Genomic DNA, 144179 nt, shown 5'->3' on the forward strand with positions numbered 1-144179 from the left:
CCACGATCGGATGATAAGAGCAAATCATTTGTGACTCTAACGAGAGCTGTCTCGGTACTATGGTACGGTCTAAATCCGGACTGAAAATCCTCGCAGATATCATTTCTTTCAAGAAAGGAACACAGTTGTGAGGATACTGCTTTTTCTAATATCGTTGACAGAAATGGCAGATTAGAGATCGGCCTGTAATTGACTAGTTTTGTAGGATCAAATTGCTGTTTTTTAACAAGCGGTCATGAAAAAAGTGTCATGTAAACAGCCCCTATGTTAACAGCAAACTAAGGACAAATCACACACACACCTGTCATTACTATGCCAAATAAGGGACAGTTTAAATACTCACCACAAACACAGCCTTTAGGTGTGTTCAACTAGAAGAGACGCTGTACAGAAAGATCAGTGTATGACATTAAAGTAACGCGAGAGTGATTAGAGAGCAGACAACAGGTGTTGGATTACTTTCAATACAAAATGCATTTTACCCCAGCGCTTTCACTAGCCTTTTGGCAAACATAAATTCAAAATACATCAAGCCATGACAACCTTCAGTCGGCCAAGGAGCATAAGCCTTCCTTCATTCTTCACCACCATAGGATTTATTATTAATAATAATCATTAGCACCTATCCTGAGGGTGTTCGGCCAAAAAAAACATGAGATATTCTCCATAGTAACCAATCAAAAAGTCGATTGAGAATCAGGGGCCTCTATGATTGGTGGATCTCATATCGGGTCCCGGCAGGTCATAATACACAAAAATTTACCGTTATGTTTAACATTACAACATAAAAGCCTGAGATAAAAGCTTGTGCTTTCTGTTTTTTTTTTTTCACTATATAATAATTTGCATTTTAAGTACCGGTAATTAACTGCAAAATCTTCAGGTATATCGGCGACGGCGAGAGTGCAACTCGCGAAAACACTGAAATATTATTATTTTTTTGGTTGGTTGGTAATGTTTTTGCTTTCGTAAGACACACATAACTTTTGTGTAATTAATTCATCAGTTGGTAGCCTACAATTAATTGTATGGAACATGGGCACCCACAAGCACAAACATAATTTGGCACCTATAATCAACATTATTATTATTAGGGGCCAAGCACTAAAGGTGTGATAGTATGGTAAAAATCTCTCTCAGTATTGTAGTTAGCACTAGTTTCCTAGTGTGTGCCAGTTTGTTCCCTTGGCATTTGATTGAACAGAAGATGTGATGAGAAGCTGAAGTCAGCGGTGATGTCATAAAAATCTGTGATCCATTGTAGCGGAATTTTGAATGCTTATATCTCCTAAATGTAATTTTTTTCATTGTTTTGGAACACACCAGCTTATTCACAACCTTAAAGGGGTCATATAATGCCGTTTTTGTACAAGCTAATATGAATATTTAGGGTCTAAATTAAAAGTTTGTAATATACTTTAATTAAAAATTCTCATTAGTATTGTAAGAAAACACTCATTTTACCTGGTCAAAAACAGCTCTGTTTTCAGCACGCCGTTTTAGTGCATATGTCTTTAAATGATAATGAGCTTTGGTCACCCCGCCCCTCTGTTTTGAGGTGCGTTTTTTACACAACACACGTGGAGTGTTGCCTTGACAACAGTTGAGGCCATATTTTGAAGAATGGCAGCGGGAGTTTCTGAGGATAACATAATAACTATAACGCATTGTTCAGTATAAACGTGGAATTATTAATTATATTGAGAACGTCGTAAAAACATGCCGTAATGTATAACGTTACCCTGAGTGTAAACATTAAGTTAGCCGCATTCATCGTGAAGCGTGCTAGCGATTTGCAAAGTTTAATATAAGGATTAATATAAAGGTTAATAAAACGTTACACTCACTTCTTCTGGAGGTTCAGCAGGAACACGAATAGTTGGTACAGATCCTTTTTTCAGGAGCAGCTTCTTAGCAAAACCTTAGCTTCTTATATTGACCCTCATTTGTAAAGCAGTCTGGTGAAAATTATTTGCGTCAAACAAAAAAACATTTGTCCTGGGGAATATTCCCTTCTAAAGCAAAACTCAGCCACTGCGTCTTCAGCGGTTCTGATCTAGGAACATTAAAATGACTGCTGTGTTCCTTATTGCACCCAAGAACAGAACACCACAATCGCTTAGACGCCATTCTGCTCATAGACAGTGCTCCAGCGTATATCAACAATGATGGACTATGATTGACAGCTCGCTCACGAGCGAGGGCGGGTCTGTGTTGAAACGCTGCTGTCAATCAACAATCGTGGGAGGGGCGTCGATTTTGTGACGTCACAAAATCGAACAGCTCAATTTGAGACAGGGTAAAACATAAGGAGATTTTTTTTTTAAATCACTGGATGTATTTTTATCATTTTATGATGGTTGTGTACAGGCACTGCCAACACACATTACAGTGCAATCAACTGTAAAAGTGCATGTACCATTATATGACCCCTTTAAGGCTAACATATTCATACTAAAAGCTAAAAAACTTAGTTTCAGGGTGGCTTTTAAGCCCTTAATTCTCCTCAATGTTTTGTCTTGCGTTTGGTTAGTGCTTTATCATTCTTGTTCCTATTCTCCTGCGTGTTATTTTGGATTTGCTATTAAAGATTGAATATTTAACTCTCCATCATGTTTGTTGATCAGCAGATTGTAACACATATACAGTATGTCATATATTACTTTTTTTATATGGGAGTGGACTGAATTTATGCTTGTTGTCATCATTTTTACAGTATATCTAGATTAATTTGATTACCATGGCCTCTGTATTCTGCCATACGCTAATGATTTACTGTTTTGTAAAATGTGGAGGGGGTTTCTTCAGTCATTAATGGAATAGCCTATACTTCATAGTTCTCAAAGGAACCCAAGTAAACAGCTAGGACATATTCATATAAAAATGTATTTAAGCTTATCATAATTTTTTCTTCTAGTAATGCCAAATTTAGTCCAAAGTAGGGAAAGTGGCTCTATTTATTCTGGGTTGAACTCTGTTCTCATGGGAGTAGATGGAAAGACATAGGGATGAACAAGGAATTAATTTTAGCTGGGAAAATGCACCATGTGACGTTGTAGTGAGTGATATCATTTTAGTTGGTTCTATAGCAAACACAAATAGTGTCATCTTAGTTTGTAATATAGCTCTAAATATGATATTATATCATGTCTTACTTTAAGACAATGGCGTTGGCTATTCCATGTATGGTTTAATACATTTTTTATATTATAATTTTTTTTTGTTGGATTAGATAATCCCTGTGTTTGCAGTTTTGCTGTTGTTACATATGTAAACCTCTCTTATCCACACAATTAAAATGATTCTGTAAATGATTGTATTTAACTATCGTCAATAATTACATTTTCTGAAATATTTCAAATATTTCAAATTTTACTAGTGTATTTGTCTACTTTAGCACCTTGCTGTGGTTAGGATGAATGAAATGTGATGTCTGAAAAATACATTTAACACTCTTTGATCACAGACAACATTTTAGTGGCCTGTACCAACATCAGTGAGGGCAAGGAATCCAGCTTAACTTCTCGGTATGTAGATGAGCAGGTATCTACTGCTGTCTGCTCTGATGCTGAAGTTCTGGAGATATTCCCAGAGCTGCATGAAGCAGAGCAGAAGAGGAGCGGCTGTGCCTGAGGCCAGGGTGAATGAGTAGGCTGGAATGTTTGCTGTCATATTTTACTTCCAGGTCATCTGGCTCCATGCAGAACAAAAAAAAAAAAACGGGAGGCACTGTAATAATTTCCTGTTTATTCCTTATGTCTCTGCTTCTCTCGTTATTGACATTCGGTGGAATGTCAGGCTCCTGCCTTTTATTTCCCTGGAATCAAATTAATATTTCATGTGTGGTAAGAAACAACCTATTTATGTAAAAGCTTTGCAGCTGGGCTAGCTGTGTAGAAAATATTAATGTGCTCAAACAGAGTCAGTCATCTAATGTAGCTTAAGTAAACGGAAAATTATTCTTGACCGCAAAAAAGGGTTAGTTCACTTATTAATGGAATATACTTCATAAACCGAATAGTAATACGTGTGATTGAAAGGGATAGTTCACCCAAAATTTTAGATTCTGTCATCATTTACTCACCCTCAAGTTGTTCCAAACCTGAATGGGTTGCTTTCTTCTGCTGAACACACAAACAGTTGATGTACCCCACTGAAAAAATACTATGGAAGTAAATGGGGTACATCAACTGTTTGGTTACCAACATTCTTGAAAATATATTTTGTGTTCAGTAGAAGAAAGAAATCCATACAGGTTTGGAACCACTTGAGGGTGAGTAAATGATGACATTATTATTATTTTTGGTGAACTATCCCTTTTGGTGAACTATCCCTTTAAGGAAACAGCTTGGATGCATCCATATAAAAATACCTTGAAATGTCCAATAGACCAATACTAAATTCTATTGTATACAATGTAAACATATATGTAAAAGTACATTGTAATTACATATGTAGGCCTATATGTTTATGCAATACAATGCTGATGTTTTTGCTGATACATTCCCTGCAGAAACATAAGGATTGCAGGTAGTGACTGGCACTGGTATAAAATTCATATAAATTCAGCCTTCAAGAGATGTTTGATTCCCATTAGCATCCCATTCTTTCACATTGTTGCCTAGGTCAACAGTTACACAAAAAATGTGTCTTAACTCTCATACCAATATACTATAGGCTACTTCATAATCACAATGTATTATCAAATGTTTTTATTGTTGTTATTATTTAGATTAGTGGAGTTGTGAGAACACAAATAATATAATTGTTTGTATTTGTAGCACATTGAACACAAACAATCTAGAAAACTGTATCTTTCACAACACTGTAAATATTTGAAGGGATCGTTCACAATTTTTTTTACATTTTGACATTATTCACTTATCATGTTTTTTGCAAACCCTTATAACTTTCTTGCCACAAAAGGTATGTTTTACTGATCACCTAATTATAGATATTTACAATAGGTTGGAATCAAACTATTTTTTTAAATAAAATCCTTAATAAACGTGATCTGATGGAGGAAAGAAGAGTGGTGTCACAGGAATTGCCATAGATGGAAATAATCATAAAGCACCTTAAGGCAAGGTGCACTTTTTCTTAATGTGATTTTTGTGATAGTAAAATTCACATATCCATAAAGACTGTTGACATTTCTCAAAACATCAGAGACACGTGGAGTATTTTTGACTATTACTGTGATGGACTGGCGATCTGTTTAAGGTGTTTCTGGGGGATATCCAATATCCTCCGACCGTAAGCATTTTGGAGAATGGATGGATGTTCTTTCTATTGATTATGAGATGATGTATATAAATTCTTTTTTTAGTATTTGTCCCTGGTTGGTTCCTTGAATTGGACTTATTATTTTTATCACTGGGTGCTAAAGTAGCCTCAAGGGAAGGTCTGTTCATACATTAAGCAAATCATGAAGAAGGAAATCTTCCCCAAGCATGTTATGTAACGGTGTGATAATGTCAATGAAATTCAAATAACAACAGGATGATCACTGCTCGCTGTTCTCACATGAGACATGAATTATACTGTTGATCATTATTTTAAAGCTCTACTTGGTTTTGTGACTGGTCAGTGGCAGAATTCCAGGATGCAGTGTCAGATATTTTTGCATAATGAAGATAGGCTATAATTAATAGTTGTACCAGACAATACTTTTCACATGATACAAATAATGTATATTTATTTGTTTACTAAGACAATCATGTCCCTGGTATCTGTGATTTTGTTGGCATTGAGCCCTTTTCCACACACACACACACACACACACACACACACACACACACACACACACACACACACACACACACACACACATCAATGGCCAGTGAAAAATACCATTCCACAAAAAATATTTAAATTAAAATACCATATTATGTTATGTTATTTTGTTTTATTTTATTTAACTTATAAGTAAAAAAACATTTTTTAAAAAAAAAAAGTTGTCTTTATCAGAAAACCGCTGTGTGTGTGTGAGAGAGAGAGAGAGAGAGAGAGAGAGAGAGAGAGAGAGAGAGAGAGAGAGAGAGAGAGAGAGAGAGAGAGAGAGAGAGAGAGATCTGATCCCAACCTCCCATCATCTGATGCTCATTCAGCCTCCTCCAGCAAGACAACGACGCGATAACGGGCAACCATTGTTGTTTCATCGCTCTCCTCCATTAATTCATCTTCTGTTCACCTCTGGATGTGTAAATGGTGGTGTTTCTTCGGCGGTTACCGCCACATTTGGTTTAGACTTAATGTTTCCGTTTCTGACGTGCAATTCGTAATGTTCGCTTGTATGGAATATAATAGCGCACGCCGAAACTGAGGAAATAAAGGTTGACACTGAAGCAACGATACATTTAAATCTGGAGATATCGACGGATATCTACAAAAGGTGGGTAACGTTTTCTTTCTAGTTATACTATGCTACACTCTTGTAGAAATGTCAGTGATTTTATTATTGAACATGTTTGAACGGAGCATGTTTGCACGTTTGATTAAATGCACAAGGCTTTTTTAATGGATGGGTTTATCAATAACATTTAACGTGGTTTAACATTTAATGGTTCTGTCGATACAGGAAGTGGATAGGTTCAGATGTGAGTTGAAGAGAGAAAATATTGTGGCTTGATTTAACACAGTTCAACCTTATCACATGTGACATATTATCGCCCACAGAGCTCACATTACTGACAGCATCATAGGCTAAACACCTACACGACTGCAGTCAACTATTCATTACTGCAAATGTCGTTTATTGATCTGCTTCATTTGCATTGAACCGATTGGTGACAGTCTGTAATTTCTTCTACAATGTACAAAAACACAAACACGTTATGAGTAAAAAAAAAAAAAAACTTAACAGTTTACAATTAAGATGTCTCAAATGGCATTAAGATTATAAACGTATGCAAACATATTGTCATCAGCTTCTGTAATATATATATTTATATATTGTGTGTGTGTGTGTGTGTGTGTGTGTGTGTGTGTGTACACAAAGATAAAGCTATAAACTGTGGGGAGCCTTACAGAGCTTTACTATAATATTAAAGGTTAACAACAGATTATTAAATTCAGTTGCTATTTATTTTTAGATAATCAATACTCAAATCAAAATGGCAGGTTCTGCATTAACTTCTAAATCTAATTATAAAGTTGTCTAAAAAAAAAAAAAATTCTACTCCAATTCTCTATTTTGTTAAATATAAACATTTACACAGTGGCTGACATAGCTTGTTTTTTTATGACTAATTTAATTAAAAATACATTAAATAATCAAGACATTACTAACAAATTAAGTAAATATAATGAAAAGGCTAATTTAGTCAAGTCAAGTCACTTTCCTTTATATAGCACTTTTAACAATATAGATTGTTTCAAAGCAGATTTACAGTGATAATAGGAAATTAAAGTTTCAGAGTTTTGGCTTTACAGCAGCTCTAGAATAAAGTTACTGTCTAGCTAAAGTTAGTTTTGATTGACTCACTTCCGTCGCAACGATCATTAGTTATTAACTTAGGGGCCGCTAACACGACACCATTCTAACAGAAAACTTTTAATGCAATCCGGCCGCTCATTTGCACAAAACAGTGTCTGTTGGCTCGAGAACGCATACCATGAAATAGGTTCCAAGATACAAGCCTTGAAAAATGTATAATACAGAATTTGTAATCGCTTTCGTGTAGCCATGTGAACCGGAATTATCCTGACAATGTTTTATCTGTACAGAGGTAAGGGGGAAGGGAGGGAGGCCTTCCCAGGGAAGAGACTAGTTGGCACTTCAGCACTGCGTTGTCGTCGTGTCCAGGCGCCGGTCCTTCATCAGATCCGTATACGGCCTGGATCCGGCGGACTGCCGTAAACCTTGGGATAAACAGAGAGACTAATATTAGCGTAGACGCCATCCATGATGTAAGGAGTACATCAGGATTCATGGGAAGTGTTCCCGGTTCCGGCTGACCTAATCTATGCAGCCTAACATTGAGTTATAGAAGTCTATAATGCATTATGTGAATGCTAGGTCAAAGAGATGTGTCTTTAGTCTAGATTTGAACTGACAGAGTGTCTGCTTCCCGGACAATATTAGGAAGACTGTTCCAAAGTTTTGGTGCTAAATAGGAAAAGGATCTACCGCCTGCAGTCGGTTTTGATATTCTTGGTATTATATATTGGCCGGAATTTTGAGATCGTAAAATATAGTGCATAAATGCTTCTCTCTGGAGTTCTTTTCTCTAGCGAACTAACATGTTGTCGACACTAAATGCCTGAGGAAAATGTAATACTACTGTACGTGAGATATTATCCTCAAACAGTTTTATTGATATCTAATATATTCTCATTTAATTGCAGTTAACATTACATTCAGTTTAACTTAAGTATATTCTTTAAAATTATGTTATTACGGTAACACTTTACAATAAGCTTCATTGGTTAACATTAGTTGACTACCTTTGTCAACATGAACTAAGAATGAATTAAAATCAAAGGTTGTATTTGTTAACATTAATTAAAGGTGCACTGTGTAATTTTTAGCAGCATCTAGTGGTGAGGTTGCGAATTGCAACCAACAGAAGTTACGGTGACCGACAGGAGAACATGTTGTCGTCCGAGACAGCAGAGAATAGCCAGTTAAAGAGGCTATATGCGTTTTTCTGAAATTTAAACTCGCGACTGACACCTGTGGCCAAAAAACAGAACTGCTCTTCCGTTCTGCTCGCTCGTACGTGCACACTTCACAAGTCATCTGCTGCAAGGAGGTCAGGTCAACATTATGTTTACAGAGGTAAGAACAGTCAAATACATATATTGTTTGAGATAAGTGTTCTGAGTGATCTGAAACGTTTAACATGAACGCGCTTGACGTCACATCCGCAGACAGCGCGGGAAAAATCCGACCCGACAGAAAATAGGAAAAATAGGATACAGGCTTATAGGTGCACCCACTGTGAGCAGACAAGGTGTCAGTATGCTCATCAGGAGATGTTTGAGTCATAAATGGTAAAATAAAAAGGCTATTGTTTCGTTTATTTTGGGGAAAAAATTCCATATAGCCCCTTTAAGCAATTAGGTTTCTTTACAAAGTTACGGTAAATTAAGAAATTAGGTTTACTTGATTATTCAGTAAAATGATATGTAATTGTGAATAATTGTTACTTGTTCCTCATTGTGTCAGTGTTTTATTCGCTGACTTCAGCTAGCTTCTTTGCATGAAGAACAACGAAACTGTCACGTAATGCCAAGGGTGCAAGCTAAGATGAATTTAGGAAGTAGTGCTGGCAGTTGAATCTTGAACCTTCACCTCAGTTTACAGACACAATGCGTGTAACATTAATTCAAGTGATCAAAGACTTCCTGTCCTTTTAACAGACAGAAAAATGTGTTTAATTAACATCTCATACCTTTCATTGCTAGGGGAAAATATGTCCTAATATACTGTAGCTTTGTTACTAACAAGTAAATGTAGTTCTGTTTATTTTATATTGATAACTATCAAAGATGTGGCCATGATGAATGCTAGCCTGGTCCTACCAGACTCTCGTACATTTAATTTGTACAGAGAGTCTGGCCACTCCCCATTGACAATCATTAACTTCCTTGAAGGCGGGTACTCTGTTGAAGTTTAAGCCTATTGGATCTGCCCAGAGCCACTCTGGATCTGCCATAACCAATCGCTAACGTTTGGTCGTGACGTATGACTAGGACACAACCTCAACGTCATCGTCCTTAGCCACTCCCTCTGTTCGCTGACTGGACAGGTAAAAATTGGCTGGAGAAAACCTGTGAATATACCCGCGAATGAAAATGGAAATTGAGCGGAAGTATGTAGGAGGGCGGAGCCAGGCTAGATGAATGCCATGGCTTTGATTAAAGTAACTACGTTTTGAAAAATGTTCTAACATTAATTACTATACTGTAGTTGTACAGGTGCAGGGCTGCTTTAATTAATAAATGTTGTTGATCAGTTCAACAACTGCATCGGATTGGCTGACATTTCTTTGGAAAGCAAGGTTTTTTAAAGAGGGCATGTGGCTGAATGCATGGGGGTTTATTTCATGTCTAGATGAAGTTAGAAAACAGTGAAATTGCTCACAGCACCTTTAAACTTGTTTGTCATTCATTTTTGGAGAACTGTTCTCTGAAAAGGCTTGATTAAGCAGAGCAATGGCATGGAATATTGTTATTTTGAATTATACAACGTTGTAGTCTATGGTCTTTTTGTTGAAGATTTCAAGTCAACATTAAATCAAAACTGAGCCTGTTCTTCACGATTCTTTCTTTCATAATCGTTCATCAAAATTAATAAGCTACTGTTGTGATGTGTAGTTCTAAAATACTGTAAATTACTACCATAACTTAAAGGGATACTCCACCGTTTTTTCATATTAAACTATGTTATTTCTTTAACTTTTCAATTCAATTCAATTCAAGTTTATTTGTATAGCGCTTTTCACAATACACATTGTTTCAAAGCAGCTTTACAGAAAATGCATTTCAAAAATATACACACAAAATACAGTTAGTTAATCATGAAATTTAGGGCATAACATATCGCCAGCGTTGGGTCGTCTCTTCACAGGCGTCGAGTCGTCTCATCACAGGCGTTGGGTTATCTGAAGTCTCCATGAGAGGCTGGATACATAACTGGAGCTGACGAACTCTATTTGAGTTATCTCGGGACAGGCGTCCCGAGATAACAACAAAAAGGCAGATGGGAAATAATTAGCGTAGCTGCTGTTCATAATATGAATGCATTTGATCTGATTTAACAGTAGTATAAAAGGTATGAGATGCATCATGTGAATGCTTGGCTAAAGAGATGCGTCTTTAATCTAGTTTTAAACTGGGAGAGCGAGTCTGAGCCTCGGACAATATCAGGAAGGCTATTCCAGAGTTTAGGAGCTAGATGTGAAAACGCCCTCCCTCCTTTAGTGGACTTAGTTATCCTAGGTACGACCAGAAGCCTCGAATTTAGCGATCTTAAAGAGCGCGATGGAATATATGGCGATAGAAGATCTCTTAAATACACAGGAGCTAAACCATTTAGGGCTTTATATGTCAGTAACAATACTTTGTAATTGATACGGAACTTAATAGGTAACCAGTGTAGAGATAATAAAATTGGTGTTATATGATCATATTTTCTTGACTTAGTAAGAACTCTAGCAGCTGCATTTTGGACTAACTGTAGCTTGTTTACGGAGGATGCAGGACAACCAGCTAATAAAGCATTACAGTAATCTAGTCTCGAGGTCATGAATGCATGAACTAACTTTTCTGCATCAGAAACTGATAGCATATTACGTAGCTTAGCAATGTTTCTAAGGTGGAAAAAGGCTGTTCTTGTGACATTTGAAATATGATTTTCAAAAGACAAGTTGCGGTCTAGTATAACACCCAGGTCTTTTACTGTAGAGGATAAAGTAACAGGACGTCCATCTAGATTAAGGTTGTATTGTAAGAGGTTTTGTGGGCAGTTTTTTGGACCAATCAGTAATACCTCCGTTTTATCTGAATTTAATAGAAGAAAATTACACGTCATCCAATATTTTGTATCTTTAACACACTCTGTCATTTTAGATAATTTAGTGTTATCATCTGGTCTAGATGAAATATATAATTGAGTGTCATCGGCATAACAGTGGAAACTTATTCCATGTTTTCTTATAATATTACCAAGTGGCAGCATATAAATTGAGAATAGCAGGGGGCCTAATACAGATCCCTGCGGCACTCCATAATTTACTGACGTTATCTTTGATTTTTCCCCATTTAAATGGACAAAATGGTAACGGTCTGATAGGTACGATCTAAACCAGCTTAATGCCTGTCCCTGAACACCAGTGTAATTTTGAAGTCGATCTAAGAGTATTTTATGATCTATAGTGTCAAACGCAGCACTAAGATCGAGTAAAACTAGTATTGAGATACAGCCTTGGTCAGAAGCTAAAAGTAAATCATTTGTAATTTTAACCAGCGCAGTTTCTGTGCTATGATGTGGCCTGAATCCAGACTGAAACTTTTCATAGATATCGTTTTCTTGCAAGAAAGAGCACAATTGAGCGGACACAACTTTTTCTAGTATTTTAGACATAAATGGAAGATTTGAAATGGGTCTGTAATTTGCTAGGTTATTTGGATCTAATTGTGGTTTTTTAATAAGAGGTTTTATAACTGCCAGCTTGAATGTTTTTGGAACATGTCCTAAAGATAGAGACGAGTTAATAATATTGAGAAGAGGCTCTTCCACTACAGGTAACACTTCTTTCAGTAGTTTAGTGGGTATTGGATCTAATAAACATGTTGTTGGTTTAGATGCAGTGATAAGTTTATTTAGCTCTTCCTGTCCTATAGTTGTAAAGCTCTGTAGTTGTTCTTGAGGGGCAATAATTGAGGCTGAATCATAAGACGCTGTCAAAGATTGTACATTTACAATTGTGTTTCTGATGCTTTCTATTTTCTCAGTGAAGAAATTCATGAAATCATTACTATTAAAATGTAACGGAATATTTTGTTCAGGTGATGTCTGTTTATTTGTTAATCTAGCCACAGTGTTAAATAAAAACCTTGGATTGTTTTTGTTATTTTCTATTAGTTTGCGGAGATGCTCAGCCCTGGCTGCTTTTAGAGCCTTTTTATAACGTGACATACTGTCTTTCCACGCGATTCTAAAGACCTCTAAATTAGTTTGTTTCCATTTGCGCTCTAAGTTACGAGTTTCTCTCTTGATAACATGCGTAGCACTGTTGTACCATGGTGCTTTAGTTTTCTCTCTAACCTTTTTTAATCTAATTGGTGCAACAGCTTCTAATGTACTAGAGAAAATGATGCTCATACTGCTAGTCATTTCCTCTAGCTCATCTGTTAGTTTGGGTTCACTGAGGAGCGGAGATAGATCAGGTAAGCTATTCAAGAATCTATCTATAGTAGTTGGAAGGATTGTTCTGCCTGGTCGATAACGTGGCGCAACATGACACATTTCAGCCGTACGTAGTATGCAAGTTACCATGTAATGATCAGTGACATCATCACTTTGCGGTATAATATCTATATCGGTTGGATCGGTTCCATATGATATAATTAAATCTAGAGTATGATTAAGACGATGAGTGGGACCACTAACGTTTTGCTTGACCCCAAAGGAGTTTAATAAATCTGTAAACGCAGCTCCTAACGCATCATTTGTGTTATCAACGTGTATGTTGAAATCTCCAACAATTATTGCCTTATCGACATTGACTAATAGATCTGAGAGAAAATCTGCTAAGACGAGTTGATACATACCTCTCTCGTCTCAGTGCGTGCACTTAATCGCTCTGGCGCGCCGCGATATTAGATAGCACTTAGCTTAGCCCAGTTCATTCAATAGGGGCCAAGCAGAGAAGCTACCAAACACCTCCACGTTTTCCCTATTACTCGAGTAGTGTAATTCGACCTAGGACGGTGACGCAAAAAAAAACGTTGCGCTTTTCTAAGCGTGTAAAATGGATAACTATATTGTATGGCGGAATACCATAGCAAGTGCTTGGGAGCACTTCGACTTGTCGCAGTAATATCTTCACTCGTGAAAAATCCTCTCACCGGCCCCCGCTCCCTCTCCCAGAAGATATTACTCCGCCAAGTGGAAGTGCTCCCAAGCACTTGCTATGGTATTCCGCCATACAATATAGTTATCCATTTTACACGCTTAGAAAAGCGCAACGTTTTTTTTTGCGTCACCGTCCTTGGTCGAATTACACTACTCGAGTAACTGTATTTAAATAGGGAAAACGTGGAGGTGTTTGGTAGCTTCTCTGCTTGGCCCCTATTGAATGAACTGGGCTAAGCTAAGTGCTATCTAATGTCGCGGCGTGCCAGAGCGATTAAGTGCACGCACTGAGACGAGAGAGGTATGTATCAACTCATCTTAGTTAAGGGACTAACATAGTTTAATATGAATTAATGTGAAAAAACGAGTATCCCTTTAAAAAAATGGGTCATACCCTATATAGGTGTCTTTAACCGTACATAAAAAAATTATATTTGTTAGATACAATATACTTATTGCAAAACACTTGCTTCTATTGAGGTGGGATTCAGTAATTACAGATATGCAGCTTTAATTACATGAAAAAAAAAAAGTCAAATATAAGTACAAGGTACAAACATGTATGTACGCAATAATCGCATTGTATGAAATTATTACATACAGTATTAACAACACATTGTTAATTGTTATTTTTTACAGTATTTAAAACAATATTGTGTTTGTCTATAATTGTCAAGTCAAGTCTTTCGGATGAGACGTTAAACCAAAGTCCTGACTCTCTGTGGTCATTAAAAATCCTAGGATGTCCTTCGATAAAGAGTAGGGGTGTAACCCCGGCATCCTGGCCAAATTTGCCCATTGGCCTCTGTCCATCATGGCCTCCTAATCATCCCCATATACTGATTGGCTTCATCACTGTCTCCTGGTGTAAGCTGGTGTGTGGTGGGCGTTCTGGCACAATGTGGCTGCCGTCGCATCATCCCGGTGGATGCTGCACATTGGTTGTGGTTGAGGAGATTCCCCCTTCCATGTAAAGTGTTTTGAGTACCCAGAAAATCTTTAAATAGCGGCTATATAAAATAAATATATATTTTCAAAGCAGCTTTACAGTGACAATAGGAAATAAATGAATGCAACAAAGATTGTTTTAGCTGTACAAAAGGTCTAAGTAAGGTCTAATCTTAAATAAGTTTTTAATTGATTAATTTCCATTGTAAAAAACATTATCGTATTTTCCGGACTATAAGTCCCACTTTTTTTCATAGTTTGGCTGGTCCTGCGACTTATAGTCAGGTGCGACTTATATATAAAAATGAATTAATACTGATTTGAGTTGAACTGAGTTGTTCAGAAGCGACACCGAGGAAGAATTCAATGGATTCAGTGTTGTGGAATGAGATCGCTGGAGCCTGGTGAACTTGCTTACCGGTAACTTGTTGGACTCGCTGGCTTATGCTAATTTAGCCTATTAAGCCTCCCAGGTATATGTTATTTATGCTATTGTGTAGCTGAACGTTAACATACCGGACACCTATTCAGCCTGTTGTTCTGTGTGCTATTGTGTAGCTGAATAACTGTTAATGTGTTACGTTAACATACCGGACACCTATTCAGCCTGTTGTTCTGTGTGCTATTGTGTAGTTGAATAACTTGCCTTTCCAGATTAAATTTCTTTTCTTGGTCTTGGATTCTGTGAAGTAAATTTCTAAATAAATGCGACTTATAGTCCAGTGCGACTTATATATGTTTGTTCCTCTTCATGACACATTTTTTTTGACTGATGCGACTTATACTACGGAGCGACTTATAGTCCGGAAAATACGGTAGTTATTACCTTAGGGGATGCTTACACAACACCGTAATCAACTGAAAACAGAAAACTTGTAATGCGTTCTGGCTGTTCATTTAGACGACAATGCCGTTTTGGTGGCCTGAGAATGCAAACTTTGAGGTTTCAAAGTGCAAGTTTTTGAAAATGGGCTTTGAAACCGATACCGATACCCAAGAAGAGGATACCAATGAAGAGGATCTATGATCTCTGGAAGCATCACTTTCAGTAGCTTAGTTAGTATAGGGCCTAACATACATGTTGTTGATTTAGATGAGTTTAGACAATTCTTCCTCTCCTATAGCAATGAATGAATGGAATTTTTCCTTAGGGACACTACTAGGAATGGGATTTGAAAACTGGTTCCACTCGAGAACCAGTTCTAAGTTTTATGAACCATCGATATTGTATGCCCTCGACGTTAACGAGTCCTCTTATCGATGCTCCAAGTCCCAGCCATAGTATACAGACCGTGAACTCACAACTGTCCCTTTTGTCCTTTATTGGGCACCATAGCACAGTGTCCTACGCATCTGTGCGTCATGACTCATGACGTCAAAGTGATTTGAACAAACGAGGGAATCATGGAGAGGAAGTGACAATCTAAAGCTTGGCTCTTTTTCTTTTCTTTTTTGTCCCGCCAAAGTCTTATTTGATCGGTGAGTGATGTAGATGAACTGTTGCGCTTGTGACTGGGCGCATGTTTAACTGAAAGAACGAGCAGAGAGAGAGCCCCGGTCGCACGTGCGCACTCTTTCTCTTCGGAGCTAGGCGAAAGTATAAACAAGGCTTCACCATCTCCAAACTAAGCGCTGTCTTGGTCTCTCTCCCTCGCACATATTAATAAAAATAAATCGACACGATGGTAAAAGGTCAGAAGACCAAAGTATCATGTGGAGCATTCAGATATTTTTTTTCCTGAGTTACCGCTGGGTGTGAATTGTGCTAAAATACGTTGCCTTATCTTCTCTGAAAAGCATTCCACACGTTCAGCTGACATAAACCACACTTTAAATAAACGAAAAAACCTATCCATTGATGAAATGTTTTCTGTGTTGACACAAATCTTGTGGGATGTCCTAACTGCCTGGATAATCACACAACACGTACACATCCAATAATGACACATGACACGTCCAATTTGCGAACTACTGTAATGACTTTTTTGAACCAATTAATTTTAATGAATCGTTAAAACAACGGATCTTTCCAACACTGAACTCACGAGACGCCTGAATCGGTGTATAACTAATCGTCGGTAACACTTTACAATAAGGTTTCATTTATTACATAAATTACATAAAAAGTACAGTTTGCTTACTCAAGTGTAAGCTTTAAAACAAATAAAACCACTTGTGTTTTTTTTTGCCGAAAAAGCATATGACTACTTTTTTCCACACAGTGGAATCAATAAGAGAATCATTAAAGAATCGGATCGATAAGCAGAATCGTCAGTGGCATTGATATTGATAAAATATGATCAATTCCCATCCCTAGACACTACAATTAATGCACTGTCTGATGCGATACTGTAGTAGACGGTTGCACGGTTATAATTTTCTTTCTAATATTATCAATCTTTCAAGCAAAGAGTTAAAGTCATTACCGCTGTGCTGTTTGGAAATGTCTGGGGTTAAAGCTTTATTTCTCATTAATTTAGCCACTGTATCAAATAAATACCTAGAGTTGAGTTTGCTTACTTATAAGAGGGTCAAAAAATAAGCAGATCTAGCAGTATTTAAGGCCTTTCTGTATACAATAGTGCTGTCTTTCCACGAAATGCGGAAAACCTATAGTTTTGTTTTCTTCCAGCTGTGCGCCATTTGTCTGGCTGCTCTCTTAAGGGCCCGAGTGTTTTCGTTGTACCACGTCAGATTATTTTCTTCAATCTTCTTTAAGCGCAATGAAGCAACTGTGTCTAAAGGGCTGGAGGAAGAGAGAGTCAAAGAGCAACATCGAGTTCTTCTAAGCTATCTGGTATGCTGAGGAGATTAAACTGATCAGGAAGATTATTTATAAAGCAATCTATAGTGGTTGAGTAGCTTCCTTCCACTTAAGAACAGTTATGCACTTTTAAGCAGTATTTATTTTAATATATCTCTTTACATACATTTTTCTACTTAAAAGCTATAATTTCATTATTCTTTCATTTGATTTGACATTATGTCCAAGGCAAATTGTCTTTAAAAGTATTAATCAGACAAGTTATTTGACGTTCACTGAAGTCTGGGTTTATCTTAAACTGCCGCTTCAGTGCAGTAGCCACAGAAGAGCTACTGTATGTGACAATGCACAATATTTCCTTAGACACTACAATAGGCTACCAATAATGAATTAATAAGGGCTGTTTTCTTGTACAAAATTAAATATGTTAAGTTAAATGACAAGAGGCTAACAATGTCAAGATCAATAATTTGTGTAGCCTGCCTGACATGGTATTTTTACAGACTAACACTTCACGTCTCTGGCATAGACTACAGTTTTTAAAATAGCAAATGCATTATTTATATTCTCAATTTAATTTACAGAGCAATCCCTGCAAAGTTTTTAGGTTAACTATAGAAGAGACTAGGATTAGTGTGTGTCGCACACTCGCAACTGAGGGCGTGGCATCACGATGGTGGCTCTCCATCGTGATGTCGGTCAGCCATCGTCCATCGGCACAAGTACCCTAATCCAATCTGACTTCTGACCTGTAATGCTGCCTGAATCATAATCATATACTGTTCGTTCGTTGGCCAGAGGAGAACTGGCCCCCGACTGAGCCTGGTTTCTCCCACTTCACTTGATGGAGTTTTGGTTCCTTGCCACTGTTGCCTTGGCTTTTGGCTTGCTTAGTTGGGGACATTTAATATTCAACAATATTATTGATCTGCTTGACAGCTCGAAACACCACCATCATTTCTAGCCGATTTATCTGCCAAGAACGTAGATGGTCCTGCCATAGACCAAGGTTTGTTCCACATGACTAAGGCACATAGGCAACGCCGCGTGACTTTGATCATGTGAAACTGATTTCCCCTTGGAGAAAACCCCTTGGTCCTGAGCCACCACTGCAGGGGTCTCATGTACAGGAGGGTTAAATTTATTACGTTGGATGCAGCTGCCAGGAGACCCAACAGTCTCTGAAACTGTTTCACAGTGAGTGACTGGCTTAGTTTTACCCCCTTTACGGCTGAGAGAATCTTAAGTAATATATGCCAGTGACAATTTTGCCCGCATCGTTGTCGAATCCCATACCACACCTAGAAAAGTTGTCCTCTGAGATGGGAGGAGCACACTCCCATCTCATTTGCGAACTACTGTAATGACTTTTTTGAACCAATTAATTTTAATGAATCGTTAAAACAACGGATCTTTCCAACACTGAACTCACGAGACGCCTGAATCGGTGTATAACTAATCGGTAACACTTTACAATAAGGTTTCATTTATTACATAAATTACATAAAAAGTACAGTTTGACTTTGATCATGTGAAACTGATTTCCCCTTGGAGAAAACCCCTTGGTCACTCAATAACACTCTTCTTGGCGTTGAGCCTCAACCACAGCATCTTTATGTGAGACAGAACGACATCTCGATGCCAAACTGCCATCTGCTTGGACTGAGTTAAAATCAACCAATCGTCGATGTAATTTAACATGCGGATGCCCTGGAGTCTCAGGGGAGCCAGAGCTGCATCCATGCATTTTGTAAAAGTGCTGTGGGATAAACCTAGGTCGAACGGAAGAACACGATATTGGTATCCTTCGCCCCTGGAAGCGAACCTCAGGAACTTCCTGTGATGACTATGGATGGATATATGGAAATAAGCGTCTTTCAAGTCTATTATGACAACCAGTCCTTGGACTGAATCTGTCACACGATCTGTTTGAGTGTAAGCATCTTTAACTTGAGTTTCTGAACCCTGCGGTTTAAGTTGGCGCAGATCTAGAATAGGACGCAGCCCTGCATCCTTTTTTGGAACAATGAAGTAACGGTTGTAAAACCCTTAACGGGAGAAACCCTTTCTATAGTCCCCTTTCGTAGAAGAGTCTGTACTTTATGCTCCATAACCAGAGCCTGCTCGGGGTCCACCACCGTGGGGAGGACCCCTAGAAATCTAGGCGAAAAAGAACCAAACTGAATTCTGTAACCCTTTTCTATTGTATGCAGGAACCAATGAGATATATTTGGCAGTAGTTTCCACGCTGCCAGAAATTCTACTAAGGGAACCAGTCTCACGAGACAGGTCTCTGGATTTGTTCGAACAGTCACCTCGGTGCCCCGAAACAGCGAACCGGCAGGGAACAACCGAACTGACTGCTTTGCAACCCTCCTCAGAGGATCGTTTGGGGACGCTGACACCTAGGTGCCCTGAAGCGATGAAGAAACAACCAAACTGGCAGCGCTGCGACCCTCCTAAGAGAGTCGCCCCCCGGAGTGTGCCGAGGAGAAACGGGCCTGATAGCCTCTGCGTCTGGACTTCTTCTTAGTCGAAGCCTCTAACTGGCTTAGACTGCGACCGCCACCCAGGCCCCCCTGAGTCTCGGGGACATTAGATCGGCGAGGAAGAATCTTCTGGAACGCCGCTGATTGCTTCTTCGCTTCCTGAAATCTATCGATGACCGTATCTACAGCGTCGCCGAATAGACCAGAAAGCGAAAGCGAGGCGTCCAAAAGAACAGAACTGTCTCTATCCTTCATTTCAGATAAGTTCAACCATATATGTCCCTCCGTTGGCCACCAGGGCTACCATAGACCGGCCTACTGATTTGGTCGCCTCCTTGGTGACCCGAAGAATCGCGCAACGCGCACATTCTCGGATTGCGTCAGCGCTGACTTCCTAACAATCATCCATGTCCCTTAGCAGATCACCTTGGTATGCTTGCAAGATTGACATAGTATGCAAGCATGCCGCAGCCTGACCCTCTACCGAATACGCTTTACCCACCAGCGCAAAAGTGGCTTTTAATGGCTTGGTGGGTAACGCTGGGGCTTTTAATGATGGCGCTGACTCGGGAGAGAGATAGCTTGCAAAATAGCCTCTTCAGCCTGAGGCATCGTCACATATTATCGTCACATAACCATAATTTTTAATTCCCATAACATTGCTATAATTCATTGCTTAATGTTTGTGGATTAAAAACACAATATGAAACCATTTTTTCCCTCGACCTCGACACCTCAGTGTGGAGGTCTGGAAAAAACGACACACCCTGACGATGAGGTTGTGACCTAGATGGTAAAACTGTTTAATCTAGTAAATATTTTTATATTCCTCTTGTTCTTCGGCTGGCCATTCAATATTTGATTTGCAACAGCTCGAGTCACAACCTCCATAAGCTCCTCATCAACAGGGGTATGAGATGGCGAACTTTCATAATCCCCTGCATCAATACTGACGACATCCAATTCCTCAGAACTGGATAATCGCAGCATTGGTGCCTCATCCCGGGGAGAAGAAACCACTGTGCGTGCTTCTCCCTGAGATAAGGCACTAGATCTGGTAGGTAAATGCTGAGATAGGGCGGGGCTCGTCTCAAAGCCCGCTGTCAGATCCATTTGCGAGCCCCAAGATGTGCGTCGCCGACCCGCACCCTCGGAATAGCAAACCGAACCATCCTCCTCAAAGAACGCCCGGCGGGAGCGGAGCGTCCTCAGGGACAGCTTCTCGCAATGCTCACAGTCAGCTCCCTCGAGAACTGAGTGGGCATGCTCCACTCCCAAACAAGCAACACCACTATATGAGGGCAGGGAACAACACAAGACTTAAAATCTTGCTTATCTTGTGTGAAATATTGTGTTTGCAATGACAGACAACAGTAAATAGACAGGGACAGTATACAGAGAGCGCTTCCTGCAAGCACAGAAGCTAGTGCGGCCTGTTTTCAGGTGTGCTTTATAGTTTCCTGGTCGATGACGTCACCCGCCTGACGTCTCGTCTTTCCATTGGACTGATTTTACAAGTGCTTCACGACACAATCATGCAGGTGCGTTCCCACGGCGTCTCGACGCAGCTCGAGTTCCCTTGAAAGGGAACAAAGCTATATGCAACAACAAATGCAATCCACTCGTTTGATAGGAAACCACTGTGCAACAGTGAAAACAGACCTTCTGGAAACCATTTGTAAGAAACATAAGAGACATGAATTAAGATCAGACCACATTTTATAAAGTAAAAGACACTTAATATAAATTGGTTCCCGCTGTATCAGTATCCAATGAGCTTGCTGCTTAACATTCAAATTGTTTGCTGTAACAGTTTCTAGATCTGCTACAGGGGTGATTAATGTATGCTTGTACAAAAGCTTGTCTTGCTTGCTCATAGCAGCATTTTGTGTGTTTTGGCAGTGTAAGGTTCCATGGTTGCTCTATACCAAGACCAAACACATTAACATTGTCATATTCATTACCATGCCAAACTCTATGAGAGTTTTCATGACAGAACTATATCTTAATTTCTTAATTTTCAAATGCTAAAAAATCCAGCTTTTATTTTAGTGGTTTGCCGGCAAATAAATATACGGCTGCTGGTTTCAGAGTGAAGCGAGGTATTTACACGTGTCCAACTTATGATACAGTGTTTGAACCAAGCTGCTCTGAGATTGCTGAAACAAATACAGTCAAGCATAATGTAGGCTATTTGTGTATTCAATTTTCTTTGGGAGCTACAGGGACAGTCTCAAAGATCTACCAGTTGATCACGATCAACATGTTGCCGACCACTAGTTTAAAGGAAAAAGGGTACTGCAAACCAACTCCAAAATCTCATCTCAGCTGTGAAGTACTGTATAGTGAAAGAAGCATCATGATTTGGCACTACTTTGCTGCCTCAGGGCCTGGATACTTTGCAATCATTGATGGAACAATGAATTCAAAAGTGTATCAAGACATTTTGAAGGAGAATGTCTGGTCTGCAGTTCATGACTTCAAGTGATGCAACAATACAACAATGACCCAATGCACACAAGGAAATCAACTAAAAATGGCTGAAAAAGAAAAAAATACATGTTATCCTGACTGCTGATTAGGCCAAATGAGATGATGTGCCATAAGCTAAAGAGGCCTGTGCTATTAAGGCAGCCCAGAAATATTAATGAATTGTTTTGATGAAGTCTTTTGTTAAAGATCTTCAAGTTGAAATAAAAGTTTCACTTACTTTATCCACCCTGCACTGTGAATGATTACTCAATGTATTACATAAAATGTGAAAAGTGCAATTTATTGTTTAATTAGTTGATTGTGTTTGTTTATAATTGTGACATACATTTTGATCAGACCACATTTTATGAATAAGCAATGCAAAAAATCATATATGTTATATGGGGTTTCTAAAGATATTCTTGCCAATTTGTGTGTATTTGCTATTTGGAGTTTAGCAAGCAGCATTTCACTAAATCCCTTACTTGCCATGTAATTCAACATTCAACTGCCATAACATTATAAGCAGTGTGGTACTGTTCCTCTAAATTAATAGCAAAATATGAAATAGAAATGTCACTGAAAGAGTGTTCAAACAATAGTAAAACACTTAAGGCTGTGCTGAATAGTTTCTTACTAGAATGCTGCAAATTAATTTACAAAAATCTCCCAAAAATGTCTGTTATACAGCGAAGCAAGTGATGCCTGGTGTACCCTCGGCTCTGCTCACAGGCCTGCTCATTGTCAGACATTCTCTCTTTAATTATGTTTTGGAAACTTGCTTAACACAGCAATTATGTGTGAAGTGTTTCCACTGCAGACCTTTTATACTTCAGCAGACATGTTCTGTTGCTCCTTTACAATAAGACCAGTATGACTTGCCATTGTTGGCAACTGACAACTGACAGAATTTTGAACATTCAGACACAGTTTCAAGTAATGGTTCTGTACATTTGCTCACCTGTCTAATAAAGAATGTTCTTTATTATAAAGAATGTGACTCGTGAAGCTCTGTCAAGTCCAAGTTAGTCACGGACATGGAGCTCTCGGCATCTCGAAAACGCCACGCTGATATTGATCCTCATTTTAGTTCTCCTTTTTTGTCCCAAAGTCTGCCTGCCATGGTCCATAATGTTTGAACGAAATAAGAACATTGTGCCGCTAAACGTTACGCACGGCACTAAGCAGTTGTCCACGTCTGTCACCATGGTTACGTCATGGCCATGGCTATGGCAAGGATAGCGCGGATATTGCATCCTTGACAGGCACTTTTTTTTTCCGGGACGGGCCATTATTTAAAATTGGAATTTCTCTGAAATAAAAAAAATCTTTGGAGACTTTTGGGATATTGCAAGTAGACAATTGCAAGGAATATATCACACTGTGCAAGTGATTTTTGGACTTTTTATTACAAAATTCTTACATATTGTACCTTTGAACATCTGAATTGACAATGACAAAAAAGACCATTTTCCTTTTCTTTATTTAACACTCCTACCACCCCAACAAAATAAGTACACATCTGTGTGTATCCATTCAAGCACATTTGAATCAAGTGGTCTGCAAAAATTCAACCTGCTTTAAAACTCCTATTAATATCCTGTAATATCGCTTAGCTCGGTGTAGATGTGATTCAGCATCACGTCTCTCTTCACATAATAATATAAACTCACACATTATGCTTGATCATTTGGTCAGACCAGTCTTGGCAGTAAATTAATTTTAAAATTACTGTCACATATTAAACATTAATTTATATATATATATATTCGTATATACTTCATATATATGTGAAGTATATATATATATATATATATATATATATATATATATATATATATATATACTTCACAGGAACTAACACAATGCTGTTGTTTGGAGTTCTTAAAAGTGCAGGAGTGTTTACTTGTTAATACATTCAATAATAATGTTTGCTGCTGGCTCAGTTGAATAACCTTATGCAATACACTTCTTTGTATTTGTATCAGCATAATTATTTAACATCAGTTATACACTGTAAAAAATAACTTTAGTTATTTGATCTGTCTTTTGTTTGGTCATTCTGCGGGGATGTCCAGTTTTCATCATGCTTTATTTAGGACTAGATGGGGAGTTTAAACTCAATTAAATGTTATTTTATCTGTTTTTGTGCAAAATGGGAAAGGGGGTGACTTGTTCTGTTTGAATTTTATTGGTTATAGTTTGTGATTATGTTGAGGACAGGCTGATGTAAGTGAAGATTGACATGAACGAAGAATTATGTTTTGAATTTAGATCTGATTTTCCACATAGTGCATTACTCATGCATAGGGAGTGGGAGGACATCTAATCTAATTCCACCCTCTTACACAACACCCACACAGCCTTCACTCCAGTTGTTCTGTCTGCTTTCATGTTGACTAACAAGAGTACCTCAGTTAATTTTGCTCGCTAAACACTGAAACTGCTATTTGAATAGAATCTTAGAAAATGTCTTTGTTATTGGTTCTTGATCCAAACTGATAAACGTGGGCTGCATGTTAAAATATTTCAGTAAAATAGTCAACAAATGTCACTGTATGGATCAAGATTACAGCACTACTCAGACAGGATTCGTTTTCTAAACGTCATTTGAGTTACACTTATTAACACTCTGTGTCTGTCATTTTATATACTGATTCAGACAATAATACTTATTAACACTATTTTATGGTGATGTAGTTACATGTCACCACATGTACATACTATAGTAATAACAGTAAATTATGCATAATTACAAATAACTCAAAAACAAACGCTAACTCTATAGTAAGAATATATAGTTAATTAACATTACTCTGTACTTAAGTAAGTACAATGTAGCTATGTCACCTTAAAATAAAGGAATAATTAATAATAAATAGAATTAATGTGAAAAGCAGGCTTATATGGGGTGAGCTAAACAAGGTAAAGACGTACAGGTGAATGTGATCATGGCTGATTAGTCTGTGCAAAGGATTATGGGAAATGTAGTTTATGGATGTGTGGTGATTGTCCGTGTTGGAGTGCCCTCTGATGGTTATCCTGGGCACTCTCACTGGTGATCGTTACCATTATTGAGGTGCTAATGTCGAGTCTTTGCACTTTTCAGTCTACGTGTTTCAGGGCTTTACAGAGATGTACTTTAATGTCTGAAATCTCACAGTAAACAAGCTGCGGCAACTGTGGCAAAGAAAAAAAACATTGTCTAATATTCATAGGGAGCGGAGGGGGAAAACAATCTTGAGAGGATCCAGATCCACCTAGGGGAGCCCATCCTCATCTGGCATTACAAAGAATGTACATATGCTCAATATGATCTTGTTACATCATTTGTATGTTTTCATTGAATACATGTTGTATGCTCAATGATAAATTAAATGATTCCATTCATTTTGTTAGTAAGTGTATAGTTTAAATATAGGATAGTGATTAGATTGTGGTTGTAATGATCCGTTTGAAGTGTTTGAAGTTGATGCAGTTAGAGGTCAGTAAAGTGTCTGGCTGAGGCTGTATTTTGCAGTTCTCGCTCAACAACACAGATGAGATGGCAGTGGGATATAGAGATGGACCCAGACCTGGAGCTAAACAGGTTCTAGTGACCTCTGGATTAGTATTTTACGGTGGGAACAAATTAAATAATGGTAATGTGAAATAAATGTAACTTGAATATTAATTGTTTTTGTAGGGTACAGTAATATAGTGCAAGTTAATTGTGCAAATATAGTGAGTAGTATAGTGCAAATTTCATAAGTTGAAAATCATAGGTAATTGCGCAATTTTTTACTAGTTTTACTAGTTTGATTGCTTTACATGCACATGGTTAGTTGATGAATTTATGTTGCTGATGTGGAGTTAACTATCGTCAATTAGCATAGTCTGTCATGATAATCTATAAATTGCGGGGTTTATGTAAATTTTAGGGTTGGTGATGTCACTAACCTGGGAGGAATAGTAGTCCCTACCAGCCGTTTGTTAGTTCTTAAAAAGCTATTTCTTTAAAAGCAAATATCTCCTTTGCTTTGAACTTTGATCAGTGTAACTTTGCGAATGTTGTTTATGCTCAAACAGCAACATTACACACTAACTAAAGTTAGAAAAGTGAAATCATAATCAACCACCCCTTTAAATATTAGATCAAATTAGCACAGAATCAACTTTGTGTTGCTGTCCGAAATCACGTCATGAATCAGGCAAATTTCTACCATTAACAAAAGCAGTTTTTAAGAAAAGTACTGAGCTTAATTTATGTGGGACAAATTTATGTAATAAAGTAAAAAAAAGCACGCCGTGAAGCCGTGTTTTACAGTGGATTTAGAACAGCTAAGAGGCATTGTTAGGCACGACGCGGAGCGGACCCTAACCTAACCCTAACACAAATATAACGTTATTAACACATTTATTCATCCGTCAAGCAATGTAGTTCCAAAGAGGTTGCTAAGCAACACATGCAGCAACAAAGAATCACAAACGGCAGTTGTGCAGTAATACTAATGTAATGCGGTCAGGTGTATGTTTGTTGAGTAATTTACAACGGCTTCGAACACGGCTCAACCAATCAGAATCAAGGACTGGAACTATCCGTTTTATAATGTGCCTTTTACCCTGTGCGGCTTTAGCACCATTGTACCCTCCTAAGGGGCCCAAAGGGTACCAAGGAAATATACCCCACACCAATACTCCACCACCAGCCTGAACCTTTGATACAATGCAGGATTTATTCATGCTTTCATATTTTTTATGCCAAATTACAACCCTTCCATCTGAATGTAGCAGCAGAAATCAAGACTCATCAGACCAGGCAACATTTTTCCAATCTTCTTTTGTCCAGTTTTGGAGAGCATATGCAAAGAGCCTTAGTTTCCTGTTCTTAGCTGACAGGAGTGGCACACAATGTGGTCTTCTGCTGCTATAGCCCAACTGCTTCAAGGTTTAATGTGTTGTGCGTTCAGAGATGCTCTTCTGCAGACCTCGGTTGTAACGAGTGGTAATTTGAGTGACTGTTGCCTTTCCATCGGCTTGAACAAGTCTGGACATTTTCATCTGACCTCTGACGTCAACTAGGCATTTTCGCCCATATACATATACAGTATTTTCTCTTTTTCAGACCATTCTTTGTAAACCCTAGAAAATCAATAATAGATTGCGTGAAAATCATCATAGATCAGCAGTGTCTGAAATATTCAGACCAGCCCTGGCACCAACAACCATGGCATATTCAGTCACTTAAATCACCTTTCTTCCCCATTCTGATGCTCAGTTTGAACTTCAGCAGATTGTCTTGACCATGTCTACAGGCATTTGTTTGCTTCCCATACATTTTCTGAAATTGGTGTGTTTGCTAATGACATCAGTGATCATTGCACGATTGCTGCAGTTAGAAATGCCAAAATTCCAAAATCCAGGCCTCGATGCATTGAAAAACGTGATATGAAGCATTACTCTTTACAAGGTTTTACACATGATTTATTTTATTTTAATTGGGACAGCATTAGGCTTATTGATGATGTTGAAATAGCCTGGAAATACTTTCATGATGGATTTTTGCAACTTATTAATAAACATGCTCCTTTGCGTAAGTTTAGAGTCAAGGGACGAGACAACCCTTGGTTTTCGACGGAGCTTAGCAAACTTCTTCATGAGAGGGATGTGGCTTGGGCAAAGGCTAGGAAATCTGGGGTGGAGGCCGATAGGATTAATTTCAGACGACTACGAAACCAGTTCACAGCAGCTGTCCGACATGCCAAATCTGAATACTATCTAGCGGCTACTACAGACAATCTAAATAACCCTAGGACTTTTTGGAAGTCTATCAAGTCAATTTATTTAACTAAATCCCATAATGAACTGCCTCCCCATATCATCAGGGACAATATTACTATCTCGGACAGATCGGCGATGCTAGAATGTTTTAATGAACATTTTGTTGCATCTGGTTCTTTGTTTGACCAATCTCTACCTCCGAAAACCTTCCCTTCTGATGGTAATGCTGCTGGAAGATGTTGTGTTGGCCAGCCTTTTTCTTTTACCTTTGCCCCGTTTTCAATCGATGATGTACATAAAGCCCTAATGTTACTGGAAATAGAGCCATATTTTAGAGCCATATTTTTTAAAGATTGCTGCAGATTTTATTGCTAAACCGCTCATGTATATTTTTAATTTGTCTTTGGTTCAGAATGTTATGCCATCAATCTGGAAATCTGCCCATGTCCTCCCCTTGTTAGAGGGAGGAGATCCTACCTTGCTAAACAACTATAGGCCTATCTCCAACTTGTCTGTGCTGTCAAAGGTCTTAGAACGACTAGTAAGTGAACAACTGAAAGAATTCCTGAGTGTTAATAATATTCTCTCAGAGTTTCAGTCGGGTTTCCGAAAGGAACATAGTACCATCATCTCTGCTTGTGAATGACATCATTGAGGCACTGGACAGCAAAAAAAGATGTGTGCAGCTCTTTTCATCGATCTTTCTAAAGCTTTTGATACGGTGAACCATTGTATTTTAAAACAGAGACTGCTCAACATTGGTCTTTCTGAGAAGGCAGTTGGTTGGTTTGAAAATTATCTCTCAGATAGGACTCAGTGCGTCACCTTTGATGGTATCTTTTCAGGTTTCTTACAAGTTGTATCAGGGGTTCCTCAGGGATCGGTGCTGGGCCCACTTTTATTTACGTAAATGACCTTGGTTCAAATGTCCACAATGCTCGGTTTCATTTTTATGCTGATGACACAATCATTTACACCTGTGGAGAAACTCTTCACCAGACCTTTCAGTACCTGCAGGATCCCTTTGACACTGTACAATCTGGGCTATCTGACTTGAAGCTTGTGTTGAATGCAAATAAAACCAAGACGGTCCTGTTCTCAAATAATAGGAACTCCACAGCTATCCCTCCAAACATTGTTACCCTGCAGGGAAATCTAATAGAGCGAGTGGCTGAGTATAAGTACTTAGGGCTTTTACTTGACGACCATTTGACTTTTAAGGCTCATATCCAAAAGTTAGCCCAGAAACTTAGGTTAAAGCTAGGGTTCTACTTTAGGAATAAGGCCTGCTTTTCTCTTGCAACAAGGAAGAAATTGGTCGAGGCTACTTTCCTGTCTCTTATGGACTATGGTGATTTTTTTATATATGCACGCTCCGAATAAATATTTGCACCAACTGGATTCAGTTTATCATGGTGCACTGAGATTTATTACAGGGTGCAAACCCTTTACACACTGTTGCACTCTGTATAATCTAGTCCAGTGGCCCTCCCTTGCTCAGCGCAGGCTAACCCGGTGGCGATTGTTTATTTATAAATCCATCATTGGGATATTGCCCCCTTATTTATGTAGGCTTATGTCCTTCAAGGCCAGCACTCGCTCTCTGCGGTCTAATGATAATCTCCACCTGGTTGTGCCTAGGGCTCGCACAGAGTTAGGGAAGCAAGCATTTAGAATTTCTGCCCCATCAGCGTGGAATCTGTTACAGAAGGACTTAAAACTAGATAACCTGGTCTCCTTTGGTCAATTTAAGAGGCTAGTAAAGTACCGGGAAGCAGGCACAATGGGCACCTGTCCTTGCTTCCCAAATTAGGATAAGTGTATAAAAAGGTGTTTTTTTATTTCTTTTTTTCTTTTTTTTTCTCTCTTCTCTTCGTTGGTCGATTCATTGTAATTCATTGTTAATGTATTTTGTCTTGTATGTTCATTGTATTTATTTTATTTTGTATTCTATGTGGAACTTTTATTGCGGCTTTCTTGGCCAGGGCTCCTTTGCAAAAGAGACTTGTTCTCAAAGGATTTCCCTGGTTAAATAAGGGTTAAATAAAAAAATTAAAACATTAAGTTGCTGTTGCTGTGATTGGCTGATTACATTTTTTTTTTTTAATCTGGTGATATAGTTGAAAAGCTTTAATTAATAAAATGTAATATATTTTATTATACCTATCAATACTTTCTTTCCCTGAGGAAGTCTTCAAAATAGGGTTTGAAGGGATAGTTCACACATTTTTTTATTATTATTTTGGAACACAAAAGAAGATATTTTGAGAAATAATCATACAATGGAAGTCAATAGTATGCTGTTGTTAGGTTAACTAGTCAATAGTATGCTGTTAGGTTACCAACTTTCTTTAAAAGATCTTATTTTGTGCTCAAGTCATATAGGTTTGGAAACACATGAGGGGGAATAAATTACAACACAATTAAAAATTTTGGGTGAACTCTCCTTTTATCCTATCCTATACTGTAACAATGATTTTTGGTGTTTGTATCTATAATTCACAAAAATCCACACAAAACAAATACAATACCTTGGCAACCTGACCTCAAGAAGAGGCGCAATAATGTTTTGTGCATGTGGTTGGATTATTATTTTATTATTGGGTGCAGTGTCAGGTGCCCGCTGACGTTCAATTATTAAACATCAGATAGGTACATTTTGAATGAAAGCCATGCAGCAATGTTCTCACTCACTTTAATGCAAAAGTCAGCAAAAAAATTCCTAAAGACACTATCAAATGCTAGCATGAAGTATTGACAATAATTGCATCTGCTAGTACTGGTCAAGCCCTTATTTCCAGTTCAAGGTGCATAAATAATTTGTTGCCAAGTCAGTCTGCGGTGCGTTTCCCAAAAGAAAGTTTGCTTTAAGTTCAATGAAACTTGCGACTGTAGTTAGCTAAAGATGCTTTTGGGAAATGCACCACTGAATGATTTATTTCTTCTGTAATGTATTATTGGCCCTTTTTCCACATGAACTTAAAGGCATAGTAAAAAACAAGAAAGAATGGGAGAAGGTGGGAATGCAGGATAAACAAATAATTTTCAATGTTATCCCACCCACCCACTTTAGCACAAGTGCAATGATGGAGCCACTAGATCACAGTGTTGATATATCTGCATTATTTAATTATAGAATTTAGCAATTCAGGAGAAAGTGCCTTTAGTTTAAACAATTACAACAATTATTTTCCATAAAAATAAATGATGTACAATGAGAGGCCAGAGAAATAAAATAAAACAAAACAGAACAATACATGTATGTAAACTCATTTGTGATTTTCTTTCTTGTAGTGCTTTACTTTTATTTAGTCACTTCATAGAAGACTGTTCTAGTAGCCTCCATCTTTACATCTGTATTGTATTCTGCTTTGACAGCAGTGGATTCTTCCATAATTATCTAACATGTAGGGCAAAGCTGTGTGGTCTCTTTTGGATTGTTGACTCGTGTACTTTGACATTGACTGAGGCAATATGTGCAAGCAAGTCTTGTTTATGTCCTGGCTTCTTAGAGTTATATTACTACATGCTCCTGGGCTGAATTTGGTGGGCCTGGATAGACTGCCAGTGGTTTGAAATGTTCTTCATTTTATAAACCCTTAACAGTCACCCCCTTTACCCCCCCCCCCCCCTTTTTTTTTAGCATTGGTGTAAAAATGCACTTTCCAAACTTAAATGGTTGTAATTCATGAAAGCTTTGGAATACAGAGCTAAGGTTAAAATGAAAGTGTAAAAAAGTGTGTTTACTGTAAAGCAAATCTACAGTACTAAACATTTTTTATATTATCAAAAATATATATTTTATATAGGGGTGGGCGATATGGCAAAAATATCATATCACGATTTTTTTCCGGAAAATCACGATTCACGATTTTATCACGATTCCTTTTCATGTTGGTTTTACTATTTTGCAAGTTAATTTTTTCTATTGTTCTTTCACTTTAGACATAACCAACTTTGTTTATGTAAACCTTGTGTGTATTTGACAGTATTAGCGCAATAAGACTCGAGAGATAACTTAGTTCAGTAACGGGCGCTGTTAGACAGGCTTTTAGTGCATGCGCGCGTCGGGTGCGTTCAGAAAAGCGCCCGTTAGAACAGCGCATCAGCAGCGAATGACATGTTTAACCGGCAAGGCTTTAAAGCACATGCAAATAATTACTTTTTATGAACTACAGTGTCCCGTTCCTCTGCATTTCATGTGGATATACGTCGCGCTGTACAGTATGTTAAGACGGAGGCGCCAGACATGCAAACTGATAAAAATGCACGATCCTACGATATTTCTTCAAAAGCAGATCGTGGAGACATTTTAATCGTCCACGATCAAAAATCGTAATATCGCACACCCCTAATTTTATATATATATTAGGGATGGGTTGGGTCAGAGTTCATCCTTCCGCCGGAACTAGACTCGCATATGGCCGTTACCGGACGCCAGTGATTATAGCTTATAAAGTTACAAATATGATTATTTTTCTTACAGAAACTCATCGCTTTCAAGCCGTATGGATTACTTTTTGATGGATGGATGCGCTTTTTGGAGCTTTAAAAACTCACTCCCATTATAAAGCTTGGAGCCAGGATATGTTTTAATATAACTCCGATTGTGTTTGGCTGAAAGTAGAAAGTCATATGCACCTAGGATAATTTTCATTATTCTGTGAATTAACCCTTTTATGCAGAGGTCTTCAATCCTGCTCCTGGAGGGCCACCAGGAGCAGGATTGAAGACCTCTGCTTTTATGGGACTGAGCTGAGGATAGATTTAAGAACACAGCACCCCAACAATATACAATAACCACACCGCCACCACAGTACTCTCAGCCGTTTCAGCAGCCTGGTCCTTCAAGGGCAAGACAGTTCTTACATGTCAAGAGAGGAGACCCGAGGAACTATGTACCCATTATTATAGTTGTGGTAGCAGTGAGCACTTTTCAGCAGGTTGCAGAACCAGAGCCAAGAAATTCCAAAGTATTGAATGACCGTTTGAATAAATGAAGTTTTATGTAACAAAGTTCGGGAGGAGCATGTTCAGGTAATCATCCAATCAGCACAAGAAGGAGCCAGTATAAATAAAGCCTTTCCTTACCTCCTGTCTCATGACTAATTTCTCAGCATCCCACCTCCACCCCTTCACCCCACATTCGGCTGGGTCCGTTCATAGATACCTATGATCTCTAAAGTTATGGGGGGAGTACTCTGGGGTCGGGCCGAATTCTGAGCTCGGAGCCCTCCCCCCGGACAGCAAGCCAAATACGCATTATAATATTACATCAGATTTCATTAACATGTAAACTCGTGAAACTGCACTACAGTGAGAGCAGCCGATGCCCATGTCTTGCGAGCGGGGTCGCGATAGAGTCGGTCGATATGAGGTTAGGGTACTACAGCCTCTACTTCATTGTACCCAAGAAATGCGTGGGTTACGACCGATCTTGGACCTGCGCGTTTTGAATCGGAGCCTTCACAAGCTACCATTCAAAATGCTCACGCAGAAGCGAATTTTTTAATGCATCCATCCCTGAGATTGGTTTGCAGCGCCTCACAGAGGAACACGCTCGGTCGGTGCTGAACTGCTTGAATACGTTCAAAGGTAGGACGGTGGTCCCACTGATGTTCTTTCAGAGGCAAAAAGGGCATATGGCATCAGCAGCAGCAATAACTCCGCTCGGAATGCTCCATATGAGACCGCGTCAGCACTGACTTCACGGCCGAGTCCTGAGACGTGGCAGCGTGGCACTCACCGGGTGACAATCACACCAGTGTTTCGCCAGACCTTCAGCCACTGGTGTATTCACGGATGCCTCTGCTATCGGCTAGGGTGCCATGTACAACGGGCATGCAGTGTCAGGTGTGTGGACGGGCCCCCAACCGCATTGGCACATCAACTGCCTCGAGTTGCTAGCAGTATGTCTCGCTAAAGAGGCCACTTAAAGAGGCCGCTACAGGGCAGGGACGTGCTGGTCCGTGTGGACAACACTGCGTCGCAACTCGGCCACCATCTCCTCCAGGCAAGAAGGGGCAAGAGGCTTTCTGAATCGTATTCTGAACTTTTAACCTAATAATCGTCATCTGTTGTGGATTAGCAATCAAGACAAGTCTATATAAAGCACCAACCAGGCGGAAGCACTGAAAAATGGCTGAACAAAAAAACAAACAAGAAAAGATACCTTTCAAAAAGATTAAATTAGTGTCCTTTTAGAGGAGATAGAGCGAAACAGTGACAAGATATACCCCTACTATCATCCATCCAGGCAAGAAGGGGCAAATAGGCTTGCACAGGGCGTTGGATGGGGTCAGCAGTTGTGGCCCTTTGTTAGGGATTCCTATTCCTATTCAAGGGACTCCATGAAGAGGAACATTTTGGTTACATATAGTAACCCTTGTTCCCTGAAGGAGGGAACGGAGATGCCACGTCCCTTCGCCACATCTGTTGCGCAACGCTGGGGCAGCCAGGTCACTGGTTTGGCTTTCCTTGGAGCGCTTTTGAGAACTTTTTTTGAGGCATCGGCCAGGATTTAAAAATATTTTTGCAATGGAATAGACTGTTTCCTAAATAGACTATTTACTAAATTAACTGTTTGTTTATGGACTTAGTGTGTATAAACTTGGGACTCTTATTTGTGGCACTAGCCCATTGCATGTGAGCCAATGAATGCTGTTAATCAACCAACAGGGACTGTATGTATAACATAAATCTAACGTGTAATAACTGAAAGCATGTGCTTGTTTTAGAAGGTATGTATTGCAAAACTATCACATGTGACCTGTTACTTTTATAAGTGTAAAGAGAAACTATATGGTTGGACTGGTTTATGACTTTGAATGCACTGATGTCAGGAAGACATCTTATTTTGTGGGGATATTTTGAACGTGTAAACTAATGAAAACAGAGAAGAATGGAAGCGTTGTGTGCTCTGCCGTTCTCAGCACCGTCAAAATAAAGGTCCACTGCGCTGTCAAAATAAAAGTCACAACAACAACTGTGGCTTATGTCACTTCAGAGTTTCACAAAATGGCCCTAGGGGAACCCTGGTGGCTGGTTCCTATAACTAAGTTCCTAGAACTGGTGCGAAAGATGTGAAAGTCCATTATGATTAATCCACTCAACCCTTCATAATACATAAACATTGGCATGATATTGGCTTTGTCACAGGCATTTTTTGGCAAAAACAAACAGCAAAACATTTTTTTTTCTCAGTTGTCATTATTGCTTGCTACTTCTGTGTTGACACAACAAAAGCAGATGGATTGGTGCTTATCAGATTTGGTAAGGGCCAGGAGAAGGAAAAAGCTGTGAATAACAGAAGTACTATGTTACTCCTGTATTATTAGTTTGCTCAGTTGAATCTGATCCTCACCAATATCAGTCCTTGTGGTGCCTTGTCATTTGAGATAGATGATTACAGAATAAATTAGATCATTAATGTTTATTCCTCTTTGTATTCCAATATTTGAAAACTACTCCATTGGTGGATGATCAAATGGTAACACTTTAGAATATGATACCAAAAACTCAATATGTTTTTACAGCTCCTTTCTCAGGAGCTCTGCCAAGAACAGCTCAGTTTTGGCCTGTCTACTTAATATTCATGAGCCTCTCTTCTGATTGCCTTTTTTTTCTGAGTGACCCACCATTGGTGGGGGTGGTGACTGAAGGCAATGACTGTGTAGTTCTGACATCACATTTATACGGAAGTTACAACGGCTCATGAAAAGGCACAGCTACTTTATACAAGCTATGTGCATTTGACTGTTTTGAAACTTATATGGTAGTTTCATAGCCCATAGACCTCTCTTATCATTAAAAAAGCCAGGAAATTTCAGTTTTGACAATAGCTTGACCTTTCTTTGACCTTTAAAGGGGTAATGAACTGGATTGTTTTATTATTTTATAATGTTGTCTGGGGTGCCCTTATAATGTTAGTATGATTTTTACATGAACAATTGTAATAATTTAGAAATAAAAGGCATTTTTCCAAGCCTGATTTTAGCCTCTGATTTGAACGCTCTGTTTTAAGGGGTGTGTCTGCTGTGAGGCTTCAGTGTAAACGCCCACTGCTGTGATCGGCTTACATGCTTGCATATGAAATAGCTAGTATTAAATGTGGAACTCTCTCGAAAACCTTTACTATGGTTTTATTATTACAGCTATCGAGATTAACGAATCGTGAAAAGTATTGTTTAAAGCATTATATTCCATTACATTCCATCACATGAAAGGTTGCAGTGATGAGCATTGAGCAGATGACAGATCGAGTGAATGAAAAAATCTTATCATTGCAACGCAATTTATGCACTCTCACAAATGCTTTCACCAAATAACAATGCAAACACGATGTAAATACAGTAAGAGCTTTGTTGTGCAGTGTAAGAGTGTCATTGATTTCATAACGAGTTTTGGCAAGTGTCCAGATAAATTTGCGCTGAGAGAGATTTTGAGAGAGATAATTTATCTAAACTTGAGTAATTACATATCAGAAATCACCTATTGCAGATCAGGCAGTAGAATAAACACATGGTTACTTACAGTTAATGTTTGTGGCGTTGCTGGCAGATCAGTGTCGAAAAAGTCTGTTTGCAAAGCCTGTATCGGACTAAGAAATTGTGACTGATTTACTGATTTAATAAACTTTAACCACGCATTCCTAATATTGGAATCCAAAGGAAGCTTGTGTAGCGACTGTCTTCTTCCACAACATTTTGTAAATGGCATGTTTATTGGTAGCTTGATTCGGTTTAGCAATGATCACCTCATACATACAGACGGTTGGTCTGGTAACGCCCCCGGGAACGCCCCGTCACATGATGTGAATTTAGCCTGTGGGGGAAAACATTGCCTTGGCGCTAATTGAAATACACGGGACAATCATGCCGAAGAGTTGCTGTGTCGTTTTCTGTACCACCAATAAACAAACAAATTATGAATTGAAGTTCTACATCCTTGCTAATAAACACACAGAACTGGAAAGGAGGCCTATCGCTACGTAATGACGCGAGCCGTGAACCTATGGAGTAGTTTGAGGTCTACACTCAATACAGACTGCAGTCTGTGAGTTAGAGATAACTGTCAACACAGTCCCTCGGCAACTTCGTACTACTGATCACCGTTTTACAAAAGGATTAATAGTTTGGAGTGAAGCATACGTACAAATGACAAGGTTTATGGAGTTATAGTATGCAACATATACGAAAGTTGATTGAGTTATAGGCTAATATTACCGCTACAGCTACCGGTACATGTCATACCTGAAGATTCAACAAGATAACAAAATATGTCTGGAAACGACACGTCCGGCCATTTGGTTGGGCCATTGACCCAGTTTTTAATTAAATAGGCTAAGGGCAATCATAACCTATTGCAGTTCATTTTGCAATGTACCGTTGCCGTTCGGCAGGCGTCAATGACTCGTAATATGAGATTTTTGTCATTTAAATACACATTATGTTCGCTGTGTTCCCCCCACCCCCCCCCCACCCCCGCCGACTCCACCCTCGCCACGCCCCCAACTCTGACTAGATGCCGACTGTATGTATAGGCCTATGTTATTTAGCTATGCCTGAATTAAACAGGGGGGGCTAAACAGGCAGTGTTGAAGTAGGCGTTTATCTTCTTCTGCGGAGGCGGTGTTCGATACCCTTTGATTTCATAGATCCCCACTTTGAAAAACCTGTCTTCCGCTGAGACTGGTGTCAATAAAAGCTTTTATTGGACTAACAAGGAAGTTTTCAGTTCTGAAACTTTCAGGATATTCTTATAGTATGATGACCAATATGTCAGATATGGCAGATATGGCTTTCAGATATGTCAAAAGCTCAAGGAAAATTAGATTTCTCCGTTCATCACCCCTTTAAAATCTTCAAAAGTACAGTCTCAGTAGACTGATGTTTTCTAAAACCAGATTGAAAAATCATATTATCAGCTAAAAACGTTGCAATTGTTGGAGGATTGTTTTCTCCAGAATCCTTGTGATAAAGGACAAATTGGAGATGGGTCTAAAATTGGCTAACACTGTGGAGTCTAGGTTCTGTTTTTTAAGCAAGATGTAGACGGTTGCATGTTTTAAAAAAATCAGGTACAATACCAGTTTCTAAACAGCTAATTATCATAATCAGGAGATGCGGACCAATTACATAACAAAATTGTTTAAGGAAATATGGAGAAATAATATAAATAGAGGAGCCCTGTGACAGCCCGAGCGGTGGCCGCACAGGAGTGGTAATGTGGATGTATCATCACACACACATACATTTACATGAAGGACATGCATTCATTTAAAGGTGCTGTATGGAGTTTTTCTACTAAAATTAATCCATTTTTTATTACCTGTGTGTGAAGGGGTTGTAATCTCACAATAAAATGATCCACTTGGCGGGTTTTGCTATTACCTCTGAAAGCAAGTATTCCTATTTCTATGTGAAGTCTCCGGGTCGGATTTGCCGCGAAATCCAGTGACGTGACTGAGACCTCCATGCGTGCTCCCGAGCGTCTCGCCTCTCGCCTCGTCTACTGACTTTGCACTCAACAGCGACGACACTGCAACTTTATGACATGGAGTCTGCTAATACTAGGAAATGACTAGCACAACACAGACTCCAACACAAACTCCACATGGTTCTTCAAATAAAGACCTGAATTGTTCCTGAATTATCGGCTCCTCCCAAGCCCGAAGGCTTAAGCTGATATACTATTTCTTGAAGATAAGTGCCAGAAATGGGTTTAAAAACAGCAGTGCAAACCAGGTAAAGAGGGATCAGAGGAAAAGGGAATCATCACCAATCTTATATCCCTTATTTTGTTGACAAAGAATTTAAGAAAGTCTTCACACATAGATGAGGACACATCAGGGAACAAACAGACAGAAGAGTTGATAGTAGCGGTAATAATATTGAAAAGCGTTTTCGGCCAGTGACAGTTCTATGTTATGATTTCTGAATAAAATACCTTGATTTCGCTGATTTCACTGCTCTCTGATATAGGGATAACACATCTCTTAGCATGTCAAAAGAGACCTGGAGCTTGTCTTTTTTCCATTTAGCCTAAGATAGTGTATGGAGTCATCTAACCAGGGCTTTTGACCTGGGTTTATGTTGTAGAGTCTGAGGTGCTGTAGAGGTACCACTGAGTATAAGACATTTACACTGATGGAATTAACCCTATATGGGAGCTCCTCAGCACTCCATAAATAGAGTGGCTTCACAGAACCCTAATGAAAAGGCATTTCTGGTAGTAGAAGTAATTAGCAGAGACCAGTGAGCATATGTAATAGGATTAGAAGCATTAGATACACAAGAAACAGTAAACATAATAGTCTTATGATCATATGAACGATTTTCACACACCTCAGGCTCAAGGTCACAGAGGGAAAAACCATGTGATAACGCTAGATCAAGTCCTTGTGAGGAGACGGGGTGGAGGAGGGATGCAGAAAAAACTAACGAGGAACATAGATGCTGATTGGGTAGATTTCTACCTTGCAATGCATCCTCTGAAAGCAGCATTTTTAAGTTTTCGGACTCATAATGTGCATAAAGGTGGTTTGCCATGACTGGAATTGAGAACCAATGGGTTACAGAAATACAAATGTTATCTGGCCCAGCACTCTCTATGAAAGAATTGTAAAAACCATGAATGACTGGAAAAGTCATAGAAAATGATTGGTCAATATGTGTAGAAAGCCTAAGTCTAGTTCAATTGAATGCCTCCATCTTCTATCTCTCTTCATGTCCCTCCACTCTTGTCTTATTTGTCTTTTCAAGACCTGTCTTGTCTTTTCTTTTGTAGGATTGTTACAAACCTGGACTGGCTCTCAGTGCACGTTCTCCTTCTCTGCCCGACCCCAGTGCCTCTTCACGCTGCTATGCCCCTCGCCCTATCCTCTCAGCACATCCAGAGGAAGGACTGCCCGTCCCTGTAGGAATGCCTGTTCGGGCCTGGCACCTGCCTCTGCCAGCGGCTGCTCCCATACCTTTCACCATTCCACCCCCCACCAGCTCTCACCAGCAGGCTGCTCCATCATGAACGATGAGGTCATCAGCACTAATGCACTGGCCTGGCTGGTCTGCTCGGGAGTGTCCATCCTGGCCAACGCCTGGGGAATCCTGAGTGTGAGCGCCAAGCAGAAGAAGTGGAAGCCACTGGAATTCCTCATCTGCACACTGGCTGGCACGCACATTCTCAACATGGGCATACCCATCACCATGTACTGTGTCATTCAGCTACGCCGACAACACTCAAACTATGAGTGGAACGAAGGACTCTGCAAGGTCTTTGTCTCCACCTTCTACACCCTTACCCTGGTCACCTGTTTCTCAGTCACCTCCCTGTCCTACCACCGCATGTGGATGGTTCGCTGGCCTGTCAATTATAGGTAAGTGAAAGACACTTGAGCTGAACTTTGTTGACACAAGAATTGGATTTAATTTTCATTTCATTTAAATTTTTTTTAAACTGTTAACTGGCTTTGAACATTTAGGTAATCTATGTGTATTGAATGAAACCAGAAGTAAACTTAAAATTACCTTAAAACTTAAAATTAGTTTATAAGATAAATAAAACTGATAAAACACTCTGGCCTGGTTTCACAAACAAAGCTTAGATTAAGCCAGGATTAGACCTTAGTTGAATTAGGGCATTTAAGTACCTTTTATAAACGTGTCTTAGGGTTCTTTCACACTGGCAGTTTAGTTCAAAACGGGGCACAGTTCACATAAAAAAATTGCTAACGTGAAAGCTGTCATGCGGACCCGAACCCGAGACTACCTGAAGGAGGTCCAGTGTGAAACTTTACAAGTGTGCATCTTGAGACAAAACAATGGCAGAAAAAGATATTATATGTCAGAGCAATTTGCTTTCAGTTAAAACAGCTCAAACATGCATAGTCTGGGACTAGGCTTAAGCCTGAAACCGGAAGTTATGAATCATATTCCATTCAATTATGCCAATGTAAATATCTAAATAACATACGTTAAAAACATTAGATATTCATGCAAGTTTAGAAATTGTAAAATCCTTCCTTCAATTATGTTATCTGCAATGTTTTTCATATGGAGGTCAAAGCAAATTGTTGTTGAGAGTTGTTTAAGTCCTTATACAAGTCATGCAAAAAATTGTTTTACTGTTATCCTTTAAAATAACATGACTAGTGCCCAAAAGTTGCGATAGTCTTTCCTTCCCTATTGTGACGTATATCCCAGTAAAATGGCTTCTTGAAAGAAATCATATGAATCATTAGATCGTTGTGGTTTGCTATTGCTGTGATCTCATGTGAGTGACAGGTTGTCCAGCCCTCGTACCAATACACACGTCATTAGAGAAAATATATAGTTGCAAGAGGGAGGGGAAGGCCACATGAATAAATAAAAAAAACAATAATGTGCACGGATAAATCATTTATAATAAATGCTACTGCAATAAGTCAAGTCAAGTCACCTTTATTTATATAGCTATTTTTATAATACAGATTGTATCAAAGCAGCTTCACAGTGACAACATGAAAATAATACAACAAAGTTTGTTTCTAGAAGATAATTGCATCATCGTCCACCTTACGTAAGCCAGATCAATAATATTATTGAATATTAAATGTCCCCAACTAAGCAAGCCAAAAGCATAGGCAACAGTGGCAAGGAACCAAAACTCCATCAGGTGACTGAATGGAGAAAAAAAAACCTTGGGAGAAACCAGGCTCAGTCGGGGGGGCAGTTCTCCTCTGGCCAACGAGCAAACAGTATATGATTATTATTCAGGCAGCATTACAGGTCAGATTGGATCAGAATATTCACAATATTTATCCATTTCCATCTGGTTGGAAGTCAGAGTCATCATGTCAGTATGGAGACGAATTTGTTGAGGATCAGTGCCGATGGCTGTCGTGTCGATGAGGCCTTCACAGGGCTGATGAGGCTGGCACTTCAGGCATGCGTTGTGGATGGGTCCAGGCGCAGGTCCATCTGATCTGGATACGGCCCGGGTCCGGCTTCCTTCAGTAAACCTCGGAATAAATAGAAAGACTAACATTAGCCTAGATGCTATTCTTCTTATGATGTAACGAGTACATCAGGTGTTATAGGAAGTGTCCCCGGTTCGGGCTGACCTAATCTATGCAGCCTAATAATAATTTAACTGATTTGAATAATATAAATGTATAATGTTCTATATGAATGCCAGGTAAAAGAGATGCGTTTTTAGTCTAGATTTAAACTGCAGTGTGTCTGCTTCCCGGACAATGTTAGGAAGACTGTTCCAAAGTTTAGGTGCTAAATAGGAGAAGGATCTACCGCCTGCAGTTGATTTTGATATTCTATGTACTTGGGAGCTAAACCATTACGACATGGCTTTGGGGAGCCAATGCAGTACAGAACAGGGCTAATATGGTCATACTTTCTGGTTCTAGTGAGAACTCTAGCTGATGCATTTTGGACCAACTGGACTTTGTTTATTAAGCGTGCAGGACAACCACCCAGTAGATAATTACAATAATCTAGCCTTGAGGTCATGAACGCATGAACTAACTGTTCCACATTTTTAATTGAAAGCATATGTCGTAATTTAGATATATTTTTAAGTTGGAAGAATGCGGTTTTACAGATGCTAGAAACGTGGCTTTCAAATGATAGATTGGTATCAAAGAGCACACCCAGGTTCCTAACCGACGACGAAGACTTGACAGAGCAGCCACAGATTAAATTAAAAAACAAAACTCCTAACTTCACTAAAATGAAATGGGAAGCCGCTTACAGACGCTCACATGTAAACGCAACACTGACGTCTTCACTTCCGGGTCAAGAATCTGTCCATCAAAAACTCAGTAGCCAATGAGAACACGCCACTGTTAGCCCCGCCCCCACGAGAGTTCTGTGCCTGAATGGCAAACGAAAACTCAGGGAGCATAAACGAAAACTTCAGAAGCGTAAATGAAAACTCTGGAAGCGCAGCAACAGAAAAAAGAGAAAACAGTTCGTAAAACATGCAGTGTATTAAAAACAAATTAAAAAAATTTGCCTGCGATTTTTTTATTTTATTATTATGTTTATATTTATATTTTTCAATCATTTCTTGAAAAGTTACGCTCAATTTTAAAGGCACAAAAATAATCCTATATCACAGTGGCTTTCTCTGAATCTGAATGCAGCGACTGGGCACTGAAGTGCTGTTTGGAATACATGTAATTCACATGTAAACATATATACAAATCAGATTGCAAAGTTCAGGGTTCATATTCAGAATCAGAATCAGAATCTGAAATCAGATTGGATTCATTCAGACTGACAAAAATTAGTGCATGTAAACATAACTACTGTGGTCATTCTGCTTGTGTTATTGTTTGGCTTCAGGGAGATACAGTCCACAGCAGTGGTTTACTGAATTTTACTCATGATCACTTGATGTAGTCATTTGAGGACAACTCTCCTTTAATCTCAGATTCTTTATCCCAGTCCTCTGTTTGGAGAGACATCAGAGTGTTTTTTTCCATGTGATTATTTTTTGTCTATTCTGTTCTCAAACACTCCCATATTACAAAGCATAGCACGCATATTTGCAGGTGAATGCTTTTCTATTGTAATGAATGCCAATCCCCATTAGCAAACAATTAAAAAAAACTAAAATCAACTTTTGTCGGTATACTACTATCAAACTGTAGAGGCGAAAAATATAATGATGATTAAACTCCACAAGACAAAGAACAAAAATGCATGTCTTTTTTTAGGGCCCAAGCACTAAGATGCGAGGACCCTCTTGGAATTGCTCCATTCATGTGTTGTTTGTATTTTGACTCACCATGACACAACTGATCATGTTTGTTTTGTGTTGGCACTTTGTGTCCATTGCTGTTTGTTTAAACTGCACAAGTCTCATTAACAGCACAGATTCACAGACATCATTCAATAGGAAATGTCTTGACAGGGTTTCATACATGAACATTCATGTTATCACGGTGTTATCTTCAGTAATAGTTCTCAGAGCATTTGAAGGCATGGTTATTTCTTTAGACAATTTTAAATCATGTTTTAATTTAAGCAGCTTTTTTTATTTAAGCACATTATTAATATTTACTTAGTGGTTTCCTAGAGAACTGAGCCTTTTGGCTAAAATACTTCAATACTAAAATACATAGCTAATACTGTTAAAGTTCAATGTTTAATTAAGCTGACTTGAAATGTTTGGTACCTGGTGTGTTGTGGGAATGGACCAGGGCTGCGTTTCCCATAAGCATCATAAGCCTAAGAAGTTCGTAAAAACGATCATTATACGACTGATCTTAATATTATGGTCTGTTTCCCAAAAGCAGCATAACTTAAAGCTGCAGTCCGGCACTTTTTTGGGTTTAAAAATATCAAAAAAGACATTTTTGAAAAAAAACGTAACCAGCCAGTGTTCAAAACGATCTGCTTGCCTTACCTCGATTCAAAACGGTAAGCTTGTAATAATGATTTTAATTCCAGTGGTACTGGTGGATTTCCGCGGGAATTTCGAGCATGTCTTTGCGTCATTACGTCACTTCTGTACACATAGAGAAGGAGTCCCCGGCTAGCGTGTGTGGATGATGGTGGGTTTAGCTTAGCACTTGGTATGGCGGATCCCGAAAGTTTAAAGCGACAATCACCAGTGACAACTGGAGATTCACCAGTTGTAAAACCCAAAAGACTTCGGACTTCAGATTGGCTACAGAAAAAATATTTTTCACGTTTTGACGTGATATAAGCAATCGTTAGATTTATCAGCATGATATAGCTACTGCAATGCTTCCCCCCACCCCCCGAATTTGGTCAGAACAAAAGTGAATGTTACTTACTTGTTCAGATGACATTTTCCGATGAAAATTCTAATGTTGACACTTTCAAAAAGTATACTCTGAGATTGCTGATGACAGTAACGTTACAGTATCCACAGCAACGCGGCAGCCTCAATACATTGTGTTCATCCGCGCTGTTTCATGCCGATTTACTACCCACGCACAGTTAATAATTCCGCGAATAACTGCAATTGCAGATTTCTAACAGAGATGGCGACAAAGAGGAAAAACGACGGACTGCAGCTTTAAGTAGCACTTGAAAATCGTTGTAGAACTACGAGTGCTCTGGAGTAATGGTAAATCCCCAAGTGCATTGTAACAAGACAGATTTATGAGGTCGCCTACAGGACAACCGGCAGATTACACTTTTATCTAGATTTAACAGATTACACTGCAACGTGTGTATAATATAAGGTTTTGATTGTACTTTATTGTACACTTTATTTTTTGTTTAAATTAATTTATAAATGAAATAATTAAAAGGGGAAGACATTTTTTTATGTAAATTAAATGAATGAACAAAAAAATCATAAAAGAAGTAATGTGGTAAATATGCTTCAAAGACTGGGCAAAATAGGGATGAATTAAAAAAAAAATCTGTCAATGACTTGCTGACGTGCACGAAAACCAGCCATGTATTGGGCATTTCTTGGTTGGCCATCATGTGGTCCCATGCCATCTTCGTCCTCCTCCTCCACCTCCTCCACCTCTTCATCTTCCTCCCTGTTAAGTAAGGGCACTCTCATCTGCACTGCAATGTTGTGCAGCATAGCTGTTACTCTTATTACTGCACAACACTTTTGTGGAGCAAACAAAAGACCACGCTGGACTGGTGAATTGCCGAAAGCGCATCTTCCACCTCCCTATTGTACGTTCCACAATACTACGTGCAACACGTCACGGTGTGCCTAGTTGAAATTTGTCTCCCTGTTATTCATAGGATTAGCCACAGACGTGAAGAGATATGGCCTCAGTGGGAAACCACTGTCCCCAAGCAGCCTCCATTGTTGCATAAAATCTCAAGGCTGATAGGAGTTGGACTTCAGGGGACAGGGCAAAATTTCTCCTGGTGGCACGCATCAGCTGAGGTCCAATGCTATTTAGCAGTTGGGCTATGTGTCCTCTTGGCAGACGATATCGCCTAATTATAGCCATGTCATCAAGGATATCCAAGGGTTTTTGATGCTGTCTGATGAAGGCATTTAAAGTCACCAATCTACTTCATGGTCGTCTTTGTCTTTCTCTGACCCTCAATTGAAGAACATGCTGTAGTGCAGCCATGATTTCCTCTGCAAGTCTAGTACCGTGTAAACTCTAGACTAATCCTAGCTTAATTGAAGGAACCATGTGAAGGTTATCAGGCTGTGATAATGTTCACATATCCCACTGCCTATTATCAATTTCAGCAATCACATTAGGCCCTACCTTGAAGAAAGTTAAGGTGTGGCATGCTTAGAAATTGTATAGATTAATCTATCCTCTGTTCATAATGAGGAAAAGTTGTGCTTCTTATAACTATGTATACATAGAACAGTACTGGTAAAACATGTCTTTTTTGTCTATAGCTGTAGAAATGTATTGGCTAGATGAAGTACATACTGTACGTATATGCTCTTTGTCACGCTAAATATATAGACTTTATATATTAATAATATTGAAACTTAAATGCTTATGTCTGAAAATAATCATCAACCAATAGCAATTTACTTCAGAAACACTGGGAAGAACTCATTACGTAACAATTATTATAGTATTTAATATGGCCTTAGGCCTTGTGTGCATGGTTCAACAAACACATGGACATCAAAAACCTTGCATCTAGCTTTATTAATAAAAAAACATAGCATAGTTTTATTAATTTAGGTTATTCAGTTCCCCAGGACCTGCAAAAGACATTGTACAGTGGGATGAGTCATACCTACATATAGAAAACATTTCACAAGAAATTACTGAAACTTCATGAATCCCCATTGAACAATAAATCACATTACCTGTGTCTTCTGGCAAGATAATTGGCACAGAAATTGAGGGCCTTGCAAAACTCATCTCCTCTAGTGCAAGCCTCCTCTCTTCTAAGGCCAGCTTGGCCTTCTTGAGCTCAATGAGCTGCTGTTGAAAGTTGTTGTCCCTCTCATTGGCTTCTTGAAGGCATTGCCTAATGTCTTTCAAGACATTTAGCTTCTCCCTCTCCAACTGCACTAGGTCCTGACTACAGCTACACACATTCTCAAACTGCTGAGGTGTTATGGCTGCAGTCTGGACAACTAAAGATGGAGGCTGAGGCCTGGGAGGGTTGTTTGGAGGACTAGGAGATGGTAGGTGCTGGGAGATGGCAGATTAAACTGATGGTTCCTCTGAGCATGAAGGACCTGACTCAGGCTCAGGTTGAGTTATCCCTACTACTCCATGGATGTCAATACCACCACAAATGCCACCTGAAGCACTTGTGCTAAGTATTGACAAGGCCTTTTCTTCCTCTGCTGGGAAAAAAAAATATTCTAATTTTTTTTTATTGCAGCCCTCTTCCTTTTTGCCAGGCTTGCAAAATCCTGCCACTTCTTGCAGACCTCCTTCCCTGATCTTTGAACACCCCTGGTTGCAGTTAGGTTGGTAGCAATGTCCTCCCAGGTGTGTTGTTTTCCCTTATTTGTATAGTGTCCTTTAAATCTGTTAAAAATACATTTGTTTCGCTCTAAAAGGACATTCATTTAAAGGTATGAATGTTTTGAAAGGTATCTTTTCTTGTTTGTTTTTTGTTCAGCCATTTTTCAGTGCTTTTGCCTGTAGGTAGGTGCTTTATATAGACTTGTCTTGATTGCTAATCCACAACAGATGACGATTATTAGGTTAAACGTTCAGAATATGATTCCATATAAGGTTATATTTCAGCACTTCGCAAATGGACAGCGACTCTTAAGTAGCACGTTCATGTTAAGTGCATTTTTGGGAAACACGCGTGGAATTGCTGCGTGCGTTCATAACCTTGTGCGTAGAGAGCGCTCTTAAGAGCTAAGATACATCGTTATCGGGAAACCCGGCCCTGCCTAGTGACAAATAGGTTCAAATAGGAAGTTGAACTGTTTTAATGGGAATTCTAAAGGAAGTGAGAATGTACCAACTTTGATGAAATAATTATTTTTGCAATTAAAATGTATCCATGGCTTTAAATTTTGTTAAATGTATTTTGGTAACTGTTGTGAGAATTTGTTTCCCCCTTTTTTGTTTTGATGGTGCTGGCCACCTCCTATACATTCAGTGTATGTCTTGTCTAGAAAGTTACTTGTTGCTAATTGTACCTTGGAAAGGTGGTACTGTTTTTTGGTTCTCTGTTAGTTTGAGAGGCTCAGGCTCGATTATGTTCCTTGGAATACTTTCTATTTCCTGTGATTTAACCTGAATGGAATATTTTTCTTGATCAATTTAACTATTACAATTTTTGCTTCTTTCTTCTCTCTAATGAGGCTTGAGATCATAGTTTTTTCTTGCTTAAGCAAGATTTAATAAAGACTCACAATTGAAGATCCCTTTGCTCCCTGTTTGTGGCTATGGACTTTTTTGTTGTTGTTGTGATTTGCTCATGGCAGATCCATCACAATGTCATAAACACTGTATTATTATTATTATTATTATTATTATTATTTTGTACTATGTTAAAATGACATTGTGAACACTAACGAACCAGGACTAAATGTATCTTTTTCTTTTTTGGTCTGGACCAAGAGAACCAAACACACCCATACAATAATTGTTAAATTTTGTATTGAGTTAAAAAATAATAATAATAATCTTCTGACTATAAAACACATCTTAAAGGAATATATATAAAATGTCTATTATAATGTTGTGTTATCACCATGTTTACGATTTAACGTGACAAAAGCAAATAAAAACCATTATAATCAGTGATGCTGTCTACACCGGATGTGACGCAACAATTTCTATTTTTATTCTATTTTATTCTATTTGTTCTGACATGAGAACAAATGTATTTGCAACGCAACATTTGTCACATCCAGTATAGACAAGGTGTGCTAGGTCTTCGAATTTGAACACCAGGGGCCTCATTTATAAAACTGTGCGTAGGATCCTTACTAAAAGTGTACGTGCGCCCAAAAGCCAAAAATGGCGTGCGCAAAAAAAAAATTCTGACTTATAAAACCGTGCGTACGCCAGAACCTGCGCAGAATTAACTTTATAAATCCCAGTCAGCAGAAGATTGTGCGCACATGCGTCTCCTCCCCGAAATAACCATATATGGAGCTTACAACGCCTAGTTTTACTATGCATATCCTCATGTGCATATAATTTGCATATGATTATTCATCCACGTGATAACATGTTTAACGGTACAAGACATTAGGAAAATATGAAATACGGATGTGCCATCACATTACAATAATACAAATCATTTACATTTAGTAACCTATCCTTGCCTTGTTTTTGAATAAATAAATCAAATAGTGTTAAATACATTTCAGAGAAAGTTTTTCTCAATCTTTTCCACTGACCAAATAGTATTTTTAATTTATTTATATTTTTAATGGAAACAGATAGACCTTGTTGTGCAATTATTTGCACAATCTGCTATTATCATGATAAGCAATTATCTCTCTAGTTAAAACAATTAAAACACAGCATGCCAAAGGAAAAGTGTTCAAAAGCATTGCTATTTATTGAATATATATATATTAATGAACTTTTCAGTAAATTTCATGTAGTTTAAGTGTTTAACTCCATTAATGAGAATGGCATATTTAATCTAAATGTTTATATCAGAAGTAAAACAGTTTAAATCATTATTTTATTTAAACTGTTATTGTGAACATGCACTGTATTTATGATTAGGACTCATAATGAAGATTCATGGTTTTACTTCATCTGCCGTTAGATAGGGTATATATGCGTCAGTTTCACTAAACGGCCCAACGCGCTCGCTGGCGCGGACATTTAAGGAATGGATATTTGCTTCAAGTGATAGGCTTGGTGAGTGAAATTATATTTGTATTATATTTCTGTATATGTATCATTTTATTTCGATTTTCTGTCTAAAAGTGACCAAAACATTTCTTTCTTTTCCTCATAGCTACTTTTCGAAGCATGAGATGAACTCACTGTATGGGAAACAAATTGTGTGAACAGAATTTAATGGAGTTACATTCAGTCTTTTCGTTCTATGAGAAAACCTCAAATCCTTAACTTTGGCTTACACCAGTACACTTAAAAAAATAAAGGTTCTTTATTGGCATTGATGGTTCCAAGAAAAACCTTTAACTTCCATGGAATCGTTCCATTGCACAAATGTATAGTGAATAATACATTATAGTGAAAATGTTTTTTGAATTAAGTAAGTTATTTTAAGGAATGTTAATAAAAAGGTTCTTTGAGGAACCCAAAATTATTATTCTATGGCATCACTGCTAAAACATCCCTGGAGTCTTTATTTTTGAGAGTGCAACCATATATTTGTTTTGAGAATAACATTCATACATATCAGTCATGACAACTTGGATAGTTTACGCATGTTAATGGATATAACAATGTTAATGTATTCGGTTAGACTAGACCTGCTACGCATCAGAAGGTAGGCCTATGTCAAAAGAAATAGTACAGCCTATCGAAATGTATCATGTCCATGTAATCGCTTAATCAGTGCTGATGATTTGCGTGGAAAGATGTCAATAAAACAGCTTCTAAACATTATGTTACAAAACGTTACATTTACTTCAGTAAAGCCATTCAGTGATCATAGATCAATAGTTAGCTGGTAAAACTAGCTAAAGGAGAACTTTGATACGTGTATGCATTATATTATTCATTATATTTTTACTTAACCTGTTCTTCAATATTTAGTATAAATGAATAAACCAGTCTTGATCATAAAAAGTGACCAAGAACCTGTTGGACATTCTGGTTTAGCTCCAGAGACCATATGTGGAGATGGGAGAAACTTAGGGAATGATAATCATTACTGCAAGACATAGCGTGGCATGGAAAGAAAAAAAACGAGGACGAGGACATGAACATGAACTCACACAACAGTGGTCACAGGAAACAATACTTGACAAAGACACTTGGCAAACATGAGGGCTTAAATACACAGACCAATGACAAGAAAAGGGACGCCTGTGAACAATGAACCAATGACAACATGACACATCAGAGAAGGGAACACTTATGATTATAAGACCAGAGAATCCAAGTCTGAGAGGTTTTTTGGGGTTTTTTTGGGTTTCAAATTCCATGCAGGTTTTCATGTGTCGACTCTTTACTGAGGAGAGGCTTCCATCTGGCAAGTCTGCCTCAAAGCTTAAATTGGAGAAGTGTTGCAGTAATGATTATCATTCCCTAAGTTTCTCCCATCTCCACATATGGTCTCTGGAGCTAAACCAGAATGTCCAACAGGTTCTTGGTCACTGTCACGTTTTGGGTTTGTTCATGTCATGTTTCCATGCGATTCCCTGTTAGTCATGTAATCTTGCCTTGTGTTCCCTTCTCTGATGTGTCATGTTGTCATTGGTTCATTGTTCACAGGTGTCCCTTTTCTTGTCATTAGTCTGTGTATTTAAGCCCTCATGTTTGCCAAGTGTCTTTGTCAAGTATTGTTTCCTGTGACCACTGTTGTGTGAGTTCATGTTCATGTCCTCGTCCTCGTTTTTTGTCTTTCCATGCCACGCCATGTCTTTGTTTTATGTTTAATCTTTAATCTTGTTATGTTTTGTTGAAATAAACTGCAATTGGGTTCTTTCTACAACTTGCCTCCAGTGGAATCCTTACAGTCACCTTATCTTTCCAAGCTCCTTCTCACCCGATTGCTCGACACAGCAGGCAAAAAAAAAAAAATCTCACTGGTCAATTTTGAGATTTTGGACTATTTTTCTTCAATAACATGTATTCTTTCAGACTTGTGGTGAAAAGAACAGTTAGTTTTGCTTGATAACAGCATGAATATGCTAGTCCACCACCTAGACCAGCACTAAACCAGCTCTAACCAGCATAAATAAGCCTGGACCAACATGGAATTCATGCTAGTTAATGCTGCATTTTTCAGCAGGGATATTATGTTTTTTTTACTGGATTGTTTATGCCGACATTATTCTCTTTTGATGTTCCAGGATAATTGTTCTCTTTTGATGTTCCTGGATAATAAATTATATAATAATTAATGAATGGAGTGCCCAATTACCACATGTAAACATCATTCAACATTTATAGAACATTCTGCAGGGCATGATAGATACCAGGGTTTCTTGACTGTTCAGAACTGGAACTGGAGGCTGTGCATCTTTCTGAATGGTCCGGTAAACCTCGGGATAAACACAGAGACTAATATTAGTGTAGACGCCATCCTTCTTATGATGTAACAAGTACATCAGGATTTATGGGAAGTGTTCCTGGTTCCGGGTGACCTAATCTATGCAGCCTAACATTGAATTATATAAATCTATAATGTGTTATGTGTATGCTAAGTCAAAGAATGTGTTTTTAGTCTAGATTTGAACTGACAGAGTGTGTCTGCTTCCCGGACAATGTTAGGAAGACTGTTCCAAAGTTTTGGTGCTAAATAGGAAAAATACACACAATGAAACAGCTGCTCGGCGAGTCGGCGGCGACCTGACCCCGAAACATAACAACCTTTTAAACGGGGGCACAGAAGAATACTTTGAAAAAACATGTGTACTTACCTATTTGAGTCGCATCCGACAAGCCTTTTGCTGAACAAAATCTTTGGTAATGTCCTTAATTGTTACAGGTCTGCCAGGATCCTGCACTACATTTTCCATCACTCTCCTCTTTTCCCACCTGAACGTCATTCCTGATCACACACACCTGCACCTCATCTTTACAGTCATCACTCCAACTAATTAAGGACTCACTTCACCATTGTTCACTGTCTGGTCTCGTTCGTTGGTTGGAAGGAGGACTACTCACCTTTCCTCCTACGATCTACCTGACTTCTCCAGCGTTCTCCAAGTCTCCAGCATTCTCCAAGTCTCCAGCGATCCTGCATCTCTTCTCTCCACGTCTCCAATGATCCACCACCATCCCTGTAAGAAGACACATTCCTTTCATGCCAGAACACCACTCTATAATCCAGCATTGCACTTCCAACTCACCTGCTTCCCGTTTACCAGACCTGTTGTTGTCAATAAACTTCATGTTTGCATTTATCTCTGTCGCCTGAGTCTCATTCTGTAACAGAAGACCGGACCTATACCGACAGACAACAATATGGGCATCCTCCTCAGTCCCCCTAGAACCTGTCGATCTGCTTCTTCGCAGGACCACCGCCCGATTGAGACTTAGTACCTCCACCTAGTCCACCAGGTGTCCTAGAAAGAGGCAATACCCTCAATGCCAGCTTTGTCCTGGTCCCCTGAGCTGCCGTCTCCGCCATGGCCGCCTGAAGGGTCGTCTCCGCCATGGCCGTCTGAGCTGCCGGCCCCGCCCTGGTCACCTGCAAGTCCGGCATCGCCCTGGAGTCTGCACCCACCTGCTTACACCAGTCTAGATTCCAGGCCGATGCTAAACTAACAGGTGACCAGATCTCATCTATCCACGTCTCCATCGATCCACCACCATCCCTGTAAGTCTCCAGCGATCCTGCATCTCTTCTCTCCACGTCTCCATCGATCCACCACCATCCCTGTAAGAAGACACATTCCTTTCACTGCCAGCACACCACTCTCCAATCCAGCATTGCACTTCCCACTCACCTACTTCCAGTTCATCAGCCTTGTTGTTGTCAATAAATTTCCTGTTTGCATTCAGTTCCATTTCATGAGTCTGCTTCTGTAACATTAATGTCCATTTCATGGGCTCTGGTGTGTTCAATAGGTAGTATAGCCAGCCCACTCAACCTCTCCTGACTCATGCTTCTCCTCAGGTTAGTCTTTATCAATTTGAATTTGGAGAAGGATCGCACGGCCACTGTCACAGGTAATATCAAAAATATTAGCAGGGCAGTGCACACCTCACCATAGGTGGATGTTATGGAGTGATGATTCACAATCAACATCTTGGCAAGTTGGTAGATTAGGACTGCTGAGCAATTTCTGCTCTAAAACAGGTCTTGGATGACAGTAGTTGTGCAGGAAACGTAAATCCTTTTTCCCTGTTGTAGTGGTCATACAGACGTTTTGCCTTGACATACAGTTCATCATCTGTATCAGCTGGGTGTTGGGCCTCAAACATGCCAGAGGTTGCTCGCATACTGTTGAATCTTTGAGACAGCTGGTTGATGATTGTGTCCAGATTAGCGTTAAAAATGTTGACTCTGAATTAACGTTCTACTTTGGACAGGCGCTCATCTTCAAACAACTCGTCATAATGACGTTTCATTCTCCTGACACTCACATTTTCAAAAGTTGTCTGAAATCCCTTTTTTTCTGCGAGCGTCTGTGCTGTCATCTTTGCCCGGTCAAAAGTGCCAAAATACTCAGACAAACTCTGAATTGCATTGTCCAGCAATGTCACAGCCTTTGTAGCTTGTATGTCAGCATTTGTAGCTTGGAGCATTGTAGCTACAGCATTCACAATCTCCAGAATTTGTGTTTGCAGAACCATTTGAAAAATGAAAGTAAATTTCTCTTTTATTCTTGCTGCTTTACCACCCTCTTGCTTCTTTTCACTTGTCAGAGATATTTTTGACAGTGCTTTTATTATGTCCACATATCTGTACCTTATAGCAACAAACTGAACTGTGCCACTTCTGGAATGTTTTTTACTGCATCATTCAGCACTAGTTTCAGGTAATGTGCCGCACAGTGTACATACGTCGCAAGTGGCTCTTTTTTCCTGATCCTGGCCTGCACTCCCACAGAGACGCCACTCATATTGGCCACTCTGTTGTATTTTTTTGTAATGCTGTTGAGGATTTTGTTTTCCAGTTAAGTTGAAGATGTGACGTTTTCTCAAATCCGAGAAAAGCTTCAGTTACTTTGAAATCTATAGCTATGTCCACTAGGTTCCTCACTATGGTGACATATCTTCACACTTGACAAAGTTGGTCTCGCTTGGACAGGTCTTATGTGGTATCCATAATAATTGGAAAAAATGGTGCTTGGTTAATTTCAGCCGTAATCTCCTGCTGAACACGCTGTGACAAAATATAAATGAGCTCATTTTGGATAGAGGGGCTGAGATATTTAATTGACCCCTTGGGCCGTTTGATCAGCTCTTGCAGCACATGGTCATAGGTTTCCAGCAGCTCAATAATGGCAAGGAAATTCCTACTGTTTGGCAATCCCAAACGGAATGCAAGGTTGCTCCAAAAAGTGCCATTAAGTTTCCACTGTTCATACACCACAGAGGTTTGAACATGAAACGGAGAGAACTCGTGTAGTTCAGACAAATGCCCCCAATCTCTGAGTCCCTTCATCCATGCATTATTGTAGTGGGGTAAACTGCGGTCACCAAAAATAGCCAGCAGGGTTCATAGTATGCACAGTCCAATCTGGGGGAATGGCAAAGCCAACTGCAGCAGTTTAATGCCGTCTTTTTTTTTTTTTTTTTTGTAGTAAAACAACTCTGAAAAACAACATATCACTCACATATCTTTAAATGTACACCTAACACAAAAGCCTAACATTGATAGCTAGCTTGCTCCTAAGGCTAGACTACCTGCTACATGAGGGCAGCAGTGTAGTTGAAGCGTGCTGAACCGATAACGAAGTACAAATATTGTTGCTGGGAGGGGACTTGGGCTGATATTGGTCTCTTCTTACAAACATTTATGTTTGAATGGCATGACTACTTGCTTAGGTCTGCTCAGGTAATGAGTCAGATTTTGCATTTAACCTAGCTGCCGGAGTATTGTCGTCTTGTCACATGATCAAATAGAGACTTAAGATTGGCCAATGAATGGACCCTTTTCACGGACTGTGATGATGCGTTTCACCAGTTGTCAACTTCGCAGTCTAGAATTTTTTTAAATATCTCATTTATAATGCTACTTTGTGTCATATTACCTTGGCAGTAAATAACAAACAAACAAAAAGCCCTGTGAGGGGGTTTCTAATTCAACAGCTGAGGGAGTGATGGCATATCTTACATATTTTTCTCCTCTGACCAATGTAATCAATCTCTAGATTTTTTTCCCCTATTTTGGAAAGTTGTGGAAATTATATATAACAAATAAAACAAGACTATCCATTCTGTGGAATATTTGTAATAATTTCCTCAAAGTATTGCATGCATAAGCGTAATTTGCGGGTGGGACATGCCCCCACCCCTTTTTGCCATTCGATAAGCAATTTGTTGATCTGTCTTAAATAAGATACTATCAATCGCTGGAATGTTGTTTTTGAAATCATCTCGTGGTCGCTGTTATCGGTTCTCTCTTGGCACTCGTACACACTGCGCAGTCTTCACAAAGACGAGAGCTTCAATCTATTGCTTAACGCTGTTGAGTCGCACTCTATTAGTTCCGGTAAAAGCACAAAACAAATTGCACATGTTTCCCTGCTCTTGAAATAGAATCACTGATCAGCACCTTTGGTTTTAATGAGGGAAAAAAAACTATGCAAGGGCAGATTAGAACCCAGAACCTCTACACGCTTAACAACATTTCTTGGTCCACCAGACCATTAAAGCGCACAAGCATTCCACGCGAATCTATCTATTTATTCACTGATGTGAAGAATATCTGCACTAATAATTTTGTATTATTAATATTTATATTAATATTATATTGTCACTTCATCGCCAGGGGTGCGTTCGCTATGGGGCCCCCTGACGTACGGGCCCCAAGTGTGGCTGCACTACCTTCATATTTACACTCATTCACTTAGGGCGTAAGTTATGCCCCTTTGAATGAGTGTAAACACTATGAATGAAATGAGAGCAATCCATATAAATTTTAGGTTGCTGTTGCCTCTCCTTATCTCTCTCAGAAATCAGAGCTTGGCAACTAAAATACTACATTATACACATTTTACTATTTGATATGGATATTTTAATGATTTAAACCTTCTACAATATGATACACAAATAAATGGAAGAAGCACAGCAAGATTGCAAATCAAACAGCCGTGTTCCGTCTTTGCACGTCCTCGTCTCTCAGAAACCAAACCAGCTCTGTGTCGTGTCAAGTCACCTTTATCTATATAGCCAGGATCTACCGCCAACAGTCGATTTTGATATTCTAGGTATTACCAACTGGCCGAAATTTAGAGATTGCAATAGACGTGAAGGATTATAATGCGTTAAGAGCTCGCTCAAGTACTGGGGAGCTAAACCATTTAGTGCTTTGTAAGTGATCAGCAATATTTGAAAATGTATACAATGTTTAATAGGGAGCCAATGCAGTGTTGACAGAACCGGGCTAATATGGTCATACTTCCTGGTTCTGGTAAGAACTCTAGCTGCTGCATTTTGGACCAGCTGTAGTTTGTTTATTATTCGTGCAGGGCAACCACCCATAATAGCATTACAATAATCTAGCCTTGATGTCATGAACGCATTAACTAATTGTTCTGCATTTTTCATTGAGAGCATATGACGCAATTTAGATATATTTTTAAGATGAAAATGCGGTTTTACAGATGCTAGACACGTGACTTTCAAATGAAAGGTTGGTATCAAAGAGCACACCCAGGTTCCTAACCGATGACGAAGACTTGACAGAGCAGCCATCAAGTGTTACACAGTATTCTAGATTATTACGTGAGGAAGTTTTTGTCCAATAATTAGAATATCTATTCAATAATTAGAATATCTATTCAATAATTAGAATTAATTAACTCTTTTTTTTCAGAATTAAGTAGTAGGAAGTTGATAGTCATCCAGTTTTTATAGCAGCTATGTATTCCGTTAATTTTGTGAATTGGTATAAGTTTCGTCAGGGTGTGAAGAAATCTAGAGCTGTGTATCATCAGCATAACAGTGAAAACTAATGCCATGCTTCCTAATGATATCTTCTAAGGGTAGCATGTACAGAGTGAACAGCAACAGTCCTAGTACTGAGCCTTGTGGTACACCATACTGAACTTGTGATCGGTCTTCATTTACTGCTACAAACTGATTACGGTCATTATCAGTATGATTTATTACAGTATGATTTATTTAACCTCTCGGCCACGACTACTCCTACCTGCTGGTCACATGCTATTTTCTTTTCTGGATGTGAAAAGCAGAGGACACTGGGGCCAACCATCTATGTGAATGTGAGCAGCAGATGATGCCATTCGGCTAAAATACTGTGATGGCAAAAAGGAGTTCAACGACGTCTTCACCTACACAAAAACCTGCTCACTTCAGGCTTGAAAAGAGTTGTGGGTTGCCCAATTTCCGTGTTAGAGAAAAAAGCAGCACATAAAAAGCTCCTGGGTGTCACGAATTCCTGTCGCAATCAGACAAAGAGCAACGTAGTCGGCAGGGTTCGAACCTGCGCGGGGAGACCCCAATGGATTTCAAGTCCATCGCCTTAAACTCTCGGCCACGACTACTCATGCCAGTGAGCCTTATGCTATTTTCTTTTCTGGATGTGAGCAGCATAGCACAGCGGGGCCAACCATCAATGTGAACGTGAGCAGCAGAGGTTGCACCCGGCTCAAATATTGCGTTGGCAAAAAGGAGTTCAACGTCGGCTTCCCCCACACGCAAAGACTGTCGTGATCCGGATTTGGACTGGGGATGCTGCGGGCACAACACAAAGTACTAAACGCTATACAGAGATAGCAAAACACTCACTCACAAATAACACCACATCTTTTCTTGAAGAGGAAGACCCCCTCCCTCAAAGGCTGGAGCACAGTAAGTGATTAGGCGAGAAAGCAGACCACTCACTCGGGCCTGCTCACGACCGCTAAGAAGTGACTGAACATACAGAGTCAACGGCAAGCTTCAGCTCATTTCTCTAAAGTCCCCCACTACTGCTTGCTGAGAGAGCAACCAAGCATTACAGAAGACAAAACAACACCAAATGCTGGGAACACCACCACACTTTTCTTGAAGAGGAAGACCACCTCCCTCCAAGGCTGGTAAGAGCACAGCAAGTGATTAGAGGGGCTCTGCAACAAACTGACAGCCCTTCGCCCGAACAGGGACTTGAACCCTGGACCCTCAGATTAAAAGTCTGATGCTCTACCGACTGAGCTATCCGGGCTCTTGCCAAGGTCAAATCCCTGGGGATATAACAGCACTTTCTCCATAAAGTGTTCATGATTTGTCAGCTTGAAGTTTGTGGCATTAAATGATGAAGACCATACTTAATGTATGGACGAGAGAGATAGGCTGCTCACACTGACATTGAAAGAGTATTTTTTTTTTCCATTGCCTGTTGCTAACTCTAAGGTGGTTTGGACAAACAAATAATTGGTACATAATGAGTAGGTTTCTGTTTCACTATGCTAAGAGAGAACACATGTGACATTTCCAAACAATAATATGCGAGATTCTCCACAAAATAGAATGCGGAAACTCTTGAGCTGCACACTGTAAAGGCATTGAAGTTATCAGGGATGCCAAAGCCATTGCCTGAATTGAATGGCCAAAATCACAGATGATCTGGGCCTTTTGAAACGGTGCTCACTTCCGGCTTGAAAAGAGATGTGGGTTGCCTAATTTACATGCTGCATTTGAAGTTAGAGAAAAAAAGCAGCTCGTACACAGCTCCTGTCGCGAACAGACAAGGATCCACGTAGTCGGCAGGGTTCGAACCTGCGCGGGGAAACCCCAATGGATTTCGAGTCCATCGCCTTAACCTCTCGGCCACGACTACTCCTACCTGCTGGTCACATGCTATTTTCTTTTATGGATGTGAAAAGCAGAGGACACTGGGGCCAACCATCTATGTGAATGTGAGCAGCAGATGATGCCATTCGGCTAAAATACTGTGATGGCAAAAAGGAGTTCAACGACGTCTTCACCTACACAAAAACCTGCTCACTTCAGGCTTGAAAAGAGTTGTGGGTTGCCCAATTTCCGTGTTAGAGAAAAAAGCAGCACATAAAAAGCTCCTGGGTGTCACGAATTCCTGTCGCAATCAGACAAAGAGCAAAGTAGTCGGCAGGGTTCAAACCTGCGCGGGGAGACCCCAATGGATTTCAAGTCCATCGCCTTAACCTCTCGGCCACGACTACTCCTGCCAGTGAGCCTTATGCTATTTTCTTTTCTGGATGTGAGCAGCATAGCACAGCGGGGCCAACCATCAATGTGAACGTGAGCAGCAGAGGTTGCACCCGGCTCAAATATTGCGTTGGCAAAAAGGAGTTCAACGTCGGCTTCCCCCACACGCAAAGACTGTCGTGATCCGGATTTGGACTGGGGATGCTGCGGGCACAACACAAAGTACTAAACGCTATACAGAGATAGCAAAACACTCACTCACAAATAACACCACATCTTTTCTTGAAGAGCAAGACCCTCCCTCAAAGGCTGGAGCACAGCAAGTGATTAGGCGAGAAAGCAGACCACTCACTCGGGCCTGCTCACGACCGCTAAGAAGTGACTGAACATACAGAGTCAACGGCAAGCTTCAGCTCATTTCTCTAAAGTCCCCCACTACTGCTTGCTGAGAAAGCAACCAAGCATTACAGAAGACAAAACAACACCAAATGCTGGGAACACCACCACACTTTTCTTGAAGAGGAAGACCACCTCCCTCCAAGGCTGGTAAGAGCACAGCAAGTGATTAGAGGGGCTCAGCAACAAACTGACAGACCTTCGCCCGAACAGGGACTTGAACCCTGGACCCTCAGATTAAAAGTCTGATGCTCTACCGACTGAGCTATCCGGGCTCTTGCCAAGGTCAAATCCCTGGGGATATAACAGCACTTTCTCCATAAAGTGTTCATGCTTTGTCAGCTTGAAGTTTGTGGCATTAAATGATGAAGACCATACTTAATGAATGGACGAGAGAGATAGGCTGCTCACACTGACATTGAAAGAGTATTTTTTTTTTCCATTGCCTGTTGCTAACTCTAAGGTGGTTTGGACAAACAAGTAATTGGTACATAATGAGTAGGTTTCTGTTTCACTATGCTAAGAGAGAACACATGTGACATTTCCAAACACTAATATGCGAGATTCTCCACAAAATAGAATGCGGAAACTCTTGAGCTGCACACTGTAAAGGCATTGAAGTTATCAGGGATGCCAAAGCCATTGCCTGAATTGAATGGCCAAAATCACAGATGATCTGGGCCTTTTGAAACGGTGCTCACTTCCGGCTTGAAAAGGGATGTGGGTTGCCTAATTTACATGCTGCATTTGAAGTTAGAGAAAAAAAGCAGCTCGTACACAGCTCCTGTCGCGAACAGACAAGGATCCACGTAGTCAGCAGGGTTCGAACCTGCACGGGGAAACCCCAATGGATTTCGAGTCCATCGCCTTAACCTCTCGGCCACGACTACTCCTACCTGCTGGTCACATGCTATTTTCTTTTCTGGATGTGAACAGCAGAGGACACTGGGGCCAACCATCTATGTGAATGTGAGCAGCAGATGATGCCATTCGGCTAAAATACTGTGATGGCAAAAAAGAGTTCAACGACGTCTTCACCTACACAAAAACCTGCTCACTTCAGGCTTGAAAAGAGTTGTGGGTTGCCCAATTTCCGTGTTAGAGAAAAAAGCAGCACATAAAAAGCTCCTGGGTGTCACGAATTCCTGTCGCAATCAGACAAAGAGCAACGTAGTCGGCAGGGTTCGAACCTGCGCGGGGAGACCCCAATGGATTTCAAGTCCATCGCCTTAACCTCTCGGCCACGACTACTCCTGCCAGTGAGCCTTATGCTATTTTCTTTTCTGGATGTGAGCAGCATAGCACAGCGGGGCCAACCATCAATGTGAACGTGAGCAGCAGAGGTTGCACCCGGCTCAAATATTGCGTTGGCAAAAAGGAGTTCAACGTCGGCTTCCCCCACACGCAAAGACTGTCGTGATCCGGATTTGACCTGGGGATGCTGCGGGCACAACACAAAGTACTAAACGCTATACAGAGATAGCAAAACACTCACTCACAAATAACACCACATCTTTTCTTGAAGAGGAAGACCCCCTCCCTCAAAGGCTGGAGCACAGCAAGTGATTAGGTGAGAAAGCAGACCACTCACTCGGGCCTGCTCACGACCGCTAAGAAGTGACTGAACATACAGAGTCAACGGCAAGCTTCAGCTCATTTCTCTAAAGTCCCCCACTACTGCTTGCTGAGAGAGCAACCAAGCATTACAGAAGACAAAACAACACCAAATGCTGGGAACACCACCACACTTTTCTTGAAGAGGAAGACCACCTCCCTCCAAGGCTGGTAAGAGCACAGCAAGTGATTAGAGGGGCTCAGCAACAAACTGACAGCCCTTCACCCAAACAGGGACTTGAACCCTGGACCCTCAGATTAAAAGTCTGATGCTCTACCGACTGAGCTATCCGGGCTCTTGCCAAGGTCAAATCCCTGAGGATATAACAGCACTTTCTCCATAAAGTGTTCATGATTTGTCAGCTTGAAGTTTGTGGCATTAAATGATGAAGACCATACTTAATGAATGGACGAGAGAGATAGGCTGCTCACACTGACATTGAAAGAGTATTTTTTTTTCCATTGCCTGTTGCTAACTCTAAGGTGGTTTGGACAAACAAGTAATTGGTACATAATGAGTAGGTTTCTGTTTCACTATGCTAAGAGAGAACACATGTGACATTTCCAAACACTAATATGCGAGATTCTCCACAAAATAGAATGCGGAAACTCTTGAGCTGCACACTGTAAAGGCATTGAAGTTATCAGGGATGCCAAAGCCATTGCCTGAATTGAATGGCCAAAATCACAGATGATCTGGGCCTTTTGAAACGGTGCTCACTTCCGGCTTGAAAAGAGATATGGGTTGCCTAATTTACATGCTGCATTTGAAGTTAGAGAAAAAAAGCAGCTCGTACACAGCTCCTGTCGCGAACAGACAAGGATCCACGTAGTCGGCAGGGTTCGAACCTGCGCGGGGAAACCCCAATGGATTTCGAGTCCATCGCCTTAACCTCTCGGCCACGACTACTCCTACCTGCTGGTCACATGCTATTTTCTTTTCTGGATGTGAACAGCAGAGGACACTGGGGCCAACCATCAATGTGAATGTGAGCAGCAGATGATGCCATTCGGCTAAAATACTGTGATGGCAAAAAGGAGTTCAACGACGTCTTCACCTACACAAAAACCTGCTCACTTCAGGCTTGAAAAGAGTTGTGGGTTGCCCAATTTCCGTGTTAGAGAAAAAAGCAGCACATAAAAAGCTCCTGGGTGTCACGAATTCCTGTCGCAATCAGACAAAGAGCAACGTAGTCGGCAGGGTTCGAACCTGCGCGGGGAGACCCCAATGGATTTCAAGTCCATCGCCTTAACCTCTCGGCCACGACTACTCCTGCCAGTGAGCCTTATGCTATTTTCTTTTCTGGATGTGAGCAGCATAGCACAGCGGGGCCAACCATCAATGTGAACGTGAGCAGCAGAGGTTGCACCCGGCTCAAATATTGCGTTGGCAAAAAGGAGTTCAACGTCGGCTTCCCCCACACGCAAAGACTGTCGTGATCCGGATTTGGACTGGGGATGCTGCGGGCACAACACAAAGTACTAAACGCTATACAGAGATAGCAAAACACTCACTCACAAATAACACCACATCTTTTCTTGAAGAGCAAGACCCCCTCCCTCAAAGGCTGGAGCACAGCAAGTGATTAGGCGAGAAAGCAGACCACTCACTCGGGCCTGCTCACGACCGCTAAGAAGTGACTGAACATACAGAGTCAACGGCAAGCTTCAGCTCATTTCTCTAAAGTCCCCCACTACTGCTTGCTGAGAGAGCAACCAAGCATTACAGAAGACAAAACAACACCAAATGCTTGGAAGACCACCACACTTTTCTTGAAGAGGAAGACCACCTCCCTCCAAGGCTGGTAAGAGCACAGCAAGTGATTAGAGGGGCTCTGCAACAAACTGACAGCCCTTCGCCCGAACAGGGACTTGAACCCTGGACCCTCAGATTAAAAGTCTGATGCTCTACCGACTGAGCTATCCGGGCTCTTGCCAAGGTCAAATCCCTGGGGATATAACAGCACTTTCTCCATAAAGTGTTCATGCTTTGTCAGCTTGAAGTTTGTGGCATTAAATGATGAAGACCATACTTAATGAATGGACGAGAGAGATAGGCTGCTCACACTGACATTGAAAGAGTATTTTTTTTTTCCATTGCCTGTTGCTAACTCTAAGGTGGTTTGGACAAACAAGTAATTGGTACATAATGAGTAGGTTTCTGTTTCACTATGCTAAGAGAGAACACATGTGACATTTCCAAACACTAATATGCGAGATTCTCCACAAAATAGAATGCGGAAACTTTTGAGCTGCACACTGTAAAGGCATTGAATTTATCAGGGATGCCAAAGCCATTGCCTGAATTGAATGGCCAAAATCACAGATGATCTGGGCCTTTTGAAACGGTGCTCACTTCCGGCTTGAAAAGAGATGTGGGTTGCCTAATTTACATGCTGCATTTGAAGTTAGAGAAAAAAAGCAGCTCGTACACAGCTCCTGTCGCGAACAGACAAGGATCCACGTAGTCGGCAGGGTTCGAACCTGCGCGGGGAAACCCCAATGGATTTCGAGTCCATCGCCTTAAAGGGCACCTATTATGCCCCTTTTTACAAGATGTAATATTGGTCTTGGGTGTCCCCAGAATGTATTTGTGAAGTTTTAGCACAAAATACCCCACCGATCATTTATTATAACCATTTGAAAATGTAATTTTTGGGGCCTGTTTTAAAACGAGCTGTTTTGGTGTGTACCACCTTAAATGTAAATGAGCTGCATATCCCCGCCCTGCTTTTGGATTAGGGCGTAACTTAAACATTTCTCATTTGCATACCTATGGCAGTAAACAGTCGGTAGAAGCAGAATGGCTGAGAGTGAGAGACCCGCTGTTCTGTATGGCATTCTGAGCTAACAGCTCATTCTGAGACAGTGCTTATGATTGAGATTGTAAAAAAAACACTGGGTGGATTTTTATCTTTATAGGGTGGTTGTGCTCACACACTGCCAACACACATTTATGTTCAAACACCATGTAAAAGAGAATTTTGCATAATAGGTGCCCTTTAAACCATGATAATGCATTTCCACTAATGCCAAAATAATTTTCGAGTCTATTTAAAAGAATGTTGTGGTCGATAGTATCAAATGCAGCACTAAGATCCAGTAACACTAATAGAGAGATACAGGGTTGAAAAATAAACAGATCTGGCATCTTTTACGGCCTCTATATGCAATCGAGCTCTCTTTCCATGAAATGCAAAATACCTCTAGTTCATCTAAGCTATCTGGGATGTTGAGATGATGAAACTGATCAGGAAGATTATTAATAAAGCAATCTTTAGTGGCAGAAGTGATAGGTCTAACATATGTGTAACACGGAGTTGGCTTTGCAGCCTTGGCTAAATAAAGTTTACACGAGACTAGATAACGATCTGAGATGTAATCGCTCTGCTGCAGAATTTCAACAGCATCAACATTAATTCCGTGTGATAATATTAGATCTAGAGTATGATTACGAGAATGAGTAGGTCCTGACACGTGTTGTCTATCTCCAATAGAGTTCAGAATATCTTTAAATGCCAATCGCAATGCATCTTTTTCGTTATCTACATGTATATTAAAATCACCAACAATTAGGACTTTATCTGCAGCCATCTTTATCTGGCAAGTATAAGCCAGCAGCCCCTCGCAGATGACTTAGGAACTTTGCAGTGGCATTTTGTACTTTTTGTTAATTTTGTAGTGATTTAAGTCTATTGTGGTACTAGTGAAGAAAATCCAGCAAAACGTGCCGGCGCATTTGTCAACCCCTAAGGGTTAATCATGATAGGTCCCCAAGCTGGGACTCGGGTCACCCAAAGCACAAACCAAAGCATTGCCTATACAAGGCTATCGGCTTCGACAGTTATTTAAATAGGCTCAATTTTATAATCATAATAAAACATATTATTTTATCTGTTATACATGGCATATTTGTTTAGTGATAACTAAGAGGAAAACAGATGCAAAACCATAGACATAGCGGTCTTCTCAAGTAATTATACGCACTTCCTGGTATAGCCCCGGCCACTTCCGTTTATCTGAATATCCAAGACAGATACGAAGAATTTGAAGATTGTTACAGATAAAGATACATATAGAGATATTGGCTCCGCTGCACACCCCTAGTCCAGATGATTGGAGGCCTAAACGTAGAGTTTGAAATATAGTTTATTCTTCTTTGCTGACAAGACACTATAAAAAATTTACTAATGCTCCACTTTTAAATAGCATTACCGGTCTTATTTAATTGAATCAAAAATAGAAAGAGTGATTTATAATCAGTGCTGTGAACTAAAGTGTAATGTGACATATTTCCAAGTAAAACTAAAGAAAAAAGTAGGGTGGAACTTGATTCTATCAATCAGGCATTTGGATTATAATTGATGATGTTATAATTTACAACTCACCCTGGTTTATTACCATACTCAGTAAAATTGACTAGACCACACATTTTAACCCATTTGTGGCCAAATTTTTCTGAATGGTTTCATGCATATAGTCGTGTTAATAGTGTCCTATATGAACATATTCTGCATTTATTTTCCCCAGGTTTTTTTTTTTTTTTCTTGATAATCGTATTTGAATGTGCAAATATGTTGTATGCACCCCCTCAGTGTAAAATATGAAGAGGACGAGAACCTTGGGCATCATGGAAGAGGTGTTAGTGAGATTCTTAAATCTTAAAACACAACAAACAATAAATCCATTTGTCTTAACCCTTGTGCGCTGTTCGAGGACCCACATTTCTAACTTTCATTCATGGGGATAACATGGATAATTTGACATGGTTTAGTGTACAATTTTTGCACATCTTTTGGAAAATGCAGTTTTTAAAGTAACAAATTATTATGGAGACAGATCAGTCTCATTAATAATTCACGCAGAAAACCTGATTCACACATGCGTAGACAATTTCACATGCATGAAACCTAATTCACGTACACACAAAAAAAATTCACGTGCGTGTAATTTTTTTTTCCCACAAAAAACAATTCACATGCGCAAAATAAAATTATATATTCATAAAATACATTTCACAAATGCAAAACACAATTCGTAGATATACAACTGTGTGCAAAAACCTTTGAGTGTTTAAAATGTACGAGTTTATCCCTGAATGTGGATGTGCAATCGTCATTCACGTGTGAATCGCCTCGGATGTGTGTGTGTGTTTTTGAGACTTGGACTGGCAGAGCTCTTGACCCACGCGGGTCTGTCGTACTCTTTAGCCAATCAGATGCGAGCTTACCATTCAACCAATCATAAATGGAATCCCCTGAGAGTTTTTTATCTGTTGGTATTTGATCCAATCCATGATGCCATGTATCTGAACAAGATGTCCAGGACCTCTGGCAGAAAATTTCATTTTACACATGGGGTACTTTTTTATCCCTGTGTGCACCAAACCCATCTTAAGTGTTTGCTGCCAAAAAAGCTATTTTTTTGGTTCCTCTGTCCATAGAACGTTTGAAAAGTACCGGACACTACTGGCACTTCAAACGGGACGGGTTCTATGGTCAGATGAAACAAAAACAAAAAAGCTTTTTTGGCAGCAAACACGTAAGATGGGTTTGGTGCACACAGGGATAAAAAAGTACCCCATGTGTAAAATGAAATACTCTGCTGTATATTTAATGCTGTGGGCCTAATTTTCTGGCTGAGGTCCTGGACATCTTGTTCAGATACATGGCATCATGGATTGGATCAAATACCAACAGATAAAAAATCGAAACCTAACAGACTGTGCTAGAAATCTTATAACGGGCCATGTTTGGATCTTCCAACAGGACAGTGATCCAAAAACAAATATCAAAATCAAAACAAAAATGGGTCACTGAGCACAAAACCAAGATCTGCAATGGCCAACCCAGTCCCTGGCCGGAACCCTATAGAAAATGAGTGGGCTGAACTTGTTGTGGTTTCAATCTTTCTGTGAAATCACTTCTCAGAGATCTTTGATGCCAGAAATATTTTAGACTTTATTTAACAAAACAAAGCCGAGCATCTCCCGCAGGGAGGTCCTGCAGGAGAAGACTCCCTGCAGGAGATGACTCCCGAACATCGGTTAGCTTTTCACATATATGCATACATCGCCTCCAAAAATGGTCATACATCCTATAGATAGGGTCTTGCACCATGTGACACACTTAAATAGAATTATCTGCTGCATCAGCATTCTGACCTTTCTGTAAGCCCCCCAAAAGTCAAACCAAAGACACACACAGAGGAAATAATGGTGTACAAATATATAGCTGAATTACTTATTTCCTAAATAATAAAATCTTCAACAAACTGAAGAGAAGCAGCACCAACATGGATCTGGGAATCTGAAGGATCTGGAGAGATTCTGTGTGGAGGAATGGTCTCTGATCTCTTGTCAGGTGTTCTCCAAACTCATCAGGCATTGTAGGAGAAAACTCAGAGCTGTTATCTTGGCAAAAGGAGGTTGCAAAAAGTATTTAATAAAAGGGTGCCAATAATTGTGGCCAATGTGTTTTGGAGAAAAACATTTATTTCATAATGTGATTTAGCCTCACTTTCAATTCTCTTGCTTCAATGAAAGGTTAGAATTTTGGCAATTTTTGGAATGAAAGATCAAAAGGATAAACAATGCAGATTTATTTTTTACAGCCAGTTTTGATCATATTTACCAGGGGTGCCATTAATTCTGACCATGACTGTATATATTAAAATATATATTTTTTACATTTATTTATATAAATTTTGTGGAGTAAAAATGTCCAAATGTGAAGTAAAAATATTAATAAACTGAGTAAAATGACATTGTAAAAACAAAAACAAAAAACTCTCTCTAAGTCTCTAAGACTCCAAACAGCCCGACTGTAAACCACAAACGAAACGTGCACAAGGGTTAAAGTGGTGGAACATAGTTCAGAACAAAGTGCAGCCATACCAGGGCATTGTGTATCAAAAAGTTAAATAAAAAAAAAAAAATACAAATAAATAGAATGAAGAAAAAATTATATCTATATAACAAACAAAAAAACAAAATGGCAAATAACAAAACTATAGATCTCTTGTAAGATTTGGTTTGTTTGGATAATTCTAGAGACCTTCATGATTATGTAGATATATATATGTCAACAACAAAAAAAAAACTTATTGTTAACATGAAAATGACCTTTCTTTGGGAGGGTTTGCCTTCGCCATGCTTCCTGGAAGTAGGGGGAGGAAGTTGAAAGCCTCATGTCATGTGACAGGAAGGAAGTGAATACCTTTTTTTTTTCTTGAAATCCTTTACTTGGTTGTTTGCTTGCATGTCATTGAGACATTAAACATGGATAACATCTAGAAAAATAATTACAAAAGGAAAATGACAACTATACACTGCGGCAACTATAGTTGCCGGTGGGATTAGCGATGTTGCAAAAACAGAGTTAGAAATTATTAAGCTCATGATGCAATCTAAATTTATTAGCTACTTATATAATTAGTATATCCATCATAGTATTGTTAAAAAACATTTTCCTCAGATATGTGTGATTCTGTTTTTGCAGATATATTATCCTTTCACTTAGACTTTTAATCTTTAATCTCCTTTATCTTCTACCAGGTTGAGTAACATTAAAAAGCAAACATTTTCCTCAGATATGTGTGATTCTTTTTTTGCAGATATATTAACCTTTCATTAAGACCTTTAATCTCCTTTATCTTCTACCAGGTTGAGTAACACCAAAAAGCAGGCTGTACATACCGTCATGGGCATCTGGATGGTGTCATTCATTCTGTCCACCTTGCCTGCTGTGGGCTGGCACGATACCACAGAACGCTTTTACACCCACGACAACTGTCGCTTCATTGTGACTGAAATTGGCTTGGGCTTTGGCGTCTGCTTCCTGTTGCTGATCAGCGGGAGTGTGGTGATGGGCGTCATCTGTATTGGAATTGCCCTCTTCCAGACCTTTTCCATCCATATGGGCCAACACGTGGACAAGAACAAATTTAACGTTCCCACCATTGTAGTGGAGGATGCTCAGGGCAAAAGGCGTTCATCCATTGATGGCTCAGAGCCCGTTAAGACATCGCTGCAGATCACCTATCTGATCAGTGGAATAGTCTTCATATACGATTTTCTAACTGGATTCCCCATATTGGTGAGTGTTTGTTTTCATTTAAAAGAACATGATTTTCAAGAAGGGCTTTAGTGGAGATTCAATGGATTTTGGTGGAGTACAAGTGTTATTTATCTTTGCATAGGTTAAAGGGATAGTTCACTTTAAAATTAAAATTCTGTCATCATTTACTCACCCTCAAGTTGTTTCAAACCTGTATTAATTTATTTCTTCTGCTGAACACAAAGAAAGATATTTTGAAGAATGTCAGTAACCAAACAGTAGTCTGTACCTATTGACTTCCATAGTATTTTTTTTTCCTACTATGGAAGTCAATGGGTACAGACTACTGTTTGGTTACTGACATTCTTCAAAATATCTTTCTTTGTGTTCAGCAGAAGAAATAAATTAATACAGGTTTGAAACAACTTGAGGGTGAGTAAATGATGACAGAATTTTAATTTTAAAGTGAACTATCCCTTTAATGAGTTGAGGAGTTGCTCTAAATTGACTTATGAATGATATTGACTTGTTTGAGGATTGAAACGGTTTCTGAAGCACGTCCCTGTAATAATTATTATGATTATTATTAGTACTAAATAAAAATCTAAGTATAGGATAATATATTATAAAAATGTAATGCTTAGATCCAATGAAGACGAAGATGAAGATAGGATAACACAAGGTTTAACAGAATACAAATAGACAGCCAGCATGCAAAACAGCGTGCAAACAAACAACACGAACAATACTGGACACTGAACAGAACACAGGCAGGAACTTAAATACACAGTGATGATTAACTAAAATACGAACAGCTGTGATGATTAGTGTTAGTGTCCATGACTGATGAGTGGCGGGAAACTAGAACAAAGGAACACGTGTGATGAATGGAAACAGAAAGTCCAAGAAAACTGAAGCAAACTGAACATGACTGCATAAATATAGTAGTACAAATAATAATGATAATTTGACTTTACTTTACAGAAACCTTTTATTTTATGGGATAAATGCAGGGGGCCTATACAGTAACTAAATAATTAGAAAGGAACACTTCATTAGAGAAAAATATATGGATCATCATGTTTACTTTTTTTTACCCAAAATAGAAGGGTAGCATTATTGAGCACTAAAAACACGTTATGTATGTTCCATTCATACTGGAACCCAAATATGCCTCACAGAAGTAATATGACTTTTGACGTTCCAGGAAATCCCTAATACAGCTGTCGCTGTAGCTGAATAAAAAGAAGATAGAAACGGTTTGACATTAAACACAATATGGTGACAAGATGGTGACAATATATGGTTTATCTGTGTTCTTCAAGCCATTTCAGCTATTTTCATAAGAATAAAGAATATTTATAATGCAAAACTAATCAACATAGCATTAATTACAGTATAGAATTCTTCAAAATAATATATTGTCTGCCTCATTCTGTGATAATAATTCACTTCAGATCCCAAATGGTTAAATTTCTTTTGGGATCTGAAGTGGATTCTTATCACAGAATGAGGCAGACAATATATCCAAACACTCAATTGACGTTATGAAGTGAGTTTAGATAAAAACATGAAATGTTTGGTATGTTTTGCTTTTTAAATGCACATCGTAAGTGACCCAAACTCACAGCACTTGCGGAGACCATTTAGTAGTAGTAGTAGTAGTCCTTTATTCTTATTGTAACCTGTACAACGAAATTTTTAAAGTGCCAAACAGTTAGTGCATCAGTAAATCAATATCAATAAAATTAAAATTAAAATTAAAAAATTTAAATATCTCCTTATCTCCTTACTATATGAAACATTATTGTTTAGCACATTATCAACCTCTACGTTTGAGCAGATATTCTCGAACACAGTATTTCACAGTAAGCACTGGTCTAAATATTATAATATTCATCATGTTACAGTGTATAAACACTCATATTACATTTATACAAGATTTTGCAATGAAGGGTTGCCATATTTTAACATATTTCAGTCAATGTTTACACATTTTAGTCTGGCAATAAAATGAGTACAAGCTTATGTAACAATATCATGTTAACTAATGTAAGTAGGAATAAATGACTTACTGACAATATCCTCATCTGGATCAAGCCTCACATCGCATTCTTCTTCTGAGGTAAATTCAAAGCTTTAAATCCCTAAGGCGTCTATCTCGACATATCTCTCATGTCTGTGTGGCAAGTATTCCCTGAGTTTGAGCTCATTTTTAAAACTTGTTTCAGAAAGAACTTCACAGAGACTGAGACGGCAAAAAAAAAGCAGATGCGTTCATCGACCCCAGATGGTTTAGAGCCTGGGTTGCTGGTATGATGCGACTCTCAAGCTGATGTGGCCTCTGCTTTGACCATCTACGAGGTCCCAGGCCTGTATGAAAATGGAATTTTGGATCTTACGGTGTATAAATGCTCCCAAATAAGGCTGTAAATTAAACTGATGGAATCCCTTGATCCATGCAGGCTAAGTCATCCCTTAAGCACCGAGACATTGTTGGACATGTGCAGCAAGGGAGTGATGGCCTCAGCCTTGGAGATAGTAGACCATTTTGGCACAAGGCAACTCAGTGTCAAAAACTTGTTGCTTGCTCTTGCCAGGGCACCTCCTTAAACACGAGATTTACCAATCTCAAGCACATCTACCTCTCAAGCAAAGCAAGGGCAGTGTATGAGATGTTAGGGGTTTGAGAGGTTACATTTCTCTTGGGATGAGCTGTGGAGCATGGAAGCATCTCAAATAAGCTTCCCATTAGAAACCACCTATGATGTCCTGCCATCTCCAGTGAACCTCAGCCAATGGTACGAAGAAGATCCTATGTGCCCCTTCTGCTCATCTCTAGCAAACCTGAAGCACATCTTGGTTGGCTCAAGGCCATTATATATACAGTAGAGGCACAACCAGTTACTGAAGTATCTTGCAGCGTCATTGGACTCCAGATGGACCTCTATTACCTCCGGACCAACGGACCAATGCATTACCTCCTCTGTTATGTCTTCATGCTCCCGTAAAGGAGTTTGTGGGGGAAGGGACAAGTGAGGTCAAAGTGAAGACCCCCGATACTGGCCAGTTTGTTGGAGCTCAGGATTGGAAGCTTTTAGCTGACCTGAATCTGAGGTTTTGCTTTTCACCTGAAATTATAGCTACCAATCTTAAACCAGACCTTGTGCTTTGGTCCTCCTCACTTCGCAGAAGTATATCATATTGTGCCCTGGGAGGATGCTGTGGAGGAGGCCTATGAACACAATAGCCTTAGGTATGGTGAGCAACCAAGCAATGTGGAACAATGTGTCTGGAAAGCAATGGTTTGCCCGGTCGAATTTGGCTGTCGAGGCTTTGTCGGTAGATTTGTTATCAAAATTCTTAAGGACTGAGGACAAGCTGTCAAGGCCCTCTCAAGTGCTTCTGAACAAACAAGTCAGTGGTTCTGGATTAAAAGGAAGAACATTGGTTGGGCCCCGTAAAAGCAGAGGCACAGAGTGGAGGTAAAAGCAAAGGGGGTATACCTGGGATGCTAGATGTCACCAATGAACCTTCTGGAGGTGTTGTGGGGAAAGAGGGTGCCCAACTGATGACCCCCAAATTAAGCTTTGAAATTCACTCCCTCTATCCTTGTAACCTCCATATTTGTTCCCCACCCATCCCAGGAAGGTGCAATAATAGCAAGGGTTATTACCATCTAGTCCTAAAATGTAACTGCCTATGTTGTCTTACAAAACACTTGTTCTGCTATTGATGTGGGATACAGGTAATGAAAGGAACAGGTTTGGGGGTATGGGTAGGTTTAAGGGTGGGTTAAGGTATAAGGGAAGGGTCAACAGTGTAATTATAGATGTGATAACATAAATTGATTACAGATGTGATTAAATGCAGGTATTTTTAAATACATTACAAGTATTTTATTTATATAGCGCTTTTTAAAATACAGATTATTTCAAAGCAGCTTTACATAGATAACAGGAAAATAATGCAAAAATGTTTGTTTCCAGAAGAAAATAGCATCACAGTCCAGCTTCAGAAAGTTCAGTGATGTTTCATTTGAGTTTTTAAAACAGTTATTAATTAATAATAATATATAGCTGCTCTGGAGTAAACTGTGATGTCATCGTCCAGCTCAGTTCAGCTCTTGTATAATAGTGTCAATGGAGGCAGATCAATATTATTGTTGAATATTAAATTAAATGTTAAATCTAATGTCCCCAACTAAGCAAGCCAACCCAATGGCAACAAAGTTGGAAAAAGGTGACCGTGAGAAACCAAACCTCCATCAGGTGGCAGAATGGAGAAAAAAACCTTGGGAGAACCCAGGCTCAGTCGGGGGGCCAGTTCTCCTCTGGCCAATGAACGAAAACTGTATGGTTATGATTCAGGCAGCATTATAGGTCAGAAGTCAGATTGGTTTGGAACAATCAGAATTTTATCTTTTTGTTCCATCTGGTTGAAGATTGGAGTCATGCCGGTATGGAGACGGGTTTGTTAAGGATCAGTGCCAATGGCTGTCAGTCGATGAGTCCTTCACAGGCTAGTTGACACAATCTCTTCAGAAACCTACGGGTGATGTCACGGACACTACGTCCATATTTTTTGGAAGACTATGGTTTGTTAAAGACACCTAATATAAAGTGGGACCGTGATGTGTATTACTGACACAGTTCAATTATGCATAAGGTGAACTGTATGTGTCTGTATGCCATTTTTCTTAACTTTTTACCATATAAATAATTGCAGTGCTTCATTGTAGGTGGTGAGCTTTGCCAGCCTGAAATTTGACCGCTCTTACAACTGGATGGTCCTATGTGTGCTCTGGTGCTCCATAGCACAATCAATTCTCCTTCCCATGTTCCTGTGGGCTTGTGACCGCTACAGGGCAGATGTCAAGATGGTCTGGGAGAAATGTGTTGCCATCATGTCCAACGATGAAGTGGATGAAGGTAAGGACCACTAAGCTTCTTTTAGCAGTTTCCAAGGAGAAAACAATGCTGTATTCAAAATAACATAATATTGTACTTCTTACATTACACTATACCAGTGTTTATTTATTTTTAAATAGTCAGAGACAAGACAATACACAGTACTATGCAACAATAAATACTTGTAAATATTATATTATATATATTACATACTTGTCACATAACTTTACTCTTGGATTCTTGAAATGCTAAAATGAAAAAGAAATACAGACAAGATGCATTGGATTGTGGGGGAAAAGCAAATGAGCTCTGCTTTTATAAATCAGGTGAAAATTGAAGAAAGGAATGCAAAAATGCTTTCAAGTAGTATGTGTAATATAATTGTAATTATTCAGTGATATTCAAACACAGCCTCAGATGTTAGAGTGGGGGTGGAGAAAGGAAGTAAAGATAGTTTTATCCTTCAAATGATAAGTTGTTATTATTTTTTTTGTCTTTCAAATTAATTATCAATTAACTTATTAATTGAGTAATTAATTTTACATTCATTACTGCCATGTTTGGGGGGAAAAATCAATTCTACTACAATGATGATTACAGTCATTGGATTTATCATGTGACCTACATTTTGAGATGGATGGCTATTATTTTTAATTATTGTTTCAATCTCTCATTAGTATGTTGTAGCTAACAAAAACTTAAAAAATAAATCTATAACTGGAATGCATGTTAAGAGATGCCTTTGTAGAACTGCCACTGTTGAAGTTTTGCTGCAAAGTTCCTTCACTCTAATTTATGTCACAGGCAAATGGTTCAATAAGCCTGCTGCAGGATGTTATATCTAAACATTTTAAAGCGCCCCTATTTATGCTTTTTCAAGTATTACCTTTCATGTAATTTCATGAAAAGTTCTGAAGCTGAAAGTGCACGATAAATAAAGTCATTGTCTCTCAAAAAAATAAAATTGACTTCGAACCACCTAAACGAGTCGTCAGTAATCCCACTTTGTTATGGCTACACGTCCCTGGGTATACATTTGCATAATGCCTGCCTATGGACCGCAAACAACGTCTTCTTTGACCGGCCCTCAAACTCTATATCTGGTGTTGTGTACATATTGAGAAGACATTGTTTTCTACTCTGCAAAAGCAAATTATCTTTGTAAACACTTCCACAGGATGAGGATGTGAATGGACAGTGGTTAAAATTACCACAGCGGTATTAAAAGCAGTAAAACATTTTGACGATTGCTTCTCAAATCTTTGTGAGGTCTAAATGGAATTTACAAAATTATTATCCATTAAAGATGGGACAGTACTCACTTTATTTGGACCAACTAGCTCCTCTGAATTACAAACTGTAAGAATAATTATTGATGTGTAAATGTGTTCTGCCGGGTGTTCAAAATACATAGTTTTTGTTTTATATTGTTTATATTATTACCTAAAATTGTGTCCATTATTGCAGATTGTCTGTTGTTCTTACTACTTTTGAGTAATGATAAAGGATGGAGCAAGATTTGTTTTACAAACTTTAGTGTTACATCAGTCATTCACGTTAGTGCTCAGCTAACGTATGCGGCTATGTGCTGTTATTGATACAGTTAAGGATGCAGTTCCCACATGTGCACCGCAATAAATTAGAAATATAAACATAGGTTTGTTGATGGACACACACTTGTTAACGCTGATGGTGAGGAATTACAGTTGCAACATCTCATAATGTACAGTACGTCAAACTGAATAGCTCATCACTGAGAAATGTCCTGCTCAAGTCGTCCTTGTGATGGAGGTTTGGGTTGAATTACTGTACTAGTTCTTCCAATGTTTCATCATCGGACTCGCATTCGAATTGATATGGTAAAATCAACACCATCGTCACTGTCTTTACAGTCTGTAAAATCGCTGTGCTTTAGGAAGCCTACAGAGCTGAAATTCACTTATGTTAATGGATAGTGTCGTTTCTGACCAATTACAACAGAGTGGGCCTACTGGCCAATCAGAGCAGAGTAGGTTCGTGGAAAGGAGACTGAATCTTCGGACGAGTCCTTTCAGAATCATTGAAATATGTGGTGATGTGAAATGTATGAGAAAATAAAAGCTTTTTTTGACCTTTGATGCATGGCCTCCAAAACAAAATTAGGAACCTTTAATGTAACATAATAGGGGCACTTTAAATTAAATAAATCCAGATAAATTAAAATAAAAAATGTCCCCATGTACCCATGGTTCCCTGAGAAGGGGAATAAGAGACTGTGTCTTGGATTGACATAACACACTTCATCAACTTCTTTGTCTGAAGGAGACAACGAGATACAGTGTCTCGTTTCCCTTCTCAGGGAACCATGGTTACAGTCCTAATCTAAATGTTCCCTTTCGAAGTGGAACTCAACACTGCATCTTGGAATAACACTATCGGGAACAAATACACACTCTGCCTTGCTGAGGGAATGCCTGCCTCTCTAGGTGATATGTACAACCATAGTGGGCATAGCATAAGTTGACTCAACAGATTTTTCTTTAATCAGAGTCAGATCATCAACCCAGGGCACAACCCTTCAAAGACTCACATAGAAGCACTCCCTAAGTCATCCTCTCCCAATAAAATATGCTGGCTTCAATTTTCTTATAGCAAGGGAAGTCCTGGCCTTTATAACCTTCCTACCTCCCTTCCAGGCCATTTTTAGCCCCAAGAACAGAGCTCTAAGGAATGAACGGCTTATCTATGACAGCCTCATTCGCTTGCCACAGCTTTTCAGGGAGTAATTGTCAAAGCGAGAATATTTAAACTACAACCTGGATGGTACCACTACTTCCAAGAGGGATGCAACACTTTAGATTTCATGTGAAAGGTTGAACAACAACATGGCAAATATAGTTGCCTAAAACTCCTGCAGTCAAATCGAACTCCGCCCTCTCAGGGACCCGCAGGGGAGCTCCAGCTCTACTTGGCCCACAAACAACCGGAGGAGAGTGCTCCCTCCCTGCTTGAATTTGACCCAAAATCCAACGAGACTTCTCTATCACTCTAATACGAAAGTGCAAAATAACAAGGAGGACTGCCAATTTTAGGCAAACTACCTCTACTTGTTAGGTTCTTAACATGGACCACTGGACTTTAGAAGGACAAGCAAGGGACCCTACTTTAAGACCCACTCTTTATTAGGATTATTAGGCTTCTGTCAATGCACGAATCCAATATAATGTTACACATGCTTTATCTTTCCCGATTGTTTACGTTCCCTTAAGACATAACCGACTATGATTACAAGAGATGGGCGGTTTTTTTTACATAATTTTGTATAAATGTGTCTGTTCAATTGCAATAAGATGTTAAAAAGAGCTTAAATCAGTATTCCCATATGTTACCAGGCGTTCAGGTTCATGTTCTCACAACATTGCTAGAATTCATAAAAATGTAACCTGCCAACTGGCGATTGACACCGTTTCATATGCTCGCCTACACTAAAATCTCAGAGGGCGATAAATTCTTTTCTTTCTCCTTGATGTCCACCAGGTTTAACCACAAGTGCCTTTCCATCACCACCATTGCTGCCATTCCATGACCAATTACAATGGCTGTTTGTTTAGTGGCTCGGGGGGCTAATTCCATGGTCCATCTCTCAGCAGATCCGCCTGGTAGGCCTGTAACACAACCATAGTGTAAATGGCCCCTCCGACCTGACCTGCTGCCACATACGCCCTGCCATTCAAGTGTGAGGTGGTCTGTAGAGGCCGGCAGTGGCTCAGTGGTTCATGAAGGTTGTCTGCAAACCGCAATCCCCGGTTCCACCTGACCAAGTGTCGAGGTGTCCATGAGCAAGACACCTAATCCCAGCTTGGATGGCGCCTTGCATGGCTGACACCGCCGTCGGTGTATGAATGGGTGAATGTGAGGCAACATGTAAAGCGCTTTGGTGGCCATTGGGTCTGTGAAAGCGCTATATAAATGCAGTCCATTTACCATCTCTACACCGGATGCGACCGTTAATCCATTTCTCCCTCTACTATGAGAAGTATTGCAATTGCTTGGAATATGTCACAAATAGAACGAGGCATTTGTTTACTGTTGGGGATTCGTCACGTCGCACAGTGCCATATCCAGTGTAGACCACATCACTGATTATAATGAGTTATATTATCTTTTGTCGCGTCACATCGCTCTGTTCGCTTCCGGTGTAGATATGGTGTTAGATGGCAGGGCAGGAACCTCCAGGGAGGGCAGGACACTTAAATGCTCGCAAGCATCTCTTCAACAGGTGTCATCCTCAAATATCCATGCTCGCTCAATCCCTCCACATTCAAATGATGAAACTGATAAAGGCGAGCTAAATGTGGTTTCTTTCATGACTTTTCCACTTCCAGGTGGAGATCGGAAAGAAACGGAAGGCTCATGGGGAAAGGGCGATTTTGGCTAATCTAGCAATGGCGTGGGCCATAACATCCAACAATTCCCCATATGCGGGGCTGGCAGGTTGAGAAGATTCAGTACAGACTATACACTCTAAAAAATGCTGGGTTGTTTCAACCCAATTTTGGGTCTAATATGGACAAACCCAAACGTTGGGTTAAAAATGTAATTAAAAAATGTAACCCAACGGCTGGGTTTGTCCATATTTGACCCAAAATTGGGTTGAAACAACCCAGCATTTTTGCATTATGACCTGTACTGCAGCAAGTCACCAAATGTTTTGGCTTCACTTTTCAGGATGTGTGTGGCACACTTGGTACAAATGCTATCTTTGCCCTCTTCAACCACATTCAGCTCCTCCTGGCTGGATGGTGCCAGCAAAATGCTATCTGCTGGATCAGATGACGCTAAAGACAGCTCATCCTGATCCAACAGATTGCTCAAGCCCGCAACTGAGGAACGATTATCTGTATTTCTTGAATTCCTCTGCTAGTTCAACCTGCGATCTCCACAACTTGAGCCACCATTGTGCCTTGGGTAAAGCGGGGCCTGAGCCACGAGGTGCAGATCTTTGTCCTACATCCCTTGAGAATAAGGCCAAGCATGAGTGGAGCTTCCACATTGTGATCTTCTTACAGAGCCCTTGAGCACTGAACGCACATGCTCCTCACCCAAGCACAGAATGCACAGGTTGTGTGTGTCTTCAGGTGTCAAAAACCTGGGACACAGAGGCACACAGACAAAAAAAATACTGATGATGTGTGTCTCTTATACTTCCGGGCACTCCACTAATGATGTCACGGACTGTCATCAGCCATTGAAAACTTGGCGTGAGTTCATACGTGTTTCAGACACTGGTCACGCTGATGGCATTCCCCATTGCGTCAATCCAAGACTCAGTGATGTGTTCCACTTAGAATGGGAATTGCAATGGAGCACAAAAAGGGAAAAAATAAAGGGAAATTTCGAGAAGGGCAAGCAAAACTACCCAAAATTACAACGTAACTATTTCACATACATGACGTACATAGGGCCCTATCTTGCACCCAGCGCAATTGACTTTGAACACCGACGCATGTATCATTCCTATTTTGCACCCGCGCACAGCGGACTTTTCCCTCCACAGACGCACGTCGGTAAATTAGGGAATGAATTTGCGCTCGCGGGGGCGGTTCAGCGCAAAGAGGAGGCGTGTTCCGGCGCAAAACTTCCATGGTGCTATTTTCCAGTTTTAGAAAGCAATTGCGCCATTGACCAGGAAAAAAACAGTCTAAAGACAGTGGCGCGTTGCGCGTTAGTCATATGGTATTTTAAGGGCGCGTGCTTGGCCATAATGTTAACGCGCATCCACTTTGATTCTCTAATATAAACAGATGCAGCAGTTTTCATTTTTGCAAATCATACATTATTACAAGGAAAAATATTAACACACGAGGGAAATCATTGTTGTGTCTGTGAAGATGTGAAAAAGATAAAAAAATCTATCTAGAAAAAAAAAAATCTAGATTAGGCTAGACATTTACTACCCAAATTATACGCCTGTTTAACCGAAGCTAATTTGGGTGGGTTTCTCCCATCATCCCCAATGTCACTTCTCTGTGTTTTACGGTCCTGACGAGAACATCGGCCTCCTCGGCTGTGAACCGCTCCTGGCGTGCGCTGGCAAATCCGCCGTTATAATAGCGATCCGCCATGGAACAAGCGCGCCGGCTCTTAAAGGGAATGTGAGAGGACGCTCTGATTGGTTTATTTCACGTTACGCCCAAACCACACCTATGAATAATGAAGCTACTTCAGACCAACCCCTTTTAGATTTGCGTCGGGCGCAAGAGTCATATATCCCGCCAGGAAAATAGCAACAGCGCCGGGATCCGCCCACAAAGTTACTTGCACTTTGCACTTTGACACTTGCGTTTCAGATCGTTAAAATAGGGCCCATAGTGTATAAGTGCATATAGTGCATCATTTGGGACATAGATTTTATGTGTGCTGCTGAGCTTATTTTTGGTTGACTTTTATCAGTTTGTTTTGGTTTGTTTTGTAATGTTCAGAGCTTATCTTTTATCTTGTTTTATCTTTTTTCATTGTTGAGTTTTTTTTTATGTTGAGCGATGATGTCACACCTTTCCAAGATGTATCTCCAGCAGTTGCTTGACTGTTGTACAAGACCAGTCTACAAACAGTTATTAATTTAATATAAGATCTAAATTAAACTCTTTGTATTCATGCTAAGAATACTTAGCTTGTCTTAAAATCAGCCAATAAGCTTATTTACATTCTATATTGTCTGGGTTTTCTCAAATGTTTTTTTTTTTACTTTCTTCTGACTTGGCTAGATGAGAACGCCTCAGTTACGTATATAACCCTAGTTCCCTGAAGAGGGAACGAGACGCTGCGTCGAAACGCTGCTTCAAAACGCTGCGTTGAAACGCTGCTTCAAAACGCTGCGTCGAAACGCTGCCCTTGCCTGATTGCATCATAAGGCACGTATGGAATCAGTCTAATATCGAGACCGAACGTCATAGGCGGGTGACGTCATCGACCAGGAAAATATAAAGGTTCCCTGAATCACACACACCCAGGGGCACTGGGTGACCCAAAACAAACAAACAATTGTTCAGATTTCCTCCACAGGGCAGCTCTGTGGACATAAGCATCTAGGGCCCTCACCGGGAAGCGCAGATTTAGTTTCTCTTGGTCTGACATCAGAAAAGGAGGAGGACAAAAAGCCTGCAGTACTATTGGTCTAACAATATTAGTAGGGACCTTACGAACATAGCCTGGAGGAAGGACTTTACCAGGGAGAAACAGAGAGTGCCTGAATGTCTTCAGTTCTTTAGAGAGATGAAATAGCAAGAAGAAAGATAGTTTTTTGAGAGTAATGAATTTCTCAGAAACTTCTTCAATGGGCTCGAACGGAGCTAGGATGAGGCCTTCTAATACAACGGCCAAGTCTCAGGTTAGCACCCTCGTGCGGACTGTTGGTCTCAGCCTCAAAGTGCCACGAAGGAAACGTGATATCAATGGGTGACTCTCCAGAGAAACTCCACTCAAAGGGACGTGGTAAGCTATTGCCACCACGTACACCTTCAGTGTGGAGGGGGATAACCCTGCGGAGAAGTGCTCCTGCAGGAACTCAAGCACTGGCTCAAGCACTGGCTTCATCACTGTCTCCTCTTCACCAGTAAGCTGGTGTGTGGTGGGCGTTCTGGTGCAATATGGCTGCCGTCGCATCATCCAAGTGGATGCTGCACATTGGTGGTGGTTGAGGAGATTCCCCCCCTTCTATTAAAAGCGCTTTGAGGTCTCAGAAAAAGCGCTATATAAATGTAACAAATTATTATTATTATTGTGTGCAGGCATGCCACAGCCTGACCTGCCGCCGAATAAGCTTTATCCACCAAAACCAATGTATTTCTTAGTGGCTTGGAGGGTAATGCCAGTGCTTTAAAGGACAATGCAGACTCAGGAGAGAGATGGCTCGCAAGCGTAACTGTGTTGTTTAAACCCATGTATATTTGAATATTTAGATAGCTGGGGACTATATACACGGTACGAAACCAGTCTTTTTCACGACTTCGACACCTCAGTGTGGAGGTAGGGAAAAAACGGCAAGCACCGGCATGGAGGCTGCATGCGGCAAGGCAGAAAACGTTCATTGAGCTTACTTTTCTACCTAGATTCTTGTTTGTCAGCTGGACTCTCAATGCTTAATTTTTCTACTGCACGAGTGAGCACCTCCTCAAGCTCCTCACATGCAGGAGACTGAAGTGATGAGTGAAGTGATGTTCCGATACTAACAGCATCCATCTCCTCAGAACTGGATAGTTGCAGTACCGGGCCTCAGACAAGGTGGAAATAACCGCAGACCGTGCTTCCAAACCCTGAACTGAGGCACTGCATCTGACAGGTGAAGGCTGAGATAGGGCTGGGCCCGTCTCAAACCCCTCTGTCAGATCCATTTGCGAACCCCACATCTGAAGTCGCCGCTCTGCCTTGGTAGAAGCGGGACCCGAGCCGCGGGGAGCGCAAACCAAACTGCCCTCCTCAAAGAGCGATCGTCGGGAGCGCAGCGTGGTAGAGGCTCATAATGCTCACAAACAGCTCCCTCGAGAGCTGACTGGGCATGCTTCACTCCCAAACAAACAACACATAGTTGGTGTGTATTCCCACCCATGAGATAGAGTTCAGGGATGTACACTCTTCCTATAATGTTGCTCGCTCACCATATTATAGTTAATATACTGTGTATATATATATATATATATATATATATATATATATATATATATATATGATAAAACTCCTGCCTAGTTTCAACTAAGGACAGACAAAAACACTTTTTCAGACAATGTTTCACACAGCGCGCTTGCTGAAGGCACAGAAGCTAGCGCTGTTGTGATTCAGGGGTGCTTTATAGTTTCCTGGTCGATGACGTCACCCGCCTATGAAGTTCTGTCTCGCCATTGGACTGATTCCATGCGTGCTTCTTGAAGCAATCATGCAAGAGCGTTCCCGCAGCGTTTCAACGCAGCTCGAGTTCCTTTGAAAGGGACATTTCAATATGTTCAGTTCAATCCTGTTAAATCCTGCCATTTCTTACAGTGTACAATAAAATGTGTAACTTTGTATTAGCCACCACTATCATAAAAAAATAAATAATAATAATTAAACAAAATGTAAATATGAAAGAAGCTTCTTACAACCTTTCAGACCCTATATTAATTTACTATACGCATAGTTTTCTGTACCCAATAAAATATTAAATGGTATTTTGTTTGCAACTATTTATACCGGAAATATTAAAACATAAAAACAAATGCAAAAATGTAAAAAGATTTTATATGGATTCCCATCAAAAATAGCTAGAGGTCACATGATAATTATATCATTAATATGCTTAATCATAAACTATTAGTAAACTGAAGCTGTCATGATGTATTGCTGAATGTAGGTGTTAAGTGTCTGACTTTGCTGTTAGCTGTATTTCATTACCCTTCCGGCTATTTGGCACCATTTCTAAGTTTGCAGTCATAAGGAATATGTGCAAGAAATGGATTTTGTGATCTTAATTTTACAAGTGCTCTGCTTCTTTTCAGATGGTTTGCCTTGTGTAACACAACTCAGTTGTATGTATAAGGGTTGCTTCTTGTACTTGTGTCTCACTCAAATGCATGCTAAGCTCTGCTGCCTGTTCTAATAGCTGATCTCATCTGTCATCCCGCTGTATGCCCCCATTTTGCCTTAAGATCAGCATTTCACATTGCTCTACAACTGCTTTTAAAGTTCTGAAAAGAAAAATTGTTTGTAGAATCTTTTGCACCAAAACAAATTTTAGGGAATTTTAATAGGTAAATGGCAACAGTCAGTCATGATTTTCAGTACAAGACACTTTAGTGGATGCTAACGATTTCAAATAAAGCATTTTTTACGACCTCCAATTCTAATGCGGACCACGTAAATCTATAAAAGGGAATTTTTTTCCTACCTATTCGTCTGTCTGTCTGTCTGTCTGTCTGTGTATATTGAGCACACTGATTTTTAATCCTGATATATATGCTTTCTGCGTTTGCAGAAAACAGCCAGGATGGAGGCATTCATCCGGACTTAATATTTGACAGACCATTTGACTATAGCTCCGCTGGTGATATCATGACGGTAGACCGTATTGCCAAATACGAATTCTCAACCTTAGAAAGGGGGGGCTCCCAGGGTTATCCATTGAGGGAGCTTCAGGAAGATAAAATGCACTATTTGCAGGTATATTTCCATTGATTTTGTTTTAAAATTTATCTTTTCTTTATTTTTAATTAAAAATGTGCATGTTGCAATGGCCCTCCACCTCAGTATTTGCAAAACCTTTATAGTCACTATTATACAATAATATCACCTCTTTTACTGGAATCATTTTATATTCCCGTTGTCTTACCTATTAGACTTTTCAGACATCAATATTTGAAATTGTAGACTTGTTTTGTGAGAGAACTGTTTGGAAAATATGATCTAACAAACACTTTTGTTTTCTTCACCCAGTGGTATCTTGGTATTTTTGATTTAGGCCTACTGTTGCAGGGCTCATGTGATGACTGCCACTAATGCCTTTTCAGTTTATACTTTAAAGTTAAAAGCTTGAAGTCATTGCAAATATAGTTAAGTAAAAAAACTAAATTCAAATACTCTGAATTTGAAACGTGACTAATCATGTGTCATGTTGTAAAAATCCCATGCTATAAATATTATGACCCACTATGACTAGACCCATCATGATTGAACCACTTCTACAAGGACATTGTACTATTAAGGCTTATAGACTCCTATTATAGACTGCCAGTATGTTTTAGAGGTGTGCAATGCTTCACTTCAAACTTTTAACCTTTTTACATTTAAATGATTACTTACTGCCCATAAACCCTCACATGTAACCTCCACATGTAACTTTCATTGGCCTGGATTATCAGTTTAACATTTTATAATTTTTTTCTCTCTGTATAAATAATTAACCAATTATTAAAAATATGCATGACTGGAATGAAATATTGGACTTTGGAGGTTAAATGTGGAGAATATGCCATAAATGTGTACGCCAAACACTACCCAAATCTCTGTTAGACAATGTGCAGTGCTTGACTGCTTTTCATTGCTGATTTTATTGCTATATACATTGCACGAATCAACTTTTGAAGTTCTCTTCAAAGTTTATAAAACATTGTGTGTGTTAGAATTGCTCCAAAGACGTTCAGCAAAAAACACTGATGCTTATTGATAAAGACCTCAAAATCACGTGCCTATGTTAGAACATTATTGGTTCTATTAGACTACAGAATCAAGGTTCTCTTTCAATTTCACCAGTGTTTTGCATCATCATCATCAAGTATCAGAATGTCATAATAATTGGGAAGTACAAGCTGCTATTGTTTTTGCTGTCAAGCTATTTAGGCTTATAGAACAATAAATGCTTCCAGACAATAATATTAAACACTGTCAAAGAATTGTGAGGTAATTCCTTTATATGAGACTCAATTATGTTTTTATCAGTGGGCAGTGTATTTAAATGACAAGCTTTTACAAAATAGACATATCATTTTAATCAGCTGAGTATCAAGGTTTAAAAATGTAAAATGGCAAAATGTAAAAATGTTGAAGTATTCATAATAGCTGGTCCTGTATCATAATTTAATACATAATTAAGGTTGTGCATTAGTTGATAATATATTTAAACAGTTAAGATCATCAGCATTGGTTTTTAAATAAAACTACTCGCTGAGCTATTACAAAATGTATTTTTAAATTGTTAAATTATTAATAAAAAAAAATAAAAAAAACTAACACACTGAATGGCATTGCTTTGATGCTTTGCTTCCCTCTTCTGGCCAGAGTATAGTAAAGAGCTCATAATCCATAGGACTTCTTTGTTAACTGCCGTCTCATTCCTTCATTAACCAGTTGCTTCCATGCTAGGCTTGTGCTGTTTGCTTTGGATAGTGTACTAAAAGTTCTTTCGAATACTAAAAACTAATTTTATGTCTTTCCTGTGTAGTTCTCAGAACAATGTGGAATGTGAGTATCTATTTGAAGAATGAGTGATTATAAACTAAAAATAATATTTACTTCATTTTGTACTCAAAACATTTTTAAAGGACATCCCTATTAAAAGGTAAAAATCTATGAATATTAGTACTTTAAAGTGAAAGCAGGCCTGTGTTGCAATTATACGTAGTTCACAAAATTCCATTGATTTTGACTTTAAGATATGCGAAAGCATTGAGAACATGTTTTGTGTCTTTAGATTGAGCCGGAGGCAGAGATGTGTAAAATTGTGCTTTTAGAAATGTACTGCTTCATTCGTCTGTGTGTTACTCCAGGTGCCCCCTACAAGAAGATACTCCCACGACGAAACCGACATGTGGACCACCGGTCAGATCCCGTCTTACCTGCATCGCTGGGGCTCCACAGAGGACATCATTGGCATCCCGCAGTGCAGCTTGCCACGCCACGAGAGACGTCGGAGCAGCCCGGCATCCTACCACGAGGAGAGCCATCCTCACCGCAAAAGGAGGCGATCAGAGGACATGCATTCACTCAAGCAGATTCCACGAGTCGAGCGTTATGAGGACGATTTCAAGTGCTTTAGCCGTGATGAAGTGATTAATTTCATCGACGAGACACCACTGGCTAGTCCAATGAGGAGCCCTCACCAAGCCTCTGTGATCTCTCTGGTCCCGCAGACGTTCGAGCAGCACATCGTCTTGTTGCCGCATTTTCCGCTCACGCACTTTGAGCGCGAGCCTCAAGCGTTGAGACGCTGCTCTGGCCATGGCAAAGGAGCCACACTAACTGAGATCCCTCAGGATACACAGAGCAAGGCAAAGAACGGTAGTGACGGCAGGGGTGCAGTCGGCGAAGGCTCGAGCATTAAGGGATGCCTTGAGCATAGGTGTGATGCCAAGCGTGCATCAGAGCTGGTTCTGTTGGCCCAGGGTGGACGGACAGGGGATCAGTCTTCTTCAAGTATTACGACAGGACAGGTAGATCCATCTGCTTGGGTGGACCAGAAACACCTGTCTAAAGGCGAAAGCAAAGAAAGCACAAATAGTTTTATAAGTTCACAATCTGCATCGTCAGGCTATATCACTTTTCACTCCGAATCCATAGGATCCACAAACTAAGGAACCGTTTTATGAGTATTATAAAAAATAGTCCCTGATATGTTAGTATTAAAGCTTTTACTAAGTGGAATGTTTTTGTAATCTAGGAAGTAGCCTTTTTGAGATGGTTGATTCAAAATGGCATAGGGACAGCATTGGGTTTTCTTTTTTTATCGGATACAGAGCTGGGTTATGGGTTTGGCCCTGTGGGGCCAGTTCACCTCCAAGCCAAGGGAAGCTGAACAGTAGATTAGAGTCCTGAGCTCAACACTTGAAGTGTGAGATGTTCACAAGGGCTTCTGCTTATACAAGTGAGCCTCTATCTTATGACAGTTTTCAGCTTTATGTTTCAATGATAATTTTGTGTTCTGGTCAAATGACTGCCTTTCTTGAACAAGGAATACGGGCCTGTTCCATGACTTTGTGTAGGCCTAGATAGGGTAGGCCTGGGAGTTCATGCTTAATTCTAATACTATAAAAATGTCTTGCATTCATGTCTAAAGATGCATACTAAGTTTAGCCATCTAATATTAGCCAAACAAAACATAATCTTCCATATTTTTTGGCCAAACTGCCCTTGTCCTCATCCACTGCATTCAAAGACGTGTGCCCAGTAGACCATAATCCAGATAATTCTGTAGCGATATAGCATTATATTACTTTTGAGGGGATTCATGTTTCATTGAACAGTTTGCAGATTTCTGATTTCAGATTTTTATTTCCTGCATTATATGAAACCTCAAAGGTCAACTTGGTTGTGGAAAAGGTTGGAAGTTATATAGTGTTTCTTTACAACACTTAGCTCACAGAGCTTTTAGCTGACTCTTTAACTGTGTTTTTGTTGTTTCTGGTGATGTGGCATGTTTTAAATGTTTTAGTTTTTAATATTTAAGTAAAGAAAAAATATATTTTGTTATATCATTTGAATTCATATTTTTGAAGCACAAGGTTCTCTTTGAAGATCCAGACATGCTTGCCAATAGCCTAAAAATGTTTCACAGATATGTTTTAACAAGTTTGTGTTAAGTGCTTTGTGATGATTGAAAATGTATTTCCGATGCATTGTTATTCTCATGATTACAGTCTTATTTGTCTGGTAGCCCGTAACAAAGTATGATATGAAAAGTGACACTATTTAAAAACACCCTTAACCTGCACCAACATGCATCGATATGCACTTTTACAAAACAAGTGACATAATCTTGTCACGTGGAGAAAATTACTTTTTGAAAGAAAGCTGGTGGTGTTTGATTTGTTATAGTAGACATAACCACTGATTCAGAATTGGATATTTGTTGTATTATTTTATGTTGTATATGACCACATTTTCTACACTTATCCCAAGATTTCCGCTTTTAAATAATTTGTTTTTGTTAATTATATAAAAAAAATCAATTGTTTGCTGCCAGCATGCACTTTTGTACGTTTCATACAGCCATATATTGGTGTTGAGATATCAAATGGTGCTTGATAGCTAGGCAGCTAGGGATCCACTAGGACATTCTTAAAATTTCATGTGGGAAACAGGTTGACCTCAAAGTCCAATTTACATTAAAGGCATTAATAAGAGTCTTCCTCCTCCTATACTCTGGACGGCTGTACAATCCCCCCCCCCCATGGATTTTGACATAATTGGGATGATGAAAATCAATGTGTCTAAAGGATTGCTAGTGGAAAATATACATTAACTAAAATCAAGACTTGTGTTATATAACCACTTACATACAGGGGTGACTGTATTAATTTACATACAGACAGTAAATCATTCCAAACTAACTTTAGCTGGACAATAACGTTATTCGAGTTGCTGGAAAGCCAAAACAACCTCTGTTACTTTAATTTCCTATTATCACTGTAAAGCTGCTTTGAAACAATATTGTTAAAAGCTATATTGTTAAAAGCAATAAATGAAGGTGACTTGACTTGACCTGGCATAGGATATTTTTCACAGTTATCGAGAATGATATGTAGCACTGAAACCTAAACATGCCACAGATTTGAGCCTAAATTAATGGTTAGAACGATCACTATTATACTAGCACAGTGGGTATTTTAAATAGTTTTGAATATGAATGCAAACAAACAGTGTTCAGTTTCAAACCAGCTTATATTATACATAAAAAAATATAATATAAATAAAATTTTAAAAGGTTTTCAAAGGTTACAAGGCTCAAGTTTTGTCCATGCATTGAGTGTTCAACTATCTTAATTGAACATTTGTATCTCCACCTTTGGCAAAGTGTTTTTGATTACTGATGTTTTGTTGTTGAAATATCCCCCCCCCCTCCCCCCTCTCTCTCTCTCTCTCTCTCTCTCTCTCTCTCTCTCTCTCTCTCTCTCTCATTCAATTAGCTTTACTGACATGACTGTGTAGAATAGCACAATGTTGCCAAAGCATTAAAGGCACAGTATGTAAGTTTCACCTCTAGAGGTCACTTGTTCAAAACAATAACAAAGGCGTAGGCTTGATGACACAGTGAGTGAGCGTGGAATCATGGGATGTGTCGTCTTGTGTCGTCTGCGTTAGCTCGGTGGCTGGTATGAGACACTTGTTGCACACTGCAATAAGCTAGATTGATATTAAAATACATTAATCAAAGCTGAGTTGCTAAATGCAATTAATTTCAAAACATTGTATGATGGATAAAATGCTGTACTGTTGCTACAAATAAATCTCTTTCTCATTATCCTATGTTAGCCACTTGACAAAATAGTGTTGTCTGATTTACTTTTTGGGTACTAACATGTTACTCGCAGTAAATAAATAAAAATGAGAAAACAATAAGACTAACCGTGTTGAGCTATTTAACAAATGATTAGTTTTTCAGTCAATAAAGGTATCCTACAGTGGCTCACTTGTCTAATAAAACACTTATGGTGCGTTCACACCGGACGCGAATAGCACGTCAGGCGCAAGTGATTTCAATGTTAAGTCAATGCAAAGACGCGTTATGTGCGTAAAAAAATCCTGCGGCGCGAATTAGGCGTAGAGTGCGGCGCGGTAGACGCGAATACGCCTCATTCGCGCGTCAAGTTCGCTCGAATGGCGCGAATTGAGAGTCTGGCGCGTTACGCGCGAGTGATTTTATAGTGCTTTTTGTGTATTCACGCGTTTGACTCGAATTCGCGTCTGCTGCCCGAGTTGAAAAATCTGAACTTCTGCATCAATTCGCGCCGCGTCAACCAATCGGAGCCTGCTTGCTGCTGTCACGTGGTGAAGTGACGTGATAAACGGGTGAATGCCCGATGTCATTTTAAATGTTTGGCCTCAATAACTTAAGTTTGGCCTTAATAAATTATTTTGTAATAACTAAATGCCCGCGTGAAAGAAGGAATGACATTGTTCAGATGTTAACTATGAATGTGACACGACACTGAACACTTGCAGTCATAGGCTACATTTCTGAATGAGATGAAGAAAAACTCACATAACGTTAATTAAAGAAGTCGTTTGACCTACGTTATAACGAGTCATTAATGTATTTTAACTTATATGTTTCATATAATAGAGCCGAAGCTATAGATTTTGAATTTAAACATTTCTTGTTTACCAGGTGCAAACGTCAGGAGGACTAGCCGAGGTAAGGCTGTTCCAGGCGGGTTACATGAGCGCGAGCGCCCGGTACTCCGAAACGTCAGATAAAAAATTTTAAATAGGCGCTATCTTTATAAACAAACCACAGATTTGAGCTTTAAACAACTACATTCTCGACTGAACAACTCTTAAAACTACATTTCGTGACACAATAACAGTAGTATTTTTAAATTTCCCGCAGCACTTGCCTCTCCCAGAAGAAGCGGATTTCGCCTCGGACGTGCGTCAATTTCGCTCCAAACGCTTGCTTTTTATGCGCGTCCATTTCGCTTTGGACGTGCGAATGCATTCAAAATGTTCAAGCATCAAACTAGACGCGGCAGGCACGAATTTGATGCGCTATTCGCGTCCGGTGTGAACGCACAGTTAGGCTTGGTTTCACAGACAGAGTTTAGATTACCGGTAAACCAGGATTAGGCTTCAATTCAATTTAGACATTTAAATAGCTTTTATAAATGTGCCATAGAAAAAAAAAAACATTGCATTTGTGCAAAATTTTCTTGAGAAAACAATGACACTGACATTTTTCATGATGTTAAAATCAGAAAAATAAAGTTAAAACAGCTCAAACATGCATATTAGTCTGGGATTATTTAAACCTTGTTTGTGAAATCGGGGGATTATATTAAAGTGTCTTGGGTTTTTCCTTTGTTTCTACGTAAGTAAAACCGGAAGTCGAGGGTAACACGGATATGATTGACAGGCTACGCAATGACACGGGATGGTACACTGTTCAAAATAGCTGATTTCTCTGAATGTAAATATTGTTGGAGCCATTTGGGATAATGCAAGTACACAAGTCAACACAATATATAACATTGTTCGGGTGGTAATAATCCAATTTAATCCAAAAATCTTACATATTGTGCCTTTAAGTAATAAACACATTACACAAACATATAAATTAATTAATTAATAATCATATTTATGTTAGCAAAAAAATATATATGTCAATGTAAATACATATAGCAGTGATTTTTTTTTTTTTTTTTTTTGACTGATTTTCATTCTCATTCTCATATGATAACACATTTGCTCTGCCAGCTGGACAGTGGACACACTCTTAATTTTTTCCCAAACATACAAGAGTTTGTCTTAGTGACCCATTCACTGCAACCAGGTAGAATTCAAGCTGTCTGAGTAACGTAAGTGTATCTAATGGTTTTATATTTGCATGAAGAAATGCAACTCGTCCTCGACGACTCCATCAGTGCAATGTGAACACAGTCTGGGCTCTCCAGGTCTCCAGCTCTGCTGGAAACATATTTTTTATTAAAATCTTTCACATCTAATGCAGTCAGATTCACCGTGTTCACTCTGAAGGAATCACTCAACATGGCTGGGCACTTGTAATGACACATCAAGGATGTTAAGAGGATAAAAGCAGGTTTAAAACTTGCCCCGTTCAAGTCAATAGGGTGCAAATTTTAAAAAGAGGATAACACGGTGTAGGCAACACTGATTTTTGTCGTTGTTCTCTGTATTGACAGCACTCCAAATTTACAAAAAATGTAGCTCAATGTTAAAATTGACCGGAGTTCTCCTTTAAGAACTGTTCCACGGGTGTAAAAACGTATATTTTCCAAATATAATTCAACTTCAAGTAGCATGTAGATACTTTATAGGTAAAAACAGAGTTTTCATATTTTTTTTACTACAGTGAATATTTTTCAAGTTAGGTTTATTTTTTTAAAGATAATCTGTATTCACAATATATTATAAACTGAAGAATGATGGATAATCCTCCAGTATCTCCATGCTGAGTTTAAAGATGTTGTCATGCAAGATGAAATAAACTGACTTCATTTCAGTGAAGAAAGGTGAGTTACTTTATAATTTTTAAATAAATTGATTTGCTACAACATTACTCATGTCTGCAAATGGTATTGTGTTTATTATCTGATGTTACGAAAGTAGGCTTATGCCAAAAAAAAAATTATAGACTGAGCGATGATACACAAAATTTAAATGTTTCTGTAAAAAATGTAGTTCCCTTTCGTTGTCACTTCGAGTTACGTCGAATGACGACGAATGGGGTTCGCTTAGAAGCCTATCCTCTTCGAACAGTAATAAAACGAGCCAATGGCAAGCAAATGCCATGGGTCTGCTGAATTTGCATAGCATAACTTCGCCCCACCTTGTGGGTATAAAGGAAGTGAGCTGGCAACATGCAGATATGTTTTCGCTTTCGGAGCCAAGAGCATTCTTCACTCCACAAGCCATTCTGAGATCATCTCTCTTCACTCTTCGAGACGGGCTACTCTTCAGAAGTGTTGGTGTGACGGCGAATTCCAGCGAGCTTCATATTGCCTGCCGATCTGCGCAGTGGTCTGCCAGTCGTGTGTCTCTCCCTGGGCGCTTCAACACTGCTGTTTGAGTTTTATCTCTCTAAAAGAGCTGCACGCGGCGCGTCTTTTTAAAGACAGTTCGCCCGTGTGTTTCTGGGTGCGATACACAGATTAAATCAGCTGATGGGCACGGACGCTGTCTGATGTGTTTGGGCAAACGCACAGACAGCGTTCGTGGATGCGTCATGTTCTCATTGCGGGGACATGACCATCGCAATGTAACGATCGAGACTCGATGACCTCCTCGAGAGAGAGTCCCCTCATCCACACCCCGATCTATTCTCTCTGCAAGAGGGAATACTTCGGCTGGTGGCCAGGGTGATCAGAGGCTGCTGTGTGGAACTAACCCGACGATCTATCCTCGGTCCACACACTCCTCTTCACATTGCAACCCGTGTGGTATCCGGATGAGATCGCTGACCAGTCCCGGCCAGAGGTCGCGGGCTGGTCCAGCATTTCATTCGATGCCCCGGCAGATGAAATCTTGTCTATCGCCGCATCACAAGGTGGGCGTGAGTACGCTGGAGAAGACTCGGCTGTGCTGCCTCCTCCGGGTGTGCCAGCATTGCCCGAGTCTGAACCAGAACTCTGCCATGCTTCCCCGGGCAGTCGCGAGCATTTGGGCTTGTGTGGAACCCTCCGCCATGTCCCAGGTGCTTAAGGCTGATGATCGGTTTTTGGGGACGCACCGGCACACGTCGGCCCACCCCCAATTCCTTTCTTCCTGGACGTGCATGAAGAGGTCATGAGATTACTCAGCGGCCTCTTCCGCCTTCTCTGCCCTCGATGAGGTCGCGGCCAGTGGGTACACTGGGGTTCCCCCTATGGAGTGTTCTGTGGCAACACAACTGTGTCCCCACAGCGCCTCCACTGGCGTGGCGGCCCTAAGCACCCACCCACCCCAAAGCATGTAGGTTTTTGTCTACTCCGGTGGCAGAGATCTATAGAGCTGCGGGGCTGGCTGCCACCTCACTGCATGCTATGCCCATCCTTCAGGTCTACCAGGCCAGGGGTGCTCATTGCTAATGCACGAGGGTAGGGCTGGTCCAGGGCTCTTGCAAGAGCTGTGTGCCGCCACCGACCTCGCTCTACGGGCGACGAAGGTGACCACACGCTCCCTGGGTCAGGTGATGTCCACATATGTGGTCCAGAGACAAAAAACTGGCTTAGTCTGGTTGATATGGGCGAGGCTGAGTGAACCCGCTTCCTCAACTCCCCATATCCCAGACTGGCCTCCTCGGCGGCGCAGTCGAGGACTCTGCCCAGAGTTCTCGGCTGCCCAGAGTGGACTGAGGCTCTGATCCCGCGGCCAGCTGCTCAGCCGCCGGCTCAGCTGCCTCATTCCGCTTGCCGCCGAGGGCGCCCTCCTGCGACACTCCCTGCCGGCCCTAGCAGCACCCTTCACCCAGGCCGTGCCGTGGAGGTAGTCGCAGGAAGGCGCCCCAGCCCGTACCAGCCCCGCAGCAATGCGGCGCTCCCGTTACGGGCAGCTCAGAGATGGGTTGCAGTTCTTTCTAGGAGGTGGTTGCAGGGCCACTCCTTCCCCCGGTGGAGGGCCGGGGGAAAACCTCTTTTTCCAAAGAACTGTCTCTCCCATCTCTGAGCACACAGAGTTCTCGGACGACAGTGCGCGCCACCCTCGGGTCCCGCCACTCTCACCCTCCTCTGTCACAGAGTTCTCGGATGACAGTGCGCACGCTCACGGGCCTCGCCACTCTCGTCCCCCTCTGTCGCCAGACCCCTGCCAGAGCACGCCCCTGTGGAACGCTGGTCCTTCCCTGGCCTCCTCTGGCAGGACGCGGCTATGACCGTGCCCCCACACCGGGCCGCTATGCCACCCACGTCTGGGCCGGTCATTCCGCTTCGCTGCACACCCGGGGGGACGTCTGTCGTTCGCATGACCCCGCTGGCACAGTCCGTGGGAGCCTGGTTAGAGCTTCCCCCCTGTCCCGCTGGCTCGCGCGAACCATCAGGCTCGGCTATGCGACTCAGTTCGCACGGTCTCCTCCCCGCTTCAGGGGAGTCCGCTTCACTATGGTCGGTGGCAATGCCCCTGTCATGAGTGCGGAGGTCGCCACCCTGCTGGCGAAGGGTGCGATCGAGACTGTCCCTCCAGCCGCAATGAGGTCCGGCTTCTACAGCCCCTACTTCATTGTCCCCAGGAAATCCGGTGGGTTACGGCCAATCCTGGATCTGCGCGTCTTGAACCGTTCCCTTCACAGGCTTCCGTTCAAGATGCTCACGGCCAAACGCATTTTCGAATGTGTGCAGCCACAGGATTGGTTTGCAGCGATCGACCTGAAGGACGCCTACTTTCATGTCTCCATTCTTCCTCGACACAGACCGTTCTTGCGGTTTGCTTTCGAGGGGCAGGCATACCAGTACGCAGTTCTCCCTTTCGGGCTGGCCCTGTCTCCTCGCGTCTTCACGAAGGTCGTCGAGGCAGCCCTTGTGCCGCTACGGCAACACGGGGTTCGCATCCTGAATTATCTCGACGACTGGCTAATCTTAGCTCACTCTCGAGACCAGGTTTGCGAACACAGGGACCTAGTGCTCCGGCACCTAGCCCGTCTGGGCCTTCGGGTCAACTGGGAGAAGAGCAAACTTTGCCCCGTGCAGAGGATCTCTTTTCTCGGTATGGAAATCGACTCGGTCGCCATGTGCGCACAGCTTACGAGCGAGCGCGCGCAGTCACTGCTGACTTGCCTGAGACAAATCGAGGGCAAGAGTGCGGTTCCACTGAAACTTTTTCAGAGGCTCCTGGGGCATATGGCATCTGCAGCCGCGGTAACGCCGCTCGGATTGCTTCATATGAGACCGCTTCAGCACTGGCTTCACAATCGAGTCCCGAGGTGGGCATGGCACCAGGGCATGCTCCGAGTACCAGTTACTCCGACCTGCCGTCAGACCTTCACCCCGTGGACGAACCTCAGCTTTCTTCGGGCCGGAGTGCCCTTAGAACGAGTTTCCAGGCATGTTGTTGTCTCAACGGATGCCTCCTCCACGGGCTGGGGCGCCATGTGCAATGGACATGCTGCCGCGGGCTCCTGGACAGGACCCCTCCGCCTATGGCATGTCAATTGCCTCGAGTTGCTGGCAGTACGTCTCGCTCTGCACCGCTTCCATGCGTTGCTCAAGAACCAGCACGTACTAGTCCGATCAGACAATACCACGACAGTAGCGTACATCAACCGACAAGGTGGTCTACGCTCCCGCCGTATGTCGCAACTCGCCCGCCACCTCCTCTTATGGAGTCAGAAGCATCTGAGGTCGCTTCGAGCCATTATATCCCGGGAGACCTGAACTGTGCAGCCGACGAGCTCTCACGGCTTCAACCTCTTCCTGGAGAATGGAGACTCCATCCCCAGGCGGTTCAGCTGATTTGGGATCAGTTCGGGGACGCACAGGTAGACCTGTTTGCCTCCCACGACTCCTCCCACTGCGCCCAGTTTTACTCCCTGACCGAGGGCACGCTCGGCACGGACGCACTGGCGCACAGCTGGCCGCGGGGCCTCCGCAAGTATGCGTTTCCCCCAGTGAGCCTTCTTGCACAGACCTGTGCAAGATCAGGGAGGACGAGGAGCAGGTCATATTGGTTGCGCCACACTGGCCCACCCGAACCTGGTTCTCCGAACTTGTACTCCTCGCGACAGCACCTCCCTGGCCAGTTCCTCTGAGGAAGGACCTCCTTTCTCAGGGACGGGGCACCCTTTGGCACCCTCGTCCCGATCTCTGGAACCTCCACGTGTGGCTCCTGGACGGGACGAGGCAGGTTTGAGTACCCTACCACCAGCGGTGGTGGCTACCATCACTTCCGCTAGAGCGTCGTCCACTAGACATGCCTACGCGTTGAAGTGGAACCTCTTCGTCTCTTGGTGCTCTTCTCACTCAGAAGACCCCAGATCATGCCCGATCAGTGTCGTGCTTTCCTTCCTGCAGGATGGGTTGGAGCGAAGGCTGTCTCCCTCCACCCTGAAAGTGTATGTTGCCGCTATCGCCGCACATCACGACGCAGTCGAAGGTAAGTCCGTGGGAAAGCACGACCTGGTCATCAGGTTCCTGAGAGGAGCGAGGAGACTACATCCTCCTCGCCCTCCTCTCGTTCCCTCTTGGGACCTCTCAGTGGTTCTAACTGCCCTGCAGAGTGCTCCCTTTGAGCCTCTGCAATCAGTGGAGCTTAAGTTCCTGTCAATCAAGACAGCGCTCCTGGTTGCATTGGCCTCCATCAAGAGGGTAGGGGACCTGCACGCATTTTCTGTAGACGAAGCGTGCCTGGAATTCGGGCCGGCCTTTTCGCACGTGTTCCTGCGACCCCGGCCTGGATATGTGCCCAAGGTTCCCACCACTCCCTTCCGGGACCAGGTGGTGAACCTGCAAGCGCTGCCCCTGGAGGAGGCAGACCCAGCCTTGGCATTGCTCTGTCCAGTACGCGCCCTCCGTGCTTACGTAGACAGAACGCAGTGTTCAGGACCTCAGACCAGCTCTTTGTCTGTTATGGTGGGAAGCTGAAGGGAAAGGCTCTCTCCAAGCAAAGGTTGTCTCACTGGATAGTGGACGCCATTGCTTGGCTTACCAGCAGCAAGGTCGACCGTGCCCCCTTGGTGTGACGGCCCACTCCACCCGGAGTGTGGCCTCCTCTTGGGCTCTAGCGCATGGCGCCTCGCTAACAGACATCTGCAGAGCTGCAGGCTGGGCGACACCCAACACATTCGCCAGATTCTATAATCTCCGAGTGGAGCCAGTGTCCTCCCGTGTACTCGCTTCAACCAGCCGGTACTAGGACCCGCTCAGGTGTCTTCGCTTGCTCGCCATTCCACTCCACGGACTGGATACGTGCGATATTTTCCTCAGGTGAGCCTGATAAGCCCTGAGTTCCTCCAGCGCTGTTGACGTCAACGCCAGAGTTATGCCTCTGGCAGCTTTCGCGTTGGCTAGGTGCCGCCATGTGCATGGTTCCCCCTCTGGGCGACCCCCACGTGTGTATTTCCACTGTAAGCCTCTCTCGAGCATGTGTCTTTCCCTTGGCAAGCCAGTCTGCCACCCCTGGGGTTGAAATACTCCACCCTTCGGGCTGGACACCCCAGTGTTCTCCGTATGCACCCCCCTCCGGGTCATATGTTATTCTTAAGTCCCCCCTTCGGGCGGGCACTGATTGCATATTCCACTGAGATATGCTCCCAGTGTACCTTGGTATTCCTGTGTTAAGTAGGAGTCCTTCGTCCGTGCTAGTCACGACAGGGAGCTCAGACTTACGCAGGGCACTGGAAGACAGCCGAGGTGGCGTGATTGGACTGGGAACCCCATTCGTCGTCATTCGACGTAACTCGAAGTGACAACGAAAGGGAACGTCTCGGTTACGGATGTAACCCTCGTTCCCTGAGTAGGGAACGGAGACGTTACGTCTTTCTGCCACTTCCGCTGTACCGCTGGAACAGCCGAGTTCAGCCTTGGCTCCTTCAGCGAAGAAACATATCTGCATGTTGCCAGCTCACTTCCTTTATACCCACAAGGTGGGGCGGAGTTATGCTATGCAAATTCAGCAGACCCATGGCATTTGCTTGCCATTGGCTCGTTTTATTACTGTTCGAAGAGGATAGGCTTCTAAGCGAACCCCATTCGTCGTCATTCGACGTAACGTCTCCGTTCCCTACTCAGGGAACGAGGGTTACATCCGTAACCGAGACGTTCCATATCCTGAATACCTAGTCTGATTTTGTGCTTACATCCTCTGGCTGTTTCTATGTAATGTTATGTCACAAAATTGTTCTTTCCCACCACAAATAATGATAACCCACATAAACTATATGGCTAATGCGGACAACCCTTTCAAAATATGACAGACATCTAGAAAATGCTGTGTATCCAACTCTGCTGCTGCAGTATGTGGAGGGTTATTTTTTGTGTGAGCACAGCAGGTTCTATAATGCAAGGTTTACCGACTGGCCATTCAAACTTTTAAAATGAAATGTTCAGCAAGACGAGCCACAGTGAGATCAGTCATTGAGAAAAGCAGCCTGCAGACTTGCAGTTGCTGCTCCAATTAATCCTGAAATTGTTTAATGGGGTTCAGATCTACTCTTTTATTGCTGGCCAAAAAAATTGAAAAGTATTGTGCGGTTTAGCATTTTCATATGAATTTGTACAGTCTGACAAAAAACTTATGGTTTGTCGGTAAAACATCAATATGTAGATCCACCCCTAAACTTAAGCCCCATGGGGCCATGAACACTACTTTTGTCACGGAGTCCACAGAACCATCACCCCACCAATCAGCACCTTATCACTGCACTCCGCCCACTCGATCACAGTCACCTGAGTTTTGATAACCTGCACTTCTTTACTTTGACAAATGCTACAGACTGCTCACCCGAGTGACCATCATTCCCAACTACTTACCTGAAGTCCCGATCTTCCCGTCTTCACTGTTCATCGTCATCTAGGCTCATCTTGTCCACTTCTCTCCTGCAAAGACATTCATCCTGTACAGCTAAGTCATCACCATATTGTTGTCATCGCAGCTGCATTATCTCCCTGCACCGCTCACCCTCTGCACTTTAATAAACTTGTTATTTCACCTTAACCTTGTCTGTCGCCTTCTGAGTGTGACAGAAGACCAGACCATCTAATATGCTGAGCATGAGCACGGACACCGCAGATCCCTTCGCTGAACTGGTGAATGCCGTTCGACAATCACTCCTTCCGCCATCAAGACCTCCTTCACCCATGACCAGCGACATACTGCGGCTAGGCAGAGGATTGCCTGGGTTTATATTACAATGCAACCTTCATTTCGAAATGCAACCTCATCTTTACACCACTGATCGAGCACGCATCGCCTTTGTGATCTCCCTTCTGGACGAGCTCTTCAGTGGGCTCAATCGCTATGGCAAGCTGACGTCCCAGTTACAAAATCATTGTCCGCCTTTCTACTTCACTTCAAAGAAGTCTTCGGCCAAACCACATCCACCCTCTCAGTCCACGATCAACTTTTCCATCTTCATGAAGGTAACCAATCTGTGAGTTCTTATGCGCTACAGTTCCGTACTTTCGCCACTGCAAGCGGTTGGAACGAAGCTGCTCTCCTCACAGCCTTTCGCCAAGATCTTAATTCTGTCATTCATCAACTGATGGTCATCCATGATGATATGGGTCTAGAAAATTGAATCCAGAAGTCCATTCGAGTTTCACAACGTCTTTCAGCTTGCTCACTGCCTCATCTCGCTTTGCATCCTCCGCCTCAGGTACCATCTGCCACCCTTCCAACACCAGAATCGATGCAGGTAGATTCGCACCACCTTGCACCTGCGGAGCGTCAAAGAAGATGGACTAACCATCTGTGTTTGTATTGTGGGGGGACACATCATGTCCAACTGTCCCATTCGACCCCCACACCCAGCGGTGAGTACCATGCAGCTACCACCTAAGATTGCCTCTCTAACCCGTACCACAGTATATATAGTAACCTCTTGCTCCACTGTTTCAGCACAAGCTCTCATTGACTCCAGCTCAGCGAGCAACTTAATCTCCCATCATCTCCTTCAAAGGCTCAATGTCAAGAGGAAACACTGCGCCCAGAACCTAGAGATTCATACCATCCTGGGTAAGCCACTGGGTCGTGGACATGTCAGTTACTTCTCTCCCACCATGCCGTACGGCCTGTCCAATGCACCTTCAGTCTTCCAAGGCTACATAATCGAAGTATTCCAAAATTTGCTTCAAAGATATGTAGTTAACAAGTTAACTGAAGTCCGGGAGCAAGGCCACGCCTCAACTAATCAGCTCGTTCCCCGTCTGTATATATACACCGAACCCACCTTCACCACACCGTTCATCTCAGTTTCTCGACCCCACCCACCCCTCCCCTTCCAACTCATCCCATCCCATCCATCCCACTTACCCTCGACCCCAATCTCCCCCCTCCCCCCTCCCCCCTCTCAATCTCTAACATCCCCCATTTTTACTTCCACAGGCTGCATCCGGGGGTCTTTAAGTAACTCTGCTTACTACTACCGAGACGAAGCCCCCACTCTGAGTCTCCCTGGACAAGACTCCCTGATCAGCCAGACGGAGAACCATAACATTCTTTCCCCATCCCTTTCGACCCTTCTTCATTCCATAAAGCTAAATCTGTGTGGTTGTGGCGTGGTCCTTGCTAGTGAATTGTTATAGTCTATATCGACGATATCCTGATATTATCTCGAAACCTAGCAGAACACCGCCAACACGTGAAGCAGGTCCTCCAATGTCTTAGAGAACAACATCTCTATTTATAGTTAGAAAAATGTGAGTTCCATACATCCACTGTCCAGTTCTTAGGCTACATCATGGACCAACAAGGCATCCAGAAGGACCAGAGGAAGGTGAAAGCCATCCGGACCTGGCCCCAACCCATCACCATCAAAGAACTCCAAAGATTGCTTGGATTTGCCAATTTCTACCGCCGATTCATCCTCAATTACAGTCTTCTCAGTTCTCACGTCACTACTCAAAAACCGGCCCAAGTCTCTGTCCTGGAACCCTGAAGCCACCAACACGTTCTCAACCCTCAAAGAAGCCTTCGCCACCGCTCTCATCCTGCTACATCCGAATCCAGAGTTACAGTTTGTCGTTGAGGTGGATGCCTCCACAACATGAGTGTCAATGTTGTGTCATACTGTCAACAGACTCGTTATACAAATTAATTAGATCTATGCATTTATTTCCATTTAAATAATTAGAAACTGATCAAAACATTATGCTTATAAGATTCCTTATCCAGTGGCTCCCTCTAGTGTGCAACATTAATATTACAGCCTTCATCTTTCAGTTATTTCGTTATAATTCGTTACATTCGTTACATTTAAATAGCGCTTTTCTGGGTACTCAAAGCACTTTACTTATGGAAGGGATTCCCTCTTAAAGCGCTCCTCAACCACCACCAATGTGCAGCGTCCAGCTGGATGATGCAACGGCAGCCATATTGCGCCAGAATGACCACCACACACCAGCTCATTGGTGTAGTAGAGAGTGAAATATAGCCAATCAGTATATGCTAATGATTACGAGGCTATGATGATGGACAGAGGCCAATGGGCTAATTTTGCCAGGATGAACAAGTAACTGGCAGTTGTAATGACTGATATTGCTGTTAGCCTCCTGAGCAGCATGGATTCATGTAACTAAGCATGTTTGCTCAAAATTACTTGTTCTCTATATGTACAGTTTTGAGATGTTTGGACAGTGGTGGGCCGTCAGGGCCAGCAAGGCCTTCTCTGCTGGCCTAAACATTATCAGAATCACTGACTTGAACTTTAATATATATATTTTATGAATGAGTATTACATGATTCCCAATAGTCCATTCTCTTAATGTCATAGTTTTTCTCTTGGTTGCGCTGCTTCCAGTAGTGTATGTTTATTTTAGCGCTTTTATCCAATCATATTTCAGCCATCATGTGTTGCCAGGTCAAATATATCTGCCTCGAGGCCTTCAGAATCGATAGTGCGGGCGCCTGTAGCTTAAAATGAATGGCAATGAAACTGTTGCTTTAACCAATCAGATAATCAGTCAGATTTAATAAGCCAATCAGATATCGAGTTGATTGCACCGGGGCCATCTAGCAGGCATACAATAACGTAAGCATTTTCACGCCCTTTGATTGGATGGTCAGAGCGTGTACTATTATTACTGGTAGTCAGAGATAGCTAACCGCATCAGTAGCGAACTGTGTAAACTAAAATATATTCCTGTAGATTTAATAGTTTTTCAACCCACAAATTAATGTTTCTTTCCTTCCTCGACCACCAGCAGGTTCAAACCTACCGGAAAAAATCCCTTATTCAGCTTTATTCAGCTTACGCAGAGTCACGGATCTCTATCGATCTGTCCGGGTAAAAACAGAACAGACTGCAATGTAACGTTATGCCAGGACTGATTTTGAAGCCAAAAGTCGCGCTGATCTCATTGATATCGTTCAAAAATCTGTGTGAGAGCTTGTGTCGGCTGTAACGTTACACATCGTCATGTTTTGCGGTGTTTTCCCGGTTTACTGCTTCTGTCGAGCAGACACTCTCAGCACTAAAGCCAATTAAAACTTATGCCAGAAATACGACGGGACAGACTCGACTTTCAGCACATTAACCTCGATGGCAATAGAAAAGGTTGTTGGGACTGAAACGCACAGACAACCTGCACATCCAAGTAATTTAAGTCTTTTTGAGGAAAGAAATTAGAATGGATTTTGTATTAAAAAAAATAGGCAGTAGTTTTGGTGAGTATAATGCATTTTTTGCCCCCGTTTTTGTCCGTGCATAATATTTTCTTCCTAATTTTTCTTGTAAATTTATGATCAGAACGCAAGAACCACTGTAGCCAGCCGAACGCACTCGCTCGTTTCTCTCTACCCGGCCTTTCCCGAACTCACCGCATTAACCCTATAACTGCCGGTGCAAAATAAAAACAGGAATTTCACTGTTTTTCGTTATTAATTCAGGTTGGACATCACTGAAGGCCTAGGTGTGAAATGCACGGCCCGCCACTGTGTTTGGATGTTGTGCACACAAGATATAGATAGACATAATAGTGATAATGGGTCATACCAGACACATATAAAAAAATAAAAAATTATCAGCATGGTCTAGAGCTGATGAGCGCTGATTTAGGGAAGATATGAAAAACTCAGATACTTTTTAGATAATCATCAGATTATCTATTGCTCGGGCAAGGATTTAAAAAAATAAGATTTTTTTTTTATTCTGTCACCCACGTTTGTGGAGTTATTAGCTAAAACATAAAGTTGCTTTTTATAGCGCCACCTTGTGGCTGATTTTCAGAAAATATCGGGAGACATATTAATTTTCACAATATGTATAAAGTAATTAGGGGCCAAGCACTGAAAGTGCGTAGGCACCTAATGCAATCGTTGGCGTCCTGATTATTCTTCCGCTTCTTCTTCCACCATGGAAGTCTATGGCAGCCCATAGAACCGCTTGCGGGAAAGTTATACATTTGGCACACAGATAGAGGGTAGTTTTAAATGTCACTATAGCAAATTTAGAGAATCTAACTCAATCCCTTTAGCGCCACCAACTGTCCAAAGTTTCACTCATATTTAAATTATGCTAATAACTTTTGAACTGTAAGGGCTATAAACAAAACTCTTATTCACTCAGTTTCCTTAGCTCACGACGATTCTACTACACCCTATGACTTCAATTTCCGTCATGACAAATTGTCCACTATTTTGAATTTTCTAAAAATAATAATTTTTCGAACTCCTCCAAGGCCATTGCTCCAATTTTCGCAGAAATTTTACCAGAACATCTTCAGACCTTGCCGACTAAAAGTATGGAATTCAAGTTGATTCATCAAACCGTTCTCGAATACGGCGCAAACTAATTTTAAACGCATTCTGACCAAACTTGTCACATGTCATCACATGACTTGAGGCTACAGCTCCATCTGTTTCGGAGCTGTTTCGGGTCTACTGGTCCAGCGATACGAAAAATGGCTATTTTTGCTTACAAAAACGGTTTGTCCAAACAGTCGACTGATATCCAATTCAATTCATATATTTTCACTATCGACCATTTTAAGCGTCAGCCATTTAGAATTTTGTTACAAAATGCTGTATTTTATGAATGCATACACGTATTGTTACGAAACTCAGTATGGGTCATCAGTACGATGCCCTGAAGGAGCCTGAGAAGTTTTTAACCAGCACCACCTAGTGGTAAAATAAAAATTTCAAATGCTTATAACTCTGGGTGTGGTTGACTTATTTTCCTTGGATTCTTGAATCCTTGCCAAGTCCAATGGTACCAAACATGCTAGGTTTCGACTTGTGGTTTGTGTAGCATTTTGATTCAGCACTTAAAAAACATTTGCCAATATCTTCGAAACCGCTTGAGATTCCGCTTCGAGACGAAATCACCGTAGGAAGTATGGAAACATAGGTCGTTGGCTATACACCTATGCCAAAAGTGGAAAGAAAATGCAAACAAAGGCACCATGCCTTGAAGGTACTCAAAAAGTTTCGGGGAAGCGCCACCTTGTGGTAAAAAAGTTATAACAAAATGTCCAAACATACTAATAACTTTAGAATACATTTGCCTACAGTGCCTATGACACTGGTCTTATTAGATTCATTGAGTTATGCCGAAAACATAGATACCAATTTTGCCATTCTTCCTGTCCACCATCTTTTAAAATCTACTTTTTCGAACTTCTCCTAGACCGTTTGTCTGATATTCACCAAAATCTAATCGTGTCATCTCCAGACGGTGCCGACAAAATGTTATGGATTTTGCGTTGATAGACGAAACCGTTTTCATATACCGCAGCAGCAAATTTGAGGCATGATGCAAAAATGACTATTCAGGCTTTATCTCTGCAATGCCTTGACATATTTCATTTCATTTTATTTATATAGCACAAATAAACACAACAGAAGTTGACCACTGTGCATTACAAGGTAAAAGTTCAGGAAACATGAAATAAGGAGCAAAATAAACCATTAACACATAATGTAATAAAACCATAATTGAGATTTAGTGAAATGCCCGGCCAAAAAGATAAAACTTTAGCTTAAATTTAAACTTATGTAAAGATGACATAGATATTGACACCAAACTTTGTATGTGTCATTGTCACCTCACTCTGACCACACCACATCAATTTTATAACTGCGCCACCTATTGGTCAAAAGTGACAGACGATTAAATCATATTATTAGTAACTATATATATGATTTTTTTCACCCATTTTGCCTAAAATCATCTTAAAATATCTTTAATTGCTCATTGTTGCAGTTGGTCTGACACTCCCAGACATGTTGGCATGGTTTGTTGTCTTCTTTGTGCTTGGACCCGATAATTGCGGTTTGCAGCTATATTTGTAGTTCCCTATCAAGGGAACTCCCGCTGCGTTTACGCTGTGGGAACACTTCCAAGTGTCTCGTCATGAAGCAAATGTATAATCAGTCCAATGAATGAGCGGGACGTCAGGTGACGTCATAGACCAGGAAACTATAAATCACCCCTGAACGCAGAGCGTGACAGCTTCTGTTTCTTCAGCGAAGCGCTCTCTGTGTGAATCGGTCAGATTCTGTCTGTCTTATTTATTGTTGTCTGTCAAGTTGCAATATATATTTTATGGCAAAAAAAGAGCAAACAAGCGTTGTGTTGTTCCCTGCCCACGTTATTTTACGAGCGGGGACACACACACATCAGCTTGTTTGGGAGTGGAGCATGTTAACAGTCAGTTCTCGAGGGGACTGCCTGTGAGCATTGCTAGAAGCTGTCCGTGAGGACGCTCTGCTCCCGCCGGCCGTTCTTCGAGGATGACGGTTCGGTTCGCGTTCCTCGAGGCGCGGGTCCCGCTGTTGCCGAGGCGCGGCGGGGACTCGTTTCGTGGGGTTCGCAAACGGATCTGACAGCGGGGGTTGAGACGGGCGCGCCCTATCTCGGCTCTCATCTGCCAGATCCAGTGGCTTTTCTCGGGGAGAAGCACGCGCTGCGTTTCTCCTCCCCGCGATGAGACACTCATGCTGCGATTTCCAGTTCCGAGGAACTGGTATCGTTTATGTTTTGTTAAGAAAGAGAGAACAAAACAATAAAGAATATATATAAAGAATATTATATATATATATATATATATATAAGGCAGATGTTTATGAGTTTCTATAATAAATAAGTTTGCTCATAACTCTGTTGAATAAAGAGGAGCTTATAAAAGGAGGTTTTATCTAGTGCTGTTGCTAAGTTAAATAAATATTTACTGGCCAGCCAACATGAGAGTAAAAAGAGAATATAATGATAAAAAATCTGAGAGTGAGGATATAATGAATTTATATAAACTCTATATCTCAGCCTCCTCGTCGGGGATTGCCGTTTTAAAAAAAGCGCCCTATCTGCACACTGAGGTGTCGAGATCGTGGAATAAACCGGTTTCTATTTATGTGTTTTAAATCCCCAAACTTCTACTATAGTTATGGGTATTTAGTATCATGGTATGACAGAGCCTCGGGTTAAGAGACGCTTGCAAGCTATCTCTCTCCTGAGTCGGCGTCATTATAACCCCGACGCTACCCACCAGCCATCATAAATAATAGATCAATATTATTAAGCAGCGCTGGTTGGTAAAGTATATATATTTATATATAAGGGCATGGATGAATGTGAGGATGTCAGCGCTGACGCTATTCCAGAATTGCGTCGCGCAACAGACAAAACTGTACCGGGGAGGGACGGTTTTGAGAAATCGTTTTTCCTCGGCGTCCTCTGGAGGGCGACTCTCTGAGGAGGGTTGCAGCGCTGCCAGTTCGGTTGTTTCCTGCTGGTGGCCACGGAGTGATATATATATTAAGTTTTCTGATGTAAAGAAAAATAATATAAAACATGTCTGTTCTTCTGAACTCTGCGCTTTCAAATAAACAAAGGAATAAACTATTCAGCGGCGTTCCAGAGGATTCTTCCTCACCGATCTAATGTTCCTGAGACTGCTGGGAAGCAGTCTCAACCTACTAAAGCTCCTCGCAGCATAAAGTGCTGCAAAAAGAAAGAAAATAAGCCTGACGCCGAGGCTGCAGGCTTCTGAGGATGGTCCCCTCCGGGGTAGGACGGTTTTGAGAAATCGTTTCTCCTCGGCGCCCTCTGGGGTGCAACTCTCTGAGGAGGGTCGCAGCGCTGCCAGTTCGGTTGTTCCCTGCCGGTCCTCCGTTCAGGGCACCGAGGTGTCAGCGTCCCCAAACGATCCTCCGAGGAGGGTCGTAGAGCGGTCAGTTCGGTTTCCCTGCCGGTTCGCCGTTTCAGGGTACCGAGGTGCCTGCTTTTTCCAACGATCCTCCGAGGAGGGTCGTTGGAACTAGGAGTTAGAGGTAGGCAAGATCTGAGGACTGTCGTTATCTCTAATAAAACTTGGACAAGAAGTCCTGACGCTGAGGCTATCAGGCTTCTGAAGGTTCCTCCGGGGCAGGGACGGTTTTGAGAAATCGTTTCTCCTCGGCGACCTCTGGGGTGCGACTCTTTGAGGAGGGTCGCAGCGCTGCCAGTTCGGTTGTTCCCTGCCGGTTCGCCGTTCAGGGCACCGAGGTGTCAGCGTCCCCATACGATCCTCCGAGGAGGGTCGTAGAACGGTCAGTTTGGTTGTTTCCTGCCGGTTCGCCGCTTCAGGGCACCGAAGTGACTGTTCAACCAAATCCAGAGGCCAGACTCCAGAGACTGGTGCCCTTAGCAGAATTTCTGGCAGCGTGGTTACTACTGCCACATATTTCTCAGTGGGTCCTGCTCACTATAGAAGGGTTTCAGAATTCAGTTCGGTTCTCGTCCGCCCAGATTTCTAGGGGTCCTCCCCACAGTGGTGGACCTCGAGCAGGCTCTGGTTATGGAGCAGGAAGTGCTGACACTTCTGCAAAAGGAGCTATAGAAGGGGTTCCTCCTCCCAGCAGACAGTCAGGGTTTTTCAGCCGTTACTTCATTGTTCTGAAAGAGGATGAAGGGTTGCGTCCTATTCTAGATCTGCGTCAATTAAACGGCAGGTTTCAGAATCTCAAGTTCACAGTATGCTTACGCTAATATGATTGTGCACAGATTCAGTCCGAGGACCGGTTTGTCACAATAGACTTGAAGGACGCTTACTTATCTATCCATCCTCATCACAGGAGGTTCCTGAGGTTTGCTTTCAGGGGCGAAGCATACCAGTATTGGGTTATTCCATTCGGCCTATGTTTATCACCCCGCATCTTTACAATATGCGTGGATGCAGCTCTGGCTCCTCTGAGACCCCAGGGCATTCACGTATTATATTATATAGACGGTTGGTTGATCCTAGCTCAATCTGAGCATATGGCAGTTCGGTATCGAGATGTCGTCCTGTTTTATTTAAGATGTTGGGGTTGCGACACAACACCAAGAAGAGTGTGCTCCTCCCAGCTCAGAGGACCACTTTTCTAGGTGTGCTATAACGATTCGCCGTAAATGGGGTAAAACTAGGCCAGTCACTCACTGTGAAGCAGTTTCAGACTGTTGGGTCTCATGGCAGCTGCGTCCAACGTAATTACTTTTGGCCTTCTGTACATGAGACCCCTGCAGTGGTGGCTCAGGACCAAGGGGTTTTCTCCGAGGGGAAATCCGTTTTCACATGATCAAGGTCACGCGGCTATGCCTACGTGCCTCGGTCATGTGGAAGAACCTTGGTTCCTCGCCCAGGCCCAGTGTTGGGGGCTTCTTGTCGACGCATAATGCTATCGACAGATGTTTCCCTCACAAGTGGGGGGTGATCATGAGTGGTCACTCGGCGAAGGGTCTTTGGCAGGACCATCTTCCTTTTTGCACATAAATGGCTAGAAGTGATGGCGGTATTCCGATTATCTCAATACTTCCTGTCAGACCCGAGAGGTCACCATGTGCCTGTCCTTTCGGACAACACACTGATGGTCTCGTATATCAGAGCAGATATCCTGTTGAGGCAGGGGCTGAGGCCCGGGGAATGGACACTTCACCCTGAGGTGGTGGAGCTCCTTTGGGAGAACTTCGGTAAACTCAGTCTACCTTTTTGCATCGTTTATACTACGCATTGCCCTTTGTGGTTCTCCCTGATGCATCCAGCTCCGCTTGGACTGGATACGATGTACTAGGTGTGGTTGAGGCTACACCTGTACGCATTTCCCGATATCTTTGCTCCCGGGAGTTCTGGAGAGGGTTTGCCTGGTAGGGGCTCATCTATTATTAGTAGCCCAATTCCGGCCGGCCCGAGAGTGTTTCTCAGACCTACTGTCCCTTCTAGATGGCTCTCCCATGGAGATTCCGTTCAGGAGGGACTTAGCGTCCCAATCAGGGACACAATATTTCACCCTCTTCCGGAGTTATGGATACTGTGGGCTCGGCCTCTGAGGGGGCCCAGCTCATAGATTCAGGTCTCTCGACCGAGGTCGTGGAGACCATACTCCAGTCTAGAGCTCCCTCCACGAGAATACTGAATATGCATTGAAATAGAAACTGTTCTCTGCCTGGTGCGGAGAACACCTTCTGAATCTTGTTATCTGCCCTGATGGTACAATACTTGATTTCTGCAATTAATGTTTCTTTGCTGGGTTATCTCTGAGGAGAGATCCTTAATTTCGATTTCTCCGTGGTACATGAGGCTGAGGCCTGCACATACTTGGATTTGCACCTGGTAGGGTGATAGTCTTTCTTCACCCCAGGCCGGGTTGTATTCCTAGGTCCCTTCTAAAATTGCGGGTCATTTGTGCTGCAGGCCTTCTGTCCTCCACCTAATACCCCAGATCAGGAAAAACTTAATCTGTTATGCCCTTTCCGGGCTTTGGATGCTTATGTCCACAGAGCTGCCCTGTGGCGTATATAAGAGCAATTATTTGTTTGCTTTGGGTTAACTAGTTAGGTTGCCCTGCATCTAAACAGATAATGAGCAAGCAAGTAGTTGAGGCTATCTCACTTGCTTATGAAGCGGCCGGACAGCCTTCACCTTGGCTGTCCGGGCCCATTCTACGAGGAGTATGGCTGCCTCTATGGCTCTAATTTCGGGAGTTTCCCTTCACGACATTTGTGATGCGGCAGGCTGGCCCTCGCCGCATGCATTTGTCAAATTTTATGACTTAGACCTCTCCACTCCTGGGGCGAGGTTGCTTGCTTCTAGTGTGCGCAAGGTCTTCACACAGAACGGGCACTTGTCATTATGGCGTAGTGGGTATTGGGGTTCCCACAGCGTAAACGCAGCGGGAGTTCCCTTGATAGGGAACGTCTCTGGTTACGTATGTAACCTTAGTTCCCTGAGAGGGAACGAAACGCTGCGTTCGCCTGCCATACTTCCTGCATGCCCTGATCGACTTGCTTCAGGCTTTTCAGAAGCTGTCACGCTCTGCGTTCAGGGGTGATTTATAGTTTCCTGGTCTATGACGTCACCTGACGTCCCGCTCATTCATTGGACTGATTATACATTTGCTTCATGACGAGACACTTGGAAGTGTTCCCACAGCGTAAACGCAGCGTTTCGTTCCCTCTCAGGGAACTAAGGTTACATACGTAACCAGAGACGATTGTAACTGTAGGGTATTCAGATTTTATGTTATTATCCACTGAAATTTAATTGGCCAAAAAAAATATAAATGTTTTTTTTGTGTCCAAGTGTCTGAGTCATATTAGAGGACATTTTAGGACATTCCCCAAAAAAGATGCATAGGCCTACCAATTTTCAAGTTCATAAATCGTATATGGTTAAAGAAAAATTTAGTTGTAGTGCTCCTTATTGGAGGAATCGGTGTGCATGCTTAGATGTGCATGCTTAGAATGTCCTGTTGTCTTTATGTGTCACATTTCATTAAGCTTGGACATTTCATTCAGCGGATATAGGTCAACTTATAAAATGGGCATTGCCTGACTACCCAGCCAACATGCCCATGTGAGCCCCACATGCTGGGTTAAATAGGAGTCATCTGGGCATGGGGTCAACGTGAGTAAATAAGTATTAATGGACTCAATATGGGCCCCAGCTTGATTAAAGTTGTGGGCCCCAGCCCAGATAGGTTTCCCATTATTGTTTATTTGAGGATCCCATATAGGCCACATTTGGGATATATTAGACTGTATTATAATTAAATGTTTTAAATAATTTGTTTTATATGATTATATAATCATTTAATAGTCTATATAATAATCAATGATCCTTGACGTATTTATTTTATTATCTACAAAAAAATTCCTCAAAAGGAAAGAACTTGCATTACCTTCACCATGCAGACCAAAATGAGTGTGTACACTACCCACGAATGTGTGTATCTGCGAATCCCACCTTTTCGTGGCCTAATGGTTAGAGAGTCAGACTGGTAACCCGAAGGTTGCGTGATCGGCTTGAACATTATCACTTGCGTGCCAAGGGATATAAACTCCCTGTCAAGGTAAGATATGTATATTTTAACTTTATAGTTACAAAGTTTTACTTTTGCTTTTATATAATTGGATCATTTTAATTATTAGAATTAAAGAACTAAACAAAGTCAGCTGGACTACCGCAGCTAAATATCTGTAAAGAATGAAAATGATAAAATTGGCAATTACCTAGCAAGTTTTGTATGTCTCTCTTATCTTACACACTAAATTGAGTGGAGCTTTCTTCTAACCAGCTGATGATCTGAATTAGGTGTGTTAGGTCATCGGATGCCCATTTTCCACAAGTTGGTATGATTCTTTAGGGTCTTCATGTAAAGTTTGTAACTTTCTGCATAGAAAGCCGGTACATTAGCTGGCAATTAATTGCCTTCTTGATTGCATAAAGATGCCACTTTGCTTTAGTTGTTTTAGCCAATATGCTTTAGATTAGTGTAAATTGATTGAAAAGAGCATGGACTGCTGCAAGAAAGACCCTGTGCCAGACCACATTTATTTCTATAAAGTGCTGCCTTGGCGGACAGTATAAAAAATGGAAATATTTAAATACAGAATACAGAAATATGCTAATATGGAACAGTCCGTCAGCGGTCGTGGGCGGAGCATAAGCAATATGACATCATATTGGTCAGAAAATCCAAATGGTTTGATTATTCAGAGTGTTTAGACTTTTTGAAGAATAAAAAAAGGAGTGAATGGATTTTTTTCATTGTATGGTGGTTGTGTCCACACAGTGCAAAGACAGATTTATAAGCAAACACCATATAAAAGTGAATTTTGCAATTCACCAAGAACCAAGACATACAAAATGTGCAAAGAGCGGTGGGTCACCAGGATTAAGAACCACTGCATTAGAATAAATGCTTTATAAATGCTGTTTCCACATTTGACCAGTCGAACATTAGTCATTCTGTCTTTTCTTTCTTTACTTGTGTATGAAGCTGGGCCAGGAATCAGAGAGTTTACTTTTGATGCATTCAAGAAGGTTTTATCTTGAAGTTCAATATAAAAGCATGCTTTACATATCCCAGGTTGAAGTCATTTTCTTTACAGTTTAAATATTTAAATATTTAAAAATATATGAAAAATTTAAAATAAAGCACACCACAAACCACATTCTGTGTTTGGTCACGTAAAGGTGGTTTGAAAGTGAATTTTACATAGCAGCTCATTGCATGACCCACAGGAATATTTAAGTAAATTAATTAATGGGGCCGAATTTTTACCCACTGTGGTTCCAAAAAATAAAATAAAATAATAATGGGGCCATGTGTGGGTCAGCGCATTTTAAATATTGTATTCTCTTACAGAATAAAAACTTTGACATCCATTCGATCTCAGCAGCTGTATCTCCTACCGTCATTCATTCATAAACACAAATTCGGGAAGAGAGCTTGCCCCTCTAATGTAATAGGCCTATATCAGTTAACCGAGTGTTAACATAGTGTAAACCGATGGTATAAAGGTATTGGTACTTAGTGAGCAGTATCGTTATTCAAGAGTGAATATTCGCCAATAAAAAAATGCCCGTGGATGGTTCCGAGGCTTGGAAATGTTCTTGGGCGACATGCAGTAGGCTATAGATAATAAAAGACAAGTCATACACAATGTTGGTCACAAATACGCATATTGTTGTAGTCTTTTATTACTAAAATAGCCATTTGTCATTCATAAAAAAAGACCTACATAGGCCTATACAGTGCACGAGAAGCAAAAATTAGATCTACTTTATAAGTCTAAGTGTTAAAACAATAACATTTGAAATTATTCATATTTACCAAGGCCGCCAATAATTGTGTTTCAAACTGCAGCACTCATCGAACTTTGTATTTTTAAGACTGGAGTGTATGGTTTTGAGCTTCTTGGATCCAGTGGTCCCAACCTGTGCGTCGAATGATATTTTGTCACTGTCACAAATCTCAATCCTCTTCGGCATAAAGCAGCTTTTTCTGTCTGATGATTGCTGCACGTTGGGATAAGGAGCGTCTGTTTTAAGTGCAACTTCATGTGATCGCCGAAGTGTATTTGTTGGTGCAAGGATCGGTGCGGGGTCGCTTTCCGCGGTACTGAAATCAGGAACTCTGGTCTGGCGAGGACCGCTCGTGAGATGTGTCAGCATGATGGAACGGGAATCCCTGTCTGTGTCTGACGCGTGAAGATAGTGACTGACAGTGGCGAGACAACTTCTGTAGCCAGCGTGATATTCAGCAGAGTCACAAACTGTGGCCATTCCTGTATTTAGAGGAAACAATATTTAGTTATGATTTTCCAATAATACACTTCTTATATCCTATTATAATATGTTGGGAAATGAATACATTCTTTAAAAAAATAAAGCGCACACGCACCTCTTTCGCTATTTTGCAGATGCCTCAGATGTTTCACCGTTAGTTCCAAAATGTCAGCCTTTTCCAGTTTTCGCTTTCGGATCTGAATAATGTAATAATTAAGTTAAATTAAATTAAATCAGATCCGTCAGATTTGGAGACAGAGATTCGCGTTAGAATTTGAATAGAAAATTAAATCCGTTTAAATTTCTTACATTGTTGGAACAGACGCTTTCCAGGAGGCTTTTCAATTGATTCAAACATTTATTGATACGTGCCCTTCTTTTCTTCTCCATCAGTGGTTTGGAAGCCTGAAATACAAAATTATTTTATTTTATTTAAAATACAATAAATATACACCGATAAATAAGTTTTACGATTTATTGTCCAAAAAAAAAATCTACTCAAAATCACCTTTTTAACGCATTGAGTTTTTGCCGTTACCACACTATCCGATGCTGCAGCCATTGTCCTCAAATGCTCAATGTGCTTAGATACCCAGATGAATTATCAGACTTCCTTGAGTTGGAGTGAAGGAATTCCCCCTAGTGTCCTGTTTTATATAGAAAGACTCACTTAACATCTCAATGGACTGCTCACATCCATTGAGACGTGCCTCCACACGTGCGAAAAAGAGCATCCATTTAGTTTCTTCTGGACACCCAATCAGCATGAAGTTGCTTTCCTGGCTGTGCTTTTGTTCTCAAAAAAGAGCTTAGGAGTTATTTTGGTATTACTCTCTTGTATAAACCACGAAACTTTTATTTATATACAATCAGAAGAAACATAATTAAATAGCCTAATACTGTATGTGTTTTGTCCATACTGGCGTCATATAATTAGTTGCGCTACAGTCTTTTTTACATGCAAGTGGCAATCTGTTGCTTATCAGTAGCCTACTTGGACTCATGCTTATAATTATGCTGTCCCTAAGAGGGATAAATGTTATAGTTAATGGGCTTTAGTTCAGATAGAAATGAACAAATTAGCGCTGGTCTAAAACATCATCGTGTGTGGTGAAAATGTAGATTTTAGAGAGTTGTATAGAAGCACCGTAAAATGGTAAGTGTTACAAATAACCAGACGAGCTTTAGAGGAATTAGCTCCGACTATTCATCCTTTTCTCTTCAAGTTTCACGCCATGTGGAACAGGCAGCACCGTGGAAATCTTTTCCGTGTCTTCACAACGTGACAATTTTCTGCCAATAAGTAAGGGGAACCTTCACCTTTGCTGAATTAAAATGTCAATACACACCAAAAGCAACTTTTTCTAAAACTGCCCAAAAGTTCTATGATTATTTGGCCTGTAGAATACAAATGGATGGTCATGCTACAAGCGGAGCTCTTCGTGTTAAAAGCTTGACTTGAGAACATACCTGGTCTCAAAAAGAAGTAGAATTCTCACAGATGCTCGTTTCAAAGAAATAAGCGAGGAGAATCAGAGGAACGCCTCCTGTCCGAGGGCCCTATCTGCCTGATTTTCCACACTTCCCCGTCAATAGGGCCTGTCCTTGGGAATGTCGTACAGGGTTTTAATAGAAATGAAGAACCTATTTAAGTGTGAAAAACTAGTTTCACATAAAACAATTTTTAAAAAGTGGTGAAGTGAACATTTAGGTGAAAAGGTGTCTAATGCCTGCACATCTTGGTGTTCATTTCACAATTCAATCGACCCCTTATTTTGTTTAATAAAAAAAACACATTATTTTAACAACATTTTTATTTGATTAAAATAAACGTTTTTGGTCAAAATTACAATACCCTGTTGCACATACGCAGTAAGAGAGATAGGGGGTGTCTCCAAACGCATGACACGCGACAGGATGAATGAATGTCTATTGATAGCTTTAAGACTTTTTTTTCACTTGAGACGGCTTCACCATACAATAGGTGTATTTATACAGAGGGAACAAATGATGTGACACTGGGATAGAATCACATTACCATTTCAGCAGCTCCGGTCAAGAGCTTTTAGAAGGGAATGAAAAACACTACAGTTTATATAGGCCTATGTGTATAGGATAGGGATTGATCTTTCAGGTCTATTGTATATCTAGGTCTATTGTGTAAGTTCTCTTTCAAAGAAACCGACCAGTTTTTAATACGACAGACTAATATGGCATACAACTTTGCAAAGAGCACACATTAAATAAACTATATAATAATAAACTAGTTATTTCGTCAAAAAAGACAGTTGGTTGAATAATTAGAAGGGGAAAAAATCTTGCTCTTAGCTTTTCCGTATTTTAAGTTTAAGTTTACATAAAACATTGGGCTAACAACTAAAAAGATAGGTAGTTCACAAATGTATGTTTATCTACAAGGATTTGAGAATCAGTTGTTTGTTGTTTTGAACCAAAAAATTGGTTCAAAACGCTGCTGGTTTTCTCTTTTCACATTATAAAATGGCGCAAATCACTATGAAATCGGAGCAAATCAGCTCTCTTTTGTGACACTGATTTACACGTCAGTCACACGCTCACTGTGGTACAGTTCACAATTACTTTTCAAAAGCAAATAATCTTGTTTAGTCAATTGGCTACCAAAAAAGTCCATCGTTTCAGATCAAATGAAAGAAAGACTATTTGCATAGCACACACACAACGCTTGAAGATCACTTTATTGCCATGTGTTCATTTTAGAGGTTTCACCGTTTTCTCCACTTTGTCGGAAACAATAAGGAACAATCTGTGCTCGAGTTTGGCATAATAACAGACCGCGATGAAGGTTAAGCGCATGTTTATCAAAAGCTTGGAAGTGCTTTCACTTTTCTTCATCTGTAACTGATTAACCCTAACAGCCTTTTATCATGCACGCTTAGTTAGGAGATCCCGTAGTGACTGAAGTATTCTATGGCTTGTTAACAACAATTAGTGAAGCAATTATACAATTACTGCAATAAACGTTCCATTTCCAAAGCGCTACAATTCATTGTTAACATGTAAATACAAAACCATGGCAGTAAAAGAGAATCAGCTGATGTTATGGGCTCGAAATGAGTTACCAAAAATATAAACCAGTAAAAAAAAAAAAAAAAAAAAGTTTAATCGTCAGCACAATTCAAAGACTTTAATGAGATTTAAAAAAAAAAAATCGTAAAATGCTTTATTCGTTGTTTCTGTTTTTGTTTGTTTTTTGTATTCTGAAAGATTGTTTTAGTGTTGCCTTTTTACATGGAACAGTTAGGCTACTTACTATGTGTCCTGAAAGTGATCTGCCACGTGAACAAGCCAACTTTTCCAAACAACATCCATTTTACCGATTATTTCAATAAAAAATAGTTCCCCACAAAGTATAATATCATACCATATCCTAAGTCAATGCTATCAAATATGACGACTCACGTACCGTAGGCCTATTTGTTCTTCATAAAATAATTTAATTAGGCTATTACAAAGCATAAAACAAAACGAGACAATATTTTTTGGTCTGATCAAATATAGCAAGTTCTGAATTTCCAACGCAGGTCTTTGAGAAGTCTTTACTTAGACTTAGGCGTCCACGGTCTTGTGTTTGGCTGTGTGCAAGTAAGGAGAAAAACAGAGGGTTACATTAACATTGCTTTGTCTATTCTTATGAGCTGAATTAAATTAGAGCATAGTAACTTAAACCCCAGCGAAGGATGGAAGCTTTTGTGAAGCCATTCAGTCAGAAACTAAAGACAAAAACCCTCTCACATTGTTAAGTACCAAATCTTGTCTATTGAGGCTCTTTGATTTGCAAAGCATCTGTCATTTACCTCACAGAATAAGCAACCAATTTGTATAAGAACAAAAGACTTGTGGGCACTGTTTTTAGTTTAAATGAAACAGCGAATCTTGAGTGATTGAATTTTCACGATAAAGTATTGATTCTGTATAAGTTTCATATTCTTTCATTTTAAAATTATATAAAATAAATCCAAATTCATCATTTGCTTTTGATCTTTTTTTCAGTTTATGAATATAGTTTATTGGTCCAAGGTTCGCCATAATTTTGAAAGGTGTAAAAAATAAAGCACTTAATATAAATAAAGTGAAACAAACGTGTGTGTGTGTGTGTGTGTGTGTGTGTGTGTGTGTGTGTGTGTGTGTGTGTGTGTGTGTGTGTGTGTGTGTGTGTGTGTGTGTTCACAAAAAAACCTTAGTTGTGACACCGCTCCGTTCCGTTGTTCCCACAAGGATAGTAATACCAGAAGTGTTTTATCTTTTTGGTCCCCATGAGGAAAACAGCTTATAAATATAGCCTACTCTAAAAATTCTAAATTGTGTAGCGTTATGCTTAGGGGATGTAATATATTGATTATTTTATAGGCTACTCTTGAAACTTTATGTCTATTGAAAGTCCCCATAGTGTGTGTGTACATTTCGTTTATCTAGTTTGTCTTATTTTGTCTCAACGATTTAATTATTCTCTTTGTGTAACTAAAAAAAAATCCAACGTAGCGTCAGTCACTGCATTAAAAAAAAGGCACACAGATATGTTACTATTGAGTCGCGTGGGTGGCATGAGTTTTTCCTTCAGAGATAATTAGTATGAAATCTGCAATTTGTTGGTGTCAGCGTTCGGTTAGCTGGCAGCACCATATGCTATGCTGCGACGGACTATTGAAACTATTCGCCTCTGGTTTCACGGTCCATCCCCCGGTTCCGCACAGCAGTGGTCTCAATAGAGAACAATGTGACAATTTACCTCTCTAATAACCATATCGTCATGGTGATTGGTATCCCACTGCGGCCTTTCTTGCTCGACTTCAATATACTACTTTTGCAAACTGCGCCTTTTGTAGTCATGTTGGGTCCAAATAAAAAAGCTAGATTTCAACATCATGACTTTGGTGAGACTGGAAAATACTTTTCTTAATAACGGTGGATAATTTCCCTATTCGCGCACTACTGTTATAAAGTAAATAATAATTTATCATAATAGGAAAGGGATGTGATTTTTTAAATATTTGTGTAAATTCAGCTATTATTATGTCATGTATTAGACTGCATATAAATATTTGTTATATAGGCACGAAATTAAAAAGTTTTGTATGATCATTCTTTTTAGCACATTCTGCAAGGGGAGGGGGGGGAGGGGGGGAGGGGGGGGGGGGGTTCCCGGTGATGCCATAAAATAACCACTTTGGGTTCCAAAGAGCATATCAGAGTGAGTTTCCTATCGTGTGAAGATAATCGTTTTAATAATCCAATTTTAAAAAATAAGGGAAAGGCTTAATTTTACTTGTCGTTGTCCAAGGTACTGAATCTGCTAGACAAGCTGTTCCAGTGCTCATACTGTATGGACAGATATTGATGTTTGTTGCGTTGTACCTGACGTCATCTGTTGAAATCCTAAGTGTTCTAGTTGTTCAAATATTTGTATTCGGAGAGTTTAATGTGTTTTCATTAGTTAATCGCTGTCTTGTCCACGCACGCCTATTGTATAAAGACTTAAAAGTTTAAATGTTTTTTTAATACCTGAGGACATAAATGGTCTGAACGTTAATAGTTTGTCAGTCATTAAACTAAATTTGAGATAATTGTGACAATGTGCTATAGGCTATTTGCTTTAATAAAGAGCCACTGTGTCATGTGGAGTGACACTTTTCAGAAAAAAGGCTTCAGAATTGCTATAACGAAATGACGTTACATACAGTCACCCGTTGTGTGGGAGAACCTGCAAGGTTTCACATTTAACATGTAATACGTCAAAAGCAAGCACCTTGAATCTAAGAAGTGTCTTCTCAAAGAAAAGGTTAATCATTTCGTATGTGCGCGTTTCTAATAGGACGGTCACTTTCTTTTGTGACGAGTAGAGTCCAAAATAATCTTTGGTAGCCTTGTAAGATTGCATATTGTCTGAAAAAGAAGAATTGACACAGGATGCTCCTTCAAACAGCAGAGCGAGGCGAATCAGAGGAACGCCTCCTATCGAAGGCCCTATCTGCCTGATTTTACACACTTCCTCGTTAACAGCGGGTCCTTGGGAACGCCTTAGAATACCCTGTGACCAACAAGGCCTGTCTCCTACTACACTTTCTACTTGCATATGTCCAAGGCTTCGTGCGTAATGACAACGTCAATCATTTAATCGGGGTCACATAATTTAAGTTATAATTAAAATCTGACAGCCTATGCTTTTTGGACACAAACAGACTTCCAATTTAAAATGTAGACTAGTTAATATATATGACATATGACAGTTTCATGCGATTACAGAAAATTGGAAAGATTACGTTAGCTTTAGATAGCCTACACGCGACAGAATGCATGGCAAGGGTTGGCAAGACTTTTTTTTTATAGCCGGTTACACTTTATTTTTAAGGTGTCCTTATTACAGTGTAATTATAGCACATTTAACCGAGTATTAATTGACTACTTGTCTACTTACTGCAGGGTTAGGATTAGGTTTGGTTTAGAGCAAGTTGCACATGTAATAGCCTGCACAATATAGTTATTATAGTAGCTACATGTGACGTGTAAAATAAAGAGTTACCTACGACCTCACTATACAAAAGACGCATTTAGCGTCACGACGTGGATATCATACCGTGGATATCATATTTTTCAGCCTAATTAAGAAGTTTGACCTGCAATAAGTTACTTGTAGTTTTTAAAGTAGGCTACTGGAGCTCATTAGGCTATGATTTGTTGGTGGGTGTTCCAGACAATTATGTCTATCAGAGAGGAGTTATCAATAAATTAAAGCTTTTTGTAGATAATATTGCATCCTTTTATTTTGTTTTTATTTATTTTTTTATTTTTTATTTTTTTACAAATTTCTGAATGAGTCTAATATTAGTGAGAACTCAGTAGTAAATTCAGTAGTTTTATATTTTACTAATTAAAAGATATGTGTTTGTGCCTATTGTTTATGCTGCTACAAGCAATCACTTAAGCATGTAAATCTCAGATTAAATTGCGTGTAATGCACCGAATAATTGTTTCAAACACTACATCGCTGTTTTACAAAGTAGCGCGAAATCAGTATGAAATTGCAGCACAGCAGCTTGGTGCATGGTGGAAGGCTCGACTCCTTTGTACCTCATCGATGCTGTTTATCACGCTATTTTCACGCTTAAATTCAACATGTTGCAGCACATTGGACCTTCAATTTAGCCATTACATTCTGAGGAAAAGCTGTGTTCTCTGTTTACAAATGTGCATTAAAATAGGCCAAAAAAATAAACAATTTAATTAGGACAGATGCAATTTACACCCGTTTGTCAACTAACGCGTTAAACATGTTTTTCAAAGGTCTCTCAAATCCGGTGATGCTTCTTTCGCTCTGATTAACTGTGTAACCCTATGTTTTGGGGATTCTGGAGTTTGCTACAACTTGTCAGGAATTATTAGCATTGAAGTAAATATAGTACAGTTATTTGCATTTTTAGGGTAGCCTAAATAACATTTTATTAAAACTGACACCAACGTAGGTTAAAACAGAATGATGAATAGCCTACAGACAAAAAACTTATGAATATAAATACAACCATATAAATAGCCACCTTCAATTATATAGCGCTTTTACAATACAGGATGTTTCACAGAAGCTTTACAGAGAAAACAAGAACATTTCAGTAAAGGTTAATTTTTCTTGTAAAAAAAGTTATTAGTTTCATTAGCCGCTTTGGAGAAAACAATGCAGGCAGATCAATAATATTGTTGAATATTAAATAGCCACAGCATTTTACAAAAACAATACAGACAATAAAAACACAAAATACAATTAGCCTACAAATATATGGGCTGTGCAAGACCTAGAGTAGAAGGACAAAGAATAGCCTATCGCAGTAGTCTCCTAAACTTTCATTTTGCCAATATTACAGCAAATAGAGCCAATTTTATATGGACACCATTTATGCACCTTAAGTTAGAGTAATTATTTAAGTTAGGTACTCTTTAAAATATTTGGAAAAAATGATAGCCTGTAGGCTACTGAACGAATTTTGCTTATGCAAATATGACGGCATGTCTCGGGAATCAACCCGATCCTCACTGAATGTCAACGGAACGGGTCAACCAAGAGCGAAACAAATCGGAGAACCGCCTACTATTGAGAGGTTAAAAAAACTAAATGAAACAAATGGCTTCCCGCAAAGTTAAACAAAACCGCCAACTGGATATATTTAATAACGTAAACAACCCACAATTCGACATGTTTTATGCTACTGTAAAATGCCACGCGTCGGTCTTGTTTGTATTGGGCTAATCAAACACATTCTATTAATGAATTTCTATAGACTAGACTAGGCTACATGTTATTCAGAAGGCTTTGGTTCAGGTGCACAATGCCTTATGTGTGCTTGTGTGGACTGAGATCTCTGTCTCAAAGGAGAAGAGAGGGACATTAACATTGCTTTGGATTTTCTCAAGGGCTGAGATGAACTAGTGGAAAGTAACTTTAAAACTCCATGAAGGATGAACCCTTTGTAACACTTTTCAATGAGAAACACAAGGGCTTAACAAAAGACGAGCCCCTCTTTGTGAAGCACTAAATCCTGTCTATGGATGCGCCTTGAATTGCAAAACATCTGCCATTTACTCATCAGAAGTTGAGACATTAGTATAAGAATAGACTTGTGTACACTTTCGTTTAAACGCAAAATGAGTCAGGGAATAAATAATAATAAAAAAAATAACAATAAAAAAGGTTTTCTTGTCATGACCATTATGGTGCGTTCACACCGGACGCGAATAGCGCGTCAGGCGCGAGTCATTTCAATGTTAAGTCAATGCAAAGACGCGTTACGCGCGTAAAACGCGTGTAACGCGTCTTTGCATTGACTTAACATTGAAATCACTCGCGCCTGACGCGCTATTCGCGTCCGGTGTGTGGGTGCAGTTAGTCTACATATTATTGGTGTTGTTACATTTATCTTCAACTTAAAATACATCTTTCTTTTGTAAGACCCACAAAGCAGTCTCCATAGTGCTGTATTTTTGGCTCAGATATGGCTGTAATACGCGGAATGTCATGGTTATAGGCCTATATGCTTCTGTGTTAACGTAGCCCATAGCCAAATCTTATAGGTTTCCCAGAGCCCGGAGTACTTTACAACTTCAAAGTATGTAAAATCGGACCATCTTCTGAAAAGCTTGGGGGCGGCCCGCCAATTTTCCTCGCTTCGTATTTTTGGCGGACAAAATATGTGTTTTGTTGAAATAATGAATGGGTTCGCTGATGCAAAAAAAAAAAAAAAAAAAAAACAGAGGGAGGGGTCGGGGGGTTAGTTCAATGTTTGTGGCGTTTCAGTTGAGCTTTTTGAATAACACATTTCCTGCTGCTATTAGAAGGCCTGATGCTGTTACGACTTTTATTTTTATTTATATGTTGTAGACTTATCAAATATTAATAGCCTTCCACAATAACTGCCATGTGCTTTATGATATTACTGCCAAATTGTTTAGTTTAAAGTGTATAGTTACACTATATTTCCTAGTTATAGTGTAACTAGGAATTCAAGTAGGCTATGTGACATGAGAAGCCCATTTCACCTGAAACTGCATGAATGCATAGCGGTATTAATGTGAAACTGCAAGTCAAGTCACCTTTATTTAGCCTATAACACTGTTTACAATAGGCTACAGATTATATAAAAGCAGCTTCACAGTGATAACATGAAAATAATACAACAAAGTTTGTTTCTTGAAAAAAATTGCGTCATTGTCCACCTTAATTAAGGCAGATCAGTAGGCTATTGTTGAATATTAAATGTCCCCAACTAAGCAAGCCAAAAGTCAAGGCATCAAGGAACCAAAACTCCATCAGGTGACAGAATGGAGAAAAAAAAAAGAACTTGGGAGAACCCATGCAGGCTCAGTCGGGGGCCAGTTCTCCTCTGGTCAGACTTCAGATTGGATCAGAACATTCAGAATATTTAACCATTTCCATCTGGTTGGAAGTCGGAATCATCACGCCTGTATGGAGACGAGTTTGTTGAGGATCAGTGCCGATCAGTGGTGGGCCGTCAGGGCCAGCAAGGCCTTCTCTGCTGGCCTAAACATTATCAGAATCACTGACTTGAACTTTAATATATATATTTTATGAATGAGTATTACATGATTCCCAATAGTCCATTCTCTTAATGTCATAGTTTTTCTCTTGGTTGCGCTGCTTCCAGTAGTGTATGTTTATTTTAGCGCTTTTATCCAATCATATTTCAGCCATCATGTGTTGCCAGGTCAAATATATCTGCCTCGAGGCCTTCAGAATCGATAGTGCGGGCGCCTGTAGCTTAAAATGAATGGCAATGAAACTGTTGCTTTAACCAATCAGATAATCAGTCAGATTTAATAAGCCAATCAGATATCGAGTTGATTGCACCGGGGCCATCTAGCAGGCATACAATAACGTAAGCATTTTCACGCCCTTTGATTGGATGGTCAGAGCGTGTACTATTATTACTGGTAGTCAGAGATAGCTAACCGCATCAGTAGCGAACTGTGTAAACTAAAATATATTCCTGTAGATTTAATAGTTTTTCAACCCACAAATTAATGTTTCTTTCCTTCCTCGACCACCAGCAGGTTCAAACCTACCGGAAAAAATCCCTTATTCAGCTTTATTCAGCTTACGCAGAGTCACGGATCTCTATCGATCTGTCCGGGTAAAAACAGAACAGACTGCAATGTAACGTTATGCCAGGACTGATTTTGAAGCCAAAAGTCGCGCTGATCTCATTGATATCGTTCAAAAATCTGTGTGAGAGCTTGTGTCGGCTGTAACGTTACACATCGTCATGTTTTGCGGTGTTTTCCCGGTTTACTGCTTCTGTCGAGCAGACACTCTCAGCACTAAAGCCAATTAAAACTTATGCCAGAAATACGACGGGACAGACTCGACTTTCAGCACATTAACCTCGATGGCAATAGAAAAGGTTGTTGGGACTGAAACGCACAGACAACCTGCACATCCAAGTAATTTAAGTCTTTTTGAGGAAAGAAATTAGAATGGATTTTGTATTAAAAAAAATAGGCAGTAGTTTTGGTGAGTATAATGCATTTTTTGCCCCCGTTTTTGTCCGTGCATAATATTTTCTTCCTAATTTTTCTTGTAAATTTATGATCAGAACGCAAGAACCACTGTAGCCAGCCGAACGCACTCGCTCGTTTCTCTCTACCCGGCCTTTCCCGAACTCACCGCATTAACCCTATAACTGCCGGTGCAAAATAAAAACAGGAATTTCACTGTTTTTCGTTATTAATTCAGGTTGGACATCACTGAAGGCCTAGGTGTGAAATGCACGGCCCGCCACTGGTGCCGATGGCTTTTGTGTGTCGATGAGGCCTTCACAGGGCTGATGAGGCTGGCACTTCAGGGATGCGTTGTGGATGGCATATGTGGATATATCGAGCTATGCCACCATGTGGCCAAATGGAGCACTGACGGGAAACTAAACCGGGTTCATTAATACATTCGAGTAGCATGGTAGGCTATATTACACGATCCCACATTATAATGGAATAATTGTTTACATTAATGAATGAAATAGATATTTGTACTTCTACAATCTGTGGTTAAAAATATGACATTGAGACACACAGGATGTCCTTATTTTGTATGTAGGCTATGTGGACAGAATAAGCAGTCTTCTGGTAAAGCACTATCAATAAGAATTTTAAAAGGGTCTTCTGTTATGTTCCACAGAAGAAAGAAATGCTTGTTTGGAACAACATAATGGGTAATAAATGATGACTCATTTTTTTAATTTTTCCCTTCTTTATTCACCTGTTAAATTGCAGTGCGATTAGAAGGGCCTATTTTACCATTTAGGCTGATTAATGATGAAGGTAAATGTCTACTGGCATACTGGTAAAGTGTTTTATAACATTTTGCCTTATCAAGGGGAAAGCTTTTTCTTAACAAAACTTTAATACAGCACCAATACAAGCAGATATAACACAAACAAATGATAATAATATTGGGAACTACTAATGGATCTAAAGACACAGTATAGCAAAGCTATATAAATATATATATAATGCTATACATTAAAAATAAATATATGTAGCTATATATAAAAAAGCCTTTTACAGAAAATGTCTTAAAAGTAAAACGAATTAAAAGGAAGCACTGTGTTTACTGTGCTTTGTTGTGGTCTAAGACCTACTAATGGTCTGCGTGTAATTCTGAATAGATGCTTGAAAGTATGCAGGAGTGTTCTTTTGTGGTTGGAATATCATAATGTAAGATTTTGGTATGAAATAGCTAAAGACAATTCCGTATATACTAGATATCTGGGCCATTGCATTAACAAGCTGAATGTATTGGCTTTTGAGAATCAGGTATGCTGTGAAGTACACAATCCAGCTCACAATGTACAAAATGAGACTGAAAGTTATTGATTTTGCTTCATTGTAATCTTTTGGCAGATCTCTTCCCATGTAAGAAAATATGAGACACAGGGAACCAAGAAGCCAACCTATAAACATAACAATGCTAATAGTTATAGTGTTCCCTATTTCACAGCTGAGTATAGTCTGGTCTTTAAAAGTGAATGAGTCTCTGAAAGTTTTGGGAGCTGAGACAGTCATCCACAGCACACAGGAAACTAAATGAATGACAGAAAAAAATCCAACAAAGAGCCACTGTCCATTGTACTTTACCCAAAGGCTGTGCACGTTGGGGAACTTGGCAGCCATTTTGAAGATACAAACTATTTGAAAGGAACGGACAGCCATACAGGAGAGAAAAACAGTGAAGAAAAATGCAAATATGACATTTCTCAGGAGGCAGTGTACAGATGTGGGGCTTCCAAAGAAAAAGAACACACTTAGACTAGACATTATCAAACATGTTAACATCAGGATACACATGCTACCACCAGCAGATCTCACCACTGGTGTGTTGTAATTATAGGTGAAAAGGCAAAATATTGCAAAAAGGAGAATAATTAGACATGTGGCAGAAATCATGACAGCGATGGAGGAGATTTCTGTGAATTGAAGATAGACAACAGAACGTGTCTTACATGTCGCGCTGCCCTCATCAGACCATTCTTTCGCTGGACATGGAAAACATGTATAGGGGTCCCCTGAGAAACAGTAAAACAATATGAAAACTTTTGTGATCAAGGTCAAACAGAAATTGATTGTACAATGCATGATGGTGGGAAATATCTGTGGAAAATTCATTCACAGAGTAACTTACCGGCTAATTGTTGCCAGTAAATTACTGTAAATACAACTAAAATCACAGTATTTAATTGTTTTTGATTTCACATGGTATACAGAAAATACTGTAAATGGAAGTACAGTACCTTTACTGTAAAAAGTATTCACAGTAACTTACTGGCTAATCGTTGGCTGTAAGTTACTGTAAGTTTTACGGTAATTTTTTTACAGTGTATGATGTCGCTTCATATTTTTTCTTCTTGAATTTAGGTAAATCTTAACACATTTTAGAGCTAATAATTTTTACATTTCATCTGAATATCAACATTAGTGAGGTTTGTTTGAAGTTGTCTTTTTTCTGTTATTGTCAGTTGTGAATTTACTTCATGTTTGCTGCAGTGTTTACATAATAGACAGTAGCTACAGTTTTTATTAATAGTAGATTTGTAGAAACAGTAATTATTTAAAATTTGTAAGGTAAAAAAATATGAACAGTCACATTTAGACCACGTGGTTAAAATTGTATAATTTTTATATTTATAAATAATTATTATAATGGAGCTGTTATTTAATGATTTCATTAATTACTTTTTACTCACTGTAAAAAAAAATGTTTGTTTAACTTAAAAAAGCAAGTTACCTTGTTGCCTTAAAATTTTGAGTTTGTTGTAATTAACCATGAGTTAATACAATGAAGAAGAATGGTTAAATAAACAGAAACTCAAAATATTATGTTATCTTCACATTAGTTATCGAAGTTGATTTGACAAAAGATAAAAAAGTTGTGATAACAAATCATGAAAATATATTTTTTTTACAGTGTACTTGACTCAAACAAGATTTAGTTTTTTTGGTGCTATAACAATTAAAAGTACAAATGTTTAATTTTATTTCCCTATTAAAATATAGTGGACTGAAGAAGCGGAAATGCCAAGGTTTTTTCATCCATCGCTTAAAGTACTCACGGGAATAATTCACATAGCTGTTACTTGGACATTTTTTACACAGAAAACAGCAACTGTGATATCCATCAGGTTCCCTCGAAAATCCTTCTTTGCACTCAACAGAACAGTTTGAGAAAGGAACCTTTATGGAGTAAGAAAATGTGTTATTAAAATTAAGCTAAGTCAGGTAAATGTTTAGATAAGTACTCACCAAAAAGATAACTTACCGAACCATTGTTATGCCAGGTCAAGAGAGAGTTGTTGATAGTAAAAGTAATTTCTGGATATGTATCATATCTGCCAACCATATCAAATCCTGGAGGATTTGTTTCAGTATTCCAGCGTATGACTGCAAAGCTGACAGTTGAATCACCATGTTCATCATATTTCACCTGACGCCCGTTAAGTGGGAAGTCCAACTTCTTCATTTGTTCTAGAAGCTGTTGTAAAGTGTGGTAAAAATGTCCCCATTCATTTGATGAATGCTGCTATAAGAATGACAATTACTTTTCCTTCAAAATTTCATTATCATCTTATGATGCATTTACTCACCATGTATGGCATAACTGTTGTGTTTTTGCTGCATTCATTCATGTCACACTGCAGAACCTTATGTAATGCATGAGCTATGGAATATATGGCGGCATAGATGGCATACGAAAATGTGGGATTTTCATTTATAATCTCCTCTGCGGTCAACACTGTGCAGCCATCACAATCTTGATTACATGTCTTACTATTACTCTTGACTTCACTATCAGCACTATCATTATGGCCAACATCAGTTGTTCCCCTCTCTTTATAGATGAATTCATTAAATCCGGGCAAAGACAACAATCTTTCTGTAATGCCAATAACTGTTCCAATTTTCCCAATTCCTGGCTCTCTTGGAAGCTGTTGATTCATAGACCATGTTTCACTTGCAATCCATACTTTTTTTTGGATGTTGTTCTCTATGGCTGCTTTGATAATGTGGCTTGCATATTGTGTAACAGCAAAAACAACAATAACATTGATGTTAAGCATATCAATCTTTTTAAGTGTTAGACTGTAGTTTGCCCTTTGACTTAGAGCCTCTTGATAGGCCAAACAAATTCCAGTATTGCGTATATACTTGTTAAATAGACTTAGGCCATCGTCACTGTAATCGTCTTGGCCACCAAGAAAGGCAACCCAGTTCCAACCAAACCATCGTATGATGCGAATTATCATCTTTATCAGGTCTTTGTTGCTGGGCACTGTTCTTAGAAAAGAGGGGTACTGAAGTTTATTACTTAATGCATAGCTGGAAGCTCCATAATTCACCTTTAAAAGAAGAGGATAATAGTATTATGTGTTGTAGTATTGCTTTATAAAAATAAAAAGGGGGATGAAAAACATAATTTACCAATGGTATAAGGTCCATTGTGATCAGTGGTGCAATAGTAATAGTCGTTGTGCTTCCATATGGCCCTGTTAAAGCAATCACTTTAGGCTGATAGTTATTGAGTTTTTCTTTGGGTTTTATCGATCCATTTTTTGAGATAAAACTTAAGACTGAAGGGAAATTATTTGTGTCAGAACAATGGTCAAAAATTTCATAGCCCAGAGAAACATTGGGCAAAAGAGTGGTGGAGTTATTAATTTCCTCAACAGCAAACCTCATCACTTGCAACATCTGATAGCCAGATTCCGAGAAAGTGTATCTAGAACACAATAGTGAAGAAGTGAATTGCGATCAATTGAATCTTTGTATTAACACAAAAATTACTTTAAATACTAAATATTGAGGAAATGCTGTTGCTGTAAAAAAATTGCTCTCTTACCTGGAACATTCAATGGCTTCTGGAGAGAACAGAGGTGTTGCATATTGAACATCGTGTAAACCAAAAAGGCCACCCAACAAGTAATCTCCTTTCAAGCTGAACTCAGACTCTAAGCAAGAAACTTTAAAAGAGAAATAATTAATAAAGCCAAAAAGGAAAGAGTAAATGCTACTCAGAAGCATGGTTTACAGTGGACCGTTGGTTGTAAAACTGGAATCTGTAGTGGCAATCCATAGAAGTCAGGTTTATATACAACAATTGAATTTGCTTACAACACAATTCAATTTGCTTAAACCACTATATTCACTGATACAAGGTTCAATTTCCATATCTAAACTCAAAAAAGTTTACATCAATCAGTTATTAAGTAGAGCATTACACCACATGAAAAAACACTTTAAATATCCAGAGTTTTAACATTACTTACTACCCCCACCATCATTACCTCATTCTTATTAATATCAATATAATCTCAATGCAAAATCAAATCAGAGGAGCCAATTTATAGAATAAGTTTCCTAAACCATAACTCACTAAAGGATTTATAATGTCTCTGAAATTCGAGCATTGTTTACAGATTTTATGAGATTTTGTGATATACTGAGGTCAAGCATGCACTGTAAAAAATATATTTTTATGATTTGTTATCACAACTTTTTATCTTTTGTCAAATCAACTTCGATAACTAATGTGTGAAGATAACATACTTTTTGAGTTTCTGTTTATTAAACCATTATTCTTCAATAATTCTCTAAAAATTTTAATTACAACAAACTCAAAATTTTAAGGCAACAAGGTAACTTGCTTTTTTAAGTTAAACAAACATTTTTTTTTACAGTGTGGAGTTGGGCATAAGCGTGGCACTCAATTTGTTTTTAGAAATGTACTAGTTCGTGTTATACAGTGCATACACTTTGTTTAGCAGCCCAAAGAGATTGCTTTGCTGAAGGTGAAGTTGGTTGACGTTTAAAACAGAGGTGTAACAAGTTGCTTGAAACAGGGATCAACACTTTTTGACAAGCGCTTGAACCCCAGCTTCTCAGACAAGGTAACCCTGAACGACTGGCGAAGGCAGACAGCTAGTGGACTCATATGAAACACAAGGAGTTATTAAGGCATAATAAAAAAATTACCATCATGGTGACGAGTGGAGCATGAGCTTGGTTTGAGAACAGTGTATAATACATGTTTTAAATTCCTGTACTCTTTCATCAAGTGCTATGGTATGCAAAGGCTATCCAAGCATTGTGTCACCGATCAGCAAGGTATTGCATTTTTTTAATTAGCTGGTTAAAGCTAACCACGTTTCCACTTAAATGTTTTTGTTGAGATTACATGATAATTTTAAGTTAAATATGAATTTTTTAAAGTTTACAGCAATAAAAATGTATGATTACAAATAAAAATCTGCAAGTTCTGCTTACTTAAACGTTAAATTTTTTAACTTAAAAATTTTATGTAAGTGATTACCTAATATTATTTAAGTTTTGACAACATATTTGGGTTTAAGTGTACAGACAGACTTAAATTGAACTGAAACTGGGTTGGGATTTCTATAGTCCCTTTCTATTTCTATTTTGCTGATGGCACTTGAAAGGGAGAGTAAATGTTAAAATTAAATGTAATATGTTTTTTGTGCACGATTACTGTTAAGTGGGAGATTAGTGACTAATGTTTTGTTATGCTAATTTAGACGAATTTCTGTTAATATTGATTTTAGGAGAGTTACCATCATGGTGACAAGTCGTGCCTTGGTTTGAGAACAAAGTTGAAAAATGTATATTGCTGCATTCATACTACAAGTGCTATACCATGCTATTGTTAACACGTTAGCAAATGAACAAGTTAGCATTTATTGAACTAGTTTGTTATAACTAGCTCATATTCAGTTCATCATACTGATAAAAATGTTCACTTTGAGGTTACATGAAAATTTTAAGTTAAATTAGTCTACTCAAACATTTCAAGTTAAGAAACATTTCAAGTTAAGAACAAGTAAAATATCAAGTCAAGTCATCTTCATTTATATAGCGCTTTTAACTATGTACTGTAGATTGTTTCAAAGTGGCTTTACAGTGATAAACGGATAATTTAAGGTAACAGAGATTGTTTTGGCTTTATAGATTGCACCCTCGAACCTATTTCAGGGAGTGCGTTGTCAAGACACCAGGCGGCCGGCGCATTAAGGGTTTTATGTAATGTTATGTTTGGTTTTATGTTTTTATGGCGCGTAAGACCAGGCGGCGCGTTAAGGGTTTTTCTGTTAGAACGGTGTAATGTTAGCAGCCCCTAAGTTAATAACTAATGATGTCGTAACGGAAGTGAATCAATCAAAACTAACTTTAGCTGGATAATAACTTTATTCTAGAGCTGTGGTAAAGCCTAAACAATCTGTTACGGTAATTTCTATTATCACTGTAAAGCTGCTTTGAAAAAATCCATACTGTTAAAAGCGCTTTATAAATGAAGGTGAGGAAGATACTTGACTTTTCACACCCTCCTTTTTTTATGCAACATGCTTAGTTTTTATATAGTTTTTGATAATGAAATGTGTGTTTGTGGAAACTGGTGGATAATCATGTTAACTGTGTATACAGTTGAAAAATACAGTCCTTTAAAAGGTTTCCATAATAGTGATTCACTGCTATTGAAATTGGAAAAGTGACCTTCAGTCAGGAGGTTTATTCACATATACTTTACATTTTTAAATTTGCTTAACCAAGTTCCTACATCTGTTCAAACGCTTTTGCATATCTGACAATATTTTGTATTTGTCACCTAAGAATTGTCACATTATACCACCAATGTGGTATTATGTGACAATTGTAACAATGTGAGGGAGAGAGGGAACAGGTGAGAGAATCATGAGCCATGCACATTGCCATTTGTGATCAGCTGTGAGCGGCTGCCACATGGAAAGAGATCAAACCAAAGTCCTGACCAATTTCCCCAAAAATCACTAAACTTGCAGGGCTCGACTTGAAACTTGCATTTCACTTACATTTGCGACTGAAAATAGATGTGTGCGAACTGTAGAATGTAGTGTGGTATACTCATACTTATTTGAAAGCAAATTTCACCAGATCCTTTTTGCAGTATATCTGTCAGGAGTCAGGTCATCTTCTCTTTGCTTCCCTCTACCCTTTTGCGCACACGCACTATCTCTCTCACACACACACACACGCACGCTCATTTGAGATCTACACTTTCTCTCTCTCTCTTCTGCTCTCTGTTCCGCAGCCCTCTCTGTCTACCTGTACCTTTTAGTCATCACGCTGCTTTGTGATGACACCTGTTCCCACTTTACTCTATGTTCACCCTTCTAGTGTTTGTTCACTCAGCTCTATGTCGGGTTTTTGGATTTGCAGCTGGTGTTCGTGGTAGGACCACGTGGGACTGAAGGAAGGAAGGAAAGAAAGAAAGAAAGAAAGAAAGAAAGAAAGAAAGAAAGAAAGAAAGAAAGAAAGAAAGAAAGAAAAGAAAGAAAGAAAGAAAGAAAGAAAGAAAGAAAGACGGAAGGACGGAGTAGGAAGTGTTGAGGGCGTGAGTATGAGTGGAAATAAGCGGAAGAAAAAGAAGCCATTGCAAATGCCAGATGATTATTCTGAGGTAAAAGATAGGGAAAAAGAATGATATCTATCACAGGAAGATATCTATATTGGATACAAGGGAAAGTGGGAAAAGACACACACACAACCAGATCTAGACAGGAAGAAATTGTGCTGATAGGATGAGGTTGAATAGTACACTGTTCTTAATGAGAAAGCATGGTGATGGAAATTGTGAGTATTGCCAGAGCCATACACTTGAAACAGTAGAGCATGTAGTCATTTACTGTCATAAATACAATCAGGCTAGGTGAAGGCTTGTTACTCAGCTGGAAGCAAAGAAAGTGTCTGTAGATACTAAGACCTTATTGGAAAGAAGTTCAGGAAAACATTTTGGTTTCTTTCTTTTTTGAAAAGTACAGGCCTTTTTAAAAGGATATAAACTCTACTTTATCTGTTTGTGTTTGTTTATTTGTTTGTTTATTTTGTTTGTTTAAAACAGTACAGAATAGTCAGTAACTCCCGTTCCTTACTTCAGTCCAGTGGTGGCGGTAATGCACAAAAAATAGTTGCTAACCGACCAATAATAATAATAAAAGAAAAAGAAGCTCTCTGTCTGATTATTTTTACTTGGCATGCGTTATGTCTGCTGCTTCCTTCATGTGTGTATAGTTTTGGATGAACTCACTTTGTCTTGTTTGTCCAGTACAGCCTTGCGCCTAAGTATTCTGTGTCCTCCATCTGCTGCGTGAGTACCTCTGCGGTCCTCTTTTCCTGGCTGAGTTACCAAAGTACTGCCTTCCATCTCTACTACAGGTGATCCAGTTCTGTGTGCCTTAACGACAGACTGCCTTGTTTATAATTTCCATTAAAGACTGTTGTATCCTGTCAACTCCTGCTCTTGGATCCTTTTATTACCGTGACAATATCATGTAAATGTAATGTCATCTGGTTCTCACCAAGGTTTAAAAATTAATCTTTGTCTGGTTTGATGGTATTTAGGACAATACATAATTACATGTTCTATTGTCTCTTGACTATTGCAATATTCACATATTCCATCAACATGCTTTTTCATTATAAATAGTTCTATTTAATCCTGCATGACCTAGCCTCATTCTGGTCAACACATCTTCTTCTCTCTTACTTCTGTATGTATTCCTGTTCTTTCCCACTTTTCCTTGAATACTATACATGTGTCTTCCATGTTCAGTATCCCATAAAAACTGCCATTTTTCATTAATTTTAGCTTTAATTATATTTTTGACTTCAGCTGTATTTAATATCTACCTCTATATCAGACTTCTCTGCTGCTTTCTTCGCACAATTGTCTGCCAATTTATTACCTCCTACACCTACAGTATATGAGCTGGTAAAATGTAGTACTAATTCCAGACTTAAGCAGATTGTTTGATAATTGCATTATTTCAAACACTATGTCCTGTCTAGACCCAGAGTGAAGATGCTTAAGGCTTATCAACGCTGAGCTGGAGTCTGAAGCAATCACAGCTTGCTTAGATCTATTGCTCTCTACCCACATCAATTCCATCCATATTGCTATAATTTCTGCTGTATATACAGCTAAATCATCATTAATTATTTTAGCAAATTCAATGTTTTCAATGTTAAATTGAGGGTTAATAAGTAATTCCCATTTTCTTATCAGTCTCCTTAGATGCTTCAGTATATAAAATAATTCCTTTCATTAATTTGCTTATGTAATTCTGAGCCCTGTAATGGTAGCCTGGGAAAACCCAGACCAGTCTCAGTTGTAACTGAGTTAGGGTCTGGCAAAGCTCCATAGACAATTCATTTCCACAGGGGCGTCACCAACGGACGTCGGATAGATCTAAAACCAATCAGAGCGATGAATGACATGACGTATGCAGAGCGACGGATAAACATCTCGAGACTCTCAGCAATTCTCTGTTTGTGTTAACGAAAATTACAATTTTAAAATCGCTTGAAACAGACACGATAGCTGATTCGAACGAGTGATGTTGTGATGTTCCACGGCGGCATCCATCTTTGTAATGTACAAAATCTGCGTCACCGTCTCTGCTCTGTCGTCATTGTGTAAAGCCCGCCCCAACGTTTCTGATTGGTGCCGCGATTTCGACGGATTGGAAATGAGTTTCAATGGGCTCTTTGCCAGACCCACTTGCAGAGCAAATCTAAATTTGCCGGAAGTGGTCTGGGTTTTCCCAGGCTACTGTAATGGTCCATTTCATTAACCTCCTTTTCCTCCAATAAGCTTAAGTCGACTGGAACCTCTGACAATAGCCAAGGAGGTACAACTGGATATACCACTGTAGGGCTTATTTTCAGAACACTGATTCCCATTGTTATTACCTTCTGCCTTATTGTCCAACAACCAAAACTTAATTCTCATTCTCTTGACATTGCCATATAACTGACTGACTCATATGTTTTTTCAGTATGACCCCTCAGATTTGCCCAATACACAAGAGATAGCTGGTCTCTTCATGGCATCTCCCCCATCTCTACATGAATGGCTGTCACTGACGTGGTCTTAATTGCCCCACAGCATAGACTCAAACCTTGGTTCTGAATTACATCTACTTTCTTTGTTTTAGCTAGGGATGGCCCGTTACCACTTTTTCCAGGCCGAGTCCGATACCGATACTTTCATTTTTGGTACTCGCCGATACCGATACCGTAACCGATACCTGTATTTTTATTTTCAATTAATTTAATTCATGCATTTGTCATTTTTAAATGTATTGGTAGAGAAACCAAAAGAATGTCAAATCATATTTGTTTATTAAATGTAAACTTAATTTGTTCATCAAATATATTTAATGCCCTGCATATTCATTACTGTATAAATTAAATATAGATGGATCTTTTTGTGAAGTTACAAAAAAAGGTAGCCTATTTAGTCAAGAGTTAATCCTTTGTCTGGTTAACATTAAAACACAGCAGCAGATTAATTCAACTGCTGCCCCTTTAAGACCGAACGCACGGAACCCATTTGAATTATACTGTGTACGTTCACTTGACATCTAATATACTTTGTTTACTAGGATACTCACCAAGACGGGCGTTTTTACATAGTTTTGTGTGAATTCATCCGTACAAGCGCAATAGTGAAATAATTCCACTCAGTGTTCGCGCGCTGTCTGAGGCGATGGTTTTCGGGGCGCGCGCTTTGGATGTTTGAAGTTCATGTAACTTCTTGACCTGCAAATGTCCTGTAATAATGTCGTTAAACATAAATAAGGTAACAGTTCATGTTTTACTAACATATACGATTTAGTTTTAATCCAAATATACGTGCCGAGTGAACGATCAGCAATCCAGAGCATTCAACAGAAGTGCGCGCTCTCTCTCTCTCTCTACATGCTACATGCCTCGTTTTACTTTCTTTGCCATTGATATCCGACTGAACGACAAACTTTCTACTGACGTCTGATGCGCTCGACCAGCTCGCGCTTCGGTGCCGCGGCGCGCTCAATCCACTGCGCGTTTTTCTCTTATCAGCTCGCGCACCACAGCTATATAGGCGTTACTATATTTTGTTTAATATTTCACTAATATGATACATTTACTTCATAGACAGCCTTCTTTTTTATTCCCATTATACTTTCTGTTGTCAGTGCTTCTTTGTCTGGACACAAACACTGTACACACGCTGCCTGGTATCGGTTGACGGTATCAGGGCGTTTTTACGAGTACGAGTACATGAGCTCAGTATCGGGCCGATACCCGATACTGGTATCGGGCCATCCCTAGTTTTAGCAGCAGATCCATACACTATACACCCATAATCAAATACCGATCTCATCAGCCCTGTATAACTGGCTATCAACGCAGGTCTACTTGCTCCCCATTCTACTCCAAGCAAACATCTCATCACATTCAACTCTTTCTTGCATCTATCAATAATTTTTTGAATAAGCATTGTCTAAGTTTGTCAAAGCAAATTCACAAATATTTGAAGAATTCCACTCATTCCCTATCAGTCGGTCATTTCCGACGTACGTCTTGACCGACGAATAGGAATCTTGCTATTTGAGACAAATGGGAATCTCGCACCAATCTTCTTACTTAGTCCTATACAGAAGGGCAATTATCGTTGTGGGAATTGTGCTCAGTGTAATAATACTTTGATGAATTTCTGATGAATTTCTATCTTCCTCAGTGGAGAACACTTATTCTGGCTTTGACGAAATCTCTGTCAGCTTTAACGTAAATATCAGTTCTACCAGAAAGACTCGGGAGATAAATTGATATAACAGCGTATATTTATTAACAGCCCAGCAAGCATAAATTTATAAAGTTCTTTGGCGTAGGCCCCGTCAATGAGAGAGCAATGCGAGGGTAGCGGAATCTGCATATCCTGCCTGGAGACGAAGGCAGGGGCGCAGCCAACCCCCCTGGAGGTTAAGGAAGGGACCATCCTGGTGGTGGTGGGGAGGATGAGGGGGATGGTACCATCTTGTTGGTGGTTGGGGAGGATGGAGGTAATTAGCAGCGACAGCATCTGCGAACTCAGACGAAAGTAAGTACCAAACTTTTATACTGTGAGTGTTAGCACATGATTGGTTAGAAGTGAAGTATTACGTGGCGCGCTGATTGAGTCTTCCTGGCAGAACTTACGCTAAAGCTTTCATTGACTAACATTTCTTTTTAATTTACAGAAATGGTTACCTCCCGGCCACAATTATAATTTCTGCACCTATCATTTGTGCACTCCAAAAGGCCAATCACACCTGGACCACACAAGCTTTGAGACGTCGTTCAGAATTGCACTGACAGAAGTTTGGGAAGTGAAGGAATGGGTGAAAAAGCTTGGGGAGTCATCAGGAGTGAGCTGGAGAGTTGCAGTGACAAAACCAAACAAGGGACAACGTGTGCTTTTTAAGGTATTTCAATGATGTATATATTGTGCTTTATATACTAAAGATATACTAAATCCTGTGGCAAAATCTCCAATGTCTTCAATGAGAAATCTACCGGCAAATCTTAAATAGTACAATCTATAACAATAGTACATAAAAAAAAAACTTTACAATAAAGTTTCATTAGTTAACATTGGTTAGAATGACCTAATTAACTGCTTCTGCAGCATTATTAACATTTACTAATACATTATTAAAATCAAATATTGTATTTGTTAACATTAGGTAATGTACAGTTAAGTAACAAACAGACAATGAACAGCTGGATTTTTATTAACTAATATTAACAAATACAGTACCAAATGTATTGCATTGGTCATCATGGTTAGTTCATGTTAGTTATTAACACATTAACTAATGTTAACAATTGAAACCTTATTGTAAAGTGTTGCCGAAAACTATTTATGACATTATTTTTTAAAACATTCTCAATTTACAGCATTTTCTCAGACCAGATCCTATGGACCATACTGTCTGTTTTGGACTCCTTGTGCATACAGAAGTGGATTAATTCTTAGTGGATTATTACAGGGCAAAATTTAAATTTGGAAATTTAAACTAATATTTCCTATTGGCGCACAAATGCAAATTATATAAATATCTAAATGAAATTCTAACATGCCTAAGACTTTTGCATAGTTCTGTATATTTAAACATTCATACTCTATCTATATCTATCCATAGGCTCATTATAGGTGCCAACACAATGTTTGTCAAGTCAAGTCAAGTCACCTTTATTTATATAGCGCTTTTAACAATACAGATTGTATCAAAGCAGCTTCACAGTGATAACATGAAAATAATACAAAAAAACAATTTCATCATCGTCCAGCTTTAGGGCAGATCTATAATATTGTTGAATATTAAATGTCCCCAACTAAGCAAGCCAGAAGGTAAGGCAACAGCGGCAAGGAACCAAAACTCCAGGTGACAGAATGGAGAAAAAAACCTTGGGAGAACCCAGGCTTAGTCGGGGGCCAGTTCTCCTCTGGCCAATGTTTGTGCCCGATCAGGCACAGCTAATCAACGACGGCTCTCAAAAAATACAGGCTGTGAGGCTAAAATGGTTTGCACTCTGGTTAAGACTGTAGACAAAAGGGGAGGATCTAGTAGGTGGGTTAGCAATGTGAAAACTAAATAAATAAAAAATGTTTTGCTTTTGTCAGCTACTTTGTAAGATTTGTTTTTATTTTTCAGGAGCAATGATCCCCATATACCCACCTACCCAGCTTCTGTGCGCTTGTACAATGTACATAATCATAACATCTTTATTGCGGAGGCACTGAGGCACAGAGATGTGGGGGTCAAGGCAATTAAAACCCTAACTCAGTTGTTTGAGATTGGGCACAGCCCTACATCAGCCCTGGCAGTTCTGAAAAGTGACCTGTTGGCTGAGCATGGCAACAAATATGTATATGCCTCAGCTAACCGTGCCCTTTGCCCAGACCTTCAATTTTGCTACAGGTATGTGAAAATGTACTTGGTCTTCAAATCAGTAGCTTTGACTGACTTATACAGTAAAACAATCAATTTAATTTGCAGACTGTATCAGAAAGTGAATAAGCAGGAGTTTGGAGAGCAAAGTGGGGAGGGAATGCTAGCGGCTTTGAAAAGGCAGGTAGAATCCTACAATGCAACGTGTGATGACAGCTGTGCCAAGCTTAAAATGTCCTCAGCAGGAACACCACTTGTAGCCATTTGTTCCCCATTAATGAAACGAACACACAGCCTTTCCAATAGTGGAGAAATGTGTTTTATGGATTCATCTGGTAACATGGCCCGGGAGAATTGCAGTGTGTTTCTGCTTCTCACACACACTTGTGCTGGTGGTCTTCCTCTTGGGATAGTGATAACCCAGTCAGAAGATGAGAGGACAATTAGTGAGGGATTGGAGCTGCTGAAGTCTTTATTGACAAAGGATTCCTTTGGAGGGCGAGGTGAGGCAGGGCCTTGCGTGTTTCTTACAGATGACTCAAAGGCAGAAAAGGGAGCTATAGCCCAGGTCTTTCCTGAAGCCACACAGCTGCTCTGCATATTTCATCTTCTGCAAGCTGTGTGGAGGTGGTTGTGGAACAAAGATCACAACATTGAGATGAAGGACAGGCAGACACTGTTCAGCATAGTAAAAGACATGCTTTATGCCAGGGAGATGAGTACAGTTGAATTGATGTACCAGCAAGCCCTGGAAAACCCTTTGACCAACAGGTAGAGAAATTAGAAGACAGGTAGAGGTACTTCTGATATGTTCACCCTCCAAAAGCCTGTTTTGAGGGATTTATTGTTTTGAATGTATTATTTGTCTTAACTCGCTACAGATACAAGAAGTTCCTGACCTATCTAGGGGTACTTTACAATCGACGTGAGAGTTGGGCTCTCAGCTATAGGAGAGACTTGCCAACACGTGGCAATCAAACAAACAACTATGTGGAGGCTGCAATGCGTGTTTTGAAAGACAAAATACTCCAAAGAACAAAAGCATTCAACCTCCCTCAATTATTCAACCTTTTCATCACCCGACTAGAGGTGTACTACGAGGCACGCGTGACAGACGTTGCACTTGGCCGTTGGGAGGCATTCCAGCGGTCAAGATTCCTTGCTACAGAAAGTAACATTAAAACGTCTGATATTTCTCAGGTAAAGAATAATTTAAAAATATGAATCATTATAAAATTGTAAGATCTTTTTGTAAACACAATCAGAGTTATAAAAAAGTATCCTGACTCTTCCCAGCTTTATAATGGCATTGAATAGTGTCCAGAGTTTTTGAAGCTCCAAAAAGCGCAACTATCCTTCATAAAAGTAATCCATATGACATAGTGGGTTAATAAAGGCATTCTGAGGCGAAGCGAGTTTTTGCAAGTTTTGGATCTAAATGTTTATTAGGGACCGTTTATGTCTGTATAAAAAAATAAAACTATTAGAAAACACGTTATGCTATTTTCCAAATAATGAAGTATGTAAATTGGAAATAGAGCAGAAGCATTCAGATTCAGTTTATCCTTCATTCTAACTTATTTTGCCTCACTTAACAGTACAAATACGTTTCCATTAAATACGACACTTAACCATGAATAACAGGTGTGTTTATATGTAACTAACATTCAGAAACTGTATTTTAAACTAATTAATAAGGATAACTAAATAAGTAATACAAAAAAAACACACAAGAAATAGCATCTATTGATTATGACTGATTTTATTTGACATGCACAACACGTGACAGATGCACACAGTAAGACGGGTGCGTGTTGATGAGCCGCTAACAAAGCAATCTATTCAAATAATGTTCTGTTCTCTCTCTTAAGATGTAAGTGAGTTTAAATGTCAGCATTATCACATATGTCTAAAGAATTTAAGTCTGTCAGGTAAAAGAAGAGCTTATTGATGCAGTTTAACCTGTCTGCTATTTTATCTCACCCGTTACTCCTGATCGGAGGCTTCTGTAAATATTTACTTTATACATAGAGTTATGCTTCAACAAAGTTTAATGGTGCAACGCAAAAAAATATTTAGTAGTGCTTAAGTTGTATCTTAGTGCCCATTTACGTCAAAACCAGGCTAAGTTGTAACTTACGCACAGGTGGTCCAACCGGCCCCTGGTCCAAGTGTTTGTGCCATTTTATTTTTATTGGTTGTTGCAATTTAATTGTTATTATTGTTTTATTGTTAAACAGCATCTCTACCTCAATCTCCTGTGAAGAGGATGCTTGGACTACTTGGTGAACTGGCTGAAAACTCCAACTACAGTGATGCCATGACTACAATGGCCAAGCAGCTTGAAAAGATGCAGCAAAACCCAACACAACTGCTCTCTGCATTTTACTGTTTTGGGAAAGGGATGTCGGTGTCAAAACGTGCAGCAGCGTTAAGACGAGCTGCTAGACAACCAGGTCCCATTATTGGCTGTCAGCCAACAGCAGTGGCCCGAAGATCAACAAAGACTGGTTCAAGGCGACAATTGACAGCTGGACGCCCCAGAAAAAGTACTTCTGGTTCAGAGCATGACTACAGTAGACATGCAGGGAAAAGAGGGAAAAGGGTTGTCAGGGTACGCCACAAAGAGAGAGTGTGTGTGTTGGAGGGAGGGGGTAATTACAGGTACAGGGTAATTAACAGTGTTTCAAATTGTTTGTTAGTAAAAAAGTTAAACGTATTATTTATTATTGATCATTTATCAATTCTGTGCTATGAATTTTTGTTAACAGTAGCAACTGCACATAAAAACTCATTTCATGCGTCCTTTTAAAGTTAAATTTATGTTTAGAAATTGTGAATTGTATGTAATGTTGCTTTTTTTACCCATAAAAGGCAAACATGTGTAATAAAAATGTATATATTTGTTTTGGACATCTTTTCTGGAAGATTTGTTACATACAATAACGCGTGTAGTTTTCTCATTGTTAAGCTCTTTTTTGGTGTGTGTGTGCGGACGTGAAATATTTAATTTGGACACTCGTTAACACTAGTAACTGCACAGGGAAAAAATGCACCTTTTTATTTACAGTTTTTATGATTTTTATTTATCTATTTATCTTATAAATAAAATATTATATAATAATAATAATAATAATTATATATATATATATATAATATATATATATATTATATATATATATATAAGTTGTATACTTGTATTTTGGATTTCAGCGATGTGCGGCCAATCAACGCTTTGATAGAGTTGACCAATGAAATCGAGTCGTCGCTCCGGGGTGTGGTTTTCGGTTAAGGGGCGTGGTTTGCGCCTAGCTGGTTTGGGGAAGAAGAAAAAAAGAAAAAAAAATCACGCGTTGTGCCTAATTCCGACCCCCCGGCT

At 40.1% G+C, this 144179-nt stretch overlaps 4 protein-coding genes across 7 annotated transcripts; 2 read left to right on the plus strand and 2 right to left on the minus strand.

The window, feature by feature from the left end:
* Window positions 1–6104: 6104 nt before the first annotated feature.
* gpr153 (G protein-coupled receptor 153) lies at window positions 6105–89832 on the plus strand. Of its 2 annotated transcripts, XM_079637382.1 has the most exons (7): window positions 6105–6394; window positions 39806–40391; window positions 69556–69988; window positions 74691–74880; window positions 84369–84398; window positions 86807–86826; window positions 87132–89832. In XM_079637382.1, the coding sequence occupies exons 2-7, from the start codon at window positions 40039–40041 to the stop codon at window positions 87933–87935; spliced, it is 1830 nt and encodes a 609-aa protein (XP_079493508.1). In that variant the 5' UTR covers window positions 6105–6394; window positions 39806–40038; the 3' UTR covers window positions 87936–89832. The 2 variants fall into 2 exon arrangements, with proteins under 2 accessions (XP_079493508.1, XP_079493507.1); XM_079637381.1 differs by lacking the exons at window positions 84369–84398; window positions 86807–86826 and adding an exon at window positions 84845–85029.
* Window positions 89833–114509: 24677 nt separating this feature from the next.
* On the minus strand, window positions 114510–115530 carry her3 (hairy-related 3; the record flags this gene model as incomplete). Its single annotated transcript, XM_079637800.1, has 4 exons — window positions 114510–114967; window positions 115084–115165; window positions 115278–115373; window positions 115477–115530. The coding sequence occupies 4 exons, from the start codon at window positions 115528–115530 to the stop codon at window positions 114510–114512; spliced, it is 690 nt and encodes a 229-aa protein (XP_079493926.1).
* An 11214-nt stretch (window positions 115531–126744) lies between these two features.
* Window positions 126745–131155, minus strand: LOC307011609 (taste receptor type 1 member 1-like). The gene is made up of 6 exons (XM_079637496.1): window positions 130894–131155; window positions 130476–130773; window positions 129641–130393; window positions 129316–129528; window positions 129110–129230; window positions 126745–128065 (listed from the first exon to the last, which is right to left on the minus strand). The coding sequence occupies exons 1-6, from the start codon at window positions 131073–131075 to the stop codon at window positions 127131–127133; spliced, it is 2502 nt and encodes an 833-aa protein (XP_079493622.1). The 5' UTR covers window positions 131076–131155; the 3' UTR covers window positions 126745–127130.
* A 7581-nt stretch (window positions 131156–138736) lies between these two features.
* Window positions 138737–143390, plus strand: LOC307011953 (uncharacterized protein). Of its 3 annotated transcripts, XM_079638101.1 has the most exons (4): window positions 138737–139330; window positions 140051–140070; window positions 140360–140479; window positions 140564–143390. In XM_079638101.1, the coding sequence occupies exons 3-4, from the start codon at window positions 140430–140432 to the stop codon at window positions 141573–141575; spliced, it is 1062 nt and encodes a 353-aa protein (XP_079494227.1). In that variant the 5' UTR covers window positions 138737–139330; window positions 140051–140070; window positions 140360–140429; the 3' UTR covers window positions 141576–143390. The 3 variants fall into 3 exon arrangements, with proteins under 3 accessions (XP_079494227.1, XP_079494228.1, XP_079494226.1); XM_079638102.1 differs by having other exon boundaries at window positions 138737–140479; window positions 140564–140830; window positions 140909–143390; XM_079638100.1 differs by having other exon boundaries at window positions 138737–140479.
* Window positions 143391–144179: the final 789 nt, after the last annotated feature.

The sequence above is a fragment of the Phoxinus phoxinus genome (assembly GCF_949152265.1).
Source record: "Phoxinus phoxinus genome assembly, chromosome: 15".
In the NCBI taxonomy this organism is placed as follows: domain Eukaryota; kingdom Metazoa; phylum Chordata; class Actinopteri; order Cypriniformes; family Leuciscidae; genus Phoxinus; species Phoxinus phoxinus.

Excerpts from the sequence above, each read along its gene's own strand:
- gpr153 (XM_079637381.1), top strand. The coding sequence starts at position 40,039 with ATGAACGATGAGGTCATCAGCACTAATGCACTGGCCTGGCTGGTCTGC. Across the intron at positions 40,392-69,555 it reads CGCTGGCCTGTCAATTATAG|GTTGAGTAACACCAAAAAGC; the intron begins GTAAGTGAAAGA and ends ATCTTCTACCAG. Across the intron at positions 69,989-74,690 it reads TAACTGGATTCCCCATATTG|GTGGTGAGCTTTGCCAGCCT; the intron begins GTGAGTGTTTGT and ends GCTTCATTGTAG.
- LOC307011609 (XM_079637496.1), bottom strand. The coding sequence starts at position 131,075 with ATGCTTCTGAGTAGCATTTACTCTTTCCTTTTTGGCTTTATTAATTAT. Across the intron at positions 130,394-130,475 it reads CAATGGACCTTATACCATTG|GTGAATTATGGAGCTTCCAG; the intron begins GTAAATTATGTT and ends CTTCTTTTAAAG. Across the intron at positions 129,529-129,640 it reads CAACAGTTATGCCATACATG|CTTCTAGAACAAATGAAGAA; the intron begins GTGAGTAAATGC and ends ACTTTACAACAG.
- LOC307011953 (XM_079638100.1), top strand. The coding sequence starts at position 140,430 with ATGGTTTGCACTCTGGTTAAGACTGTAGACAAAAGGGGAGGATCTAGT. Across the intron at positions 140,480-140,563 it reads AAAAGGGGAGGATCTAGTAG|GAGCAATGATCCCCATATAC; the intron begins GTGGGTTAGCAA and ends TTTATTTTTCAG.